General features: G+C 41.5%; 3 protein-coding genes across 7 annotated transcripts in view; all 3 read right to left on the bottom strand.

The window, feature by feature from the left end:
• The window catches only part of LOC143127647 (NACHT, LRR and PYD domains-containing protein 12-like), a 303,167-nt gene extending 285,930 nt beyond the window's left edge, over window positions 1–17,237 (bottom strand). Inside the window, exons 1-8 of the mRNA XM_076289299.1 lie at window positions 17,154–17,237; window positions 15,077–15,180; window positions 14,569–14,682; window positions 13,537–13,766; window positions 11,617–13,414; window positions 11,132–11,302; window positions 7,421–7,573; window positions 7,108–7,278 (exon numbers count right to left, since the gene is read on the bottom strand). Of these exons, the coding sequence (XP_076145414.1) occupies window positions 7,108–7,278; window positions 7,421–7,573; window positions 11,132–11,302; window positions 11,617–13,414; window positions 13,537–13,766; window positions 14,569–14,682; window positions 15,077–15,120 (2,681 nt within the window). The 5' untranslated portion in view covers window positions 15,121–15,180; window positions 17,154–17,237. The remainder of the gene's footprint in view (window positions 1–7,107; window positions 7,279–7,420; window positions 7,574–11,131; window positions 11,303–11,616; window positions 13,415–13,536; window positions 13,767–14,568; window positions 14,683–15,076; window positions 15,181–17,153) is intronic.
• A 10,502-nt stretch (window positions 17,238–27,739) lies between these two features.
• LOC143118899 (NLR family CARD domain-containing protein 3-like) lies at window positions 27,740–52,378 on the bottom strand. Its single transcript, XM_076280038.1, has 11 exons — window positions 52,283–52,378; window positions 45,797–45,842; window positions 45,368–45,664; window positions 43,364–44,969; window positions 41,192–41,368; window positions 40,613–40,786; window positions 39,943–40,116; window positions 39,219–39,392; window positions 36,553–36,726; window positions 30,924–30,970; window positions 27,740–28,290 (listed from the first exon to the last, which is right to left on the bottom strand). Exons 2-11 carry the CDS (start codon window positions 45,822–45,824, stop codon window positions 27,740–27,742), a joined length of 3,402 nt encoding a protein of 1,133 aa, XP_076136153.1. The 5' UTR covers window positions 45,825–45,842; window positions 52,283–52,378.
• A 6,559-nt stretch (window positions 52,379–58,937) lies between these two features.
• Window positions 58,938–142,382, bottom strand: LOC143127676 (NACHT, LRR and PYD domains-containing protein 3-like). 5 transcript variants are annotated; one of them, XM_076289327.1, is made up of 14 exons: window positions 142,304–142,382; window positions 139,949–140,034; window positions 139,495–139,518; window positions 139,263–139,343; window positions 134,691–134,804; window positions 133,508–133,621; window positions 131,609–131,829; window positions 129,671–131,471; window positions 127,717–127,887; window positions 103,979–104,149; window positions 99,875–100,045; window positions 97,180–97,353; window positions 85,318–85,364; window positions 58,938–62,650 (listed from the first exon to the last, which is right to left on the bottom strand). In XM_076289327.1, exons 4-14 carry the CDS (start codon window positions 139,340–139,342, stop codon window positions 62,115–62,117), a joined length of 3,600 nt encoding a protein of 1,199 aa, XP_076145442.1. In that variant the 5' UTR covers window position 139,343; window positions 139,495–139,518; window positions 139,949–140,034; window positions 142,304–142,382; the 3' UTR covers window positions 58,938–62,114. The 5 variants fall into 5 exon arrangements, 4 of the variants coding, with proteins under 4 accessions (XP_076145442.1, XP_076145433.1, XP_076145424.1 ...); XM_076289318.1 differs by lacking the exon at window positions 139,495–139,518 and adding an exon at window positions 141,370–141,460 and having other exon boundaries at window positions 142,304–142,351; XM_076289309.1 differs by lacking the exon at window positions 139,495–139,518.
• Window positions 142,383–144,179: the final 1,797 nt, after the last annotated feature.

The raw sequence follows: 144,179 nt of genomic DNA, 5'->3' as shown, positions 1-144,179 counted from the left end.
ATCAACATCAAATTTGACTCCCTGTCTGTTCCACCTACCAGGACTGCAAGAAATCTAGGAGTTGTTCTCGACAACCAACTAAACTTCTCAGATCATGTTGCCTCAGTCGCCCGGTCATGCCGTTTCGCACTCTACAATATACGGAAAATCAGGACTTACTTAACTCAAGATGCCACCCAACTTCTGGTTCAGGCAATAGTCATCTCACGACTCGACTACTGCAACGCCCTCCTGACAGGTCTCCCAGCCTGCGCAGTGAAACCACTTCAGATGATCCAGAACGCGGCGGCGCGCCTGGTCTACAACCAACCCAAGAGGGCACATGTTACCCCGCTACTCATCCAGCTACATTGGCTACCTATGGCGGCCCGCATCAAATTCAAGGCTCTAACGCTTGCCTACAAAGTAGTCTCCGGTTCTGCTCCCACCTACTTGAATGCCTTCATACAGACATACACTACCTCCAGACCGCTGCGCTCCTCAGACGAACGACGTCTAGCTCTACCTCCGGTACGCTCAGGCCAATCCAAACTTTTCTCATCTGTTGTTCCTCGTTGGTGGAACACACTGCCAGTTCCTACAAGGGCAGGGACATCCCTCTCCATTTTCAAAAAACTCCTGAAGACCCAGCTCTTTAGAGAACATCTCCTCTCATAGCAACACTTACAACAAGTCTTGCTGATCCTAGCACTCACCAGCCGTCTTAAACGGACACGTAACTGTTAAAAACAGCACTCACTGATGCACTTATTCTTACTGTACTTATTCTTATGTTTTTTAAATTGTCCTAATATTGTTGAGAATTGCTCTAAAACTTAAACTGTTTACCATGTGTTAGTCGCTTTGGTTAAAAATGCGTCAGCCAAATGTAATGTAATGTAATGTAATGTAATGTAATGTACATATGTGTGTTTAACATTCACCAAGGTCGCCATCAGAGTCTGAAACTGGATCACAGTGACTTTTTCTTTCTACTTTTAGTCCCTCAGTCTTGTGTTGTGCTGCTCTGATCTTTCCCCTTCATTCCACACTAACAGCACTCCAACTTTCCTTCAACAAGTTCAGTACAGTTGGAAACTCAATTTCTTTCATAATTAAGCTTTTCCTAGACCATTTCCAAATACTGCACATATTAGAAAGCACATACACAGACACAGACACAGACACAGACACAGACACAGACACAGACACACACACACACACACACACACACACACACACACACACACACTAACACCCATTTATAAAAAGTGGTAGTGATAATGGCAAATCAAATTAATGTTGCACTATACCACAGTAACAAGTCAGATGTTCAGTATTCAATGTGATCAGAAATGATACAACATGTGATCGATCACACATTGTACAGATAATCACAGATACATTTGCCAAAGTCACAGCGAATAATGTCATACATCATGTAACTGTTAATGCCATTAAACTAACAATATTAATCAACACTTACACTTTCTCAGTTCTGGTTTGATTCTGCCATTTTCTCCATGGTGATACCTTTAGAGTGGAGAGAGAAAGAGAACTCAGGAGAACTCACATCAATACAACTCTACTGCATGGACATGGGACTTCAACATGGGGAATGTTTTATAATATACTGTACTGTGTGTTGTACTGTACTGCATGGACATGAGACTTCAACATGGGGAATGTTTTATAATATACTGTGTGTTGTACTCTACTGCATGTACATGGGACTTCAACATCAGAAATAATCCAAACATCAAACAGTGAATACAATTTAAACATCAATTCATTATGAAATTAATTATCTCTATAGCTATATACCCGATTAGCCATATGACTAATAAAATAGAACAATAAAAAGATCAAATGGAAAAGTAAGACAAGTTATTTCCACTGTCAAATCAAATGTGTGTACCAATGAAATCATCTCCTACTAGTTTATCTAAACTAGGCGAGGTCATCAGTAGAACTGACAGTGACATGACTGAATAAAGACCTGAACCTACACAGCTGTGGAACAACGTCACAACAGACCTCACTGCTCTGTCAGCAGGTACTGATTTACAATCCACTTGCTAGGTAGTTCATTTAAGTTCACTCAAAATGTCAGGCCGATTGTATGGTGTGTGCGTCTCGTCACTGCTATGGCGCGTTTACATGTTATCGGTCACTGCCAGCACGTTCTATACTCAGCGTCGTCCATCCTTCCAAATGGGTTCAAGTGAGGACATAGAGTTAAGTTGTAAACAATTGTAAAAATGATTGCCATAATCTGATTACACTCAAAAGACGTCTGGTTTTGGTACTCTACAAATTAATGTTTTACTTTTGTTATGCAATGTTAATAGTAGTAATTGGTATACAGATTAAAACATGTTTTCAGTGTCTCTTTAGCTGAAAACTACTTCCAACACGCATGCCTCTTCCATGAATAGGCGCTCTTAGCCTGGCTAACGTCAGACCTCATTGAGATAGGGTCTGGGAATTAGACATTAATTTTCTCGTATTTGAAACATGGTTTACGAATCCCCAGAGCCGTTTATTGGGCGCTACGAATGTCTATCAAATGCGTCTGTACATAGCTCATAACGGCTTCGGCGTGTCGTCATCATCTTGCTGCCCTCCCTCCGTTCTGTGATTGGTTCCTTCGTTGAGGTGAAAACGAAGTCCATAGAATCCAGGCTGCCTAGCAGCGTGAATAAAATCGCGTGCGTAAGGCAGCATGGGAAAACCCAGGCTAAGGCACTCTAGTCCTTGAGCCACCCCCTAGTCCACCTACCCATCCGCCCCCCGGAAAAAAAAAAAAACTTGGGGGTGTCACTCCCGGGATTTTAAAAACAATTCTAGTTGCTCAACATCATGTCTGATTAGCAATAACTCTGCTATGAAACAGAGACATTACATTTTCTGGTCAGTGAGGTTTAAATTAATTAGTTCCTGAATCCTGTACCATTTAATGTGACTTCAGAGGGCTTGAGAGGGATAGGATTTAAACCGTGGCGGACCGCCATGCTTAAATAAATGTAGAGGAAACACTGGATATTCCTTTCCTTGTTCTACAACAACAACCTAATAACATGATCATGCTGATGGCTGATAGCTTTTGCTCTTCCCAAATACAAGTAGCCAGGTGAGATGCAACTACATTACTTTTTATCAATCCAGTTGCAGCAGGCCTAGTTCCAAACCACAATTGTTGAACTGTGATGAACTGCCCTATTTGTGATTGTTTTTAGAGATTCTAGAGGTTTTATACTAGTGCTGCCACTAACAACTAACAACAAATTTTGTTGTATAACTCGCACTCCTCCTTGTCCACAGGTGGCAGCAGTGCGGTGGAGGCAGAGTGGCAGCAGTACGGTGGAGGCAGAGTGGCAGCAGAGCTGGCCTAAACAAGCCCTTGGAACCGCACCTGACTCTTTGGCCCCAAGAACAAACCTTCCCGTCATAGGTGCCTCTGATAGTGCATCACTCACAAGAATGGTAACAAGAATGCACTTAAAGAATGCCCTGGAAGGAGCATCACATATGGATACTTTCACAGACAGTTGAAGTGCTTTGCCTCCATGAACAATGCCATCTTGCTGTAACTGCTGCAACTCCTGGAGAAAGTCACTTAAGTACTCTTCCTCTGAATTTGGTTTAGCAACTCCACAGTAGATGGCCACAATTAAAGTAGCAAAGTTGTGAAAGTTGCAGAGTATGGGCCACATTTGGAAGTTGGAGGATTTAAAAAGTGGCACACCATCAATGTTAAAGCACAAATGTAGGTGCTCAACGATTCCTGGATGCTGAGACAAACGTTTGGTTTTGGAGTAGCATTGTCGAGAATGGTCAGAAAAATCTACCAAAAAGTTTGTAAATTAAAGGATGGAAAAAGTATGGGATTTTAAAATAGAAAATGTGTAGGAACCCTGTTAAAAGAAACCTTTTCTCTGTCTCTCTCCATTCAACTGGATCTCTCAATGTTCTCCAACATTCCATTACTTTTTACTATATTGTACATGTTGTCATACATTGTTCATATTTAGCCATATTTATTCTGCCCTTATAAGATAACTACTAATACACTGCACATGTTTAATTTATATTACTCTAAACCACCTTCTATAAACCAACTGTATACTACTGTCTACACGGCACTGTGTCTTGTCCTGTATATGCACCACCTGTCTATACTTTGTATATCACTTTTCTGCTTTTTTGCACTTCTAGTTAGACACAAACTGCATTTTGTTGTCTTTGTACTTGTATTCTGCACAAATAATCAAAATATATGTCAATAAATGCTGATGTAATTTTGACATCAATGTTTGTCGCATTTATGTTTATTTGACATTGAAGCTTGATATTGAATGATATCAAAACAACATCAACATCTTGACAAATAGATGTAGAATTGACATCAAATGCCAACAAAGCTTGACATGGAAATGACATATTGATGTAGAATAAATGTTGAATTGACATCAAAGCTTGACATTGAATGATATCAGAATAGCATCAAAACGACATCAACATCATGACATCCTGATGTCAAATAAATGTCGAATTGACATCAAAGCTTGATATTGAATGATATCAGAATAGCATCAAAACGACATTAACATCTTGATGTCAAATAAATGTTGAATTGACATCAAATGCCAACAAAGTATGACATCAAAATAACATCAAAACGACATCGCGAAGGTCAAAATCTTGACGTCAAATTGACATCAGTACATTGACGTCGATACAACTTTCATTCTAGACCTGTTTCTAGACGTAATTTTGACGTCGATGTTTGATGTCATATTGATGTTGAATTGACATCAAATGCCCACTGGGCAGTTTCTTCCAGTAGCAGCAACTGGAATCCATGCATTTCCACGGAATTATTTTTGGAATCTGATCAAACCTACCACCACTAACACCTTGGACAAAGGCGTCTGCTAAATCCATAACCATAACCATAACCATAATTAAATTCTGTGGGAAACACTGCATAAGTATGAATATGGCCACTATTCAGATCATATGAATATGGACACTATTCAGATCATAAGTATGAATATGGACACTATTCAGATCATATGAATATGGACACTATTCAGATCATAAGTATGAATATGGACACTATTCAGATCATAAGTATGAATATGGACACTATTCAGATTATAAATATGAATCAGATCATATGTATGAATATGGACACTATTCAGGTTCCTTCATACATTGTGTACTTTCACTCAGCATACAATAAGAATGAGGCAGAAGACTTAGTTTGGCCTTTCAACATGCTAGCCCCTTACTGAACCATACAGTGCATTTGCTGCAGCAAATAAACACAGCAGATATCTTAAAGACAAACTTCACAGGCAAGAGAGAAATCAAAAGAGTTAAAAATGTCAACCTTAATATCTGCAGTTGACTGTTGGGGTGACTTATTCCTGCATTCAGAAGCTGAATTCCAGTGATGTTCATGTGATTGTCACTCAGGTCCAGTTCTGTCAGGGAGACCATGTGCTGCACAGCAGAGGCTACAGCCTCACAGCCTTTCTCTGTCAGTTTACAACCAGCAAGTCTGCAACAGTTTGGAGAGGAACAACATGTAAGCAGCATTCTTCACAACATTCTAACATCATCAGACAAGAAAGAAAACACACAACCTGTGAAACAGCATTCACCCAATCAACCAACATGAGAGTCTCCATCTTACAGCTACTGTGAACATGCAGGAAGAGAGCCTGTTACAGCCAAAAGTACATTATGTGTAAAGGCAAATAACCGAGAGAAAGAGCAAGAGTGTGAGTGAGAGAGAGCGAGAACGAGAGAAAGAGAGAGAGAGAGAGAGAGAGAGATATACCTGTAGATTCTTTGAAACAAACTGTTGCTTGTGGATATATTTTGGAGGATGGCATCCCTGCACCCCGTAGTTTGTCAAGTTCACTCCTCTCTCAATCTTACAACATTTCATTATTTCCTTTCATGCATTGTCTTATTTTTTAATGCCTTTTATTTATCTATTTATGTCATTATTCTTTAAATCTTCTATACATATTTGTTCCTTCTACTCACATATGCGGTCATGTACTTGTTTAAGTAAGTATAAGTATAAGTATTATACTCTTTTGATCCCGTGAGGGAAATTTGGTCTCTGCATTTATCCCAATCCGTGAATTAGTGAAACACACTCAGCACACAGTGAGGTGAAGCACACACTAATCCAACAACAGCGGCGCTCGGGGAGCAGCAAGGGTTGGGTGCCTTGCTCAAGGGCACTTCAGCCGTGCCTACTGGTCGGAGTCCGAACCGGCAACCCTCCGGTTATAAGTCCGAGGCGCTAACCAGTAGGCCACGGCTGCCCCAACCAGTAAAGTACATTGGTTCAAGTCCTGATTTTTAAAAATGTGTTATACAGTATAAATAAAGTCACTTGACTTGACACGTCTGTAGGTCATGCAGCAATCTGAGTTGCTTCACTGTGTGGATTCTGTGCTCTAGATGCTGATATGTGTTGTGCTTCACTGTGTGGACTCTGTGCTCTAGATGCTGATATGTGTTGTGCTTCACTGTGTGGATTCTGTGCTCTAGATGCTGATATGTGTTGTGCTTCACTGTGTGGATTCTGTGCTCTAGATGCTGATATGTGTTGTGCTTCACTGTGTGGATTCTGTGCTCTAGATGCTGATATGTGTTGTGCTTCACTGTGTGGACTCTGTGCTCTAGATGTTGTATACTATCCTTCTACTTCCTTCTACTACCATCTTCTTGATTACACTCTGGCTGGTGCTTAAACTTCTGCACTCTCATCCTCTGGTTGTGTTGTGGTGCTTGAAAAAGCAGTATTATTGTTACCCTACGGCCTCCTTTTTACCATGTAGCTTGAATATTACACCTCAATTGAAGTTGTTTTGGATAAAAGTGTCAGCTAAGTGAATACATGTAAATGTATATGGGACACATCAGCAGGGAGTATTTATACTAACACATACATAAACACTGGCAAAACAATAATAGCCAATGTTTTCATAAATCCATGTCTTGATTCTAGTGCCCACAATCAGTAATTATTATATGCCCAAAGTGTGAATGTATAAATAAGGCCTCTATGAACTCTGTGTCTGTCAGAGTATAACTGACCTCAGTTTCTCCAGGTGGCAGTTTGGGTTTGTAAGACCAGAGAGCAGCTCCTCTTCTGAAGTTTGCAGATCACAGCCACTCATGTCCAACTCCCTCAGTTGAGAAATATATGACAGCAGAACTGAGACCACAACCTCAGATGAGCTGTATTTGAGTTTACACCTGGTAAGTCTACAGCAAAGGAGGGAAACACTGTAAGCAACATGTTCTGTATACCCCTAACATTCCCAAATATGAAATGGCAAATAAGGTGTTAGCAGTTCATTACATCAAACAGAAATGCCAGGCTCTATGCACTGTGTGAAATACAGACCTCACTTTACAGTCTTGATTCAGTGGTTGATGGAGCAGTTCTCCTCCACAGTCCTCAAGCTCACTGTCACTCATGTCCAGCTCTCTTAGGTGAGGGTTTGCCCCGTGGTGAGCAAAGGCCAAAAATGTTCCCCTCAGTTTACAGCCAACAAGTCTGTAAGAACCAGGGGGTCAAGAGCGTGCAGATTAGCTTCGGCATGTTAGCATACGCCATTTTCAAATATGGCGCTGCATGGAGCATTTGGAACCAGCTCCATGCACGAAAATCCGTGTTGGGCACGAGCTCTCATGCGCGTACATGTTGGTGGGCGGGTACCTATCCGGCGGCTACAGCCAAACGTTATTCAGTGCGTATTTCTTGAGGATCCTATGAGAAGACGTGCATATTATGGTTGTTTATCAATCATATGACAAATAAACAAATAAATTGAATTGTATTGATCTTGTTTCGTTGTTGTTTGTCCCGAACAAACATAGCCTAAACATGATTGAAGACAATAAATTACACAACAGCGGCATAAAGACCTTGTCTCGTTACACCACGTTGCTCTCAACCTATTGCTGCCCCCTTTGGAGCTTGCCAGAGGCTGAAGCACTAGGCTACTACATTTAAACACAATTATTGCCGCGAGGCATTCCAGCCTACGAATTTAATAAAAAGTAAACCATGCATAATTTTAAAAAAAGCTCAATTTAGGCTACTTCGCTATGCAATAAGGTTTCCATTAGATCACAGCGCACGTTCAATGAATGAAGGAAAGGCCTTGTCTCGCAATAAACAGCTGGAAATTCCAACACTTTTTCCACTACACGAAACTTTACAGTGATCATCAAATACCCTCTAGATTTAAATGCCCATCAGTCTCAACATTTAACTATATAATAAAAGTCAAAAAGTAAATTAAATCCCATACCAAAACCGAAAATCGTCTGCGTTTGATAGCCTGGTATGCCGCTCCAAACAAAACGCATGTCTCACAATAACGTACAATGTAAGAAATGTCTGCCTCGAATAAGTCTACCTCAAATAAATACCTGTGCTTTGCAGCCTAAGTAAATAGCAGACCCTGGACATAATTTAGGATTTACGGAAAGTATGCAATCATACGATGTTGGACGCCTGGCGATGCTCTGGCCGTCTACTGTGCCTCTGACACCGCTGCCTCATTTGGATGGTAACTCCACAGGTGAGCGCGAAGATTGGATGTCGTGGATGCGTAAGTAAACTGTTTTTTGCTGAGTCCGCAGACAACATTCTCTTTAACCGTTACTTTACCATCTGCGGTGTACAACTCAAAGTAAAGACACCACATTTTAGATGAGTTGGGGACGTAATTGTCCGCTCAGGCTGACCGTTCTGTGCGTTATCTTCAATACTATCATCAATATTATTTTCAAAACAGGGTGGCTATTGAGGGCTCTGGCTCCAGTCATTATTGTGGCTACTGGCTATTATTGGCTTGATTTGGTCATGGGCCAACGCTAAAATACGTTTAGAGCACCCGCTGAGATGGCAAACAATAAAATAAAAAACAAACTAATCATAGACTGTAAAAATGCGCTACACTTGGCACTAAAAAACGAATAGTTTATTTATAGTTCGACTACGGATATTTCACGTCATGTTCGAATGCATATTTGCAGCAGGACAGCAGGCAGACCCATAGCCTCGTGAGACCATCCTGATCTCGCGAGCTTCAGGATTTCACTCGCAGATCAGTCTGGATACTTTCCGTTAAAGAGAATTTGGAGCAGTTCACCAAACGAACGTCCAATCAGCGTCGGCTTTGAGGCGGGTTGAGGTGTGACGCAACGAACAACATGACGGCATCCAGAGATGAGCATAGCTATCGCGCAAGTTTTATTCAAATTAGAAAGTATTCCTGGGTAAGCTGTGAAGCTATGAGTCTCAGCCATGCAGCTGGGAGGAATGAACGACACAGACATCCTCCACGGCTGATTCCAGTTCACAATGGAGGAATATACTTTCTTCAGAAGTGTAGGGCCTACCGTGAAAACTTGATGGGAATTGTCGTTGATTAGGTTCATGTCACATACAAATGGTAAGTTAAAACATCTTAACGTTAGTCACGTTACCTAACTTAATTGTATGTTAAACGAAGGCATTAGAAGAACACTTTGTTCGTCTAATTGGTTGATTTGGCCCGTCGATAACCAACAAAGGTGGTGATAGACAGATGGTTTATCCAATCAGCTAACCAGTATTTCCGCCCCTTCCCAAAAGTTCTTCAATGAAAAGTTCCCAGATGGATATGCGGAGCAAATCCATCTGGCGGAGTCAGGTTAGCAGACCCACTGATCTATAATAGATAAGTGAGGCAGACCGCTCTTAGTTAGAGCCGCTGTGTTATCCAATGAAATTAAGTTGCGCTTCAGGCCGACTCCACTCGGACTCCATGCGCGTTCCCGATCAACTTTTTCTTCTTTTTGTTATGAGGCAAGGACTTTATGTGCATTATCGCCACCCTCTTACTGGAGGACGACTCTCTTTTTACAGAATATCCAATAAAAATCGATGTTGGTCCATGCGTCATTTCCAGCTTTGTAACTTGGCGCATGGTCAGAGCCGACTGGCGCTGGATCCGAACCCCAGTGTTCAAGATGGCGTTGACTATGAATTGGCCGGATTTACTAGCCTAGCCTCCGCCATTCATTTGTATGGAGGGCGGGACTTAGTCACTCTCTCCAGTTATATATAATACCTCCATGGTAAGAACATACAGTAAAACATGTAACAAAGAATCACAAATAGTGAAAAGGGAGTATCCCTCAAGAGGAAAACAATGATGCCATTATTATGTTATGGTTAACGCTATGTACCTGTCAACAGTCAAGCTGAAGTACAATATACTGACCTCAGAGTCTCCAGTTTGCAGTTTGGACTCTGTAAATCCACCCAGAATTCATGTCTTCCTAATGAAACCAAGACCATTACATTTCAAAGATATTGTCCATAGTAAGTTCGCTGATGGGGATGGAGTTCACTTAATATTTTAGAAAGGAAACTGAAAGTCATTGGGCCTACAAGCGTACTATTCCTACAAAACAACTAGATACTAACAATGTAGAGCAAGAACAAACATGTGATGACACTATTCCAGTGAGTAAAGATTGATTTGGAATTTAAGAAGGCACATTTCGTAGAAACATGAGTGTGCTACAGAGAGCAAAGAAAAACGTGAGCAATTTGAATATGCTTCATATCAAGTAAGGCTGAAGTAAAACTTGGAGGCTAAACCTGTATTATTTGGGCAATTAATCCCACTGATCCCTTTAGTTTTAGGCTTATGTGTATTGACGTTGCCATTTGGCAACAGCTTGTTCATTGGTGTTGCATTATCCTTTACAATTAATGTTCTATGAGTATCATTGCTCTTAGTTCTTTGGGATTTAAGTTTTCTAAGGTGACAAATCGGTTTGTAGATTATTCGTCCCTCTTTTAAGTTGGAGCAAGCGAGGAACGATTTCACTGAAGCGTCAGGCACATTTCTGGTGTGCAGACATAGAAAACGCAATGCAGCCGCCACGCAACTGACACGCAACAGACACGCCATGTTCACACTACGCAGCCAGTCTGAATCAACCCTTACTATACACTAAATTAATTAAACAGCAATGCTGTTATTGTCTGGTTAACACAGTCTACATTTAACAATATGTGTCCGTCATCACAGTCAACAATAATACTGACCTCAGTGTCTCCAGTTTGCAGTTTGGACTCTGTAGAGCAGAAAGCAGCTTTTCTCCGGACTCCTGCAGGTCATTATAACTGAGGTCCAGCTCTCTTAAGGGGGAGTTTGCAGACTGCAGAGCTGAGGCCACAATCTCACAGGACTTCTCTGTTAACTTACAGCCAGCAAGTCTGCAAGAGAGGCAAAAGAGTATAAAAGGTAATGTGGGATGCTTAAATCTGCAGGAAGAGTGAGAGGAAAGGAGTTAATGCTGTCCAACCACAGACACAACACAGACACAACACCACTAAAGACTGATAAGTGATTTACATTTATACCATGATCTGTAGTCCCTGCAAAATCAAGTACACATAACTTGTTTTCCTGCTTTAGGACAATATTCTATAAATTACTATTAGAGATTAGAGACATACCAAACATGAGTTCTAGCAAAAAATATCAGCATCAGTGTGTGTAATGAGAAAGTGTTTATCGTGATACTTACACAGCCTTCCTGCAGCACCTCACAGCTGGCACCAGTCTCCTCCGCCCCTCGTCTGATGTTGTGTTGTATTTGCTCAAGTCCAACTCATCCAGCACCTCGTCAGACATCAGAAGCACATGAGCCAAGGCTGAGCAGTGAGCCAGTGTGAGCTGTTTCACGGCACCTTTCTCTGCCTTCAGGAAAGCCTGGATTTCATCATGAACAGAAGAGTCATGCATTTCTACCAGGCAGTGGAACAGGTTGATGCACCTCTCAGGTGAGATATTTGGCTTGTACATCGCCTTCAGGTTCCTGATTGTTTTCTTTACACTCTTTGGGCTGCTGTGTGTGTGTGTCAGGAGGCCAAGCAAAAGTCTCTGATTTGACACCAGAGAAATGCCATGAAGGAAGCGAACAAACAAATCAAGGTGTCCATTCTTGCTTTCCAAAGCTTTGTTCACAGCATTCTTCAGCAGCTCATCTAGAGGCACATTTGCCAAAGACTTCGACTTTCTGCTAAGAAATGGTTTCAGGACCTCCATGTTCTTAGTCAAGTAGGAGGCAAACAAATGAAGTGCAGCAAGAAACTCCTGGATGCTCAGATGGACAAAGCAGTAGACCTTCTTGTGGTGAAACACACATTCCTCCCTGAAGATCTCAGTGCACATGCCAGAGTACACTGAGGCTTCACTGACATCAATGCCACACTTTTTCAGGTCTTCCTCATAGAACATGAGATTGCCATTTTCTAGATGTTTGAAAGCCAGCTCTGCCAGTTTCAATATGACACCCTTGTGTGATTCCAGGAGCCTCTGTCTATCTGTCTCACTTTCCTCTTGATACTTCTGGTTCTTCCTGGTGGTCTGGATGAGCAGGAAGTGTATGAACATTTCAGTCAGTGTTTTGGGGGCTTCCTTCCCATCACCCTGTTCCAGTATCTGCTGAAGGACAGTGGCTGAGATCCAACAGAAGACTGGCATGTGACACATGATGTGAAGGCTCCTGGTTGCCGTAATGTGTGAGATAATTCTGTTGGCTTGATTCTTATCGCTGATCCTCTTCCTGAAGTACTCTTCCTTCTGTGGATCGTTGAACCCTCGTACTTCTGTCACCAGACTGATGCACTGAGAAGGGACTTGACTGGTTGCTGCTGGTCGGGAGGTTATCCAGATGAGAGCAGAGGGAAGCAGAGTTCCCTGAATGAGGCTCGTCATCAGCACATCCACTGATGATGTTTGTGTCGCATCAGACAACTTCCCTTGGAAATTCAGAGGAAGTCGACTCTCATCCAGACCGTCAAAGATGAACACAATGTGGCAGTCTTTATATTCACCATCCTGTAGCTCCCTAAGCTCAGGGTGGAAGTCAAGCAGGAGCCTGTGAAGACTGTACTGATCATGTTTGACCAAATTCAGCTCACGGAACGGAAGCACAAACATGAAATTTACATCCTGGTTAGCTCTCTCCTCTGCCCAGTCAAGGATGAACTTCTGCACAGAGACGGTTTTTCCAATGCCAGCAATCCCCTTAGTCATGACAGTTCTGAGGTGTCTCTCCTGTCCATGTAGGGGCTTGAAGATATCGTTGCAGTTGATTCCTGTATCCTCTGTAGTTTGTGGTCTGGATGCTGACTCTACCTGCCAAACCTCATGCTCATTATTCACCCCTTCACTCTCTCCCTCTGTGATGTAGAGCTCTGTGTAGATCTTGTTCAGGAGTGTTTGAGTCCCTGACCTTATGATGCCTTCACATATGCTCTCAAACCTCCTCTTCATGCTGGCTTTATGGGTCATCAGTACTCTGTTCAGGACATGGCTGTCTGTTTGGAATAATAACAATAAAATATATCAGTTTAATATAACTGGTTACTGTATCATTTGGCTCTTGGCAGCAGATAAGGAATATGCTGAATGCTCTAAAAATGAACACTATAAAACTCACCTGTTAGTTTGGCCCTTTTGATTGGAGGGTTTATAATGGGTTGTGTTCTGGATCTCTTTAAGCACTGGGGGCAGCAGCTGTAGTCTCCTGATGGACCAGACTGGCTCCAGTAGCTACTTATGCACTGCCTGCAGAAACTGTGTCCACAGCTGGTGATGACTAGGTCCCTCAGTAGCTGCTCACACACTCCACATCTGGACTGATCCTGGGTCAGGATATCCTTAACACTGCTGCAGAGACAACAATAAACCCAACAGCAATGTCTACACACACCCAGTCATGAACACACACACACACACACACACACACACACACACACACACACATGTAGCATGTATCTGATATGATGAAAAGCTGATAACTCACTTTAGATCAGACTGCGGTGGTCCACTGCTGAACACAGGACGTTCCCCCATGGACATTTCGCTCTTCAGAGACACACAGCTGGGCACTGGAGACACTGGTCTGTGTGTCTGTGGTCTGGATACACAAGGGAAGAAAAGCACAATGGTGGTTCTAGAAGAAATGCAAAGTCTAAACATGCTTCCCGAATCTCATTCTTTTCAACACTTCTCTCTGAACAGATCTCTCTCTCTGTCGCACGCGCGCGTGCACACACACACACACACACACACACACACACACACACACACACACACACACACACACACACACACACACACACACACAGACACACACACACACACAATTACAAAAGGGAACTGATGTTTAGTAACTAGGGAGTATCTAAAACGGCGCATGCAAATTGATACTCTAGTTTAATAATTCTGAATTTCAACAGGTGAGGCCACAGATGTTCAATTAGACTCATCTGAAGTTGCTGGGGGAACAGCTCTCCATTGCTCTACACTTCTATCCTCTACACATTCACTAGACATAAATGAGACCAAACATAATGAGGTGAAATTACTGTGGTGAAATAATGCTTATGGACCTTACGTTTGAAACAGCAAATGCTGATGTGATGTCCTCATATAAGAAATCTGATATGATGAAAAGCTGATAACTCACTTTGGATCAGACTGCGGTGGTCCACTGCTGAACACAGGACGATCCCCCATGGACATTTCACTCTTCAGAGATACACAGCTTGGCACTGGAGACACTGGTCTGTGTGTCTGTGGTCTAGATACACAAGGGAAGAAAAACACAATGGTGGTTCTAGAAGAAATGCAAAGTCTAAACATGATTTCCGAATCTCATTCTTTTTGAACACATCTCTCTTTGAACAGATCTCTCTCTGTCTCTCTCTCCCTCTCTCTGTGTCACACTCTCACACACACACACACACACACACACACACACACACACACACACACACACACACACACACACACACACACACACAACCTAGTGTTAGTTTTGTCACCTATTTTTAATTTAGTCTTAGTCTTGTGACAAAATGTCATATATCATGTCAAATATAATTTTTGTTAGTCATGTTTTAGTCCACTAAAAGTCTCGTCATTTTAGTTTAGTTTTATAACATATCTGATATGGTGAAAAGCTGATAACTCACTTTGGATCAGATTGTGGTGGTCCACTGCTAAACTTGGATTCCATTTTTCACTCTTCAGAGATACACTGCTGGGCACTGGAGACACTGGTCTGTGTGTCTGTGGTCTAGATACACAAGGGAAGAAAAGCACAATGGTGGCTCTAGAAGAAATGCAAAGTCTAAACATGATTCCCGAATCTCATTCTTTTTGAACACATCTCTCTTTGAACAGATCTCTCTCTCCCTTTCTCTCTGTGTCGCGCACAGACACACACACACACACACATGCATACTGTACACGCACACATGCTCACACACACACAAGATGCATATGAGTGTGAGAGCCCTTCAGAAACTGGTGAGGAAAATGTTTGTCTCATCCTCCAATGCCTACTTTTAGCACCTGTGTCAATTTATCAGATCTGTGGGTCCATTTCTGCTCCACCAATAACAGACACTGGAATGACAAGAGGAAGTATAATGGAAATCAATATGAACATGAACACTTTACTGGAACTTTTTTTGGCTTTTCTAGTGCTCTTAATTCACTACAGCCACATATTTTAGCTAGAAAGCTTCTCAAGTTTTAACCTTGATAGCTCTACTGTTGCATGGATCACTGACTACCTCACAAGTAGACCTCAGTGTGTGAGGCTCCATGGCACCATGTCTGATACCATCACCACAAACATAGGGGCACCACAGGGTACAGGTTTATCTCCATTTGTATTTACCCTGCACACCACTGACTGCAGTCAGCAGACCTGTTTAATTTATTATCATGGTATTCCATTCCATTCATTGTTGGGGTGGCAGCATAACAGTGGATGATAGGAACTGGTTAAATAAAGTCCTTAAAAAGGCAGGGTTCATTACTGGCTGGCGTCACACAATCCAGCAAAATATTCCTTGGTCACCGCTAGTCTGAGATTTATGGCTCCTATTGACTCCCATTCATCCCAAAAAAAAACAATGTTAAGAAAATGTGCTCAAACTAACGCCGATGACTTTTGACAGCAACCAAGTCACTTTAATAATAGATTTTCACACTAGATCACACTAGATTTTTTTACAAGATATATACAGCAAGAATAACAGAAATCCATTAGAGCAATGTAGCCTGGCTAACGTCAGACCTCATCTCATTGAGATGGGGTCTGGGAACTAGACATTCATTTTATTACGCTACGAATGTCTATCAAATGCGTCTGTACGTAGCTCATAGCGGCTTCGGTGTGTTGTCATCGTCTTGCTGCCCTCCCTCCGTTCTGTGATTGGTCCCCTAACTGAGGCGAAAATTTGCACCATGGAATCCAGGCTGCCAAGCAGCGTGAATAAAATCACGCGCGTAAGGCAGCATGGGAAAACCCAGGCTAAGAGCAATGTGGATCCATGTGATGAAATCTGTCAGCTGTCAAGACTTTGTCCATTGCTCAGATTTCTGCTCATCTAATATCTAATGTCAAAACTTTGACATTCAAAAACCTACCTTAATGATACACCACAATTGATAAAGGAATGACATTTTAAAAGAAAAACACAATCTAATCAGATTGATTAGACTAATAATTGTCAAGGAACTACAAGATGTTCTCCCTATCATGATGTACACATCCAATATTTCATTTCATGACCGCGATACGGCGCCATTGCACTGCACCTGGCTGATGTAATGGTCATGTGCAGTGAAATGGCGCCATCTGGTGGCCAATACATACATCAGGCCCAAAGTGCAGTAGCGGTAGCCCTGGCAGCAAATGTAATGCGTCTAGATTTCTAGGCTACAGTAGAGACAGTAGAACAAGGGATATTTTGCTGGATTGTGTGACGCCGGTCATTATTGGCCAAAGCCCTAGTTCTCTGCAGCCTACTTTAGAGCAGAGAACAATGAGAAAGCTGTGTTCATACCACTTTCTTACTTATAGCCTACGCCAAAGGAAAAAGTAGGCTATGGCGCACGTCATTTCGCAAATTTATCAAACCCGTCTCGTCTCCGACTAACTGGAGTCTCTAAATTAGTTCAATCTTCAGTTCACGTAAACAAGATAATTTACCACCTCTAATATCGACAATACATTTAATTTATTATGCTACTTACCTTCATACAAACCGATGAAAACGGGCTAGCAATCTGTCTTTGTTCTCGGTCGCTCAGATTTACTTTCGTTTTCACCTCTTCCGCGTTTATCACGTGACCAATAGCACGTCCATGGCATGCCAGTCTACTGATGAGTTTTCAAGGTTACTGGCAGGCGTTTCAGTTGTGCGCATGCTCACTCACTCACACGCACGCACGCACGCACACGCACACACACACTCTCTCTCTCTCTCTCTCTCTCTCTCTCTCTCTCTCTCTATCTCTCACACACACACACACACACACTCACAATGGGTGTCGCTCTCTTTGTGCATCCTCCATTTCTCCTGTATGGAGTTGAGGGAGAATTATGCTGTTTCCTGCACACCACTTCATATGGGCCTCATATGACATGACACAGACCTGGAGAGAATGGTGGATCAGTTTTTTCATCTCAGTGGCTACTAATGTCAGCCACTATTATGCATTATTAATGTTTTATAAATGTGAATATTTATATGAACAAATTATAAATGTGTTTATGATGTTTTATAGGTGGCTATGGGTAGTTTTGTTGTTGAAATATGACCTAGAAAAAAGCAATAGAATGTGGAAGAAAACATTTGACTTTTGTAAAACCACTTTTGTAAAACCATGTGTGGCACTGTGTTAAATGCAATGGAACTGAACAACCTGTAAATGTTAAAGTAACTCATCCTAATAGCCCGCAGACCCATACATTGTAACGTTACATATCCAGCCGGTCCAGTCCTAGCTGAATTTGCCATACATTGTAACATTACATGTCCACTGAGGTTGCTATCATAGGGTGAAAGTGGCAGATAATGGTAGAGGTGGATGAACAGATCAATACAATGAATGTGCTCATGTCCAACGTGACATCTTAATTTAGATGAAGACTAACACACATGTCTTTGTGATGCATGAAATCTACACATAGTGCAAATAGAATGAAATACATATTGTTTTATGAAATCACCTGAACTGGGCTAAACCCTTGAAAAAATATTTAATTGATAACCTCTTTGGGAGGAAAGGCAGTCAACATGAAATTGCATTCAAAGACAAATGTCAGCTCAAGCTCCATAATGTATCACACTCTTGATGGTAAATGCGTGAGTTTCAAGAGTGTTAGGTCAAAATGAAACACGTGTGCACTGTGCATATCTACAGCATCTTTAGCCTACACAACTCTTCACATGCATGAACACAACCTGCTCCTCCCTCCTCCAACCTGCTCCTCCCCAAAACAAGATGAGCTCTTCCCTCACCTTCAACATTCAGGCTCGTACACATATTCAGCATCTGGGGGATAATGGAATGGGTGGCTTGTCATGTCATTTATCCACACTCAGGGGCGCCGCCCCCCCCCCCACCCCCCCGCCCCCCCCAAAGAAAAAAAAATGCTAGGTGCTCCAGGGGCAATTGATAAATTGAGACTTAACATATATTACATTCATTGATTAAAGCACATTACAATACAGCCTATAAAAAAAACAACTCTGTTACTCAACATTTTTTTTCCGAACACAATTTTAAGCAAGTCTTTTGGGAGTTTGATCTCTTCACATAGACAACATCAATAGAGTAGCTACTTAGCAACTATAGCCTGGCAGCTTTGAATAATGTAAAGGTGAAACCTGTTCAATTCAACTCAGCATGACATTTACTGAGGGCAGAAAAATTCAAATACACCCAAAGCTGAAAACCCTTGAGAAGAGGGGACAGGAAACTAGCTGTCAGTGCTACGTGACTACATGCACAGACTGTGTGACAGTATGCACAAAATGAAAGCAGTCATAGAACCACAACCTTCCTCTGTGTGTGTGTGTGTGTGTGTGAGTGTGCGTGTGTGTGTGTGTGTGTGTGAAAGAGACTGTAGGCATATTTTGTCATTATTCCTCTAACTGTAACTTACAGCTACGTGACTACATGCAGACACTATGTGACCACATGCACATTCAAATGAAAGCAGACATAGAACCACAGCCTTCCTATTTGTATGGAAATAGGTTGGACTAGTCCACTGAAATCTTTCCACACTGTTAAAAACATCTGTACAGAGTACATATATAATACACCGCATTTACATGTATTAATTTGGAGAGACTATTTATTATATTATTATATTAAAATTGTAACATTACATATCCAGACGGTCCAGTCTTAGCTGAGTTTGAATTTGCCCATACATTGTAACATTACATTTCCACTGAGGTTGATATCATGGGGTGAAAGTGGCAGATAATGTCAGAGGTGGATGAACAGATCAATACAATGAATGTGCTCATGTCCAATGTGACATCTTCATTTAGATCAGACTAACACACATGTCTTTGTGATGCATGAAATCAACACATGTAGTGCAAATAGAATGAGATACATATTGTACATGTGTGAAGGAGATACCCTTGCAAACTACTGTATTCTTACAGAAGTTTTAAATGATTATCTTTCACATTTACTTTTTGTCTTTTGTTCTTTTTTTTTCCTTTTTAGTTACGTAGAACTTTGGATTGCCTCTGTGTATGAAATGTTCATGTAAATAAACATGCCTTGCCATTATTCATTCTCAGAGTGGGTGGGATTTCTACCACGCTGTGCCCATCTACTTCTCAAAGCACTAGAGACATTAAAAAGAGGAGCATAAGTGCTGACATAGGGCAGGTAGTTTATAGTACATAGTTGTGCAGGATGAGCCTGTGGAGCAGAGAGATGCATCATGGGTAGCAGCAGCCAATCAGCATCTCTCGCCAGCCAGCCGTGCCAGCTGTGCCCGCCTCACACTATCTCAGGGGACAAGGTGGAGGCACACCTGGGTCTCTCTCAGGGGACAAGGTGGAGGCACACTTGGGTCTCTCTCAGGGGACAAGGTGGAGGCACACTTGGGTCTCTCTCAGGGGACAAGGTGGAGGCACACCTGGGTCTCTCTTGCCACCCAGCTGTGCCCGCCTCACTCCCCCCCTCAGTGGACAAAGTAGACACATCCATTCATCATTAGGGGGCGATCAATTAATGGCTACTGAGTTGGGAATGCAAAGGTCTCCACCATCCCCCATGATGAAGCAGCAGGAGGAGACAGAGACTCTCTGTAGATCCTGCAGGAGGAGGAGACAGAGCCTCTCTGTAGAGGAGGTGGATGAGACAGGGCCTCTCTGTAGATCCTGCAGGAGGAGGAGAAGACAGGGCCTCTCTGTAGATCCTGCGGTTCTTCAGGTCAGGACTCTGGTGTCGTGGAGCGAGGCAGGATATCCAATGAAGATGTTGAGGAATGTGTCCCTCCCATCACACACACAGCCTGCATTTGATTGGATGGAAGGAGCTTCCTGTTCAGGTCATCCTGGCTTTGTGGTCCAGAGGGGGTCTTGATGTGATTGAACCTGATTGCACGGCTCCAATTGTTTGAAGCGTGGAATATCCTATTTTTACTAAAAACTGACCTTTTTCCTCCCATCATCACATGTATAGTCCTAATGACCTACTGCTGCCATCTAGTGTTCCAATATAGAAACAACAGGCAAAAGTCCAACAGTATTCTGTAACACTTCATGACCTCTTTCTAAAAGACTGAATCTGTTGGATGCTCACAGTTTGTGGACAACTCATGAATTAAAAAATAATAATAGTCGCTCTTCACCACCCAGTTCTTCCTTTTCCCCAACAGACTGTTTTCATGCTGAAGAATTGGCAGTTTGTAGGAGCACTGGAACCTGTGTCACTGCTTTAAGCAGCATGCTGTTGTTTGATTGGATGATTCCTCTCCCTCCTGCTGTACTGCTAGAAAGAATATATTTCAGCTGAAACAATGTATTTCTGGGTAGAATAATGATATTTGATATGTTTGGTCTAGTTTGATACTTGTCTACAAAAAAGTGCTCACCATACGTCATGTAAATGATCAAATATTAAAAGAATAAAAGAATAAAGCATAAAAATGGAGCAACAGAGAGAGGGAGAGAAACGTGTGTGTGAAGGAGAAGAGGGGATCAACAGCCCTAACATCCAGGTTCAAGGGCAGATGTCACTGTGAGAAATTCAACACACAACATTCATTTTCTATCTGATATCAGACATTCTGGGTCTAGTTGGATACTTGTCTAATCAGCATGCTCACCATATGTCATATAAATGATCATATATTAGAATAACAATAACATATATAAATGGTATAACAGAGAGGGGTAAGAGAAATAGACAAAAGAGTCTAAAAAGAGTCATGAAAAACATGAATGCCATTTATATACAAATATATGTAGTGCACATCGAATAATGATTCTGATTCACAATTCTTCTTTCCTCCTCTAAGTGGTCTGATAGCTACAGAGCAACTCCATTGAGGTCGTCACAGCTCCCAGAGGGAGTTATTTAACCATCAGTTCAGCCTCAGTGTCCTCCACACTCTCACACGGGTCATCAGTGGACAACAGCTACACACTCTCCCAAGTCCTCCCAATGACAGAAGGGTCACTATCAGCAAATAAACACAGGAGGTGTCCATCTCCATCAGTATGTTTAACACATGGAGTTACTATGCTCCTGGGCAAACTACTGCAGGGGTCTCAAGGCCTTTACAAAGGAAGGTTAGAGCTCCCCCTACTGTTGAAAAGTAAACACAGGCAAGAGACAAGTTTTGGGAGCTCCTATCAACTGATACACTAGTGACCATTCAGAGCCCTCATGGCAGCCACCTGCCTGCATTTGACCCAGTCTTTCTCTCACTCAGCACTATGGGGAAGGGAATGTGTATTACATGTTGTATGTGAACACGTGGGCAGCTGGGAATCCACTGATGTCTCAATACAACACTTGAGATATCTAAAGAAAGAATCTGTGCCTTTGTGTTGGTGCTCTAAACAAAATGCTGTTCCAACACAACACTTCACACAGTTGAAAAATAGAAGAAATCCCTTTGCACAGCCAACTTGAACAAGGTGCTGGTGGATTGCAGGTTTAAAGTTCACCGCACACTTATATTTTTTAGTGATTTTTATTGAGCTCAATAAAAAAAAATTAAAATTTTTTTTATTGAGCTCAATAAAAATCACTAAATCCCCAACTGTGTGAAGTTCATATATCAAAAGAGGTGGTCACCGCACACTTATATTTTTTAGTGATTTTTATTGAGCTCAATAAAAATCACTAAAAAATATAAGTGTGCGGTGGCCACCTCTTTTGATATATGAACTTCACACAGTTGGTTCAACAGGCATCCCAGCAGGCCTGAGGCAGCAGGAGCAGGTGGAGCAGCAGACCTGAGGCAGCAGGAGCAGGTGGAGCAGGAGCAGGTGGAGCAGCAGGCCTGAGGCAGCAGGAGCAGGTGGAGCAGCAGGCCTGAGGTAGCAGGAGCGTGATGGGGCAGCAGGCCTGAGGCAGCAGGAGCAGGTGGAGCAGCAGGCATCCCAGCAGGCCTGAGGCAGCAGGAGCAGGTGGAGCAGCAGGCATCCCAGCAGGCCTGAGGCAGCAGGAGAAGGTGGAGCAGCAGACCTGAGGCAGCAGGAGCAGGTGGAGCAGCAGGCATCCCAGCAGGCCTGAGGCAGCAGGAGAAGGTGGAGCAGCAGACCTGAGGCAGCAGGAGCAGGTGGAGCAGCAGGACTGAGGCAGCAGGAGCAGGTGGAGCAGCAGGCCTGAGGCAGCAGGAGCGTGATGGAGCAGTGGTAACTGGGCAATCCTTGTCTGATATCCCCAACCCGCCGCTGCGAGTCTGTGTCGCTCTGGATACAAGTGTCTGCTTCATATTACTCAACTTAAACTTTTAACTTTAAGAGTGGACACTGGCAGAGTTGTCTGACCCCTCAAGACCCAATGAACAACTAACCAGAAAGATGATGACGTTTCCTCACTTCCTATACTAACTCTTTCCCACAATAACTCCACATCAAAACTGTAAGGGGTAATAACATGTAAAGTGGACTTGCTGACTGATGTTTCCTTTAGGTCATGGTCAAGTGGAATGACCTCTGCTCAGTGCGAATACACGTGACATGTAACTGAACATGATGCTGCACACACAAACACACATAAAGGCAACAAACCTTTTTTTAATTTCATTTTAATTTATTTGTATGCAGTTTTCATATAAATGTAATGCCTTTGCATTACCCACATCCAAGTAAAGCATTTTACGTATAACATTTTAACCACTTATATATTTAATTTATTATATAACAAAAAAAGTTATTATTGAAAATAAAATGACTCCCCATCTCTCTCTCTCTCACACACACGCACAGTCATATCAGAATGTAGAAAGTGTGCAAAAGCCTCACTCGCAATCATTCCCCATGATTCGCCCGAATTGCCTGCAGCTGCGACTCCACGTGTTGCACAGACACACCTGTCACTAATTATTAGGCAGGGGATATAACCAGAGACTTTCTAATGAGGAGACACAGCACTCAAAAAATCCTCCATAGAAATGCACGGGGTTAGTTTGTAACACCAATATGGCCGTTGTCTACACATATCCCACCCCTTCCTCGGCAAAACATCGACATGTGAATACATTGAGCCAATCATATGGTGTGTGTTGTGAAGACATCGTGCCAATCATGTGTTGTGAACTCACCGCTGGAGCAAGATTGATGTCGTGAAGCCTTGCGCATGCGCATTTCTGCTGAATAGGATGCCCTATGAGTGCCCAAAAAGCGTTAGAATATGGCCGTCGAGTGGAGGGACTTGCCTAAAAGGACTTTGATATAACTTACCTGGGGGGTATTCCATCAACCTTGCTAAAGGCCAAATCCCGCTTATTTCGATAAGTCTCGCTAATTTTAGTGAGAATTCCGTTCCATTAATGAGGTTAACGTGAATCCCAGCTTGGTAACTATGGGAATTTATGCCACAGAACTAACCTGCTCCGTAGCAGGTTAACTTTCAAGCTAAATTAAGCTGTGTTGCAAAAAAAAAACAATCAGTCGGAAAACGAGTCCAAAAAGATGGTTCCGTCAACCTGTGCTTTCGTCACCTGTAGCCTACAACTTCAAAAATAGAAGTAGGCCTAGAAATGTTTTTTTCCGACAGTGTCACCAAGCATGGATTTACACATTCACTAGCTCCAAAGAATGTATGAAGATTATGCGATTAAAAATGTTTTAACTTCACATGCGTGTGGTTCTAGTAATCTTGCTACTCCGCGTCACTTACGTTCGGTGGTGGCGTAACGTGCAGCGAGACGGCATAAGAAAGGATTAGCCTACATTCTTGCGTGTTCACAGGTTCGCTTCCCATACGAAGTATTAAGGCTCCATAGTTTATCTCCTTGATAATGGCATTTTTAGTTATAATCTTTGATGAAAGACATATGTCTACTGCTGATAAAGGGTCATGCACATTTGGTAGGCTGTTCAGTGACAGTATATGCTTTGCCAGTGGGCTATATTATATCTGATGCAAGCCAAAGGATAATTCTGTAGCCTGTAGGCCTATAGGCTATAATTAAAGGCTGTAGGCCTATAGGCTAATAATTAAAACTGCTTCATGTGTCGACGATTGTTCATGAATGTCCAATCAACTATGTGCTACACAGATTAAATACTAGGCAAAAATGACAAATTGAAAGCCACTGCATTTCAGATAATTATATTTCAAACATTTTGGGACTTATGGGAGACAATAGGCTATTATGTTGATACTAATTTATTTTATGACCACCTACACCTAGACAATAATTTAGAGTGAATTCTTTTAATCTAAGAATGCAGGCTATAGATAGTTTAGAAATTATGTCAAAGTTGTTTTTGAGTTTATACTATTTATTCATTCACTCGTTTTGTTCAAGCATAGACTAGTCTATGTGTTCAAGAGTGAAGCCAATCAAACTCGGAATTGATTTCAAACCATTAGCATTGTTGTTTTAAATACACTGCTCAAAAAAATGAAAGGAACACTTTGAAAAAACATCAGATCTCAATAGGGAAAAAACTCATGCTGGATATCTATACTGATATGGACTGGGTAATGGGTAAAGGATGGCACATTATTTTTTGGTAATGAAAATGATCGATCAACCTACAGAGGGCCGAATTCAAAGACCCCCACAAAAATCAATGAAAAAAGTGAAACAATTATGCGACAAGCTAGTCCATTTTGCCTAAATTTCATTGCAGCAACTCAAAATGGTACTCAGTAGTTCGTATGGACCCCACATGCTTGACAATGAGACGGCAGATGGTGTCCTGGGGGTCTTCTCCCAGATGTGGACACAGCCATCATTGAGCTCCTTGACAGTCTGTGGTGCAACCTGACAGTGTTGGATGGACCAAAACACAATGTCCAAGAGGTGTTCTACTGGATTAAGTCAGGGGAGTGTGGGGGACAGTCAATGGTATCAATTCCTTCATCCTCCAGGAACTGCCTACACACTCTAGCCACATGTGGCCGCCGGCCGGCCATTGTTGTGCGCCAGAGGAAACCCAGGGGCCTCTGCACCAGTACAGGGTCAGACAATGGGTCTGAAGATTCATCCCGATACCTAAGAGCAGTGAGGGCGCTGTTATTTTGCCCATAGAGGTCTGTGCGTCCCTCCAAGGATATGCCTCCCCAGACCATCACTGACCCACCACCAAATCGGTCATGCTGAATGATGTTGCAGGCAGCATAACGTTCTCCATGACATCTCCCGACCCTTTCACGTCTGTCACATGTGCTCAGGGTGAACCTGCTCTCATCTGTGAAAAGCACAGGGCGCCAATGGCGGACCTGCCAATTTTGTATTCTATGGCAAAAGGCAATTGAGCTCCACAGTGCTGGGCAGTGAGCACAGGTCCTTCTAGAGGCCATCGGGCCCTCAGGCCACCCTCATGAAGTCTGTTTCTGACACTGTGGTCAGAGACATTCACACCAGCGGCCTGCTGGAGGTCATTTTGTAGGGCTCTGGCAGGGCTCCAACTGTTCCTCCTTGCACAAAAGAGCAGATACTGGTCCTGCTGCTGGGTAAAGGATATTCTACCACACTGCCAAGCTCTCTTAAAGCAACTGCCTGTCTCCAGGAATCTCCTTTTGAGACTGCGCTGGGAGACACAGAAGTCCTGGCAATGGAACGTATTGGTGTGCCATTCTGGAGGAGTTGGACTACCTGTGCAACATTTGTAGGCTCCAGGTACTGGCTTATGCTACCAGTAGTGACACTGACCCAACCCAAATGCGAAACTTATGAAAAATCACTCAAGAAAGAGAAAGATGGAAAAATTATCAGTTGCCACCACCTGTAAAACCATTCCTGTTTTGGGGGTTGTCTCATTGTTGCCCCTCTAGAGCACCTGTTAACTTTGATGACACCAAAGCAGGTGAAACTGATTCACAACCCCCTCTGTTACGTAACTGGCCAGACCAATAGCTTACAAGTTTGATAACCTTGATGCTGTACACCTATGAAAAAGTGTTCCCTTATTTATTTTGAGCAGTGGATATGCTTTCCTTATTCTCCGATTTCTGTAGGCAATCTATTTTTTTCTCTCGATGTTAAATGTGATGACTTTCGATGAAAATCCTGTAGATGGCGCTTGCCAAATCAAACAGAAATCGTCTAGTATTGTCTGAATTTTACGACATATATCCTACGACAACATCCTACTGTTTTGGTCTACTGTTCTACCTCGTGCACGAGCAAAGATGAAGCTGAACTAAACCTCGCTTGAATAAACGAGGCCAAGATGCTGCTAACTTGAGTTAATGGAACGGCTTCAGCCCCATGTGAAAGTCTACGCTAGTTCAAGCCAGGCTATTTCTGTTCTGTTCTGTTGTTGTGTGCTGATTGTTCCTTTGTTCTTGTTACAGCACACATACACGCACGCCCACATAACCAGCCAAGAAGACAAAAGACAAAAAGACAATTTAATAAATACACTCTTTGAGGTGACCTTGGCTAAACTCTGTCTGTGTCCTCCTCCTTCCAACCCAACTCAACTCTCCAACTATCTGACTGTGGTTTGCCTGTTCCCTGCCTCTTTCCAAAGTGTCCCAGCCCCCCACTGAGAGTAGCCACTACCTCATTCAGAAAGGTTTTAGCAGGAATAAACAAAAAATATTACTTAAATCAAATAACGGTGGACTAACACTCCCAGTCCTGAGAAACCCCATCATTGTTAGACATTCAACACACAATATGAATTTTCTATCTGATATCTGACATGTTTAGTCTAGTTCAGTACAAACAGGAAGAAATAGACACACACAAACACACACACACACACACACACGCACACGCACACGCACACGCAAACACAAACACACACACACACACACACACACAGAAAAACAGGGAGAAACAAACACTTAGGGGAAAAAAGAGGGTGGGAGGGAAGAATGCTACAAGGAGGAGGTAAAAGAAAGAACACACATACACACACACACAAACACACTTGCACACAAACACACTCACACACAAACACACACAGAAGGAGAAACGAGAGAAAGCTGAAGGAAAGATGAAGACAAAAGAGACAAATCACAGAAACGGTAAGAGAAGGAACACACACACACACACACACACACACACTCACACGCACACGCACACACACACACGCACATGCACACACACACAGGAGAGGCCCTCCTCTCCTGCAGAATTAGGAGGTCATGTGATCGATCTAGCACAGGGACACTGAGGAGTTGGAGTAAGGCATAAATATATTATAATAAACACTAAACCCAGGATAGAGGGGCTCAGTGAATGTGGAGTGGAACGTGTGCAGGTGGGTGAGTGTGTTAGAGGAGACACTGTAGAAGGACAGAGTGCCTGCTGACCAGTCCAGGTACACTCCTACTCTGCTGGAGCGGGAGGAGGGGGCAGGTATGGCAGTCTCCTTATTATTGTGCCAGACAGAGTAACTGTTACCAGAGCACTCCAGACTCCAGGACTTGGCATTATGTCCAAACACGCTGTTCTTCCCACTACCACTGATCCTCTGGATGCTTTTATAGGCCACTGCTATATAAACCAGATCATCACCACTCCACTCAGCCTCCCAGTAGTAGCGTCCAGACAGACCATCTCTACACAGCACCTGAGAGGACTCAAATCTCTCTGGGTGGTCAGGATACGGATGCTGCTGACTCACACGTGTCACCTTTCTGTTCCCCTCAGAGAGAAAGAGATATCTGCATGCTGTGTTTGGGTCCAGTGTGAGCTCACAGGAATCTGCACACAAGAGGAGAGAGGAGAGGACATCCTCATCAGAACATGGGGTAGGAAAGGACATGTGTACAACACAAACACACACACACACACACACTATCTCTCTCCCACACAAACACACATATATAGACATAGACAGACAATCAGACACACATACCGAGAGAGTAACCAAGTAAACAGCAAACACAGCCAACACAAACGGACACAAACAAAGCACACACACACATTCAGTAAACACACACACACACACACACACACACACACACACACACAGACCGAGTAAGCAGCAAACACAGTCAACACAAACAGACACAAACAAAGCACACACAAATACACATAAAGAGAGACAATCAGACAAACACACACAGTCAAACACACACACCAAGAGAGTAACCAAGTAAGCAGCAAACACAGCCAACACAAACAGACACAAACAAAGCACACGCATTCAGTAAACACACATTTTAATTCCTTTATTTGTGTTCACATTTTACAATAGATTTCAATGAACACAAACAATCTTAGATGCTAGCATTGTAAACCCAGTAGCCTATGCCTCTGGTCTCAGTTCATGGGTACAAAAAACATTGCCTTCTCCATATGTGGCGACTGCCAATTATCACATAAATTGAACAGAATTTTGCTAGAGCCTTTGCTCTTGGCTTAGAGAGACCTGGGGCCTGTACTACGAAGCGGGGTTACTGGCTTATCTGGGTAACTTCGAGAGTAACTTGATCACGTGTGGCGTAACTTCCCGATTAACCCGTACTACGAAAGGTGGATAGGTTTTAACCGAGGTATGCTGCCATGGCAATTTACGCTGCATCTCAAACCTGCTCCGAGCAGGTTATGTTCTTGGTTAACCCGAGGTTTCCGTTAACCACACCCTTTATAAGTACCACCCCTCCACTAACAATTTCTCCCGAGACATGTCGGCGTAGGCTACCTGGATGATCCATAGGCCTACGACATTGGAGCGCAAATCGTGAGGGACTCTCTTCGCAGGGCGAGGGGTTTTAGACACCGCCAGAAAATATATATAGCCTACCCGGACGATATTCTCTATGAAGATATAGATTGTCAGCCGAGGGTCAGATGATCTAGGAAGACATCTCATAACAATGCCCGTATGTGGACATTCATGTACTCCATCGGTGATGCTGAACATCTGAGCAAGAATAGCCTAAAATAAATCGGACATAGCCTACAGTAGCCCTAATAAATTAAAATCACCATTTTAACAAACTTGTTGAATTGAATGTCATATTACTGTACCCTGCACATAAAGGCTACACATTTCCACAGCACCAGAATCCGACCGAATGCCTCCCTCAACCCCCTCCATAATCGGCCTTCCACTATTATTTGCGATGGCCAACTCCTCTGCTACTGTAAAACACTCTGGTGCCTTTCCTCCTACAGTAGTGTTCAAAGACACCTTTTTCTTGTTAGCTGTAAAACAGAGGCCAAGTGAAGGCTATAAGCTAGGCCTACATGTTTTCATAATTAAGAAATATTAATGCAAGCTATAACTATATAAACCTACTATACTATTTCATTTTCACCTGATGCCATGTGCGTTTGGCAATGGTGTTGCATCTGAAATGTTCACAGGATTAGGCATACACTAAATCAGTCCATGGGGGCTACTTAAACATTCAATTATCCTTATTACTGTAATCTATATGCCCACTTCTGAATTGGGTTGCATCTGTAGGCCTTTCTATGAACTCAAAATAGGCTATTTAATTATTTCAACTCATTTCAGACATTCCGCAAGCTACTAATCCTCCGTAACACATATTTGAAGAACATGTGGGAATAAAACTTTACTTTTAGGCATTTAGGCTACCTGATCTGCAATACGTTCACTGCCGACGTATTTGATTTTTGTCGTAGAGTGGGTTTTAATTCCTCATAACTTGTCATAATAGTTGTGCATTCCTCATCCGTAAAATAAGGTGATCGCGTCATCATTGAAAGTGGTGACTTGCGCTGCAACCCGCCCCTTTTATGTGAACGCGCACAAACTCCAATTAGGTTAACCCCGGTTCAACAAATAAACTACTTAATCAGCGTCGTAGTACCGATTAACACCACTTATGATAACCAGGTTTTGTCAACCCCGGTTTAACAAAGTAACCCTGGGTTACATCTGGGTAGGTTAAGCTCCCTTCGTAGTACAGGCCCCAGCAATCTGCAAACCCCTGACTACTAGTCTGTGGACATTACTTACATTTGTACCCAAGCTGTATAACAATGTCTCTGAGTGGCTGATACTTTTAAAAGCTTGGTTAGGTAGGCTTCCTCTAGACTGTAGTCAAATGCACAGCCTACTTCAAGAATGGTTACTTCTCTGCTGTCCTCATCAACAATAACAATATCTGGCTTTATTGCAGCACATTATTTCCACTATTACAGAGTTTGACACACACACACACACACACACACACACACACACACACACACACACACACACACACACACACACACACACACACACACACACATATATGTTCACACAACCTCTGTCACACGCACACACATACAAACTCTCACTCACACAACTCACACAAGTTAATGCTTCCATGTAAATCATGCTCATGGCCCTTTTTTCAGGAAGTAAAATCACTCACATTTTCTGGGTCCTGGTTTAATCCTGCACTCTCCTCCATTGTCAAACCTTAAGAAGGACAAGAGAAGAAAGTACAGTTTTGACACAAAACTGAGTTTAGTATCTGAAATGACATAGTAATATACATAGTAGTATATCAAGCAGGATATTTCTCAAGAGTAGCTTCTATGTAAAGCAAAGTAAAACTAAAGTGATTAAGGGAGGGTCTTTAGTGTGTATTAATCCAAGGTCACATCAGTGGAAATTTGGTCTCTGCATTTATCTCAATCCGTGAAACACACTCAGCACACAGTGAACACACAGTGAGGTGAAGCACACACTAATCCCGACGCAGTGAGCTGCCTGCTACAGCGGCGCTCGGGGAGCAGTGAGTGGTTACGTGCCTTGCTCAAGGGCACTTCAGCCGTTCCTACTGGTTGGGGTTCGAATCGGCAACTCTCCGGTTACAAGTCCAAAGCCCTAACCAGTAGGCCACGGCTTCTGTTGTTGCTCCTGACCCTAGACAGGGGTGTGACCCAAACACAGATCATATACCCAGTTTCCCCAGACAGGTTAGCAGGTGGTCCTGCAGTGTGAGCCGTTCCTGCTGGAAGAATGTAGGATTGGACAGGACGTGTGTTTGGGTGAACTGAACCAGTTTGTGTAATAATGTGCAGTGTGTGTCAGACTCTGTTTGTAAATTCTCCTGCTATTTTTTTGTCTATTTGTCCCCCTCTACAGAGGCTGTAATCTACAACTGCTGTTGGTCTGAGTCTCCGCCCTTCCCCTGTCTGCTCCTGGTTCCCACCTCTCTACCTGTTTCTCAGCTCTGCATGTCAATCATCCTCAACAGCTTGATTCTAATTACTGCTCTTATGCCAGAAGGTTCTGTTGTCTCGCGGCTGTTCCTGCATGCATGACTGTGAGTTTTGCCTGTATTAACCCTGTCTAGTTTTGACCTCTACTTGCCTGCTCTGCCCTGCCAGAAGATTTTGGTTGAGCTACTTTTTGTGTTACACTTCTGATTACTGCCTTTGATGAAGATTGGCTTTTTGTGTGTTTTTCTCTGCAGATTATTCTCTGGACCAGTGGCGGACTCAGACTTTTTGAAGGACAGGGGTGAAAAAAACAAAAAGAGCACATCTCACGACATGGGGCCCCAACCCCACGCAAAAAGCTAAATGTATGATGTATGGACAGAGTATGAGCCACTGGGCCCCTGGAAAAGGAAAAGGGCCCATTCAACCTCAGAAAGTTCTTAACTCAGCTAAGCTAGGGGGGTAGAACATTTAAAAACTAGATGTACCGCAGAGCGGTACACAATCTGACCGTCGCCCAGTCCAGCACATTTGTTCCACAAAAATAAGTCACGCTTGTCAAATTGTGTTCATTTCCTACTTTGTTTCTTTTTTGTGTGTTTGCAATTGAGTGTGTGCAGAGTGTGTGGTTGTTTTGTGTACATGTATATGTGTTTTGTGTGTGTTTTTGTGTGTGTGTGTGTGTGTGTGTGTGTGTGTGTATGTGTGTGCGTGTGTTTGTGTATGTAGGTGTGCAAGGCCGTAGTCATGATGTCAACATTGGGGGGGAACAAATCTGTGGTGGGGTCTGAGGGACCCCCAAACAGAATTTCAATACATTTCCTACCATGCAAAACTATTATTAAAAATCACAAACAAGTCGTTAGTTAGGTCAGTCAATTAGGTTATTCCAAACTTTTGACGACCCCCCCCCCCCCCTGTGAAAAGAGAAGGGTGGAGAAGAAGCAACTTCACTGGTCCGTCCCTGGACCCGTGACTCCATTTGTGTTCAAAATGTATACTTTAAAAGAAATTACAAACTAGAGTATCTTATGATAACCTAGCCAAAATACCAAATATATATTATTTTCTTTTTTTTTTACCATCGCTTTGGCACCCCCATGGTGCTGCGCCCCTATGCGCTGCATATAGCACATACCCACTTTTTGCACCACTGTGTGTGGGTGTATGTGTGTTTATGTGTTTGCGTGCGTGTTTGTGCATGTCGTGTGTGTGCATGTATGTGTGTGTGCATGTGTACTGTGTGTGTGTTTACGTGTCTTTGTGTGTGTGTGTGTTTATGTGTGTGTGTGTGAGTGTGTGTGTGTGTGTGTGTGTGTGTGTGCATGTGTGTGTGTCTTTATGTATGTGTACATAAATAAAGCAAATCAGGGAACCACCTACTCTTTGCGATAAGTGCCATGGGATCTTTAACAACCATGGTGAGTCAGGACCTCAATTTAACATTCATGCAAAGGAAAACATCTCCTGCAGTACAGTGTCCCTGTCACTGCAATAGGACATTGGGATTTATATTTGTTTGGTGGCTTTTGGCCACAGGGAAGAGTGCCACCTACTAGCCAGCCACAACACCACTTCCAGCAGGAACCTACTCTTCCAAGGAGGTTTCTTATCCAAGCACTAACTAAGCCTGCTTAGCTTCAGTAATTCAGCAAAGTCAGGGTATCAGGCTGGTCTGGCTGCTGGCTAAAAACAAAAATTGAGAGGCATATATGATTCTAACTGTCTCACTGAATTGCATTATGCACACTCAATTCTCACTGGTATCTGCTAGACAACAAGTACCAAAACATGATTAGTTCACAGATTTCAGAGGTAAAATACATTTTATACAACCCCACCCCCATCTTGCTTGTTCATAATTCTGAGAAATTCTGGAATTGTGTGCATGTGTGCATGTACGTGTTTATGTTTGTTTGTGTGTGTGTGTGTGTGTACGTGCATGTGCTTGTGGGTGTGCCTGTGTGTGTGCATATGCATGCATGCGTACATATGTCTACTGTGTGTGTATGTGTCATACGTATGATTACTGTGAATGTATGTGTGTGTGTGAATATCTGTTTATGCACATGTGTGCATATGGAATGGGTTAACATGACCCCTGGAGGCAAACATACGCAAACAATTGGTCGTCCTAAGCCCTACGGTTCTCAATATATTCACAGAAAACTCTGTTGGTGTACGGTCACTAAATGTACACATAAATTAATTTATTATATGGCCCCCCATGAACGAAAGTCCATGAAACTTGGCGTGCATTCAGAGGGTGTCATAATGATCCTACACTTTCAATTTCGTGCAGTTTTGATCATGTCAGGCAAAGATATTGTGATTACAACACCTAATTTTTTGCTTTTTAATTTTTAACTAGGTGGCGCTATACATGAAATGAGTGGTAATGGGATGGGTTGACATGGCCCCTCAAGACCAATATGAAACAAAAGGTGGTCCTCCTAGGCCCTATGGTTCTCGGGATATTCACAGAAAACTGTGTCCGGCCACCTACAGGCCAGTTGGTGTACAGTAAAATAGATTAATTTATTGTATGGCCCCCCCATGAACGGAATTCCACGAAATACCTATGTAATGGTGAGAAACTGTTACATCAAATCTACCTTTTATTTATTTGTATATTTATTTGTTAGTACTTGTTTATTTAATTAATAACTGTGAATAGTGTTGATGATTAATATTTGACACATTGACCATTCCGGTTACCATAACAACCAGAATGTTTACTGCCTCCTCAGTTGATGTTTATGCTGAGTGAGGCAGGTATGTATAGCGACTACGCTCCAATTAATATCATATTGAATATGATAATAATGGATAAATACTAGATAAATATACACAAAATATACATGATTTTCTTTTGTATTGTTGGATAAAAACATGTAACAAATACAGATTCTTTGACTGTATTGAGTCCCGTAAGATATTAGCCTAATGTTGTTAATCTTAATTATAAACTATAGCCTAGGCTACTAAGTAACGTCAAGAGTATTCAATTTGCTGTTATGAATTAATTAATTGTATACTGTTATGAATTAATTCTATACTGTTTGTTGTCTTTCTTAATGGGTTTTTGTAATGTCGGGACAATTTATCTTAGGATAGCTTAATGTTTAAACCATAGATTATATACGTTGGAGAGAGATGCCGTTGAAGACGCGGCGCGCGCTGAGAATGCAAGTGAAAAATACTTGGCGAACTTATTGCCTATCTACCAACATTATATGGGGGAAACGGGAACTCATTGTTTTTTTTGTCTTATTGTAGGGCTTGATCTGACTTTATCTCGTGCCTCCCTGTTTTGTGTGTACATGTTGGTTGACGACAGGAGCTGCAAACCCCTTAAATAAAAAAGCTGTTAACACATTGGTGTGAGCGTCTACGTCCTTTGTGGTGGAGCTGGAGAGATCCGCTACACCTACACTTCCAACTTCGTGCAGTTTTGACCATGTCACGGATACCTGCAATTACAACACCTCATTTTTACTGTTTCGTTTTTAACTAGGTGGCGCTATACGTGAAATGAGTGGTTATGGAATGGGTTGACATGGCCCCTTAAGATCAACATACAAAAAAAAGGTGGTCCTCCTAAACCCTACGGTTCTCGAGATATTCAAAGAAAACTGTGTCCGCCCTACCCTCATTTCGGGGGGTGCAGCCCAGCGGGGGGGCTACAGATCAAAACTTGACTAAACCTATATGACCACCGCTTCGCTGCGTGGCGGTCATAATTATTGTTTGAAGTGGCACTATAGGGCACTGAAACATTTATCATGTAAAGGTCAGTCAATAGGAGATTTTGAAGGCACTTTAACTTTTTTTCCTACAACCATGGGGACACTGTTGAAAAGATACATACATCAAGAATAACAAAAATCCGCTGGAGCAATGTGGAGAAATTTTGTGAAAAGTATAAGCTCCTAAGACAAGATTTTCGAGTGTGCATTTACAATAATGGCCACTAGATGTGGTGGCCATAAAATATTTCATGTATATATGCCTGTGTGCCTGTCTGTTTAGAGCATAAAAAATTACATTTTTGAATGTCAAAATTCTGACGTTCGACATTAGCTAATCAGAAATCTGACCAATGGACATAGTCTTAGGACATGACAGTTTTCATGAAATTTCTCCACATTGCACGAGTGGATTTCTGTTGTATACTGTATGTCTTGCTGTATTTAATCTTCTACAAAAATCTACTTTATTGTTATTAAAGTGAAATGGTTGCTGTCAAAATTCACCACCATTAGTTTGAGCACATTTTCAAAATATTGTTTTTTGGGATGAATGGGAGTCAATGCGAGCCATAAATCACAGACTAGTGGTGACCAAAGAATATTTAGCCAGATTAGGTGACTCCACCTTTCTACTACATAAATGACCCAATTTAAATATACATTCATCGTCCCAGCAGTGAAATGCTCATTCAAGTTTGTATTATTGCTTAGTGTGCTGAGGATGTTATTCATGTAGCCAAAATATTTATGTATTTCAGTATTTACCTTCAAATTCTTCAAATAATTAAACAGAACTCCTTCACCCTTCAGTGAGTCACTGTGCAAACTGTCTTAATGATCTGTTGCCTGGGTAGATGGTGTGGTGTTAATAATTTTATAACTGTAGAAGTGTGAACTATTCAGGAGCCTCATATATGTGAACTGGGGGACTTTTACCTGCAGTACATAAAGGGCATGACATGCCCAGTTTAATGAGCATGTGGAAACATGAGAATATCAGAATGGTCTCCAACAGAGGATACATAAGGATGAACAGCTCCACTAGAGCCTCATCAAACTCACATAAACACCCAACACTCACCTGAAAGTCTCTAGTTTACAGTTGGGATCATCAAGTCTCTCTGTGAGCTCACTGACACCTGAGTCTCCTGGGTGACTGTAGCTCAGATCCAGTTGTTTGAGGTAGAAGGGGTTTGAATTGAGGGCAGAGGACAAGAAAGAGCAGCCATTATGGGTGATCTGACAACCAGACAGTCTGAAACAAAAGATCATGTTTCTTCATTATTAAAGAAGGAAAAGGCATTAAAAGGTACACCAAGCACTAGCAAATTTATTCAGTAATTATGACTGAAAATCCTATTAACATCTTTAGAAAAACATACTTTACTAACTAAATGTACCGCAGAGTGGTACAAAATATGACCGCCGCCCGGTCCAGCACATTTATTCCAGAAAAATAAGTCACGCTTGTCAAATTGTGTTCATTTCCTACTTTGTTCCTTTTTTGTGTGTTTGTAATTGAGTGTGTGCAGAGTGTCAGGTTGTTTTTGTGTATATGTGTTTTGTGTGCGTTTTTTTGTGTGTGAGTGTGTGTGTGTGTGCGTGTGTTTGTGTACTGTATGTAGGTGTGTTTGTATGTGTAGGTGCATGTGTGTGTGTGTGCATGTGTGTTTATGTGTTTGTGTGCGTGTTTGTGCGTGTCGTGTGTGTGCATGTATGTGTGTGTGCATGTGTAGTGTGTGTGTGTGTGTTTTTGTGTGTGTGTGTGTGTGTGTGTGTGTGTGTGTGTGTGTGTGTGTGTGTGCACATGTGTGTGTGTGTGTCTTTATGTATGTGTACATAAATAAAGCAAATCAGAAAACCACCTACTCTTTGCGATAAGTGCCATGGGATCTTAAACAACCATGGTGAGTCAGGACCTCAATTTAACATTAATGCAAAGGAAAACATCTCCTGCAGTAGTGTCCCTGTCACTGCAATAGGACATTGGAATTGATATTTGTTTGGTGGCTTTTGGCCACAGGGAAGAGTGCCACCTACTGGCCAGCCACCAACACCACTTCCTGCAGGAACCTACTCTTCCAAGGAGGTTTCTTATCCAAGTACTAACTAAGCCTGCTTAGCTTCAGTAATTCAGCAAAGTCAGGGTATCTGCTGGTCTGGCTGCTGGCTAAAAACAAATATTGAGAGGCATATATGATTCTAACTGTCTCACTGAATTGCATTATGCACACTCAATTCTCACTGGTATCTGCTAACAAGTACCAAAACATGATTAGTTCATAGATTCCACAGGTGAAATACATTTTATACAACCCCACCCCCTCTTGCTTGTTCATAATTCGGAGAAATTCTTGAATTGTGTGCATGTGTGCGTGTACGTGTTTATGTTTGTGTGTGTGTGTGTGTGTGTGTGTGTGCATGTGCTTGTGGGTGTGCCTGTGTGTGTGCATGTGCATGCATGCGTACATATGTCTACTGTGTGTGTACAGTATGTGTCATATGTATGATTACTGTGAATGTATGTGTGTGTGTGTGAATATCTGTTTATGCACATCTGTCCATATGGAATGGGTTAACATGACCCCTGGAGGCAAACATACGCAAACAATTGGTCATCCTAGGCCCTACGGTTCTCAAGATATTCACAGAAAACTCTGTTGGTGTACGGTCACTAAATGTACACATAAATTAATTTACTGTATGGCCCCCCATTAACGGAAGTCCACGAAACTTGGCATGCATTCAGAGGGTGTCATAATTATCCTAAACTTTCAATTTCGTGCAGTTTTGACCATGTTAGGTCACAGATACCTGTGATTACAACACCTCATTTTTGCTTTTTTAATTTTTAACTAGGTGGCGCTATACATGAAATGAGTGGTTATGGAATGGGTTGACATGGCCCCTTAAGATCAACATACAAAAAAAAAGTGGTCCTCCTAAACCCTGCGGTTTTCGAGATATTCACAGAAAACTGTGTCTGCCCTACCCTTTCGGGGGGTCCAGTCCAGCGGGGGGGCTACAGCTTTGTGTCTCACTGTGGATGGGCGAAGCCTGTTTGAAAAAAGCATGCTTGGCCTTGCAGCTGCGGAGATACTCAAAACAGCTAGTAACGGCCTGCGGCCTTTACTCAAAACAGCTAACAGTACTCAAAACAGTTAACAGCTAACAGTAACAGAGCAAACGAGTGAACGATATGTAACCCATGAACAATGTGTGACCTGTGTTCACTGTATAAACCCCTGAACTTGTGCTACGGTGAAAAGTTTGTACCCTTGGCAACAATAATGCTGACACGAAAGGTAAGACCGAACAACGATCCTTTCATAACGCCACCTGTGGGTTCGAAGTTGCCAAATGTTGTGTCAGCAACTAAGGAGGGGTATAAATGTTGGTGTTCAACAATTGTTCGGGGGTGCGATTGTGCGATCGTGCGATCCACTCAGGCTTTGCGCTTTGTAGTCATTAAAGGAATTTTGCACAGAACTCTGCCGGACTTTTGTGCCTTCTTTTTGGGATACGTTTTTGACTTCAGCACTTATAATGGTGTAATTGTGTTACATTGCAGACAAGATATTTGGACTTAATTTCTGGTCCGAGTCCTAATATCTGATACGACAGCTTGCCTTTACAAAGGCATAGTTACTTGTCTCAGCGTCATACAGTCATATTCAGATGTCTCTGGCATTTCATCATGCACAATGGGGAAAAGTAATATAATACTCTACACTCCTTGTAACTGACCTCAGTGTCTCCAGTTTGCATTGTGGATCTCTTAGTCCCACACAGAGCAGCTCCACTCCTTCATCCTGCAGGTCATTGTCACTCATGTCCAGTTCTCTCAGATGGGAAGGTGTCCTCTGCAGCACTGATGCCATCATTTCACAGCTCATTTTGGAGAGCTTGCAGTGATTGAGCCTGTTTAGAAATTACAGTTGATGCACCCATTCGATACTATTCTGCATTTCCATGAATACATGTATGGTTATATTCCCATAACTCTTCTATTTCCTCACTGTTGTGTTTGTGACTAAAGTGTAAACACACATTACAACAATATGCATGATCCAGTATGCTGACTTATGCACAGGAGAGTTCTAAATGGTTTAAGCCTTTTCCAGAATCGGTACGATTTAACATGGAGATTACACTATGTTATGAAAAAAAGATGACACAACTGTATACAGTATATTGACATCTGATGAGACAAAGAGACCAAGAGAAAAAAAGCAGAGACCCAAATAATTTCTGAAAAAATGATGCTGAATTTCACTGTTGGACCCTTTCTTATACATCTGTGTGGAACTGTGAATGGACTGATTCACTGTGGGTCTGGGCTGTGCTGAACTTTGGTAGGGCAGTAGGTAGCTTGATCAGACCTAACTGAGAGGTAATTGTGGATAGGAAAGGATACTAGACAGAGATTGGCAGGAATACATAATATATTACATTGCATTCTTCAACTGACCTCAGTGTCTCCAGCTTGCATTGTGGATCTCTTAGTCCTGCACAGAGCAGCTCCACTCCTTCATCCTGCAGGTCATTGTCACTCATGTCCAGTTCTCTCAGATGAGAAGGTGTCCTCTGCAGTACTGATGCCAGGATTTCACAGATTTCTTTGGAGAGGTTGCAGCTATTAAGCCTGTTTAGAAAATACAGGTGATGAACACAGTTGATACTATGCTGCATTCCCATTAATACATGTATGCATCTTTTTTACATCTCTCTTCCATTTTCCCCTCATTCAACCCTATGATAATAATGTTGTGATTGTGTCTAAAGTATAGACATAATGTAGGAATGCACACACATCTATATATATTGCAACAGGTGTCAGATACTGACCCCTGCAAAGAAAAAAAAGATATCCACACGCTGTCTTCTTTACTCCCAAGGTGATTTAATATACTTTAGGCACAACGTTTCGACCACTCAGGTCTTCGTCTGGTACATCAAACAGAGCAGATGATGGGTAAGGACATATAGGCTATGCATAAGGAAATGGGTGGAGCCCCTAATCAATCAGAGCATCACATATCAGAGATAGCAAGTCATGTGGATGTCCCAATGTCATTCTTGCTAAAATCAAACTGTTGGGTAAAATAATATATTAGAGCATTACATTCCTTATAACTGACCTCAGTATCTCCAGGTTGCATTGTGGGTCTCTAAGTCCCACACATAGCAGCTCTACTCCTTCATCCTGTAGATCATTGTCACTCATGTCCAGTTCTCTCAGATAGGAAGGTGTTCTTTGCAGCACTGATGCCATGATTTCACAGCTTGTTTTGGAGAGGTTGCAGTGATTTAGCCTGTATAAAATACATTTGATGCACACATTTGATAATTTCTGCACTTCCATGAATACATGTATGGTTATATTCCCTTAACTCTTCTATTTCCTCACTGTTGTGTTTGTGACTAAAGTGTAAACACACATTACAACAATATGCACATATATACAACAATTTGGGCAGCCGTGGCCTACTGGTTAGCACTTCAGACTTGTGACCGGAGGGTTGCCGGTTCAAACCCCGATCAGTAGAAAGCGGCTGAAGTGCCCTTGAGCAAGGCACCCAACCCCTCACTGCTCCCCGAGTGACATTCAAATGAGTTAAAGGTCATATTTAAAATTAAGAGACCACTACAAATTTGAATATGAACGTCAACTCATTCGAATGTTACTATATAATTTCAAATGCCAAGGCTTTACCCACCAAACTCTTCTTGAGACTTTGACTGCAGGAAGCATTCGGCGGAGCCCTTCCTTTGATCTCAGATATTTCTTCAGATCAAACTCCTCCAAGTCCTCAGTTGACATCAGCAGCAGATAAGTCAAAGTTGAACACTGGGCTGGAGTCAGATTCTTCTCCTTATCTGCTGAGCTCATGTATCTGTATAACAGAATTGACAAACACAATGTTCATAACATTTCTAACAAATCTAAAAGTAAAAATAACGTTATTTTGCAACAAATTCTACAATACTTCCACAATAAAGTCCAGAATGATAAATAGAGCAATACAAATGTTGAGCAATACAAAATCCCTCTGGCTGTGAATATTATCACCACTGACAAAATGTTAACTTAATGTTACTATCCAAATATCACTTTTCGTTCACAACATGTTAAATACTTCTCAAGGTTTTTTTCTTCTTTTTTATCAGGGAAGTAGTTTTTATGCTGTTCTGTGTAAAATGGAGAAAACATTTTCACAGTGCAACATTGCTGACTGTGGGAGGAATTTTCTCATGTGTGTAAGTAAAAAAAAAAAAACACAAAAAAAAACACATAACTAAGCTCTTTTCAACCTGGGCGAATTCTCCCCTCTGGCATTTACACGCAATAGAGGGAGTTTCGTGTTTTGGGAGGAACAACCCCAAAATCTGGACGTTTCTTATCTGCGCTATTGTCGAGCAGCATAGTTTATATTCTCCTGTCTCCTGATTCGTTTGTAATGGAGGCTGGTATTGCTATGCCAGTCTCTCTACTGTATTCAAAACTTTAGGTGTCAGTCTACAGCTTGGTTAGCATCGATAAATTGATATTATGAGGCATATGAACCATTGAAACTTTCTTTCTCAACAGTGAGTTTTTAAATTATGAATCTATACACCTCAAGCACATCTTGACTCGTTATAAACAAACCTCAAAGCAAAAGTGAAATTTCATTAAGTCAATTCTTTGTTAGGCTATGTGATGAAACACCATTTTACTGTAGTCCGTTCTCTATTCAGTTCACCAAGCTTACGTTTTCAAAATCAAAGACTGGGTTGTGTTCTTTCTGGATTTAAATGGCATTCAGAAGGTCAATGAGAAAGTCCACATTCCACGTTTTCATATCAACCTAAATTAACAAGGTGGTGGATCAGTATGTTTCTATTTTAAATAAATCACGCCTCTTTCATAAGGCCGCCTTGATTTCGAACTTGCGCTCTGTGGATGTGACAGAAGTGGGAGAATGCACGTAACTGAAAAGTGTGTAACGAAGTGCATAAACAAATGTACGCGCAAATGGGAAAATTCCCCCCAATATCCCCAGACACCACATTTTTATATGTTCCAGAAAACTGCTTTAATGCACATGCCTATCAATACAGATTGTATTGGAGGCAATACAGATTGTATTGATCATTAATCAAGCAACTGATCAGTGTCAGAATATATTGACAGTGTTATGTAAACAGGATGTTAATCTGCAGATTCCACATTCTAACAATAATGTGATTGAGTACACAATTATTGTGTACTATAACACTGGTGTTGATAACACAGTGCTCTACTAATTAATTTACCAGTTCCTTCAAATGGATTGCATCCACTTGGAACCACAGACCATCTGTTTTTTGCTTTTTTATTGGTGTTACAATAAGAAAGCTTCATGTTAGAATTATTAAACAGTTACCATAATATATCTATAAATAATAATAAATATCACAAATATTTTACTATGTTGTTTTATCTAAGAATATTTTAAATCTCCTCTAATAGACTGTTGTTGTCAATAAAATAATCATTGTTCTGATTCTTCATTCTACAACATCAAGTCATTCTGTCTTTTGGTGTGACTTTGACAACAACGAAAAGCAATTTCTGTTTTTCTTATGTAGGTTGGTTGTAATTGTCAAAACAACAACCTATGTGTAAGCATAGTTAAGTTAGTATAACTATGTGTTGTGTAGATCATGATTAACACAGTCCTGTACCGGATTCTAACTCACAAAATAGGCGTGAAAAGCGGACATGCAAAGAGGTTAAAACTTATAAGCTGTAGATACTGCTGCTAGCATATCTTATAACGTGTCAGGGAGTGAGGTACGTGTTGGCGACTGTATAGCCTAGGCCACATTCAGGCCTAAATTTAGTGCAAGAGATTTATATTAATTACCTCATTATTTCATCAACCATTGACTTGTCTCCAAGCTCATTCAAACAGTGCAAAAGGTTGATGGTCCGTTCTGATGAGATGTCTTCCTTCCTGATCTTCTCTTTGATGTATTCAACTGTTTTGTTGATGCTCTCTTCTCTGACACATAAATGTGGAAGCAACATATGCAGTGAGGAGTGGATTCCAGGTTTCAACATTGGAGCCAGGCCAAAGAGGAAGCGCACAAAAAGATCAAATTTTCCATTCTCGCTGTCCAGGGCCTTTTCAACAGCAAATTTGAAAAGGTCAAATGTAGAGTGTCTGAGTCGCCAGCTGATCTTCTCCTTCAATGTCTTGACTAGAGGGTTACTGGTCCTTTGAGCCATTTCATTAAGAACATAGAGAGCTGCCAAGAATTCCTGTATACTTAGGTGCACAAAGCTGAACATGTTCTCTCCAGCTGCATCACTGTCAACACTGAATATCTGTGTACAAACGCCAGCCTGCGATGCTCCAAAATTTGCATCAATACCACACTTTTGCAGGTCCTCCTCATAGAATATCAGCCTGCCTTGCTCAAGATGTTCGAAAGCCAATTTCCCAAGCAGAACCAGGAACTGTCCTTTTTTTTCAGCACTCATCTTCTCATCGAAGTATTTGTCATTCATTCTTTTTATCTGAGAGACACTATAAAGTGCATACATTTCTGTCAAAGTTTTGGTTGGTTCATCTTTGCACTCGCCTCTCAGTATTTCATCTTGCACACTCGCTATGATACTGCAGAACACTGGTATGTGACACATGATATGGAGGCTTCTGTTCTTCTTGAGATAATCAATAATTCTCTTGGCATTTTGTGGCTTCTTGATGTTCTTCTGAAAGAACTCAATTTTCTGATCATTATTGAATCCTTGCAACTCTGTCAACAGGTTGAAGCACTCCTCTGGGATCAGACTGGCTGCCGCAGGTCTAGTTGTAACCCAGATTAGAGCAGAGGACAGAAGCATACCTTTAATGACACTTGTTACGAGAATGTCCACTGATGATTCTTTGTCAGGTTCAGAGATACACTCATTCCAATCCAGCTTGAGTGTGTTTTCATCAAAACCGTCAAAGATGAAGAGAATTTTGCATTCACAAAATTCAGGAAAATGTTTCAAACCTTTGACGTCAGGGTAGTATGACAGAAGAAGATCAAAGAGGCTGTGCTGTTTTCCTTTCTCCAAGTTCAGCTCTCGAAATAAAAGAACAAAAACAAAATCTATGTCTTGATTGTTTTTTTCCTCAACCCAGTCCATGACAAACGTCTGCACTGCAACAGATTTCCCCACACCAGCAATTCCTAAAGTCAAAACTTTTATGGCACAGTTGGCTGGGAATATGTCTGCCAGCTTGACTTGTTCATCTTCAGAGCTTGGTCTAGCCCCAAGTTGTCTCATGTCGATTGCTGCCACTTCGTGTTCACTGCTGACTCCTCCTGTGCGGCCCTTTACGATGTAAATATCAGTGCACATATCTTGTATAGTGCACTTTTTAGAATCTTGATGTACAGTAGAAAACTTGCTTTTTAGATGGTTTTGAAGCTTCTGTTTTAGTGATGATTTTGTAACTGCTTGTGCAGCAGCATCTTTGTGAAAACAAAAATAAAATGTAATGAGATGAGGAAATAATTGGAATTGGAGAATTGGTGTAAAAATGTGACATTGTCCGCTCGCAATTATAAGGTTCTATATGAATTTTGAGTAGTTCTGAGTTATTGAACTTAAAAGTTTTAGAATTCCATACAGTTATATTGATAAGTGGAACAAGCCTCTTTAGAAATAATGTCCAAAAAATACATAAAAATTCAAACACCTCATGTCACCTTATGAAGTTGTCACAGAATAAGAATATGTCAATAACTCAATTTTGATAAAAAAGAATTCAGCTAGAACCTTATAATTCTAATAGGATGACCTGGATTGTTATTAACAGATTCATGGTTAACTGGATACAGTGGTCAAACAGCTGACATAGTTTCATTACCTCTTCCTTGCTGTGGCTCAGGTAGTGCTGGGCTCGCTGCTGAACGCTGAAGATCCTCCACCAGAAGAGGATCATGAGACTTCAGAGCCTCATAAAACCTCTCTTGGGCCACGGCTCCTTTCTTCTCCAGCATGGTTATAAGAACATGGTTCTGTTCTTGGGAGATTGATTTGCTCTCCACCTTTTCCCTCTCTAGATGAGAAAGGACACCATAACGTTCCAGCTCAATCAGAAGAGGTGCAAGGTCACCAAGACGCGTCTCCAGCTCCCCCCTGTGTTTCCTGAAGAACTCATGTCCTGTTTTTTTTTTTTAAATGGTCATAAAAGTAATTTGTTTAGTGCCTCTCCATGTATGACAGCCTAAATGACTGGTAAGTCTACTCTGTAAAAGACCACAGACATTGGAGATAGAATAGGATAAAAGCATACCTTGCTCTTTCAATGCCAAACTGGCCATGGCTGTGGTAGTTTGGGGCTGTGAACATCATTTCAGAAACACATAGAAACACAAACAGGTTAGTCTGAAGGATGGAACTGTATATGAATTTGGAACAGCACTCCAATGTGTGTGTGTGTGTATGTGTGTGTGTATTAATGTGTGCACACTACCCCTGGATGGGTAAAATGCAGAGAACAATATTTCTCAAAGGGAACTCCATTCCCTTTTAAAGAACATGCCCCAGAGTTAACTTGCGATGAAACTTGCAATTAAGTTAGTTAGCAAGTTAGCTCTGGGGTAGCAAAAATCAAAGTGTGCCACCTTCACATACTGGAGATCACAGTGTCCACTCCAAGGCAGAGGACAAAAGTGTGTTTGGGAAAACGTATGTATTTCCGATTTTGTCATCCCAGCGAGAATTTAACAAGTGTGATCTCAAAGCTTTTTTGTAGGCAAACTTTAGAGGTCTATTTTACAATGGCATCAACCAGCTACAAATAAAGTGCAACGGGTTTGTAAGTTTGGCCAACAAAACTACGGTGTACTTACTTGCCATGTATTGTTTACTTAGCCTACCTTATGACCCTCTACCCTTACAGAACCTACAGTAAATGTTTGCGGCAGATTTTCAGCAAACCTGTGGATTATTTGTGGGAAACAAATGAGTTCACAAGAAAATATTGCCAGAAGTAATTGTTTAAAATAAAATAAGAAGTTTGCCACTAGTGGCAAATGTGTTTGTCAGTGATTTTCCACCGCACTTAGCCAATAATGGCAAACTTTTAGTGAACCTTAAAATATCGCGGGAGTCTGCGCCTGCATCCAGTTCTTGCAATTGTCTATTGGTCCGTTCATGCCACCTAGGAATGACAAGGACCACCCCCGATGAGCCCCTAACTGGGCAACTCGTGTAGCAAAATATAGACTCAGGATACAACAGACCCTCTTGGCACAGCTGTGGCTGCAGGCTTGGAAAATTAGTTAGAAATTAAAAAAATTGGCAGAAAAACGACAAGTGCTTCCTTATGTCGGAATGTACAGAAATGGACAAAAAATCAAAAGGATACCTTCTTGTATGTGATTTCTGCTACAGTGGTACTGAAAACGTGTTGATAACCTAGTTGTTGATTTTTTGCTGTAGTGTAAAGCATGTCACACAGAAGCCTAGCCTACAGAAAACACTTAATTGATGTGATATAATGATGACTTGTTAAATGTATGCCTATGGTTTATTAAACATCATAGTTATTTATTTTGTTAGTCTTCATGTTCATTTTAATGAATAGGAGGGACATTTAAACCATAGCCAATGCAAACAAAATTCCGCGATATCTGCCGAGTCATGTCAGCTGGTTTGTCCAGGGTCGTCTTTTCGAGCTCCTCCCAGCTGACTCTGGCAGATCACGTGGACAGTCAGTCATGGACAGTCAGGTGATTATTTAATAAATAAATGTGAATTATGAATAATAATAAAAACGTTCTACCTAATGCAACTATTAATGCAACTTGTTTTCTTGTAAAAGAAAACAAGTTTTCCCTGCTGTATTCTTCATAAACAGTAAATGATGTACCTAATTCCGGATTCTCATTTCCGGTATGACGCATTTTGACACATTTGATGTCACTTCTTGGACTCATCTGTCTAGTCTCTAAATGACTTATCTGTGCGTTCATGGGCATCGGAAAAACCTTTTTCCCAGGTTCCCAGAAAGTCATCATTCCGCATCATTCACGTCACTTCATGTCTCAGCTTTACTCCGGAGCCACACCCAGCACACGTTTGGCAAATGAGGGGCTGGCTGCCACATTCAGATGGTAGAATCTGGAGAATGTGGAGCGTGAAGAGAGCCTCCCCGCCATAGGGCCCAGGAAGCAGCCATGCCACATGTCAAATGCGCCCGATCCCTGGAGGGGCAGGTGAGGTCCGAAAGAGTGTAGGCCTCCTGGATCCACAACCAAATGGGACAGCTGGGATTTCAACAGAGGCTATCCCAAGCACCCAGGGTCAAAGCATACAAAGAGCTGACCTGACCACCATAGAGGCTGAGTACGCCGCATGTACTCAGACAGAGCCCAGACTGGGCAAATTGCCAGCTGATCTGCCGCCGAGGCCGGGAGAGATCGTAGCTTCACTGACTGTGACAGATGGAAGTCAGTCAGGACCTTGGGTAGAAAGGCTGGGTTGAGGGGAAGAGCCACTGCTGACCCATCAAAAGAAAAGGTGCAGCAGTTGCTAGGTAGGGGAATGAGCGACGCCACTGGGCGCTCATTCAGGTCAGCGTGAATAGCGACGAGGCTTAAGCCACCTGTGTGCTACAAGCTGGCTAGCGCAGTACACGGGCTGTTCCTGAGTGTGACAGCGGGCAGCAGCACAGGCAATACACTGCAGGAACGAGGCGTCTAACGACGCAGCGGCAGCAGCACTTGTTCAGGACTTGAAAAAGATTGGGACTTGGACTTGGACTCGACTTGGTTTTGATGTGACTTGGACTTGGACTCGACTTGCCCTTCTCTGTCTTTACTTGGGACTCGAGGTAGACTTGACTGCTAAGACTTGGGACTTGTGACTTGCCAAACAGTGACTTGGTCCCACCTCTGGTAAAAAACAATGTATAGTATTTGGCCCCTGTGATACCAAATAGTACACCGTATGAAAGTTCAGTGTGATCAGAATTAAGAATAATTCAAGAATTTACATTTAGTCATTTAGCTGATGCTGATCTGTCAGCAACTGACAGAGCTTTCAATTAACCACATTATAATCAATAGGCCAAAATCATAATTCTGTATTTGTGCCTAGGTTCCTAATTCAAGTCCAGTGCAGAACTGAATAAGAAAATCATAAGGCTATGTATCTTGAAGTTCCAGTATGTGAGAAACTTGATGTACCTAAATATCTCCAACCTCAAGTGTGCAGCTAAAAAGGAAATAGAATTGTTATTTAGACAAGGTGAACTTCTCCCCACTGTGGAATGCAGATAGGGATGCTATAAGGAAGGGAATTCAAACACACTCAACACCTTACCATCTATTGATGTCATTGTGGTTCATTGAGATATGTCATTTTTTCCCTGTTAAGGATTAGCATAGAGGCAATAGGACTGGTTTCCTGCAATAGTATACCATATGTAAGTTAATGTAGTGTGATCAGAATTTGTGTAGTCAGAATTAAGAATCATTCAAGAATTTACATTTACATTTAGTCATTTAGCTCAGTGGTTCTTAAACTGGGGGTCGCTAAAAATATGTGAGGGGTCGCAAAATGGTTTTTAGACCAACATGTTAAAACTGGGATATTCAGTAGCCCTAGATGTCGGCCTAGGCAATCCAATTCACAGTGTTTCCATAATGTTCCTTCGAAAGTAGATGTTTACACAAACTTAAACCTCTACCTCTTGCAATGATGAGCTGGAAGATGCTGTAGATAAGCTTACCAATGACAGAAGACCATGCAGCCTTTTTTCACCACAGGAGCGCCATTTATTCACTGGATGAGTGCTTGTTATCCTTTGGAAAAGTAGATGTACCGCAGAGCGGTACAAAATATGACCGCCGCCCAGTCGGGCACATTTTTTCCACAAAAATAAGTCACGCTTGTCAAATTGTGTTCATTTCCTACTTTGTTCCTTTTTTGTGTGTTCGTAATTGAGTGTGTGGTTGTTTTTGTGTATATGTGTATTGTGTGTTTTTTTGTGTGTGTGTGTGTGTGTGTGTGTGTGTGTGTGTGTGTGTGTGCGTGCATGTGTGTTTGTGCATGTAGGTGTGTTTGTATGTGTGGGTGTATGTGTGTGAGGGTGTGTGTGTGTATGTGTGTTTATGTGTTTGTGTTCGTGTGCGTGTTTGTGCGTGTCGTGTGTGTGCATGTATGTGTCAAGTCAAGTCAAGACAGTTTTATTTTTAAAGCGCATTTACCACCAACACCACTTCCAGCAGGAACCTACTCTTCCAAGGAGGTGTCTTATCCAAGTAGTAACTAAGCCTGCTTAGCTTCAGTAATTAAGCAAAGTCAGGGTATCTGCTGGTCTGGCTGCTGTCTAAAAACAAAAGGTGAAAGGTATATATGATTCTAACTGTCTCACTGAATTGCATTATGCACACTCAATTCTCATGTACCAAAACATGATTAGTTCATAGATTTCACATGTAAAATACATTTTATACAACCCCACCCCCATTTTGCTTGTTCATAATTCTGCGACATTCTTGAATTGTGTGTGTGTGTGTGTGTGTGTGTGTGTGTGTGTGTGTGTGTGTGTGTGCGTGCATGCATGTGCTTGTGGGTGTGCCTGTGTGTGTGCATGTGCATGTGCATGCATGCGTACATATGTCTACTGTGTGTGTATGTGTCATACGTATGATTACTGTGAATGTATTTGTGTGTGTGAATATCTGTTTATGGAATGGGTTAACATGACCCCTGAAGGCAAACATAGGCAAAAAAATTGGTCATCCTAGGCCCTACGGTTCTCAAGATATTCACAGAAAACTCTGTTGGTGTACGGTCACTAAATGTACACATAAATTAATGTATTGTATGGCCCCCAATGAACGAAAGTCCACAAAACTTGGCATGTGCACAGAGAATCACAGGCTCAGTCCCTACCTCAGTCATTGCAAGCGCCTCTAGATTGATTAATCACCACTATGTGGATACTGTTTTTAGAATTGATTTAGATTAAGTGTTAGTTAGCATAATTTGTATTTTAGTATATTTAGTATATTCTTTATCTTCTACTGTCCTTATTGCTTAGTTGTGTTGTTATATTATATACTTTTAATTACTTTTTCTGCTGTTAGTGAATGTGTGTGTGTTGTCTGTATGCTACTGAGACCTTGAATTTCCCCTGGGGATCTGTGTGTGTTTTACTGTTTATCTGTGCTTGAGGTTCCTAATTCAAGTCCAGTGCGGAACTGAATAAATTAATCATCAGGCTATGTATCTTGAAGTTCCAGTATGTGCCAAAATATTTTCAACCTCAAGTATGTAACTAATAAGGAAATAGAATAGTTAATTAGACAAGGAATGCAGAAAGACATGTTACAAGGAAGGAAATTCAAACACACTCAACACCTTGCCATCATTTTTGGAAGGGAGCTTGGTGATGGATGAGCTGGACAACCCAGAACATACACATAGGACAACCAGACCTGTCTCCTTTTTGGACTGTGATACACCTGGACTCTCCCAATTGCATGAAGACTTTCTGCTTTGTTCACTGCATAACTCTGGTAGAGGTAATGTGGCACCCAAATTTCAAAGTTTGGGGGGGGGGGGGGGGGGGAGTTGCTGCTCCAGATTGTGTGCTTTTTCAAACATTGCACTTGATGTTATGCACTATTGACCCAAATATAAGACGACCCCCCCTATTCAGGACTCATTTTTGAGAAAAAAAATTGTAAACCAAGTTTTGATTTATATAGAAAAAATGCTACTGAATATATTTACATATATATATACCGTATTTTCCGGACTATAAGTCGCACCAGAGTATAAGTCGCACCAGTCAAAAAATTTGTCATGAAGAGGAAAAAAAACATATATATAAATACATATATATTGCACCTGAGTCGCAGGACCAGCCAAACTATGAAAAAAAGTGCGACTGATAGTCCGGAAAGTACGATATACATATTGGCTGTTGGTTTTAACACCTTTTAAATTAAACAATGAGATCAATTTCATTTGTATTTTGGATGAATGTGTCCAATTTAAATTAAGTACAACAAGTACAACCTAGAACATACACATAGGTTGTTGTGTAGTGGAGTCAGTAGTGGAGTAAAAGTCACAAGTTACCAAAAATATTAATAGTCAAGTTAAGTACAGATACTCAAAAATCATACTTAAGTACAGTAATCAAGTAAATGCACTTAGTTACTGTCCACCCCTGCATAACACAGGTATGGCGCTAGAGAGTGCCATACAGAGTCACTGAGCACACGGTTTATTGTTTTTTGCTAAAATAAAGCCAAATGTTGCAGTCTAACAGAGAGAGAGGGTGATGCATGTGTAGTAGAATACACCAGCGCAAAAAAACAATGATGCCCTTTGTCTAAATTTCCTGTGACTGACTAGTGTTGATATGTGCTTTGTATAACCTAATATTGATTTGATATTTGCAATAGGCCTGTGCTACAATTGGATTAGGATACAGAGGGGTGTCTGTGAGCCTATTCAAAAGCAATTTACAGCCATTTTGTTCAGGTGAATAAAAATCCTGTCACCCAGCCTATGCAACTCAATTGTAACAACAGAACATAGCCTGTCTAGTGTCTACAGAAAGTCCCATCCTAGGAAACTCCTAACAACAGAATGAAGCCTGTCTAGTGTCTACAGAAAGTCACATCCTAGGAAACTCCTAACAACAGAACGTAGCCTAGTGTCTACAGAAAGTCCCATCCCAGGAACCTCCTAACAACAGAACATAGCCTGTCTAGTGTTTACAGAAAGCCATATACGAGGGGAAGTTACTCACAGCAGTTCAGTTTTTCATTGTAGCTTTGTCTTTCCACCAAGATGGACTACAGGCTCGAGTTGATATGTTAATCCTTTCGTTTTCACCTGTGCACAGGTGTTCTTAACACAAATATAAATATAAATAAACAGAAATACAACAAGCCCTCAGGAGGTAGGCTAGACCAGAAAATCCAGTTTTGTCACTGATGTAGCCTACTGTACATCATTTTTGTGTTGGCATAGATGCAGCACAGACAGATTGCTAGACATATGGCTACTCCAAGAAAATCTGATATGATTTTACTTTATCACTCTTTGTCTTTCTTGATAAAGAGAGGTCAGCTCAGATTGATGTGTATTGACATGGCATGTCCTTCACTATGAAAAAGCAAAAACAGCACTCCTTCCATCTAGTGGTAAAAACATGGTAGCCTACAACTATTGTGGTGCTTACTGTAGGCCTGTGTCTCACTGCATAATGTGATACATGTTCAGCCACCCTTGGTGACTTTGTTTTAATGGCCACTCCTATGTGGGAATATTTTCCCCTAACCAGTCACCACTACCATATTGCACATCAGAACTACCACATTAGGTCCCGTGGCTAGGGCACCTGCACCGTGCGCCGGCGACCTGGGTTCGATTCCCGCCCCGTGGTCCTTTCCGGATCCCACCCCGACTCTCTCTCCCATTCACCTCCAGTCATTCTCCACTATCACTAAATATATATATAAAAAACTACCACATTACAAACCTTTGTGTAGGCTACAGTAGCCTATAATTCCATGTGTAGAAAGGGTTTGAAAATAATGTCCATGTTTGATCATGCACGTTTTAACTTATCCTCCCTTTTTTCAGTGTGAAATGCTGTCCACCTGAACCTAAGGTGCTTATGTCCACATGACCATATAGCACACCCCCCTCCCCCATTCCAGTCTATTGATGTTATAGCCACTTCGGGATAGGTTAGTTATATCTGTTATGAAATCACTGTTGACTCTATTTAATTGTATAACTTGTTAGTACATTTATTTAAATAATTTGTGCTTTTTGTTTAAGTCTGGATTTTGAAGGTTACTGGCAGGCGTTTCAGTTGTGCGCACGCTAAAACACCAAATGTTTTGCTTTTTAATTTTTAACTAGGTGTCGCTATTCATGAAATAAGTGGTAATGGGATGGGTTGACATGGCCCCTTAAGACCAACATACAAAAAACAGGTGGTCCTCCTAGGCCCTACGGTTCTCGAGATATTCACAGAAAACTGTGTCCGGCCACCTACAGGCCAGTTGGTGTACAGTAACATAAATAAATGTATTGTGTGCCCCCCCATGAACGGAATTCCACGAAACTTGGCGTGCATTCAGAGGGTGTCATAATGATCCTACACTTCCAATTTCGTGCAGTTTTGACTATGTTAGGTCACAGATACCTGCGATTACAACACCTCATTTTTACTTTTTTGTTTTTAACTAGGTGGCGCTATACATGAAATGAGTGGTAATGGGTTGGGTTGACATGGCCCCTTAAGACCAACATACAAAAAAGGTGGTCCTCCTAGGCCCTACAGTTCTCGAGATATTCACAGAAAACTGTGTCCGCCCTACCCTCCTTTCGGGGGGTCCAGTCCAGCGGGGGGGCTACAGATCAAAAAGAGAAACAATGGTTCCATGCTATCCTTGTGGGGCTACATGCCCACCAAGTTTCGTGCACCCCGGTCTTTCAGTGTCCCGGGAATCCTTGACGGAAAATTGGCCATGCGAAAAAAATAAATAAATAAATAAATAAATCTGACTAAACCTATAGCTTCGCTGCGCGGCGGTCATAATAATAAATCAGAATAAATCAGTGTAGAACTGAATTTAATCATCAGGCTATGTATCTTGAAGTTCCAGTATGTGCAACTTGCTGTGCCTAAATATCTTCAACCTCAAGTATGTAACTAATAAGGAAATAGAATAGTTAATTAGACAAGGAATGCAGAAAGAGATGTTACAAGGAAGGAAATTCAAACACACTCAACACCTTGCCATCATTTTGGAAGGGAGCTTGGTGATGGATGAGCTGAACAACCCAGAACATACACATAGGACAACCAGACCTGTCTCCTTTTTGGACTGTGTGTGCCTTACACCTGGACTCTCCCAAGTGCATGAAGACTTTCTGCTTTGTTCACTGCATAACTCTGGTAGAGGTAAGGTGGCACCCAAATTTCAAAGTTTGGGGGGGGGGGAGTTGCTGCTCCAGATTGTGTGCTTTTTCAAACATTGCACTTTCTGTTATGCACTATTGACCCGAATATAAGACGACCCCCCCCTATTCAGGACTCATTTTTGAGAAAAAAAATTGTAGACCAAGTTTTGATTTATAGTCCGGAAAATACGGTGTATATATACGGTATATATATACACCGTATTTTCCAGACTATAAGCCGCACCGGAGTATAAGTCGAAGAAAAATGTGTCATAAAGAGGAAAAAAAACATATATATAAATATATATATATGTTGCAGTCTCAGCCAAACCTCATTCCCAGGGCCAACGGAAGGCAATCCTGCGCCCTGGGCAAAATAGGAATATGCCCACCCCAGACAGTGTGCCACCCTCGACTGTGTGCTACCTTCCAGCACTACTGGGCCGCATGGAAAGTAAAAATGATCAAATGTTGCGGGACAATCCCTACCGGGCCACAGAAGAAAAACAGTAACCTACGATTAAACAATTAGGCTTTCTAATAACATCATATTACAGGCTATTAATGCAAAAATCAGGCTACTTATTGAATATGATGCAGTCTGTTATGTGTGCGATTAAGGCTGAAGATCAGCACCCTCCTCATAAATGGTTTTCAATTTTGTGTGCACTTTTTTCTGTACCACTAGGGATTAAAATCTCATTTATGACTTCAACCAAGATCACTGAACATTCATTTCATGCTCTGACATTATTTGACATAATTTATGACTTATTTAACCAAGATCACTGAACATTTAATTTCTTACTCTGGCACCATTTGACATAATGATTAGATTAGATTAGATTAGATTAGATTAGATTCAACTTTATTGTCATTGTGCAGAGTACAAGTACAAGTAGGCTACAAGTAATATACAGTATGACTTATTTATTTAACCAAGATCACTGAACATTATTTTCATACTGCCATTATCTGACATAATTTATGACTTATTTAACCAAGATCCCTAAAGGACCTTTCCCTGGGAATTAATAAACCAGCCTTGTCCCTTACATGAGGCATGAGTAGGCTACTGAGGATTGGCTGGCGGGGTGGCTTTTAAGTCTGAATAACGGGACACTATGAAGTAGATCTGGTAAAAAAACGTTTAATCGCCGTTCCATATCAATGCTTATGAATGGTAACTATAACAACCATAGTAGGACGACGGTTGAGTCTGGAGGCAGGCTTCGCAACAATGGAATCAACTGCAAACAAACTAACTGTCCATGCTATTGCCAACGAAAGTTGTACAACAAGCTGGGGCCGTATTCACAAAGACTTTTAAGGCTAAAAGTAGCTCCTAAGTGGCGAATTTAGGAGCAACTCCTAAAAATAATGGGCGTGTCACTCCTAACTTTAGGACTCCTAATTTTTTTCACTAAAAGTAATTCACAAAGCATTTTAGACCTAAAAGTAGCACCTAAGTCTGGGACAGCCTAAAAGAAGTCGAGAGGACTCCTAACTCACTAAGACCTGGGGCAGCCGTGGCCCACTGGTTAGCACTCTAGACTTGTAACCGGAGGGTTGCCGGTTCGAGCCCCGACCCAGTGGGCTGCGGCTGAAGTGCCCTTGAGCAAGGCACCTAACCCCTCACTGCTCCCCGAGTGCCGCCGTTGAAGCAGGCGTGTTAGTGTGTGCTTCACCTCACTGTGTTCACTGTGTGCTGAGTGTGTTTCACTAATTCACCGATTGGGTTAAATGCAGAGACCAAATTTCCCTCACGGGATCAAAAAAGTATATATACTTATACCTATTCACAAACAGCTTTTTGTGGCATTTCACGTTGCGATGTTGCAATGGGTATGCGCAACAGGAGCTTCCAATCGCGAGGGAACAATTTTGCATTGTAGGCATAAAAGGGATGCTATAACGCCACCAACAACAACCAAAACTACTCATTGTCAACATGTAAATTAAATGTAATGTTTCATTGTGAATCAAATTAAAATGTTCTCCTCTTTGCAAACGTAGGCATATGGTGACAGATTAATTTAATAATGTTGCAAAGATAGCCTAGCCTACTGCATCAATCCGTAGGCCTATGTTTTATTAGGCTACTAGGCTATTTGTTTTGCCTTACTCTTTATTCATTTAGGCTAGGCTTTTTTATTCAGTTATTCATCATCTTCCGTCATTCGCACTACTTGTGTAGCGCACGCATTCTCAGACCTGTCACCTGTCACTCATCATCGTAAGGGAGGTGTTTGGAATCATTCCCGCGTTACAATCATCAGCCAATCAAGGTGGTCACTTCAGTCAAGCTCGTGCATGAGTAATGACGTCATCCATAGCAACAAAGACTCACTCTTAGTTTAGGAGTTGTAATTTTTCCTTACTAAGAGTAGGTCTGAAAGGCTTTGTGAATAACTTTTAAGAGAAAACTCCTAGCTAAAATCTTTTAGTGCGATTTATGAGTACTCCTAGTGGTAAGATAAAAGGCTTTGTGAATACGGCCCCTGAACTAGTGGCCTTCTTTTAAAACGGAACAGCGTGTTTCCTTTGCGTGCTATAAAGGCATGGCTTTACAGTGGCAACCGGGTGATAAGCGGGATAACGGCCTTTGTGGTGTGTCCAGTTAAACGGAATTAATGGACTCGGGCCTATAACAGGACACCTCGGCGGCCGTTATCCCTTACTTAGTTTCCCGAACACCTGCTGCCAGTGAATACTGTACAGGAAACGTGCTGTGCTGAAGGAATAAATGCGGTATTGGTTTCACAGTTGAGTCTTAAAGGCAGTGGACACCCCCTACACTAATTCTTCCCCACAGTAACTCCACATCAAAACTGTACTGGGTTATGCCATAGAAGGAGGACTTGACCTGACATTTAGGTCAAAGTCAAACAAAATGATTCATTAAGAATACACATGCCTTGAAACTGAACACAATACTACACACACACACACTCACCCACCAAATTTGTTTTACATTTTATTTTAATTTAATTCATTTAGGTCAAGGTCAAGCGGAATGACTCATTAAGAATACACATGTGCCATGAAACTTAATTTATTTGTATGTACTTTAATTACATTTTGTTTGCCTTTGTGGATATACCGGTACACATAGCAAGGTTAAGACAACATTTTAACCAAAAACATATTTAATTTATAATCAAAAATATAATTATTATTAAAAATAAAAAAAAATACTCAATTCTCACTGGTATCTGCTAGACAACAAGTACCAAAACATGATTAGTTCATAGATTTCACATGTAAAATTCATTTTATACAACCCCACCTCCATCTTGCCTGTTTATAATTCTGAGAAATGTTTGATTGTTTGTGTTATGTTTATGTTATGTGTGTGTGTGTGTGTGTGTGTGTGTGTGAGTGTGTGTGAGTGTGTGTGTGTGTGAGTGTGTGTGAGTGTGTGTGCGTGCTTGTGTTTGTGTTTGTGCCTGCGTATGTGCCTGTGCATGCAAGCGTACATATGTCTACTGTGTGAGTATGTGTCATACGTATGATTACTGTGAATGTATGTCTGTGTGTGTGTGTATCTGTTTGTGCATGACCCCTGGAGGCAAACATACGGAAAAAAATGGTCATCCTAGGCCCTACAGTTCTCAAGATATTCACAGAGAACTGTGTCTGCCCTACCCTCCTTTCGGGGGGTCCAGTCCAGCGGGGGAGCTACAGATCAAAACGAAAAATGACGGTTCCATGCTATCCATGTGGGGGTACATGCCCACCAAGTTTCGTGTACCCCGGTCTTTCAGTGTCCCGGGAATCCTTGTTGGTGTACGTCACTAAATGTACACATAAATTATTTTATTGTAAGGCCACCCATGAACGAAAGTACACAAAACTTGGCATGCATTCGGAGGGTGTCATAATGATCCTACACTTTTAATTTCGTGCAGTTTTGACCTTGTCAGCCAGAGATATTGTGATGAAAACACCTAATTTTTTGCTTTTTAATTTTTAACTAGGTGGCGCTATACATGAAATAAGTGGTAATGGGATGGGTTGACATGGCCCCTTAAGACCAACATACATAAAAAAGATGGACCTCCTAGGCCCTACGGTTCTCGAGATATTCACAGAAAACTGTCTCCGGCCACCTACAGGCCAGTTGGTGTATAGTAACATAAATTAATGTATTGTGTGGCCCCCCATGAACGGAATTCCACAAAACTTGGCGTGCATACAGAGGGTGTCATAATGATCATACACTTCCAATTTCGTGCAGTTTTGACTATGTTAGGTCACAGATACCTTCAATTACAACACCTCATTTTTACTTTTTTGTGTTTAACTAGGTGGCGCTATACATGAAATGAGTGGTTGTGGAATGGGTTGACATGGCCCCTTGAGATCAACATACGAAAAAAAAATGGTCCTCCTAAACCCCACGGTTTTCGAGATATTCACAGAAAACTGTGTCTGCCCTACCCTCCTTTCGGGGGGGTCCAGTCAAGCGGGGGGGTTACAGATCAAAACGAAAAACGATGGTTCCATGCTATCCATGTGGGGTTACATGCCCACCAAGTTTCGTGTACCCCGGTCTTTCAGTGTCCCGGGATTCATTGACGGAAATTTGGGCATGCGAAAAAGAAAAAAAAAAATAAATAAATAAAATCTGACTAAACCTATATGAATAACAATACAATAACGGTGGATTGACACTCTTAGCTCTGAGAAAAGCCGTTCTTCAGATTACATACAACATTCCAAGTTCAAGTTCAAATGTCATTCTAAGATCATCAACACACAACATTTATTTGTTATAGGGTGTGTTTGCTCTAGTTGGATACGATGTGCTCACCATGTGTCATGTAGATGATCAAATATAGAATACAGGATTAAAATGGAGCAACAGAGAGAGGGATAGAGAGGGGGAGAGAAACGTGTGTGTGAGGAAGAAGATGGAGGGATGAAACAGGAGAAATAGCCAGGAAAACAGAAGGAGGGATGACACATCCACAGAGAGAGAGAGAGAGAGAGAGAGAGAGAGAGAGAGAGAGAACAGTGACAGGTACACAGAGGAGGCAAGAGAAGAAACACACACACACACACACACACACACACACACACACACACACTCAGTGACACAAACCCCTCCACAGATAGAGAAACTGAGGGAGCAGCAAACACAGATAGAGGGAGGATGCTACACAGAAGAGGAACAAGAGAGGAGACACACAGAAACACACACACACACACACACACACACACCTACACAAACTAAACACACATATTCACACCCACACATCCTCAGACACACATAAACAGTGATAGGCAGTAACGCGTTAGAAGTAACGCGTTACTGTAATCCAATTACTTTTTTCAAGTAACGAGTAAAGTAAGGGATTACAATTGCAAAAACAGTAATTAGATTACTTTTACTTTCCTGCAAGCAGCCTGCGCTACTGCGTTACTAAACCGTGATTTTGCCATAGACAGTAAAAGAATTTGGGATTTTGCCATATGGATTTTGTGAGACTAACTCGTGACAATGATGTAGGCTATAGCTGCGAGACATAGATGTAAACAACAGACACGTGTGTGCAAGACATGGAGTGCGGGAGAGAGTGCGAACATGGAGCATTTAATTCATTGCAGTTCAGACATTACGAAAAAAAACATTAACGCTGTACACTCTGCGTGGGAAGAAAAATGTTGTCTACAGCGAAAAATTCCACCTCAAATCTGAGCAAGCACCTAGCAAGCCGGCACAGGAATGTGAAACTCATTGAGACACCCCCAGATCCCGACATGACGGCTGCAGCAACAGGTATAAATAGACTTAAGAGGACGTTGCGGGTTCCCTGTAGCCTACTGGCCCGTTATAAAAGGAGCCAGGGCATTATAATATCTTGGCTGCATTCACTGTGATTTGGAAAATGGGCAAAAATATGATGTGGTCTTTGCCTTTTTGTAATGGGGCTGGTGAGTGTTGAAGTCTTCAATTTGTTTCCCTTAAACAAGCGTTTCTCTACTGGGTCGCGGAGACATGCCAGGTGGGGCGCGAACTGACGTGAAAAACAGGAGGTTTTTTTAATTTATTTTTTTATCTGTAGCCTAGGCCCAGGTAGCACCCGATGCGCAATGGACGCACTGTGGAAGCGCAATGGAAGCGCTCGTGTCAAGGCAGCGTGAGCGCATGTTTGAATCTGCAAGCACGTTCACTAATGAACATTACTTGAAGCTGGCCTAACTTAGCGATATATTTGGAAAGCTCAATGAGTTAAATCTCCAGTTATAAGGCAAAGACAAGCACCTACCTCACCTAGCAGATAAAATTACTGCATTCACCAAAAAACTTGAGGTATGGGACAGGCGCCTCGATCGCAACAGTATGCCTTTGAGAATCTGAGTGAAATCGCTGAAACGTCTGCCACTCTTGTGATTCCATGTATTAAACAGTAGGCCTACATCACATCCCTGCAAAGTTTATTTCAAAAATATTTCCCAACCAGCAGTGCTCAGTATGACTGGATTATGGATCCATTTAATGCAGCATGTTGGTATTTCATTGAATATATTGTACAATGCTGTAAAATATTGGCCTATGCTTCCTAATATGTTGCTGGAAAACAGAAATATGTGTGTTTAATTTACAATGGCACATTATGTATTTATTTATTATTAAATCTGCAGCACCAGCTGATTTTAACTCTGCTGAAGAGGATATATTTAGAACTTGTCATTATTTCAATACATTTGACAATTTTAAGCTTGACCTACCACTTTCTTAGAGCGATGAGGGACAGGTGGGGCTCGAAAAGGCCCCCTTGATCAAAGTGGGGAATGAAAGAAAAAGTTTGAGAACCACTGCCTTAAACTAAGCATTTACATGAAGCCCAGTAGCCTATGCCGATTGAAACACATTCCACTCAGATAGGTGCTACCAGGCTCATATAGGCTATCACTTTTAATTGCAAACAGAAAATGTCTAGCTAGCTGTTTATACCAACTTAATATCATGACTATTGCTAATATAGTGCCAAATGTGGAGTTTGTGGACTAGCCATAGGCTTATATTTGAATAGAGCTGATCATTATGAGAGTTGTGTAGATGCTCTTAAAGTGACAGCGCACCATTTATAAATTTATCAAATTAGTAGTATTTCTTAATGTTTTAAACTAACAGTTCTGCTTTGGGCACCAAAATAGCCAGCAGCGGCACTGCACACACACAGTTCAAACACATACTGTTCTTTGACATTAGAACAGCCTAAATGTGGCATGCAACAGCATTTTCTGTTTTGGGAAATGCATTACTCCTATCTGCACTGCAACTGTTAAAAGATGTAAATGTTAATAGAGACTTTGGTTTTAATATTTTTTTTGCTGTATTTTATTTACATCTATTCGAATGAAGGAGTATACACACCAAAAAGTTAAGATTGAAACTAATAAAACCAAGTTTTAAAAAAGCATATTCAGGTTGTGTATAGCTAGTGTGTTTTTGTAAAGTAACTAAGTAAAGTAATTAGTAAAGTAACTAATTGCTTTTGAAAATAAGTAATCAGTAAAGTAACTAGATTACTTTCTTGGATAAGTAATCAGTAATCAGTAACACACAAACACAGGAATGCACACCCACACACACACACACACACACACACAGAGGAGTGGCTGTTGTCCTCTCCTGCAGGATTAGGAGGTCATGTGATCTGGCAGAGCGACACTGAGGAGTCAGAATAAACCCAACACCCAGGATAGAGGGGCTCAGTGAATGTGGAGTGGAACGTGTGCAGGTGGGTGAGTGTGTGAGAGGAGACGCTGTAGAAGGACAGAGTGCCTGCTGGCCAGTCCAGGTACACTCCTACTCTGCTGGAGAGGGAGGAGGGGGCAGGTATGGCAGTCTGCTTATTATTGTGCCTGGCAGAGTAACTGTTACCAGAGATCCTCAGTCTCCAGGACTTGGCATTACGTCCAAACCCAGTCCTCTCCCCACTCCCTTTCCTCTCCATGCTTTTATAGGCCACCGCTATATTAACCGGATCACCACTCCACTCAGCCTCCCAGTAGCAGCGTCCAGACTGACCCTCTCTACACAGCACCTGAGACCAGTAGTCAAATCTCTCTGGGTGGTCAGGATATGGCTGCTGTGTACTTCCATATGTCACCTTTCTGTTCCCCTCAGAGAGAGAGAGACGTGTGTGTGCTGTGTTTGGGTCCAGTGTGAGCTCACAGGCATCTGCACACAAGAGGAGAGGAGAGAGGAGAGAACATCCTCATCAGAACATGGGGTAGGAAAGGACATGTTTATAACACCCACTCTTACACTCTCTCCCACACACACACACACACACACAAAAACAAAGTAAGCAGCAAACACAGTGAGCAACAACACACACACACAAAGACAGACAGACAGACACACACACAGCTAAACACACACACCACACACACACACAGACACCACACACACATACACACACAGACACCACACACACATACACACAGAAACAGAGAAGGCAGCAAACAGAGTAAGCAATAACACACACACACACCACACACACACACACACACACACACACACACACACACACACACACACACACACACACACACAGAAACGGAGTAAGCAGCAAACACAGTCAACACAAATTAAGCACACACACATTTAGTAAACACCAGTGGCAGCCGGTGGTTAAAAAAATAAGAGGAAGGAATGTCCGCTTGATTGGTGTTAGTGGCAAATGTGAGGTTGTGATGGTGTTGGTGGCATATGTGAACAATAGAGTATGTAGGCCGCCTACCCAGACACATTTATAGCAGCAGAATGTACTATGTAGCATTTTAACTGGCAATGTTGTGCAATAAATGCTGTTCTGACATTCTCAGGGGGGGTCTGACCTAAGGAGCAAGGCTAGCATGCAGCAGCCAGAAAAGTTGTGGGTTCAATTCTTGGCTTCCACCATTGTGCATTTGAGCAAGGCACTTAACCCCAGATTCCTCCAGGGACAATGGACTTTGTAATATAATTTAAATATATGAGTCACTTTGGATAATAATGCTAAATTAATAAATGTAAATGTAGATAAATGCAAATTTAGGTCTGGGAAGTCAGGAAAGATATGTAGGTCTAGTTATGAAATACTGTTTTCCAGATGTGCAAAATTATGGAAATTCTGGAGGTCAATTTTGCTCAATTTAATACATTTGCAGAAAAGTCTATAATACTAAAAATAGACACTTGTTTTATAAAACCATGTAATTATTTACCATAAAAAAATAGACCTTAAATGTAGTTATTTGTAACATGCTATTGTTTTTAAAGCCAAATCTCTATAATTTAAAGACAAGTTGTAATAGCTAAGTGGGAATTTATACTCGAAAGGCAAATGTTATTGAAGACGTCATTAAAGGAATGCATCATGGTCTAAAACATTCATGTTACCATCCAAAGATACAGTTAGAACGGTGAAAACAAGAACATATTAACAACAAGAACATTACATGTATTTAACAATTGTTTAGTTAAGGCATAACTTGGATGATTATAACAACGCATAACTATCCAAAAATGTTTTATCCCCAAATCCCTGAACTGTCCACGTTTGTGACAGGCCAGCAGGCTGATTGTTTTCTGTGATAATGTTACCAGTTATCAGTAGCCTACACTAGCCTTACCATCTTTTTTTGGAATATGAATTTTTGGAACTGGTCTTCCTGCTTTGATCCTAACCTTCGCACTGTTTTTGAATGTATAAGAGATGGACATTGTCCTCTGATTCCATTGTACTGTTAATTTCACGAGCAAAAAGCAGGCTTTCCGTTCAACACAAGATTCTTAGCTGTATGACTGCAGATAACGTTCTTGCAGAGCAGCTAGCTGCTCATTGGTTCACCGTTGCCGCTAAAAACAGCACCCTGTATCGCAATTGAAAATTACTGTACGGAGGAGCTTCCTCCCTTGGCCATTGAAAACGACGTGATTCACGAGCCGCTGGGGTCTGAGGCGTTTATAATGGACTTCAATGAGGGGCTTGAGGAGGAAGCTCCTCCATACAGTAATTTTCAATTGCGATAGGGGGTGCTGTTGGCATTTTGACCTAGGGGAACGATTTTGTTCATTCAAAGTGGTATGCACTAAGAAGGGCAATAAAAGCGGCTAAAAACAGTATGGGAATAAGTTGGAGAATGACTTCAGCGACTGTGGAACGGACTGCAGGCGATCACAGACTATAAAGCCTCGGTTCCGGACGAGCTAAATAAATTCTATGCTCGTTTTGAGTCTCGCGACTCTAATCTGGTGGACGAAGGTGCAGGTGAAGACATCTTACAGGTGTCGGAGGCTGAGGTCAGCAAAACTTTTAAACCGGGTTAAACTTCACAAAGCTGCCGGCTCTGATGGCATCCCGTCTTGTGTCCTCAAGACGTGCAGCACTCAAGTTGTCACAAGTCACAAGTCACAAGCTGTCACAAGTCTACACTGACATCTTTAACTTGTCCCTGTCCTGGTGCACAGTGCTAGCCTGGAAATATCCAGACTTTCGTACGTACATTTCATTTGTACAGAGTCTGGCCACTTTCCATTAGCAAGCGTTAACTTCCTTGAAGGCGAGTACTCTGTTGAAGTTTAAAACTATTGGATTTGCCCAGAGCCATCTGGATCTGCCATAACCAATCGATAACATTTGGTCGTGACGTATGTCTGGCTCAAACTAGCGCACGACCTCAACGTCATCGTTCTCAGCTACTCCCTCTGTTCGCTGATTGGACCTGCAGATTTTTGCAGGAGAAAACCCGCAAATATACCGCAGACCCAGACGATGTACTGAAGGGAAATAAAAATTGAGCAGAAGTACGTAGGAGGGCGGAGTCAGGCTAGCACAGTGCCTTTGTGTTTCAAAAAGACAAAGATTGTGCCAGTGCCCAAGAAAAGTACTGTTTCTTGCCTGAATGACTAGCGGCCCATCGCCCAAAACATCCATGGTGATGAAGTATATCAACACACACTTAGTGCTTCCCTGGACCAACTTCAGTTTGCATACAAGCACAACAGATCTGTGGATGAAGCCATATCCATCGCCTTGCATACTGCCCTAGCTCACCTGGACAAGAAAAACACCTATGTTCAAACTGTCAAAAGTCAACCCACTCGAGCAAAGCTGTACTTCAAGAGAGCGAGCAGAACTCATCTTGGAGAGCGTATGGCCCCCTAGTGGTTGTTTTATGCACTTGCAGCTGTTTTTTCCTCACTCACTGTAGTCTAGAGGAATACGCCTGGATTCAGGGGAAAATAAGGCGGGGGAATGTCTCTGATTTCGAACAAAGCTTCTCTCAATAGCCAATTGCGGAGAGGTGGCAGACCTTGTGAATATGCACTTTCACTTCATGAAAATACCGCCGACAGCGGACTAACAACCAAAACAATGGCGTTTAGTTGCCTTTGTTGCCATCTCTGGCTAGCCTTTGCTTAGGCAAATGAGACAAAACTTCTGCAGAGGTTTAAAGCAAATGTAAGGAACTTCAATTTCTTCAAAAATCGACTCTAAACATGCTTCAATTATGTTTGTATCGGCAGCCATTTCGCACTGGTTTCAGTAAGAACTTTCCCCCATGAACACAACGGAAGTGAGATCTGTGGGCGTCTCTGAAAATAGCTGTTTTCCGGTTGTGAAGGTTTTGGCCCAGAAGTTCGTTCAGCATGATACAAGCTTTTGGTTACTCAGATTAGACTCGCTGCTGTGTCTATGCGTGTGAATTAATATTATTTGTTCATGAGGATGTTTTACTGAGCTTATTTGAGATATGGCACTATTATACCGCCATAGAGCTCTGTCAACTTCAAACGATCTACTCCACACACTGTCAGATGAGGGCTGAGTCCATCATCAAGGATGCCAGCCACCCAGCTCACTCACTCTTCTCTCTGCTTCCCTCTGGTAAGCGCTACCGGAGCATTAGCACACACACCACACCATTCAGAGACAGTTTTTTTCCACAAGCTGTCAGAATCCTAAATGGTCAGTGACTGAACAGTTCCTTCCCTTTATTGCCCACATGTGCTGCCTTATTTCTTTTATGATATGCTATACTGTATGCATTGCATTGTATGTATGCATGGTACTTACAGTGACCTTTACTTTGAAATAGCCATTTCATTCACGCATTACGTGACGTGAAGCTGCGTGAAACTGTAGCACCACTTTCAGCCACTGTGCGACGCTCTGCCACTGTACATCGTTCTGTCAGTAGCCTGCCTGCCGCCCCTTCTGAAAAAGCAGGAGGCTACCTTTAAGCATAATTGTTGCCGAGAGGAATCCCAGCTTATGAATTCAATAACAAAATAAATCATGCATAATAAAAAATGACCTCGACCTTGCTTTCATTAATGGTTTCGCTATAGTCAAGTTTGCAACAAGGAGACATAATGCGTGAGCATGCCACACTATCCAGGGACGCGCTCACACAGCTGTGGTAGTGGGGGCAGGAGGACAACTGTTAGCGCAGGCTTTATATAAAATTCTTCAACAGAAGCCTTATAAAGGCCTGCCTCGAATGCAGGCTTGCCCAAAATAAAGGCCTGTGGTTTGCGCAGCCTACAGTAAGTAGGCTAAATAACAGACCCGCCACAATATGCGGTATGATGATTTTTTACGAGCAAGATGTTTTTGGTGCCCTACGCGCACTGCATGTTCTTAAATAACAGTGAAATATCATCAGTAATATTCAACCATTATTTTGTGATTTGGGAATAATGTATATTTTTATTAAAGGGACACCAGGCAATGTTTTCGTGTTAATTACTCATCTTTGTAAGTCGGTATATGGTTAAATGACTCGTTACAGGGCGAATGAAGACTCTCTCGCGCACCCCTACTGCCTGTAGGAAGAATATCCCGCTTGCAAGTTCAGTGTATCGTACCCGCCGACCGAAGCAGGATCAGTTTACAGCACAGAGGCAGGCTAACGAAACGCTAGAGATTGTTGCAAACGTGTGTATAATGGCAGAGCCGGCGAAGAAGAAGCAAAAACCCTTGACGGAAGATGCAAAGAAAAGGAAAAGAGCTTCAGACCGAGCGAGGGGGAGTTTCGTAGAGAAAAAGCATCAGGCTTGCCTGGTGTCCCTTTAAGCACAGAGAATTGAATGCCAGTCCCCTCATATTTGGCTGACTTCTGCAGACGCGCAAAAAAACACTGCCACTTCCCTCCACTGATCACACATCAGATCAGCTTGTAGGCCATTAGCAATCTGTTTATTTTTTTTATGAAGCCTATACAGAAGATCACCTGCCACATTCTCACTTGCAATAGACAGATGCAATATCATCGACACTTAGAGTAGCCTACTGCTTCAACAGTATCAGAAGGGGATAGTAGCCTATACAAAAAGTACTTCATACGATCATAAAAATTCGTTAAAACGAATAGCAATTTGCAACTTGACAAAACACTGGATTAAATATCGTAGGCTTGTACATCCATTGGCATGTCAGTTGCCTCTCCCTTCAGTGCTATTACTGTTGATGACTTTGTCCAGATGGTCTATGTATTTATTGCAACGTTTCGCCAAAACAACTCTATTGTAGATATCAATGCATTGGGATAGATACCAGGACCCGGTTCCCCGATAACGACGGAGACACGCACTTACGAGGGTTTTCTACGATTCATCTTACGATCGTTCGTTTGGTCTTTCCGACAGTTTCCCGAACATGCTCCTAGGGTTAACGCGCATGCACTGCTCTTAAGACGCTCTTAAGGGGAGCTGTCCACATCACGTGTTCTGAAATATCCTCTAATTTGATGTTGAGGTCAGGTGACTGCACGTCACAGCTAGGCCTACCGTTTCAACTTCGGATCTAATTAATTCACACCAATACGAAAATAGAAAAACTGTGACAAGCATCCCAAGTAGGCTATATACCACACACATACATAAATAATTGTAATTATTTAAGATTAGATTGTTGCACCATTTATGTTTGTGTCACTTAAGAAGACGTTTGAAGGTAAGAAAGAGGTCGAGTAAGAAAGTGAGAAAATGTGTAGGCTTAGATTTTGACGCAGCACAGACTACGCCACATCATTTCTCTGCTTTTACCTATAGGCCTAATAAAAGATAGCCTACACTTACACAAAGAACTTGATTGCATTTTTGTCCGCTTTTAATCACATTATTATGACCATTAAATGTATGCTATTTTCGACGCTAAAATCTGATTCATTACAAGTAAACACAATAAAGAATGGGAACGTAAGTTGGTTAATGTATTCTAAGTTGTAATTCCCCTGTATGTCCTGTTGGTAACCTCAGTGAGAAGTGCCTGTTCACACGCTCTTAGCTGGTAATGAGAACACTGGAGCACTCGTAGATCTACGAGTGTTTTCACAACGCTCTTAAGCTACGATCATTTCGGGAAACAGTCGGCAAATCTTAAAACGTTCGAAAGAGGGACTTTACAACGCTCTTAGGCTTACGATGCTTTCGGAAAACTGGGCCCAGGCCTTTTTATGAGGCCACCAGGCCTCAGGCCCCTCCTCCTCCTGGACATTATAGGTGCGATTTGTTGGGGTCAGGGCTGGATTAACAATTCATAGACCCCTGGGCACAAATGTCTGATGGGCCCCCCAGCCAACGTGAATCGGGCGGTCAGAAATTTTTTTAAATGTTTATTTTTTTTAAATTATTATTAGTGTAACACACACACACACACACACACACACACACACACAAACACAACATGGCACAGAGCATTTCCAATTCAAAAGGGAAAGCACTGCTCATTGCAAAATGAAACAGAACCTTAAAAGGTCTATAACAGGCCTATAACTTGACTAAAACCGGCCTATAACTTGACTAAAACCGTGCAAAACTGAGGAGGTACACCTGTTAAGATAGATAGATAGATAGATAGATAGATAGATAGATAGATAGATGATAGATAGATGATAGATCATACATGGGCAACATACGGCCCGCGGGCCACATCTGGCCCGTTGGCTTTCCCTGACCGGCCCGCGTAAGGTCCGTGAAAGAACAATAGTCAAGAGCCTAGCATAGAGATAATGCATGCAAATCAATATCGTTGTTTTTATTTTGAAAGCGACTGCTATTTGTACGCCCATACATTTGTGCGTGGATGCATACGACGTAAACACCCTCACTGATGTGCTGGTGAATAGAATTTATGCTTCTGCGTCGACACAATGCAGTTGCCTTTACGTCGGCGTAAACCTTTCAAAGTTTTGTGTCTCTTATGTCTGCGTCGCTCACCACCGCAAAGGTTGTTAGAACGAACTCCTACTGCTGCTCGTTGGCGATACGAAGTGTTCATTTCAAAACGTTACTGGCAGATAGACAGTTTACAATCGGATAACCCCGTAATTGTAACCAAAATATGTCTGAGTTTATTTGCAAAGCTTATGTTAGCAAACTAGTATGAAGCTACTACCCACAGGTTGCTTGAAGCAGCCGGCTCAACACACAGAGCGAGTTGAACAATCAGTTATGTGCATAAAGTTAAAGCAAAAACATAGCCTACATTTTTAAAATAGTTTTCTTTGTGCATGTTGATTAACTAATGACAGCCTACTATTGTCTGCTCCACATTTTCGTAGTCTAATTCTGCATAGAGTTAATTTAATGATGGTAATGATTTAATGATGAAATATTGCTGAGTGTTGATGAAATGGTGGCAAAGGCTTATCGGTTGTACTGACTCCTTCACATTTTCATGACCTAGCCTAATTATATAGATATTGTAGTACTTTTTTATATCAGTCTTTGAAAACTGAAAAAAATTTAAATGTCAAAAAATCATTTTCGAGAATGAGGATTAAATACTGGACATAGACTAAATATTGCTGTTTTTCCTTTGTCTCCCTCACATTTTCATCTGTTCTTACGACTAGTAAACAAAACCATATGATTTACTTAATGTTATACAAGAACAGAATAGAATTGAACAGAATTGAGTTCAGACTTGAGTTCGGTATTTTGGGTCCGGCCCTCCTCAACAGTCCCATTTTGTCATGTGGCCCCTTGGGGAAATTAGTTGCCCACCCCTGTGATAGATGGATAGATAGATAGATAATTGATCAACAAAACAAAACAATTTGGCAGTACCAAACATAGATTTTGGCACCTATAGCACATTGTGCATCATCACCTGCAGGGTGCGATTTGTGTAAAAACCAGAGTGGGGGATGATTTTGAATAAGTTTGTAACCCGCCCACCCCAAAAAAAAAAAAAAAAATGAACGAACGATTCATAGCCTAGTAATGTCATGGCTAATAATACCCTAGGCCTATATTATTTTTGCCACCTTTGTAACATTTTAGTTTTAGTTTACCGTGGTGTATGAATTTTAAACAGCGAATGTGCTTGGTATGATGATCAGCTCCTCTAATGCAGGGTAGGACTACGTTTTGACAAACATACAAATTCACCTTGTTCTTGCCTCATCTGAAATGACTTCTCTACTTTTGCTGCCTCCATCCTTTCTGTATTTGTTGTGTGTAAAAAACGTTGTATATTATGGCACTGAAGTCTTAAGTCAGTGAATTGGCTAACAGTGTTAGTTGGTAACCAAATAGCCTACACATTGCGCTACACGCTGCGTAGGCTACGTGCAATCTCTCTCCTGCTGATTTGTGTTCAGTAGCCAAGTGCGTAATATTGCAAAAGTTGAAAAAATAAATGTGTTTATTGTAGGCTACAGAAAATAAATAGCTTATCATACTGTCAGTTAATTGCCTACAGTGCAGTGAAGAGTTTGGAGAGTAAAGTTATAGGGCAACTTGAAGTTTTATGAAAATAATTTACGAACCAGAACATAAAGACCATAAAGCTTCTATTTCTTGCAGCTGTTAAAACACCCACTAGATAGTTTAAATACCACTACTGGCTGATTTATCAAACGAGTGCTTTCTCGTTCGTCCTCCGCAAACTACAGGTGTTTCGGTAGAGAGCCATTGAATAAGCGATGCCAAGCAATTTCTGTAACACTTTTTGTGACATTCAGCAAATATCTCCTCATTTAATGTAAGTTCCTTCGGACAATAGGCCTACGTTCTACTCTACGTGCAGTTGTCCTCCATCTCAGTTGCATCAGTTTTCTAATTTTGAAGGTTCTAAAACATTATTATGCTTCACTGAATCCTTCTCGTTTTCTCTCATTTGTCCAGCTAACTTTTCCATTGAACCTAGCCATGTATGATGGATTACACACTCGACATTCTAAAATGTCCTGCACGATCAAGGCCAAGTTAAGTTATCACGCAGCCACTGTGTCAGCAGCATCAGTGCTGACGGTGACGGTGCGTTTCTGATGTCAGATTATTATGTAGGCTAGCCTACTAGACTGTTCTCACGTTGCAGCGCTTTACTTATATGAAGTAGCATTTATCAATATGAGGGGCAGAGGGGGATAAATGTTGTCACCCCCGACGATAAAAATAATTTAGCAGAGGTAGGGATAGGAAAACCAGAGGGTGGGAGATCCTCACCATCCCCCCCTACAAATTGCACCCTGATCACCTGTAAACATAGAGGCTTCAATGAATAAAGAAAATACTGGCAATTTAAGTACAGTAGGCTACCAAAAATAGTACATATCACATTGAACTAAATATGGTCCTGATCCAGGCTCTATCTGAACTTCTTGAACATGTATTTACATAACTAAAACATGTCAATCAACATACTGCAGCTACAGCTTCAATCTCTAGAGAAATGGAGCTTGTCAATTGTCAATTTAAGTACAGTAGTAGCCTATCAAAAACAGAATAATTTCTTAGCACACTTGAACTGCTTGCCCTTTAGAGAATTAACATTCACCTGGCCATTCAGTTCGGTTTGAGTGGTTGGCTGATTCTTGTCACTAGTACCCAATGTTTTCTGCAGTAGTCTACTCTAGGCCACTACTGGTTCATTTATCAAACTGGTGCTTTCTCTACGTCCTTTGCCAATTAAATCACGTAGTTTGGTAGAGAGACGTTTGAATAAATTAGCGTTTGCGATTGACAACGTTGTGATAAGTAGGCTAAACAATTTTGAACAAAATTGTCTAGGCTACACCCCGACAGTAGCCTGGCCATTTGCCATCCCCTTGGTACGCTTCGCTTCTACAAGGGTCTGGGATCTCAGCTATTGACGAACGTTTGCGAGCTGGATGTGTGGACTGTAGAAGTTTGAAACGATTGGATCTGATTTCACCCAATCGCTAACGTTTGGCTGTGACGTATGTTATGTGCAGCTCGATCGTGAAGTAAGCTACACTACAACGCTCAGAAATTGCCCACAACAATCATTCCCCACCAAAGCGAACAAGATGGATGTAAATGACCATGCCAGCTTTGCGATACAAATGTAAGAGTTAGTGGAAGAATAGCAAATAACTATTCAACAGTAAGGTTGAAGATAACATATTGTCGCAACACAACGCCGATGAGAAGTTAGGAGACGGGGAGGCTGATAGATCTTTCCAAAACTCCGGTAATTTATTTCCTATAGATGTACAGGCTAGTGCACGGGCAACAGGTGTCCACTACAAAACAACAAACTGATCGCTGATAAATCACAGTCTCAATCACTCGTCATTCACACTCATCGGCCAACAACACAACGCAACACAACTCACTTGCACGTAATCCACTTCTACTCTGACTAAACTTAGATGTCTTAGAACCCCCTATTCTATTCTCTCCCCTTAGCAATCGCTAACCTATCTGAACCCCTAAATATTCCCTCCCGGACACCTCCCCCCAATCAAAACACATCAGAACTCATTGACACATTCCATGACACAGGAGGGAGAGGGAGACACAAACACTCGCGCGCGCGCACACACACACACACACACACACACACACACACACACACACACACACACACACACACACACACACACACACACACACACACACACACACACACACACACACACACACACACACACACACACACACACACACACACACACACACACGCACACGCCGGGAACACAGGGGAAAGCCCAACACGGGGGCAAATAGCCTCGGCGATACAATATCACCACAATTGTCAAAGCTAGATGTGATCATTGAAAACACGCCGCTTCATTCATACCGTGTCTGCTGCACATGCTGTAATTTAATATCGAGGCTACTGCGCGATACAAATCAAACGTTTCCCAAATCCCATATGGAGTAGGGCCACGACATCTTTGCCCGAAATAAAATGTGTTAAACACTCATTTTGTTCGGAGTTCAGTTCCTGAATATTTGGAAGCGTAGCCAGCACGGACTGAATTGCTTCATTAACTTATGCCATTGGCAACTCCTCGAGGACTACAATTCAAACAGCGCAGAATCTGGACGTTGTCTCTCACAACTCCCGCCTCCTGCTCGCTGATTGGCGCGGAGTCGAATCTACCGCTGCGAGCAAGGCCAATGGCCGGAATCCCAGACAGAGTCGTGGAGGGAGATGAAAATCGAGCGGAAGTACGTAGGAAGGCAATTAAGGCCAGGCTACCGCGACAGTAGTCTGCATGAAAAGTCTTTGCACAAGCGGTGCGGGCTGAAGCGGTTTGAGGGAGAGCAGTGCAGGGAGAGAATGTGTGCTCTCTACAATAAAAGAATGCATCTTAGCTAATCTATATTTTAAATAAGCAATCACTGCATGCTGCTATGGAAGAAATAAGTTAATATTTTAGAGATATTGTGAGTAACGTAGGAATGGACGAGTTATTCAGCCTAACTGTAATAATTAGGCTACTGAAATTTGAATTATAATGCGTTACCTTACTTCGTTACCCAATAAAGTAACTAAATTACAGTGGCGCATAACTTTATAATCCGTTACCCCCATCACTGCTAGTAGGCTACCTGGGTATTTTTTACAGTATATGGTTTTAGATCACCATCAATTTTGTTTATTTCCTATCGCACTAGTTTGACGACGCTGCAGCCTCCAAGGCTTTCAAACTACCATACTCGCTCCACTAGTGAAACAAGTGACTAAAAGGTGCTTTGTCATTGGCTGAGGGTGAAGCCCTGAACCTTGTGAGAGAAGGGAGAGCATTGCAGCGCTTGGGAGTGCTTTAAAACTCACAGAAAAAATGTAGTAGCGTTTGTGATGCAGTCGGCCCGTAAAATTAAATGAGAATCAGTCATATATAAATTAAATCGCGCACAGGGGTGAATCGAGATCGCGATTTTATAACGATTTATTGTGCATGCCTAATCCCCATGGGGAAATTCAAGGTCTCAGTAGCATACAGACATCACACACAACATGCACAAACAGCACAAGGTGCTCTGTGAGAGTGAGTGTCATGGTGATGGTGCAAATGAGTAAGTCCAACAGTGCAACAGTGCAAGAATAAAGTCTAGAGACCAGCATAAAATAAATATGGGCATATAAGAGAGTAGACAAAGTAATATAAAAAACTATAGAAAAACTATATCAGTGCAAGAATGGGTTGACGTAAATAGGGTTACAACCATTATAAAAGTATTGATTATAAAGCATTAAGTATTAAGTATAGGTATAAGTGTGGCAACAATCTGGATGTGGGATGGAGGGAGGGGTTATGCATATGTGCTAATATAGCATGCAAACAGTGAAGCAGTAAGACAGTGGTAAAGAGTGGCTAGTGGACAGACAGTACACAAACATGGAGAGGGTGGAAAGGCAGACAGACTATCTCTCCTCTTCCCTTAAGTGAAGCATTGAACAGTTCAATGGCCCTGGGGACAAATTACTTCCTCAGTCTGTCTGTTGTGCAAGGCAGTGAGCGAAGTCTCCAGCTGATCAAGCTCTTCTGCTTTGTAATGGTGCTGTGGAGTGGATGACACTCATTGTCCAAAATGTTGATCAGTTTGTTCAGGGTCCTTTTATCAGATATTGATGTGATGCACTCCAGTTCAGCTCCCACTACAGAGCCAGCTTTCCTTACCAGCCTGGTATCTCTGATATCTATCTATATCGGCGGCCGATATATTATTGGCCGATAAGTGAAAAAATGAAAATATTATTATCAATCCGATAATAGAATTCTGGCCGATAATTTGCGCCGATATTTTTTAAAGTCCTAATTTAGGCCTACGTAGTGTCTGGCTACACTGAGCTACTTGAGCTTGGTTGGCTATACTTTTTCCTCAATATAATGTCAGCAGTGTGAATGTATTTCACCACTCTAACAAAATCTGTGGATATGCATTCATTTGGGAATCTGTGCATCTCAAAATCCTCTCGTGAATGATCCGCCATTTAACCTTACCAGAGCTTGAGGGGTACAGCTCCATAGACCTCCATTAATTCTGCACTTATTCGTGAGCGCCCTCATGTGGAACCAGAAAAGGAACTGCAACCCGTTCAGAAACCGGAAGTTTCCCAAGTGTGGCGGTTCTCCCCTTATTAGACATTCTCTGGCTACTGTTATGTTGACTGCTGTACTATTGAGGACTATTATGAGTTCTGTCCATCATTTGGTGGTAGGTAAAATTACTGCAATAAAATTATGCTCATTAAATGCTTTCCCCAAATTACTTTTCACAATTTTTTTTCAAGAGTAATATTATCGGTTATCGTATCGGTATCGGCCACAACAAACCAATAAATATCGGTTATCGTTATCAGCCCTAAAATTCCATATCGGTGCATCTCTAGTTAAAAGCACTTGAGAAATCAAAGAACATGATTCTCACAGCACTTTTCCCCTTGTCTAGGTGAGAATGTGTCCTGTGTAGAAGATAAGTGAAGGCATCGTCCACGCCCACTTTCTCCTGGTATGCAAGCTGTAACGGGTCTAGTGCATGGCGTACCTGGGGTCTGAGCATACATAAGACCAGTCGCTCCATTGTCTTCATCACATGTGATCTTAGAGCGACAGGCCTGTAGTCATTAAGCTCACTTGGGTGTGGCTTCTTAGGGACGGGGGTGAGACATGATGTCTTCCACAGTGTTGGAACTTGTCTGAGACTGAAGTTGAAGATGTGCTTCAGTGGCTCTCCCAGTTCAGCAGCACAGGCCTTGAGCAGCCTTGGACACAGTCTGTCAGGCCCGTCTGTTGTCACCTCATTGTTGTCACCTCATTGTTCGTGGTCGCCATGTGGGGGAGGGGTGCAATAGCCTGTGATGATGGGGTGAATGTTGCACTGGTAGTGTGGGGGTGGGGGCTGGGGGATGACCATCTCCTTGATGTCCCTGTCAAGGCTGCCATGGTCGTGGACACCTCATCAGGCATCAGACGGGGGCAGGGCGTGGAGTGATGGGGGCTTAGGTCGTTGGATGTCACCGGGATGCAGAGCTGGAGAGACTGGGAGACTGGGAGGTGGGGGTAGGGCAGGCACGCAAACAAGAGCAGTGTCTGAGTCAGCAGGGGGTGGTGGACAGACCACTGCCATTGGAGCTTGTGCAGGGCAATCAAACCTGTTGTAAAAGTGGTTCAACTGGTTCGCCCTATCCAGATCTCCCTCCACAGAGCTGCTGCCCTTCTTAAGGCCAGTGATCGTTTTCATACCATCCCATACCTCCTTCATGTTGTTCTCTTGCAGCTTCTGTTCCACCTTCCTTCTGTAGTCCTCCTTAGCCTCTTTCAGCTTGGTTTTGAGCTCCCCCTGCACGCGCCTCTGCCATGTCCACCTCTCTAAACGCCATCTTTTTCCTATTGAGAAGGGTCTTGACATTGCTGGTTATCCAATGTTTGTAGTTTGGAAAGCAGCGTACAGTTCTTGTGGGAACAACAATGTCCATACAGAAGTTCAGGTAGTCAGTTGTGCAGTGTGTGACCTCTAAGTCCTCTCCATTCTGTAACACACTCCAGTCAGTGGACTCAAAGCAGTCTCTCAGAGCCTTGTCTGCTTCTGGTCCACTTCCTGAAGGTGCCCGTGGCAACCACTTTTGGCTTGTACATTGGCTGAAGATGAATGAGGTTGTGGTCTGACTTCCCCAGTGGGGGGAGGGGGGTGGCTCTGTATGCATCCCTCACGTTTACATACATGAGGTCTATTGTCCTGTTTTTTTTCTCGTTGGGCAGTCAACAAACTGGAAGAAATTCATAAGGGATTGCACCATCTGTTGTTTATGTACAGCACTAGTCCACCTCCCTTCTTTTTGGCGGAAAGTTTATTGTCTCTGTCCAAACGAGCTACGCTGAAGCCGGGCAACTCAACGTTAGTAGTGGGTATGCAGCTAGTTAGCCACGTCTCCATGAAGCATAACAAACTACACTCTCTGTATAACTTCTGGTTTCTTACCAGGGCAGCCAGTTCGTCATTCTTGTTAGCCAGTGAGTTCCCGTTTCCCATCACCATCGATGGAACTGCGGGTTTGTATCTCCACTTCGTCTCCCGTCGCATCGTCCTCACTTTAATTCCCGCTCTGCAGCACCGGAATCGCCACAGTTCCTCAGGGATATTGATGTTATCGTGAACCAAACCAGCCTTCCGTCGTAGTGTGAGCAGCTGATTCCTTGTGTAAACAAGTTCGCTGCTGCTGGAACATTGCAATAGATCCATATCCATGGGATAGAATAAAAAAACACTCCTCAAAGTGTGTAATCCAAAAAGTTGCTAACTAAAAGTAAACAAAGACGGAGAAAAAGATACAAAGACACAGAGCTACTAAGCTGGCTGCCACTCACGCCGGCGCTGGAACAACTGTATCTATGTCATTATCTGAGCAGTCTAATGTATGTCCTCATTTTGCGAATGCGAGGACGATATGAACCTGTTGCATTTCGTCAGATGTCCGGAATTTGAACATTACTGAATAAAACAGACGATAGACACGAGTACAGTGTAAAATCTCATTTGTACTCTTGACCACTAGTTGGCAGACACCCAGAGCTTCGATTCAAGCTCAACCTTTTTTTTTCAAAGTTTTCAGGAAGCTTGCGAAAACACGCGAGAAACACACGAAGAAGACGTGCATTTCCTCCATAACGCGGAAGCGATGCAGGCCTTAGTTTTGCACAAATTGAAGCAGAAATACACCAAATGTTAAAAAAACAAATTCACGCGTGATGAAGTCTTGGGTCTGTTATTCACCTATTCTGATTCTGAAGGAGAATATCTGCCTTTTGGAGAATATGATCGATCGTCTATTGACTGATAGTCACGGAACGTCTGTGAATGGAGGTGCGTCTTTTTTGACAGTGTCCACTAAGCATGCCATGCTTATTTCGACCCTTTGCCCAACATAGCTGGAGGTGCCAGTGACAGTAGTGATGATAGTGTCCGTAATGGACGTGGTATAGACAGCAGAGGTTGTAAAAATAGGGCTCTGAAGAACTTCAAAGTCACCCGCGATATGGAACTGATTTGACCAGGCTACTTTATTGTATAGTAGCATAGGGTTTGTGATTATAGTAATAGTTTACTATTGTTGGTTTACATGTGACATGTGATTTTCCTGTTCATTTGTTATGTCGGTGAAATCACAAAAAAAGAAAGTAAAACTGCTCAAATATGTTGAACATCTAGTATTTACTGAAATCCAGTGACGTCATAATATGCAAATTAGATGAGTACATTTACCCCCTTCATAAACTTCTGGTCATACTCAATGATTTTCGCATTTACAGTAGGACTTTATCTCTGACCACTTGCAAGCCATGGCCTTTTGAAATTTTGATGTAAAAATCCAATTTATATTGTTTAAACCCTGGCGGCTAAAGGGTTAAAAACCAGTGGCTCGTAATCACAATAATTTAACATGACAGTTGGATACTTCATCATGTTTCCATGCCTACGTTTTGGTGAGTAGCATAGAGATCGTTAAAAACAATAAAGTAAGCACAGATGGCTCTCCATTTGGGACATCGAAAACGTATATTTTTGATAGGGTAGACTACCGTCGGAGATGCTGACTTGCAAAGACCTCTGGATAAAACGTTATCTCCACTATTAAAGTGCTTGTATGCCGAAATAGTTTTCAACATTTTGAATATCAGTGCCGGGTGAATTAGGAAATGTTCTCAAAGTAGCCTTATGGCTGAAAGCTGCTTGGGATCCCCCCCTGTCAAGCAATATAACCATACATACGCGCGGCCTGCTCACTCATTGTTTCAAAAGGAGTAATTTTGGCTTTGTCGGAACTGGCCATTGTAGGCTACGTAAAAATAAACTTCCAAAACTAACGGAAAAAATTTATCTTCTTTCAGTTAATTCAAAAGTTTTCAAAAAGTTAAAAACAGATGACGTGATGCGCGTCATTGACATAATGCGCAAATATAGCCTAGATATTTTAATATATTCGAATACATGTGTTTATTTTAGAGGGAAAATTCAAACGTCATTTTGAGCAATTTTGACAGCCCTAGTCCACTTTAGGCTATCAACACCTTCCACCTAGCCCCGGTGAGTGGGGGTCGCTATAATGCGTGTGAAATAGCACCATTGAGTAGCCTATGCAAAATAGCCTTAAAATCGTTCCGGCGCCACTCTCTTGACCGGCTATGGACAACAGGCTGGTTGAAACATTAGCAAAGTATGCATATGTTGCACAGAAAACCACATTTATTCATTTATTTGATGCATTTTTTAAGAGACCCACACAGTGGTTAAAACTAGATGTACCGCAGAGCGGTACAAAATATGACTGCCGCCCAGTCCAGCACATTTTTTCCACAAAAATAAGTCACGCTGAAAGGCATATATGATTCTAACTCTCACTGAATTGCATTATGCACACTCAATTCTCACTGGTATCTGCTAGACAACAAGTACCAAAACATGATTAGTTCGTAGATTTCACATGTAAAATACATTTTATACAACCCCACCCCCATCTTGCCTGTTCATAATTCTGAGAAATTCTTGAATTGTGTGCATGTGTGCGTGTACATGTTTATGTTTATGTGTGTGTGTGTGTTTGTGTGTGCGTGCATGTGCTTGTGTGTGTGCCTGTGTATGTGCCTGTGTGTGTGCATGTGCATGCATGCGTACATATGTCTACTGTGTGAGTATGTGTCATATGTATGATTACTGTGAATGTATGTGTGTGCATGTGTATCTGTTTATGCACATGTGTGCATATGGAATGGGTTAACATGACCCCTGGAGGCAAACATACGCAAAAAATTGGTCATCCTAGGCCCTACGGTTCTCAAGATATTCACAGAAAACTCTGTTGGTGTACGGTCACTAAATGAACACATCAATTATTTTATTGTATGGCCCCCCATGAACGAAAGTTCATGAAACATGGCATGCATTCGGAGGGTGTCATCCTATCCAATGATCCTACACTTTCAATTTCGTGCAGTTTTGACCATGTCAGCCAGAAATATTGTGATTAAAATACATAATTTTTTGCTTTTTCATTTTTAACTAGGTGGCGCTATACATGAAATGTGGAATGGGTTGACATGACCTTAAGATCAACATGCAATATAAAAGGTGGTCCTCCTAAAGCCTACGGTTCTTGAGATATTCACAGAAAACTGTGTCTGCCCTACCCTCCTTTTGGGGGGTCCAGTCCAGCGGGGGGGCTACAGATCAAAACGAAAAACGATGGTTCCATGCTATCCATGTGGAGCTACATGCCCACCAAGTTTCGTGTACCCCGGTCTTTCAGTGTCCTGGGAATCCTTGACGGAAATTTGGCCATGCAAAAAAAAAAACAATCTGACTAAACCTATATGACCGCCGCTTCGCTGCGCTGCGGTCATTATAAGCTGGACCATAGTCATGCATTGTAGCTTACTGCGGGCTTGTTAAGGCCTAATCAAACTTAAGAATGACTGACTGGGACTTCACATTAGGCTATGTTAAGCTATCTATCTCATAAAAAAATGGTACACCACGCACTAGCCATTTACAATTAAATTGAGCTTTTACGCACGGTAGGACTAGGCAGGTACGTTGCTCGGAGCTCAACACATTCGAGACTTAAGCCCAGACATGAAATGTCCTATGTAAGAGGGGATTCAGGGGTTTTTCTCCGCTCTCTACCCAAAATGCCACAGCTGAGATTTGGAGGATAGCTGAGCTTGCATCGGAACGAGCCCGTGTAGATCAACTGCTAGCTGACCTGTCAGCCAGCAAAGCAGAGTCAGAAAACCTCCGACAAGATGCGCAGAGGCTGAGAGAGACCAGTCAGAGGGAAATGTCTCTGGCAGAGATGAGAGCTGGGATAGGAGAACTGCAGTTGGTTCTACAGACCCTGCACTCTACCCCTGTGAGAGCAATCCCCAGGCACGCCTCAACACCTGCACGAGATTCTTCAGAGTTGTCAGATTGCCAGATGTCTCCATTGGCCCTTCCTGCTTCCCTCAACGACAGCATCCAAATTCCTCATGTTTGGGCAGACGTGAGTTTGCGTGATGTTGGACCAGACGACCATGCTAAAATCCACCAACAGAGCTTCGGCCAAGTGGGTAGATATGGATGCCTGCTCTTCAGACACGTTATCTCGGAGAACTACCGAGCATGGAGCAAAAACCACAAACTGGGATGGTTCTCGAGGTAAAAGAGCATTACCTCAAAATGTGAAGAGCTTTGTGGTTGCTACGCTGAAGCGATACTTTCCTGGTGTGGACAGGAAGGAAATGAAAGACTGTGTTGACAAGATCAACGAATTACTGCGTACAACACGCAAGACTTCCCAATCCCAAGGATTCTCTCTGCTGTAAATTTAAGAGCCTTTAGCCTTATCGACATTTTATTATTATCGACACTTTATTATTGCCATTTATTGACATTTGTACTTTTGCATTGTTTAGTGACACTTTTGTAGGCTACTTTTTTCTATTGTTTACTGGACCAAATAAAAGTCCTCTTCCTTTTCACACCAACCTCTGCTTTATCCTTTGCTTAAAATAGACGACCAGTCACGGTTACCCTTTAAACCCGAGAGAGGAGGAAAAGGGCGCGCGCGGGTAGGCCCGAAACGTTAGGAAATAGATTAAAAATAGGATTTCGGTCCCTTCCTGTAAAAAAAAGTCATCCAATGCAGATGTAAAATAGGTAAATAATCCAACCTTAACGAAACCGAACTCTGGGATTTATTTGAACGTTTATTTTGAAGTGTTTCAGTTAATTTGATGTCAGATTTACATTATTCAAACGACCCTACCAAGGTAGGCTACTTGCTAGGTAGGCTTCAACCAGTGCCGCTTTTCATTCAGACTAATCTGCACTAGGGCTGTCAAAATAACTGATTAATTTCGATTAATTAATTTGAGAAAAAATAACTGATTAAAAACATTAGTGCAGATTAATCAATTCCGTATGACCTTTGACCCCGAGCCGTTCTAGTCAGTAAAAATTAGACCGTAAAATGAAGGACAGAGAAGAAAACGTGCTGCCTGAATCATTGATTGGAACATTTACTTTTAAAAAACGGCCTGATGGTGCTGATACAAAATAAAGTGTTGAAAATAAAGTCCTCTGCAATGTCTGCAGCAAGGATTTGCATATCACCGGAGATAATAAACTGTGTAGTCGCACATCAATGCAAATAAATAAGTGTTGACATTGATGGGAGTGTTAATTTATTTTCATTGTGTCCCCTAGGTTATATCTGTGGCCTGAAATGCCTTGTATTTTGAATTTATTTCCTCAGCATATTAGGGCATATCATAGATTATTATGGCAATTATTTGAACAGTGAAAATAATAAGAAAAGAGTCTTTGAACTTTAATGTCACTAATGCTGATTATTCAATGATTCATTTGAATTTCAATATTTAAAATACTTTCACAGCAAAAATTATATATGCGATTAATTTAGATTAATTAATCACAGAGTATGTCATTAATTAGATTAATTATTTTAATCGATTGACCGCCCTAATCTGCACATTTATTTATTTGAGTGTTTTTCATGATTGTGTTGCCATTTCTTTTCCCTGTTTGCTTTGATTGATAACTGAGGTGATTAAAATCAGAGGAAGGTTAATTTTAACATAAAAGTGTCTATTATGTTTATGTGGGAGCTCACTAATCGCGAACCAGCCAGGATGCTAACGTCACCTACAGGAGCCCAGATGACCAATAATAGCCTGCTAATGAGCTCGTGATTTTACCTCACCAGGCGTGAAAAAAAGTCGGAATCTGAATTGAAAACAACGTTTACAACCAAATACATTTACAAAAAATTATCTCCATAGGCTACAGGTTCGAATATTAAGAGATCCCTAAAATTTGTTCGAATATGTTTAATTTTTAAAATAATCAAATTATATTCGAATAACGAAGTTCGGAGTCAAAGCCCTAGTGTGTATGTGTGTGTGTACTGTATGTGTGTGTGTGTGTGTGTGTGTGTATGTGTACTGTGTGTGTGTATGTGTACTGTGTGTGTGTGTACTGTATCTGTGTGTGTACTGTGTGTGTGTGTGTGTGTACTGTATGTGTGTGTGTACTGTATGTGTGTGTGTGTGTGTGTGTGTGTGTGTGTGTGTGTTTGTGTGTGTGTACTGTGTCTGTAAAATGTCTAGCCCCCCCCCCCCCAAAAAAAATCGAGGTTCGTATCCAACCGTGGGCCAAAAATTGTGATACAAACTGAATCGTGAGGTTGGTGTATCGTTACAGCCCTAGTGTTTAACATTCACCAAGGTTGCCATCAGAGTCTGAAACTGGATCACAGTGACTTTTTCTTTCTACTTTTAGTCCCTCAGTCTTGTGTTGTGCTGCTCTGATCTTTCCCCTTCATTCCATACTCAAAACACTCAAACTTTCCTCAAACAAGTCCAGTACAGTTGGACACTGTATCAATTACTGTCTTAATTAAAAGTTGTATCAGCGATAGCGGAGCTACGTCAATTCTGTTCATGTTCAAACAAAACAGACAGCTAGCTCGCTACTCCCTCCCCCTCCCTCCCGTGCAATGAAATCTCTCCTAAACGCGCAGCTCGTCGGTTATTGGTTGAAACACTTTATTTTGCTTTTGAGTGGGTTGCCAACCATTGTTGATAGCAATTGTTTTTGTGTACAGATCTCGGAGACATGTTTTTTTGACGGCCTGCTTATGGGGCAGACAGTAGCTGATCTTTAGGAAAGATTAGATGAATGTGATCATTTATGTTTGGGCTTTTTTTGGGCCTGAAATTGCTGATACAACCTTTAAGGAAAGGATTGTTCTGGAGAAATGTTTGTGTGTATGTGTGTGTCTGTGTCTGTGTGTGTGTGTGTGTGTGTGTGTGTGTGTGTGTGTGTGTGTGTGTGTGTGTGTGTGTGTGTGTGAAACAGGGCCTTTCTGAAACTAGACAGGGTCTTTCTAAAACGAGTTACTTCTCCCTCTCCCTAGCCACTTGCACTTCATTTGTGCGTTCACATGGGGGGTCCGCCATATTAAGGGTCATCTGAAATCATGGTGGTAGAGTGTTATACATTAAACCCTCCAGCATAGAATGAACACCGTCGAGGGTGTCAATTAACGTGCCACGTCATGGAGGATGTTTCAAAAATGTTAGGTCCGCGTGAGTAGGTTCTGTGATGACCTGTTCCTGCTAGGGAGTTTGTCCCAAAAGCTGAGGGCGGTATACCCTACGCACTAATCAAGGGAACTTCATTTAGCTGTGAGGGTGCTTCACACCAGATCACACTCTGTAACCAAGGGGGAGTGGGTAGAGATTAGTTTGGAGAGGAGTGTATGTGTGATGAGAGTATTTCTGTCTTACACACTTTCTGTATTAGTGTGTGCATGTGTGTGTGGGGTGTATTTAGGGAGAGAGATTTATGGAATGTGACTTTGTGGTGTGTGTGTGTGAGAGAGAGAGCTTCACATGAGATAAAGAGATATAGATAGAGAGAGTGTGGATGGTAGATCTCACACCCACACACACACACACACACACACACACTTTCACACAACCTCTGTCACACACACACACACACACACACAAACTCTCACTCACACAACTTGCTTCCATGTAAATCATGCATATGGCTCTTTTTCAGGAAAAGTAAAAATCACTCACATTTTCTGTGTCCTGGTTTAATCCTGCACTCTCCTCCATGGTCATACCTTAAGAAGGACGAGAGAAGAAAATTGTTTTGACACAAAACTGAGTTTAGTAGCCTACGTGAACCGATACAGTAATTTACTTCAGAGTCTGTGTCTTTTGCCCAAACCTTTTGAATTTCTTTTTTTTTTTTAAGTATATTTTGTGGGCTTTTTGCCTTTATTGGGACAGGACAGTGAAGAGTGACAGGAAGTAAGTAGGAGAGAGAGATGGGGTGGAAATCGGGAAATGACCGCAGGTCGGATTCGAACCTAGGTCCCCGTGGGCACTCGGACCCATACATGGGACGGACGCTGTAGCCTGCTGCACCAAAGCGCCCCCAAACTTTCTAAAGAATGCCTTTTGCAGTTGCAAGGCCAAGATTTCAGAACAAAGCTGCAGAGGTCTGCCACATACTACCCCCACAAAGGAAATTCCTAACCCCCCAGGGTGCCAGGCCAAGCTAATTATCATACAGTATTGGTTACCTCTGAAATCACTGTATCTCTGTAAGTGTATGTTGTGAATTAATACATTCATGTTTGGTCTTGAATTAATACTTGTAATAGTCCCTCAGTCTTGTGTTGTGCTGCTCTGATCTTTCCCCTTCATTCCACACTCACAACACTCAAACTTTCCTCAAACAAGTTCAGTACAGTTGGACACTGTATCAATTACTGTCTTAACTAGACTGCATTTCCAGCAGGAACTGCTAAGTGTGCTTGTCCTGGTGCGGTCACCAATGTGAGCAGACAGGGGAATATGCTATGCTGAACCTGGCTTGATCCAAGCATTCGAACAGTGCCTTTCAGTGTTGGAGCAGTGGCAATATCTCAAAAGCTCTAGGAGAGGGCTATTCAACTATTGGCTTGCGGGGTGAATGCGGTTCGTTGGATTTTACCTGTGGCCTGCCTTTGAATTTAGCTTCTATGACTAAGATCAAATCAATAAAATAAAACGACAGCAGTGATTGGCTGCAAAAATAAATAATGTCACGCGTCTTGCGCCTCTCAAACTGGGCTATCAGGTAACCTACATCTACAGAAGAATTTAAATTATGAAATATGACCAAGGCATTAAAATGCTGCTTGTTTGTCAGGATACTTTTTCACTGATTTATTTTTTTTAAAAAAAAGAGCTATGAGTTATGTGTGTATATGTTATATATTCCATCCCCTAATTCTGTTTTACTGGTTTATTTGACAAATAATCTATATGGATTTGCTCTATAAAGACCTTATGTCTGTTTGGGATTGTTTTGAGAGCCTGGGATTGTTTTGAGAGCCTATTGATGTATATCAGATGTATCTCAGAATAAAGGAATATAATAAAGGAATACTTCATATTACTTTAAACCACCTTCTGTAAATCAACTGTATACTACTGTCTACATTGCACTATATTTCTTGACCTGTATGTATATTATATCACCTTTCTATACTTTGCATCACATTGCATGCATATGCATCACAGCTAAGATCTTTGGTTGCTATGAAGGCCAGTTGTTATAAATGGATGGTTGCTATGGACAAAGGGCAGTTCTATCTCTGCCGTTGTCAAGCGGGCATATCGTAGAATTCTGATTAACCTTATCTTATTTGAAACATCTCTATTTTACTTAGCCTACTTCCATACAGTGGGTCCCATTAAGAAGTGGCCACCTCAGGCTGCAGCGCCCGTGCCATATACGGGTCCGAGTGCCCACGGGGACCCGGGTTCGAATCCGACCTGCAGTCATTTCCCGATCCCACCCCATCTCTCTCTCCCACTTGCTTCCTGTCACTCTCCACTGTCCTGTCCAAATAAAGGCAAAAAAGGCCAAACAATATACTTAAAAAAAAAAAAAAAAAAAAAAAAAAAAAAAAAAAAAAGAAGAAGTGGCCACTTCATTCGCGCTTACCGTGATTCACGCAGCAACATTATAAAATTAATCTGTCACCATATGCCTATGCCTACGTTTGCAAAGAGGAGAACATTTTAATTTGATTCACAATGAAACGTTACATTTAAAGGCCGTGTTGCAGGGTTGGAAAATGTCCAACGAATTTGCACAATTTGCTTGTTGGTAATAAACATTTAAACTGTTATTCATTGTATTTGATGTTGTTGGGTATCACAAAACGGAATATAATACGAAAAAGCAGCTACTATTTCACAGCGGTTTGAAGTGATTCTTCTTTCCCCCACAATGCATTGCATTAAGTCACCTTGGGGAGGCTACAGACCAAAGCCCACCTTGAGACCCTTGAGAGTAATGAGAGAGGAGTAAATAGAGACGAGTAAGGGAGTGTTCAGCAGTAGATAGCGCAGATTATAGATAAATAGATATATATAGCCTAGATAGATATATAAACAGTTAGATAGATAGTGTAAGATCATGTCACATCTGCTGGTCGCGGGGTGAGCTCCTCAACCAGCGGCCAAAACGCACTCGCTTCCCTAGCGTTACAGCAGCTCTCCACCGCAGTTTCCATGGGACGGCACAGCCCACACAAGCATCTGCCAAACTGCGACTTGCCCTTACTATTTCACTCTTTGGTAAGCTGTACCCTGACAATGTCAATGACAATCAATCACGAGGAGTAGTTATCGAAAATATTCATGCTGAAGACACGACCAGCCTAATCGGCGGCAGCTAAGTTTGCAACAACAGGGGTGGCTCACAGGTGGGACTGAAAAGTTAGCCCATAGCTATCATGATGCTTTATATTTCTAGATCTTCTGACTAAGTTTACCCGGTAGCCTACTTATCTGAACTAACGACATGATCAATATCACTAGATATAAAGAAAATGTTGACTTTCACTCGGTGCTGTTCACTGACAGTAACTTAAGCTAAACAAAAAAAGTGTCGTAACGTTGTAAGCATAACGTTAATGCATTGAACTGAATAGGCGCATTATGTAGCCTCAACGAGACTTCTCAAATTCAGAAAATTTCATTAAACTAAAACCGGAAGACATTGTTATCTTTGTTAGACCATAGGGTAGTTGTGATATAAATGCTGTAATGAAATTTGAAGTGTAAATATACAAACTTTGTTGAAAGTGTAACCGCGACCGTTTCCCATAGGAATGAATGAAAAACATACCCTCCAAAACAAGAACTCCCGAAATTCAGAAGAAAATACTAAATTGATATCAGGCAATGTTATTACCTTTGGTAGATCATAGAGTAGCTGTGATATAAATGCTGTGACGAAATTCGAAGTGTAAATATACAAACTTTATGTTGAAAGTGTAACCGCGATGTCCATTGGAATGCATTGAAATGAATGAAGTGCAGATCATGTAGCCCCCAACGTTACGTCATCACCGAATTGCGTTAAAAAAATGCTAATACCAAAAACGACAAAAAATGGCATTTAACACCATTTGGAGACATTTTTAAAAATTATATACATATCTTGAGTGCTTTATGTACCCATAAATCAACGGTGGTGGTTAACCTGCAACACGGGCTTTAATGTACATGTTAACAATGAGTAGGCTAGTTTTGCTTGTTGTTGGTGGTGTTACTGCATCCCTTAGTTATGCCTACAATGCAAAATTGTTCCCTCGCGATTGGAAGCTCCTGTAGACCATAGTAGACGCATTTCAAAACATTGCGACGTGAAATGCCACAAAAAGTGGTTTGTGAATAGGTCTTAGTGAGTTAGGAGTCCTCGCGAGTTCTTTTAAGCTGTCACAGACTTAGGTGCTACTTTTAGGGCTAAAATGCTTTGTGAATTACTCTAAAAAAGTAAAAGAAATAGGAGTCCTAAAATTACTCTAAATTAAAGGAACCATATGTTAGAAATGTATTTCAATTAATCATAAAATGGCCCTGATATGTCACTAGACATTAAGAAATCATGTTCATTTCAAATACTTATATCACTGACAACAGTAGTCCGGCCAGTATATTGCCATTTACAAAGTGAAGTTGCAGCCCTCAACTGATGTTGATGTTGTGTTTTGTCATGTCATGTTGTATTTTGGCCTGATGCGCCACCTATCTACTATCTCTGCCGAGCGGGCATATCGTAGAATTCTGATTAACCTTATCTTAAGGTGGCCTTACATTGTACGATTTTGGTCTGTTTTCACAGTCGGCGACTAAATTTCCAAAGTCGGACAGAAATCATGGGAGTTGTACTGGAATCGCGGCGCGCTCCCGTCAACTAGATCGTTAAGTGTAAGGGGCCAATCTTAGCGGATTTAAGTCAGTCGGAGTCAGTCCTTTTCTAGTTTTGCCGTTACGACAATATCAAACATGTTTGATATTATCGCAAGTCTTTCTAGTCGTGGCTCATGCAAATAGTGACGTGAACTATAAAAACCAATAGTGACCTCTCTCCAAAACCAAACAGGAAGGGGGAAAGTAGGCGACAGCTCTAGCCTATAAGATTATTTGTTATTCTTATAATATTTGTCATTTCTTATACATATTTAGTCGGCTCTTCCACGTAACAGAATAACTCTATATCGGTTAGGGATGTCACGCATGAAACAATGCTGCAGAAACACGAAAATATGACTTTGAGTTTAGTAGGCTATCATTTCAGTTCCTGTTTATCTATTGCACGATGGGTAATAATTTAAAGGAATCTAGTTGCAGTCTTGTAATTAGTGACCCTGCAAGATCCCTAGTCATTGCAAAATCATAGTCTGTGACTTAAAACTCTACTACTTGTCTTTAGATGTGAGAGGGTCTGAGACTGTAGTCTTTCAAAAATCTTTTCCAAATCTTTCCAAAGTCTGTCAGTGTAAGGAGGGCTTTAGCAGCACTCTCCGCTTTCTCATTTCCCCTCAGACCAACATGGCCTGGGACCCAGCAAAAAACTACACTCAAGTTCTGGTTCTTTAGACGTTCTAGTTCAGCCATCACCAAATGGCGGACCGCGGTCCGAATCCGGACCGTGACGTGATCCTATCCGGACCCAGACCACAATAGCCTAATTTAGATTTTCACGTAAATGTTTCGTTGGTTAGGATAACAGCATTTACTCCAGGAGCTTCAGGAACCATCATTTCGCTTGCTGCTACTTAGCCAGTAAAATCTGTGAATTCTGATAAAGTCGAGTCAGTGAGTAAAGTAGCCTACTATGGAGAAGAGACTGATAGCCTGAAACGAGCGAGGAGAGGAGACGGGACGAGAAACAATTAGATGGATATCTAAGTTAACGATAAGTAAGTTATTTTCAAATCATCGATTGCTCAAAGAGGAGAAAGCTAGACAGCGAGAACAGAGCTTTATTAAACGATAGGGGGCAATACCACGCAAAACTGTCACGTCCGTAACGCCAACTAAATATGGATGTGACAGTTTTGCGCGGAATTGCCCTAGACCTCTTCTATATATTCTAAGACAGGCGATTTTAAGCGCCAATTTGAAGCACCTCTACTAGACAAAGCATATATTTTCAGCAAGCATAGGGTAGGCTAGGCCCATTCAACAGTGAACTGAGACCACAGAATATTTTACGATTTAAGAAGGCAATATGATTGATCCAGCACAATCTAGTTAAGCCTACATGCATTCTGCCCAACAACATGATATTCCTGGGTTTCCAGGATTTCGGGTAAACATAAAAAAAAACTAAAACAATTAAATTAAACTTGCTGATTAATGGGTTCAAGAAACCAGCTGTTGAATATCCATCCTTGTCTCAGCTCAAATTGTATTTTAAGTGCACGTTAAGATCTTAAAAATAGCCAAGGCTACTCAGTTTTTCTCCCCAATTAGGCTACTCTTATCTTGCCTTATTTCTCCTCATTTCGAATGTTGGCTTTTAGGCTACTTATTTTATTTCACATTAAACATTAGGTCTAGGCCTACAATCTTCTATTTCTTGAATTTCCCCTTGGGGATCAATAAAGTATCTATCTACAACTAGGCTCCATCCATCCATCCTAATATTACACATACACATAGCCTAAACACACGTTAAACATTATGATGCTCCGGACCTTTGCTTAAGGAAATTTTCTGTAACTGGACCTCGCTGAAGATTAATTGAATACCCCTGTTCTAGTTGATCAAGCTCAGCTTTGGTTTTACTTTTTGCGTGACATTAAAGCCTACTGGAAAGATTTTTAATTGCAATTTAATTTAATGCAATTTACTTTTACGATTAAATAAAATAAATTTATCCCTCTCACCCATAGTTTTCTATTTATTTACAAATGTACATAGGCCTACTGTAATTACATTTATACATAGTTATTCTACTGATCGTCATACTATTCATCCTGCACATAGACTTATTCTTACTACTTTTATAATGTTGTTTATGGGAATGCTAGGGGCATCACTATTTTGATACATGATCGCGTCAAAATCGCTATTTTTAAAACACTAAGAAGGCTCGACACAACAAGAATCTTTTGATTGAAGTATCATCAGTGTCTCTACACATGAACTTTAGCATTGAAAACATTGTTGGTGTACACAGAGTTTACTAAAAGAAAGGTTTTGAACAACTCACTTGGTTTTTCTGTTCGCCACCATCTTGCCAGTCAAGGAGTGAGTTGTCCAAAACCTTTCTTTATAGTAAACTATGTGTACATGAACAATGTTCTCAATGCTCGAGTTTATGTGTAGAGACTCTATACTCAATGTGATTGGCCTGATCGAAGTTTCATTTTTCCAGCTCGCAAGCCAACAGAGAGTTGCTAGACTACCCTGGCAGCAGTGCATCTAGATTTCTAGGCTGTGTGCCTGTCTATTTAGAGCATAAAGAATGAGCAAAACGTCTGTGACGTCTAGGGATGGGCATAATTAATCGACGATCGATAGTTGATCATTAAGAATTGTGTCGATGATGTTAATTTGTCGTCGATTAAACTAATGCAGGTTGCGTTACATAGTGTGTCTTGAAGCAATTAAATGAATCACTGTGTGGCAGCAATTAAACATTATACCACACGCTATAGGTACTCAGTTACCTACGAGTTTCCGTTTTTATTTATGAAGAGTTCACGGTGAAGTGTGGCGTGGGACTATTTTATTGTTTAAAAAACGATAATGTTCCCTGCAAACACTGTGATGTAATAATTGCCTACCACTATCAGTGCACGAGAAATAGAAGACATTGTTTCGATTTAACTCAATGAAATAAGAGCTCTTAATATTTTATATTGTTGGTTGGTTTAATACCTTGTTGTCAATGAAAAGTCGTTGTCCCATACCATGGGTCTCCAACACATCGCTCTCAAGCTCAGTCGCTTGCCGTCCTCTTCTGAGGTTGCAGGCTGAAGCAGTAGGCCTAGGCTACTACTACATTTAAACACACATGTTGCCGCGACTGGAGGCATTCCAGCCAATACGAATTTAATTAAGTAAATCATGCAATTCAAACTCAATTTAGGCTACTTGGCTACGCAATAAGGTTTCCATTACAGCAAAGCGCACATTTTGAATGAATGAAAGCGGCTGCCTTGCCTCGCAATAAACAGTGGGTGAAAATCTCGACTCTTTCAACTACATGAAATGTAATAGTGAGCCATCAAATAGGCTACCTCCCAGATTTCAGTGCTCATCAGTCCCAACATTGAGCAATATCGTCCCCTTAGAATTATAGGGTTCTATCTACGTTCTGAGTAGTTCTGAGATATTGAGCTTCAAAGTCTTAGAATTCCATAGACTTATACTGATAAGTGGCACAAACCTCTTCAGATATAATGTCCAAAAATGTATACAACTACAACAAACACCTCACCTCATCTTCTTAAGGTGTCACAGAATAAGAATATGTAAATAACTAAATTTTGACAAAAATGTAAGATAGAACCTTATAATTCTAAGGGGACGATATAATCAAACTATCCAAAAGTAAATTAAACCCCAAACCAAACGGAAAATCTTCTGCTTTTGATAGCGGTATGCGCTCCAAACGAAACGCATGTCTCACAATAAAATGCACGTAGAAATAAAGGCCTGCTCAATATAGCCTATTCTGCCCCAAATAAAGTCCTGTGCTTTGCGCAGCCTAAGTAAATAAAAGACCCCGGCCATAATTTGAGGATTTACGGCAGTTATTTTTTTATGAGGCTTTGTTAAATAGCCTTATTAATTGTTATAAGCTAATCTCTCACCCTCTTTCTCGACTCCGTGCCTTGGATAGTTTTGAGTTACATTTTGACAAAACCTGTCAGATCTAAGCATTATTATGTTTTTGGTTAAGTTATTGTTTAACCTGATTCTTTTTTATAATTTATTATTTTGGAACAAACGAGGGTCTCTGTTGAATCTGAACGCCGGTTCGCATTCCGCTGCTTTAGAGCACCGCAGCGCAGTGCTTAATATCTTCAAGATAGGCCTAACCAACGTCCAGTCCAAGTTATTCTTCTTGTGATAAAGACCCCATCGAGGAAAAACACGCTGTATTTTTGTATCTTCAATGCATTTTTAAATGTATAAAAAGTTAAATAAATAATGAATTTTAATATAGGCCTAGAAATATTAATGATTAATCGATAGTTGATCGTTAATTCTCCCGACGATCGACTAAGACAATTTAATCGAATGCCCATCCCTAGTGACGTCACCCATAGGTTTAGAGGCACAAGGGCAAAAGTAACTCCTTACCAATCATTCTTCTAATCCAGTGGGCCCCAAACATTTTCTTACGAGGGCCAGCTCACTATGCCTGGCTCTAAGAGAGGGCCAGAGACTCGAAGTATATCAGTAACCATAAATAGCTTAGTGCTGTGAACAACAGCAGTCTAAGTTGAATATTCCATTACATTTAATCATAGGCTACTGCAATTTAATACTATTGTTAGCTGTGTTTATGTTGCCATCATGCCATATCAGTGTAAAATGTAGCTCAAATGATATAATACTAATAAAAAAGACTTTAGCATTCCCAAAAGTATTAGCAGGGAGTCCCAAAAGTATTTTATTCTGTGTGAACTCTGAACTCTGTGTCTTTGCATACACTGCTCAAGTTGTGAACAAGCAATATCCTACAAATAATTTAAAGTTCTCAAACTATGAGAGTTTTATGAAGTGCTGGCAAAAACATCTGAAATCACCTGATGAGAACTTTGTGAACTCTATGAACATTTGAACGAGTGAATAAAAAATATCCCAGAAAGTCCCAGAAATATGACTTGAATAGACGTTAGTTAGTTATTAACAATTAATTGATAAACTTTTAGAATACTTTGAGCTCTGATGCAGTCAGCATAGGCCTCTTACATTGTTTGAAGGTAGGCCTACATTTCATTCCGTTTTCGATGGCAAATGCGAAACAGCGCCAAAACAACCACCAGTGGAGTATTACATGTGTACTGTTAAGAATCGCCATAGAGAATGAATGGGGGAAATTACGGATGTCATAGTTTGACGATGTCGTACTCCCGTGCGGGCCAGATTCTATATACCACGGACATGTTTTGGGGGGCCACCCAAAATGAGGTTGGGGACCACTGTTCTAATCCATCTGGTCGATTTAAATTGTGGCGTATCATTAATGTACATTTTTGAGTTCTGACATTTGAGATTAGCTGATTGGAAATTTGAGCAATCGACATAGTCTTAGGAAATTACAGTTTTCATCAAATTTCCCCACATTGCTCCAGTGGATTTCTGTTGTATATGTCTTGCTGTATATATCTTCTACAAAAATCTACTTTATTGTTATTAAAGTGAAATGGTTGCGGTCACAATTCACAGCCAGTAGTTTGAGCACATTTCAGAAATATCGTTTTTTGGAATGAATGGGAGTCAACGGGAGCCATAAATCTCAGACTGGCGGTGATCAAAGAATATTTAGCCAGATTGGGTGACACCGGTGTGTTCTGGGGGCTAGACATATGAACTGTTGTGATGCTCATTTTAGTATTTAAGTGTGTTTTATTGCTCCGTGTTCTCAGGATGTTATTCATGTATCCAAGATATTTATGTATTTCATTATTATGACCGCCTCGCAGCGAATGAGTGTAGGATCATTACGACACCCTCCGAATGCATGCTAAGTTTTGTGTACTTTCGTTCATGGGGGGGCCTTACAATAAAATCATTTGTGTGTACATTTAGTGACGTACACCAACAAGGATTCCCGGGACACTGAAAGACCGGGGTACACGAAACTTGGTGGGCATGTAACCCCACATGGATAGCATGGAACCATCGTTTTTCGTTTTATTCTGTAGCCCCCCCGCTGGACTGGACCCCCCGAAAGGAGGGTAGGGCAGACACAGTTTTCTGTGAATATCTCGAAAACAGTAGGGTTTAGGAGGACCATTTTTTTTTGTATGTTGATCTCAAGGGGCCATGTCAACCCATTCCATAACCACTCATTTCATGTATAGCGCCACCTAGTTAAACACAAAAAAGTAAAAATGAGGTGTTGTAATTGAAGGTATCTGTGACCTAACATAGTCAAAACTGCACAAAAGTGGAAGTGTAGGATCATTATGACACCCTCTGTATGCACGCCAAATTTTGTGGAATTCCGTTCATGGGGGGCCACACAATAAATTATTTATGTTACTATACACCAACTGGCCTGTAGGTGGCCGGAGACAGTTTTCTGTGAATATCTCGAGAACCGTAGGGCCTAGGAGGTCCACCTTTTTTATGTATGTTGGTCTTAAGGGGGCATGTCAACCCATCCCATTACCACTTATTTCATGTATAGCGCCACCTAGTTAAAAATTAAAAAGCAAAAAATTAGGTGTTTTCATCACAATATCTCTGGCTGACAAGGTCAAAACTGCACGAAATTAAAAGTGTAGGATCATTACGACACCCTCCGAATGCATGCCAAGTTTTGTGTACTTTCGTTCATGGGGGGGCCTTACAATAAAATAATTTGTGTGTACATTTAGTGACGTACACCAACAAGGATTCCCGGGACACTGAAAGACAGGGGTACACAAAACTTGGTGGGCATGTACCCCCACATGGATAGCATGGAACCGTCATTTTTCGTTTTGATCTGTAGTCCCCCCGCTGGACTGGACCCCCTGAAAGGAGGGTAGGGCAGACACAGTTCTCTGTGAATATCTTGAGAACTGTAGGGCATAGGATGACCATTTTTTTCCGTATGTTTGCCTCCAGGGGTCATGTTAACCCATTTCATGTGCACACATGTGCACAAACAGATACACACACACATACATTCACAGTAATTATACGTATGACACATACTCACACAGTAGACATATGTATGCTTGCATGCACAGGCACATGTATACGCAGGCACACACACAAGCACGCACACACACACACACACTCACACACACACACACCCACACACATAACATAAACATAACACAAACAATCAAGAATTTCTCATTTCTTCTGTGTAAAATTTATTTTACATGTGAAATCTATGAACTAATCATGTTTTGGTACTTGTTGTCTAGCAGATACCAGTGAGAATTGAGTGTGGATAATGCAATTTAGTGAAACAGTTAGAATCATATAGGCCTTTCAGCGTGATTTCTTTTTGTGGAAAAAATGTGCTGGACTGGGCGGCGGTCATATTTTGTACCGCTCTGCGGTACATCTAGTTTACCTACAAATTGTTGAAAGAATTGAATAAAACTCCTTCACCCTTCAGTGAGTCACTTCAGTGCAAGCTGTCTTAATCTGTTGCCTGGGTAGATGGTGTGGTGTTATGCATTTAAGAACTGTAGACGTGTAAACTATTCAGGAGCCTAATATGTGTGAACTGGGGGACTTTTACCTGCAATACTTAAAGGGCCATGACATTCCCAGTTTAATATGTGGGAGACCATGTAGAAACATGAGAATATCAGAACGGTCTCCAACAGATGATACAAATGGATGACCAGCTCCACTAGAACTCAAATCAAACTCACATAAACACCCATCACTGACCTGAAAGTCTCTAGTTTACAGTTGGGATCATCCAGTCTGTCTGTGAGCTTTCTGACACCTGAGTCTCCTGGGTGATTGTAGTTCAGATCCAGTTGTTTGAGGTAGGAGGGGTTTGATTTAAGGGCAGAGGACAAGAAAGAACAGCCCTCATGTGTGATGAGACAACCAGACAGTCTGAAACAAAAGATAATTTTTCCTCATGATTAGGACAATGCATTAAAGGATACACTAGCAAATTCATTCAGTAATAATGACAGAAAATCCCATAAATATCTTTAGAAAAACATACTTTACTAACAAGAGTCACAGACACATAGCTTGACTATACAGGCAAAAGTTAATCACATACCTGCAAACTCAGAGGGGCTGAAAAAGGTGACATATTTCCGAAAGAGCATTTTAACACGTAAATGAAGGGATATCGGGATTAACCGACATTTCCATTACATGCACATGGGTAGACCTACAATAATGAATATTGATTATCATCATATATTATATTACAATAAACGTGCAGTAAGCAGAATTTAAATATGGCTGTATTTAACACTTTTACTTATTAAAACGACATAGTCCTACTAGTAGGCCTACCAGCTGTTTTGAGTTAAGGCCATGTTTAGCCTAATTGAATAACCTAATGATGGAGAAGATATTTTCAGACCTGCCATCCTTGAAGAAATGTCAGTATTACCTCAAACCAGGGAAAATACATTGCCCACCTTGGCCTTCATGTATGCAGCCAAAAACAGACCAAACAACATAAATGTTGACAATCTGTTTTAAAGCCTAATCCTTATCTATAAAAATCACTGGTGTTGATAGAAAGGGACTGTGGATATCCATTTTCTGGTATCTGTTCTAGCATGTCTGGTTTATCAGTACCTCTTTTCAATCCATTATTATTTTATATTTTTTGTGAATAAATACATCTATCCCTCATGTTATGTTGGTGTCTTTCTGCTCCTCTCGTGTCTACTGAGGCTGCAATGATCACATTCCGACTAAAGGGGCGGGTCTCAGCAGTGCGTTATGTCCGTCTACTCTAGAAGCCTAGGTCTCGCTTGTTTGTGTGCTAATTATTAAAAATTATGATCTATATACTACACAGAAAACTAACAAATTAAACACCTTAATCACTGAGCAAGTCAAAATATTTTGCTAGGTCCACTTTCAGATTTGTTGCAAATAACTACATTTGGCCTTGGAAAGGTCTGCGCTCCCCGAGAACGTCATGTCTAACCATCAGACACATGGAAAATATAATGCTAAAGGAAATAACACGTGAACAAGCAATAACTTTCCAAGGCAATATTAAACTATTAAGCAGAGCTAAATTCACAATCGCACTCAGTGCAGAGTCGTTTTGTTTCGCAAAGCAATTCAAAACGGCCAGCTGCGAGAACGTGAATTTGCGAGTAAACACTTGTTAACCTCACAGCAAGTCTTTCATTTAACCCACCGAGGGCAAGAGAAAAGTATCCTAAGAATATGATGTTTTACCTTGAGTCTATAGTCAGTGAGAGTGTAGCATGTGGCCCGTGTTTGTTAGCGGACATTTTCTTTTTTTCCTTGGTCATATCGCTGCTGCAGGCCATAGCATGCAGGCTATGCGTAACCGAAAGTGAGAGATTAAGCCCGCCCACAGAAACAACTGATAGGTAGGTCTTCAAAAATAGCACAAAGAGAGGCCAATTACTTGCCTATCAATCTCGCATGAAATTGACGATAGTCTCACTCCAGGCTATGGGAAGTTGCCCCGCCCCCCACCCCCGAAAAAAAACTCTTCGGATCTACACGATTCACGTGAATGACATATTTTGATTCAAAAACTGCGAATTTCGCCGAAAGGTGACTAGTTTGCAGGTATGTAATCAACAACAACAACAACAACAACAACATGAGCACTACATGCGTTCTGTTCAGGTTACAACACAGTCACTGGAGCTGACCACTGCCACTGTGCTAGTCCACCAGTTACAGAGGTGTCCCAGATGCAGCTCTAAGCTCTACTCTGCTCTGTCTATTTTGGAGACCAGTTCAGCAACAGCGTGATTCAGAAGTGTCCCAGAGTAGCTCTAAGCTCTGCTCTGCTCTGTCTACTTTGGAGACCAGTTGAGCGACGGCGTGATTCAGAAGTGTCCCAGATGCAGCTCTAAGCTCTGCTCTGTCTATTTTGGAGACCAGCTGAGCAACAGCGTGATTCAGAAATGTCCCAGCAGCTCTAAGCTCTGCTCTGCTTCGATTAGGTACCAAGCCTATTTTGGACAGATGCTGCATCTGGGACACTTCTGAATGTGGGGTTTATGCTCAGTAGCATTCCATCAGGTTGATATAAGTGAAGTAAGAATACATTTTCACTTCCAAGAAGTGTTTTGTCGTTTCTGGTAAACAGACTGAAAAGTTTTTTGTATGTAAATCATAGTGGTGGCTGTACACAGATAGGGTGTGAAGCAGAACCTGTGAGATACATTCAGTGGTTATGTGTCCTGCATCACAACTACTTATTGTACAAGGAGACATACTGTAGATAGTTGGCCGTACTATCCTGTCAATATATCCAAACTGGAATGCTTTTGTAAAAACAGATGTGTGACCAGTTAATGGACGACAAACTAATCCAGCACATGCATCATGCACATGGACAAGCTCCAATCAGGATTTGTGTGATACTAAAATGAAAGTCAAGCACACAAACCTTAGAGTCTGCAGTTTACAGTGAGGGCTACTGAGTCCTGCAGAGAGAAGCTGAACTCCAGAATCTTTCAGGTCATTGTCACTCAGGTCCAGTTCTGTCAGGGAGACCAATGACTGCAAAGCAGAGGCTACAACCTTATAGGATTCCTCTGTTAGCATACAACCAGCAAGTCTGCAGAGGCCAAGAGACAGAAAATAAAATTTGGCATGGTAGCATGAATACAAATAAAGAATACACTAGTAAAAATGTTTTAGGACAAATGTAAATCAGGTTTCTCGGCCAAGTATACAGTGGGCAGTGCTTCGACTTGGCCAGCTTCCCTCGCAGTCCGCGCGCGGGATCACACGGTATCATGCGACTTTAATTTCTATTTTTCCAGTGCACTGCAACGACGCTGCAACAACCCAAACAACCGGCAGATGTCTCAAGTGAGCAGGGTGTCTCATAAAAAGAAATGGAGCCTGGAAAACCCTACACAGACTTCACAACAGACTTTAGCAGACTGGTTTAGAAATAATTTAATAGCCAGAAATATGCCTGCCCTGCCCTAATAAAGAAATATTTGGTTAACTGCGAGTGAATCCCGTTTGCAGCCGTAGAAGAAACGCAGGACAAATTAAACATTCTGGTTTTCTCCGAGTGCATCGATGATAGACAGACATCATTTGGACAAAATATAGAGCATATTAACCTCCGTTGCTCAGCCAAATGCCTTCCTGTTACGTCCTGTTATCACGGAGTTACGATAAACGATTTTTGATGGTAACAAGTTTACTTCATTAGGGACTGTTCGTTATATATTTAAGGGGCTACCGGAGGAGTTTTGGGAGCATTAGTCCAAAAAGACGTGACCCTCCCTCGCCAGCAAGAAATTTTTCTATGACCCTCCGAAGTGATTATGAAAAAACGCATGACCCTCCCTTTTCATTTATTGATGCCTTCTGTAGGCTACTGGGTCAATTTGGGAGCTTGCATGCTACCACTCCTTCCTTAAAATGCCTTGAAAAGGCGGTCATTTGCACAATTTCATAAATTATCACCGAAATATAGCCTACCTGTCAACTTTTTCCGGGTTTATCACATACTGTATTTTAACTGAAATCATAGGCCAGCTTGCAGATAGCCTACGTCTTTTTCATTTCATAGAAGGGCGGATGGATGCAACTGTGAGGATGGCAATGAGTTGTTAACAGACATGAACCAAGACATACTGTATAGCCCAGCAGCAATCTATCTAAAATACAAAATATTAACTTAAGTGTTTTACGATGTCTTTGTAAATTACGTTTAATTAAAAAGTGTTTCACTTGTCTCAGGTTTAAAGGGTAACCGTGACAGGTGGTCTATTTTAAGCAAAGGATGAAGCAGAGGTTGTTGTGAAAAGGAAGAGGACTTTTATTTGGTCCAGTAAACAATACACTTACAGCAGAAAAAATAATATACATATAAGAAAACTCCACTCTACACTAGAGACTACTTTCAAAGTATTTCCTGCGCCCCTGTGTCTTGGTGATTGTTTACACCTGTATTTACAGTATTTAAAGCAGGTGTAAACAGGCTCATAAGCACCGCTCCGGAATGCAGGTGCTTATTTTATTATGATAATTTTAGAGCATACCCGGTAATTGCTTGCCCATACAGACTCAGGGACAGGTGTTAATAGCCTTGCCATACAATGGACAGTCATACACAGGTGTTAATCACGTTAATTACACGTTATGCACGATGTAGCCTAATCAGTTCTGATAAAACAAAACAACAATTTGTGAACACTACTGAAAAACACGAAATACCAAAAAATATATACAATAGCCTACATTCAAGCAATAATTCAATAACTTAGATTTAAATAATAATAATTCAATAATTGAGCTGCCTTGGCGGAGGTCTGGGCTCTCTGAGAGAGTGCCGTTCTATTATGTGCATGGGGACGTACGATTGAAAGCCCTTCTTAAATCGACCAGAAATATGCTTGATCTTAATGTAGGCTAGCCCATCCTCAAAAAGCACTGATGATAGTGGAGATAACGTGTTATCCCGAGGCCTTTGCAAGTCAGCATCTCCGACGGTAGTCTACAAGTATATAAGTTTTCGATGTCCCAAATGGAGAGCCATACTTTATTGTTTTTAACGATCTCTATGCTACTCACCAAAATGTATGCATGGGAACATGATGAAGTATCCAACTGTCGTGTGTTAAATTATTGTGATTACGAGCCAGTGGTTTTCAAACATTATGCGTGACTCGGACATCTAACGAAATGCAACAGGCTCATATCGTCCTCGCATTCGCAAAATGAGGACATACATGAGACTGCTCAGATAATAACAGATGTGCCTCAAGTTTTGCACGGTTTTAGTCAAGTTATAGGCCTGTTTACCTTTAAAGGTTCTGCATTCTGCATTTTGCAATGAGCAGTGCTTTCCCTTTTGAATTGGAAATGCTCTGTGTCATGGTGTGTGTGTGTGTGTGTGTGTGGGTGCCCTGCCCCCAACAACTCACCTTTCCACCTCTCCACCTCTGGCCTATTGTCCAGGAGGAGGAGGGGCCTGAGGCCTGGTGGCCTGATAAAAAGGCCTGGTTAGACACCCAATGCATAGCCCACATCGAAAACCTATATTTTTAATAGGGTAGACTACCGTCGGAGATGCTGACTTGCAAAGGCCTCGGGATAACACGTTATCTCCACTATCATCAGTCAATGCCCCCTTGATCAAAGTGGGGAATGAAAGAAAAAGTTTGAGAACCACTGGCTTAACAAGTTACCTGCAGTCCAGAATACACAGAATATTGCAACGGAAAGTTGCAAAAACAAACAAGTATCCCCCATCCAATGATATCGGCAAATGTTTGTTTTCCAAAGTAAGAATTTCACTTCACCATGCACCTTCGACAATGAATAGCTCATTACACTTATGTTACTGTTAAACGTAACTGGTATCATTTCAAACATTATTCTGTGTCCTAAAAACTGGCATATTTTATGGCATTGTGTCATGTAAGGTCATTGCAAAATCTAGAGAAATCTGTGAGGTGGTCAGCGGGGGACAATTGAGACACACATTGGACACACATTGAAACTTCCCACAACTTCAATATTTGACAACATATCATGAATGGTACTTGAAGTATGTGTTATTTTAGATAGATTGCTGCTGGGCTATATGTCTTGGTTCATGTCTGTTAACAACTCATTGCCGTCAAGCACGTATCTCGCGGTTGCATCCATTACAAACAAACATGCAATGTGAACGTCTGGGATTGGAGAGAACCCTAAATGCTCTACTGAATAAGCAGGAACTCAAACCTTTAAATGAAAAACACTCTTTAATAATCAAAAAAATAAACCGCTAATGAAGTAAACTTGTGACCATCAAAAATCGTTTATCGCCTGTAACTCCGTGATAACAGGACGTAACAGGAAGGTATTTGGCTGAGCAACGGAGGTTAATATGCTCTATATTTTGTCCAAATGATGTCTGTCTATCATCGGTATCACCGGTTGTTTGGGTTGTTGCAGCGTCACTGGAAAAATACAAATTAAAGTCGTGTGATCCCGCGCGCAGACCGCGAGGGAAGCTGGACAATTTGAAGTAATGCCCACTGTAGGTTTACATACTTTGGTCAGCTTTTGGAAAATATGACTGATCATGCAAAACATTTTCTTTTATTTAGGGATTGTGTTTAGATAAAGCCATTCATCATCTCATAATTGTGCGCTAGTCTGATTATATATACACACAAGTGAACACACAGGTTTAACTGGCTATTAAGGGAAGTTTCCACACCTATGATATGCTTTACTGTAATTATTAGTACCTGTTTATAAACAGTCAATAAACAGTCAAATAGTTCATGTGAGACTTCTATACATTTTACCCAGGGCTACAATAATCTGCTGGCTAGAGCCATGAGGAAAGCAAAAAGAGCCGTCATGAGATTAGACAGGATTATCCTGTCAATATATCCAAACTGGAATGATTTTGTAAAAACAAGTGTGATCAGTTAATGGACAAAGAACTAATCCAGCACATGCATCATGCACATGGACAAGCTTCAATCAGGAGTCGTGTGATACTAGAATGAAAGTCAAGCACACAAACCTTAAAGTTTGCCGTTTACAGTGAGGGCTACTGAGTCCTGCAGAGAGAAGCTGAACTCCAGAATCTTTCAGGTCATTGTGACTCAGGTCCAGTTCTGTCAGGGAGACCAATGACTGCAAAGCAGAGGTAACAACCTTATATGATTCCTCTGTTAGTTTACAACCAGCAAGTCTGTATAGAGTGAGAGGCCAAGAGACAAAGAATAAAAGATGGCATGGTAATATGAATACAAATAAAGAATACATTGGCAATAATGTTTTAGGACAGATTAGAATACATGATAGGACAAACAAATATAAAGGATAAATTATAGGACACAACAAAGTAAAACACAATGCGCATGATGATGCAGTTGTGCTCTTAAGTTGAAAAATGCAAAACACTTTGTTTTATTTAGGGATAGTGTTCAGATGAAGCCATCTTTCATCACATTATTTTATGTGTGTGTGAGTGTGAGTGTGTGAGAGAGAGAGATCAAATGCACACAAACTGACACACCCAGGTTTAACTGGCTATCATAGGTACATTTACACACACTTGATTTTAAGTAGTGCCTGCACATTCTGCACATTTTACCCAGGGCTGCAATGACTTTGCTGGCTACAGCATGGTGAACAGCAAAAGAGCCGTCATGATTTGTGAGAAAAGATAATTGAGCTGTGTGAGCAAAGGTCACAAAACTGTACATCACATTTAGTCAAAATTGATAGCAAGATGAATATAGCTTGCCATCAGAAAATACTGGAGGACAATTTACGCTCATCTGCCCGAAAGATGTGCTTTGGACGCACTTTGACTTCCCAACATGCCACTGATCCGAGGCACAAGGCCAATGATCCACAGCACAAGGCCAAGTTGACCTTTCAGTGGCTACAGCAGAAATAAGTGAAGGTTCTGGAGTGGCCATCACAGTCTCCTGACCTCAATATGATTGAGGCACTTTGGGGAGATCTCAAACGTGCAGTTAATGCAAGACAACCCAAGAAATAGTGGGACCTGGTAGCTTTTTGAATGGGCATCTCTACCATCTGAGAAAAGGGTCATTCCGGGCTTTTCTCAATACAAAGTACGCTAAAGAACGGTCTCCCGTTCTTGAAAGTTCGAACTTGAAAAGTTAAGATTGTGAGTCCAGACTCTGGAGAACGCGAGAACACAGGACGCTCAATTTGCAGTTTGAGACAGCAGCGTTCTTGCCAACGGCAGCTTCTCTCGGAACAGCTCGGGAGTCTAGTCATTTACCTATTGCTCTATTGGTCTACCCAGTATTTCTGACATTTACAATAAAATATATAATTCACCAGCTTGTTTAAGTTTGTTCCTCATTGATTTTTTTTTATTAAATATTAATAAGAATATATTCACTTGCCGATGGCGGGAACAACGTTTGAAGTTCGCAGTTAGTGACAGTTATGATTAACGTTAGTTGTGAAGCCTGCAGCCTACCGTTTATAGCCTAAACATGGATCGGATTGTAGCAGCAATTATGATAGGTAGGCCTATTATGCATCAATGCTGCCATTTCTCTTATGTGAGTGTCATGGCTGAGCTGACGTAATGCATTGTGCATCTTCAATCCACCAAGTCACCACCTGATGCATCCTTGATAAAACCAACAATTCGAGAACACTTCCGGGAATGTTATGCGTTCTTGAATAAATGCGAACTTGTGAATTGGAACAGTACTTCGGCGGTGATTGATGACGTTTCAGAACGATTTTCAAGTTCATGAGAACACAAGTATAGAAAAGAACGCATATTGAGAAAAGCCCAATGTGTCAAAATCACACGTTTGGACCACATCGCCACAGATCTGAATGAATCTTGGAACGCTGAAACTACATGTGTTTTGGATCAATATTAAGTGAGATTTTAGCTAATAAAGTTTATATAAATTAGAGGGATGACTGACTTTTTTCTCCCTTAATTTCAGTCACAGAGGAATTGACGGACATGTGGACTCGAGTCATACGAGTCATGATTTTATTGACTTCAGACTGGACTTGATAATATTCGTCATGACTTGCAACTTGACTTGGACTTGAATACTATTCACTCGAGACTTGACTCGGACTTTGCCTCTAAAAGACATGTTCAGCCTGAACGAGAGGGGTATAAAGAGAGAACGGCCCCTTCCTTAGGGTTCATCTTTTTCCTTTTCATTTTTCTTCAGATCGAGCCGCAGAGACTTGAACACATTTATTTTCTTTGTGTTTTTTATTTGTATTTAATAAAAGTCAAAATCCTAACCTTTGGTTAGGGGTTTGTAAAAAGACTGTCTAGCGTTTTCTCGTATTTTTCTGCCTCTCCTGTGTTGCTGAGAACCCCGGACGCCTTGCAACAGGGGCTACACCCTAAAGGCTTGACTTCGCTCCAGGTGAGTAGGGGTCCGTTTGAGGGCTACTTTCTAAGACACTCTATATGGGCAAAAAATATACTGTGCACGCACTGACATACACAGGAGTAGTAGAATGCCAGGCATTTAGGAAAGAAAGTCCTATGCTCCAGATCATGATGACAAACAACTATTGCAAATACAGCTCTGAATTTATTCCTCTTTTAGTGAAGTTAACCACATTTTGAAGTACGAGTCAAGGGAATAGGGAACAGTGACTAAGAGATAGAGAGAGACTCTGAAGTAGTCCACCTTCCTTAGCCCCCAAACCCCAAATTAGCGAATTTGATTCAGATAGAGAGTGGCTCTCAATCAAATCAACTCTCTCTTACATCCTAAACCCGTTAGGGGGCCCTCGCATCAGACACACACACTGAAAAATACTTACTCTTTTACCCTGTGATATTACCACAGTCCAAAGACGAACACACACAGGAGTAGCGATCTCAACTGTGTTAAAGGGAATCCCTTTAGACACCAGAGTAGTCACAAAACGCATACCTCCTCTTTTTTTTAAAGTATATTTGTTGGGCTTTTTTGCCTTTATTCCAACAGGACAGCAAAGATAGACAGGAAGTGAGTGGGAGAGAGAGATGGGGTGGGATTGGGACATGACCGCAGGTCGGATTCGAACCTGGGTCCCCTTGAGCACTAGGACCCGAATATGGCCTGTTGCGTCACAGCGCCCCCCGTACCTCCGTTTTTACCCTGTGAAATCCTCCCAGTCCGAAGACGAGCACACCCACACTTACAGGAGTAGCGATCTCTACTGTGTAGACACCAGAGTGGACACAAAATGCAACAGGTGTTACGTATCTCGATGGGATGCATGTTAACTGGGGATAAACAATTAGCATGCCATCACAAGAGTTTTACCTTATTTACTGCAGATGTGACTCGACAAATAGTCAATCATAATACTAAGCCTACTTCTGTGCAATACAGAACTCTGCGCGAACATTTATGTTATTTACAGTGGGTCCCTGTTAAGTTTGGACGGGTTCCTTCAGGAATCACGATCCCCATTTTCTCGGCAGAAATGGCACAAACTGCAGTTGACACAAACAACCACAAGGTGTCACTTTGGTGCCACTACTATTTTTGATGCGACTTGACTTACTGCTTGCATGATGCAGTTTCCAAGTCAGTAGAACAATCAGAGAAAGCTGAGCCATTACCAAACATATATGATAATACAATAGCGTGAGTTTATATATCTTATACCCTATTTGTCACGGTTACTTATAGATTTGATAGTGAAACGATAAGCGCATAAGAGCATAAGAGACTTTCAGCGGGGGCACGGGAACTTAAATTGATCATGGTAGTTTAAGCTTACACTTGACAAAACATTGTAATATGAAAATGTAGATGCAATTGTTGTAAAATGGTGCAGCTCCTTTAAAAAAGCACCGTGTGCAGGGATGGAGAGAGAGAAAGCGAGAGGGGATAGGCCTATGTGTGTTAGAACTTAGCGTGTGGAAAAAGTACGTGCTGTTGAGACTGGAGCGAGTCATATTCAAAATAATGCAAAAAAAAGCAATTATCCTCATTCATTGCAACCAAAGCATGCCTGCTTGCCGACGTTCAAACGAAAAATATATCAAAGCACCTTTTGCGTTTGAATGTAGCACGAAAAAATGTTTAAACAGCTGGACAAATGGTGTAGCTAATTGATTATATAACCTGTACACCAGCAATTGTTGAACATTTACCTGTACAAGTACATTGACAGTAGCCCAGCATAACAGCATGTTGTAGGCCTACTGTAGAAATTTCACTTAAATTGCAACCGCAACATGCCTGCTTGCCAACGTTCAAACGACAACGAAAAAGATAATAAAACAACAAGAGGGTTGAGTCTGAATGACACTGAGTTTTTAGACACTGAGTTTTTGTAGTTAAGAAATATTTTCGTATAAAAAAATGGTCATTCTTCAATCTCCTTCACTGACGCCTATGGAAAAGGCATAACGTCCCAAAACAACGATCAATGATCATCAAATTTCTCTCTCACATTGCTCCTCATAACCATCTATAAAAAAGTGTTTTTTCTTTTCTTTTTGAGCACATCCGAATCCCAGGACATAACGCACGTACTGGACCTAATAGGCTCGAGATATAATTCCAAAGGGGGCAGATAGGGGCCACTGCACTTAAAACTTAAAAAGATGAAGCTTTCCGAACTTTGAAATTGCGATCAGTGACTGGCATCGGGTGAACGAAGCTTTTCGAAGTTGAACAGGCTAAAAACTATTTGCGCACCTCCATGTCACAGGAGAGACTGGGCTCTCCCTTCTATGAAAAAAAAACGTGAGGCTACCTGCAAACTGGCCTATGATTTCATTGCTGAGTTTGCGGCAAAGCAAGAAAAAGTTTTTTTTCCTGAGTCAGGATGGCGAGTCAGTGTCATTTATTTGTCCAATGTTAGCCTATAGATACAGACCAGTACATCTTATCAATAGTTTGAATGTCGTGTGTGTTTCTGCTCATTGACAAATACCGTTCAGCAATGATTCATGCCCAATTAATTCCCCCTGTTAAAGTTTTCGCCTTTGTTACACTATTTGGTTTCGTGACGTAGCCTAGCCTATGATAAACACCATATGGCCAAATATGTGACTCAGCTAATGTTATAGGCCAGGGGTCTCCAACCTGTTTGGGAATGAGGGCTACCTGAAGAACCGAAATCATATGGAGGGCTACTCATTTAAAACAAACATACCCTCACCCCTTTTTTGCGAGGGTAGTCCTCCTAAATAATAGGCCTATGTGATTTTTACTTTTAAATTATCAATATTGTGCAGGCCTATACGTGTATATATAAATATTATATATTAAGCAACTGTATTTTCAAATTTAATATCAATAACCTATGCAACACTACCAACATTTTTGTTCAGTTTGTTCATTTCCAAGTTTGCATGAGGAATCTAATCTATTTTTTTTTTTTTTTACAAAAAAAACTATCTTTTTGTGCAATTAATAATTTGGGTTACAATTTGTACCCAATTTATACCCACCCACCATTATGAATTCAGGGGTTGTTTAAGTTCTGATTTCAGTGGACAATTCGGTTTTAACATTTCAATAGTAATCGCCCACACCACCCTAACATATGAAAACTCCTTTTAAAGTTATTGCACACCTGAAATGATCCATGATCTGACAAAAAAGGGTAATGCACAGTCCTGCTCATGCATGCTATAACATTTTCAGCGCTATTATACGGCAGTTGCCTACGGAGAAAAGGCCTGTGAGCTAAAGCAATTGTTTTTCAGTCCTTGAACAATCATGCAAGAACCGTATTTGACGAACATGGAATGGCCACAGAACTTTTGCAAAGATATGCTTCCATTGGCTACACCAGACAAGCAAGTTTTTTCTCCCTTTACTGTCTATGTGTGCGAGCAGCGTGTATGCGTTCCGCTTCCGTTGTTGTTTAAAGATCGAATGGGAAACAGATTTGGAGCCGAAGGCTAAAATTTAACGCAGCTACAATTTGTAAGGTATCACCAATATCAATTTAATGTTAGATGTATGGCTACATACATTCTTAAAATGGTTCTGGTCTAGACTTAAATATCTATTGAAAACTTCACAATGGAGCGTGTTTTTAGAGTGTGATCTGCAGGCGACCTGTTGGCTATTTTTAGAAAGTGCGCTGGGGGCGCCTCATAGCCGTCCCGCGGGCTACCTGGTGCCCGCGGGCACCGTGTTGGAGACCACTGTTATAGGCTATACAATTGAATTTCCCCTCTTAAAGGCAAGCTGGTGTAGCTTATTAGACTAGGCTACTATTAAAATACACCGACGGTAGCCTTGGCTATAAAGTAAGCTGTCGCATGATTTCATGCACGTAAGTGAAAAGGGCCTTGCATCTGTCAAGTTCGCACAGGGCCTCGCATCCCCTTGCGATGGCCCTGCAGCTCCTCCTAAGACAGCGAGGAAAAAGTTAAAATACGCGATAAACCCGGGAAAAGTTGACAGGTTTGTTTCGGTCCCGGTGATTATTTGTGAAATTGTGCAAACGACAGCCTTTTCAAGGCATTTCAAGGAAGGAGTCGTAGCATGCAAGCTCCCAAATTGACCCAGTAGCCTAAGGCATCAATAAATTGTTGGGACTGGGGAGGGTCATGCGTTTTTTCTCAATCACTTTGGAGGGTCATAGAAAAAATTCTTGCTGGCGACGTCTTTTTTGACTAACGCTCCCAAAACTCCTCCGGTAGCCCCTTAATTAAATAAATAACGAACAGTCCCTAATTGATTAATAGCCTAGGCCTACACCAGCAATTGTTGAACATTGACCTGTACAGGACATTGACAGTGGCCCAGCCTAACAAGCAAATGTTGCAAAATACATCAAAAGACGCAATTAATCAGAAATAAATAATGTAATCTGCATCGCTTTATTTAACAAACTGCAACCAACAAGAGCATTGAGTTCGCTGTAAGGCCAAACCCAAGAGCAAAGTCTATCTGTTAAGGCAGTCGATAGGCTATATAACAAGCTGTGTGCCTGGAAAGACGATAGATGACGGCTCTGGTCATCCCATACCCTCCCCCCACTTCCTGTAGCATACTATTATGAAGGCCTGTAGCCTAAAACGACTCGTTGCCTTTTTGTGACATTAAGCTTTTTCACGTTAAGCCCCCCTCCCCCATCCCCTTCTTTCACAAGCAGTGGGGGAGCGCGGGGCACAAAGTAACACTTTTTGGTAGACAAAGGAGGGTTCTCCGCGCTTCTGTCGTTTGGCCACAATCCGTTGCAACCAGGCCAGGACAGATATTTTAGAGAGAAGGAGAGACGCCGGTGCAGCTCAGATGTCTTCTTAATTTTCTTTATTCTTTAGTAAAAGGTGCAGAACATTATTAAACTTCGACTAACATTTCGATGTGTCGATGTTTTTGACTAACGAACATCGAAACGTTAGTCAAAGTTTAATAATGTTCTGCACCTTTTACTAAAGAATAAAGACAATTAAGAAGACATCTGAGCTGCACCGGCGTCTCTCCTTCTCTAACACTTTTTGGCTTTGGCTAAATATTTCTAAAATCATTTGAGTTTCACTAGTCACATGTTTTAACAAGCAACACTTGTTATTGAACTAATAACAGAAGTGTGTCGAAAATTGACTTTATTTTCCATACGGAGAAATAACATATGCAGAGTCTAACCAAAGTCAATCTTGCCAAAAAAGCCCTCAAACCTGAAAACACATGAGGCAAAAGTGCAAAACATCACAAAACTAACTAAACTAACACGCATATTTTTGTATTGCAATCATTGTAGCCTACAGTTGTAACAGCGCGTAACAGTCGTTTTACTCCCCGGATGCGCTCATTATAAAGAACGTTTAACGTGTCCCAAAAACAGCTATCAATTAATCACCAAACGTCTTATAAACAAGTATTGCCAGGAGCAACACCTTGCAAAAAATGATAACAATAGGCCTAGGCCTTTATATGGCTCTGCTCCTGCCTAGATTCGAACTCAGAACTGCCTGAAAGTTGCAGACCTGTTCTGGAAATACGTGCATTAACCAACTCGACCGTCAGACAACGTTATCTGCTTCGAGTAGGCCTATTGGGTAGGACTGTAGCCTACACTGGTTGCTGTGGCACAGTCTTGAGTGACCGAATTCGTTTTTCTTTGTCATATGAATGCTGTCGTTTTGTTAACATTACTGTTAAGGAATTGCTGTAGGCAAAGTCTATATTTCAGCCTCGTTAGTGTAGTAAAAAAAATCAGAACTATTCACAAGGTTTCTGGGCAACATATTTATGTTCTGTTAGCAAGCGAACTTCTCATGACTACCGACAAAGTAGCCTACTGCCAGCTGACGAAGCTCTCATTTTAAAACATTACTGAGAGACAGACACTGTACAATCAAGAAATCTTGCCACTGAATCCAAAACTATGTTTAACATTATGTACAAGGCTTAGGCTACAGTGGACTAGCATGTTTCAGGGGCTGCTAAAAACACAGAGAAACGCACTGAAAACTCGGCCAATCACAGCCCTTGCTGTCGAATTCGTCTGGTTCGACCGTGGAACTCCACAGCGGACTATGCTGCCCCCAAGCGGCTGCAGTTGTACTTACATTTCACCATTCACCATGATCGTGAATGAAGTGTCAATTTTTAACGGGGACCCACTGTAGGTGTCCATAATAAATATACAAAAACTATATATTTCTGCGATTAGTTGAAGACCACAGAACCAGTTGCTCCACAGATCTAAGTTCATGTTAATTTGGGAGAGTGCAGCCTGCAGCTTCTGTTAACTAGGGGCGGTGGAGAGATATAGTTTGCTTCGGTAGGCCTACATACTTATAATTTTGAATGGCTGCTTTAGAATATGTTGTTAAGGAAGAGTACAATAAACAGGTGTACTGAAAAAACATGAACAATGTCAGCTCGGTATGAACCCATGTCACACAGAACACATTCATGGTAGGCAGGCGCGTTATCAGGAGCGCCATCTCAAGCTTTTTCAAAATTAAGCCTACATGCAGCTGATTATAGCAATACCCACTGGCTGTTGGCTACATCATTTCAATATGGGCAATGTACAGTAGTAGTATGTGCCTATGTATCTCTGAAAAGGCTTCTATACCAAATTAACATGGCAACATGCCTAAAAGGTCGAAGAAATCTTGTCTTTTGGCAAAGTGTTGGTAGTGTGTTGGTTAGTGCATCAGTCTCTCAATCTTCAAATCAAATTTGTCAGTGAAGAGTTGGTTCGAATCCGAAGATAACAGGGGTGTTTTTTTGCTCATGGCTCATACAGTGGGCATTACTTCAAATTGGCCGGCTTCACGCATGATTCGCATGTGACCTCACGCACGATCACGCAACTTTAATTTGTATTTCTCCAGTGACGCTGCAACGACGCTGCAACAACCCAAACAACCATCAGATGGCTCTTGTGAGCAGGGTGTCCCGTTTTTAGAATCAGAGAATGAAGAACACGTCAGGTTAATTAAAAAGTATTTTCTATGTGTCACGAAAGGCTTCAGAGGGTGGGTTACAGTTAACACAAAGTACCCAAATTTCAATAGCCACAGAATGGACTTCGTTTGGTATGTTTTAGGAATCATTAGCCTATATGCTTTAGGCTACTTCAGGACATGGCAGCCGTCACCAGTATTGCCACGGCAATACTACTTTTCAAAGTAGGCTAGTATTGCCTGGCAATACTAGTTTTCATACATGAGGTTACACTAATAAACAACGTCACAAACTGCTGCTGCGCTGTGCTCATCAAAGTGTTTTTCCCCATGCATTTATTCTACGGTCAGTGACTGCCGCGAGAGAAGCGGGTTCTGTAGGCCTAAATCAACATTGAATTAGTTATTGGATGACAGATTCCAAAAATAATTCAGTGGAAATGCATGGATTCCAGTTGCTGCTACTGGAAGAAACTGGAATCCATGCATTTCCACTGAATTATTTTTGGAATCTGATCGATCCCTTATCATACCTGTTCATTCTTACTCGTCGCTCGACTTATCGTGACTAAATTCAAGATGGCTGCAAACGCTAAACTTCGTGAAGATACTGTCTGTATAAATCGTCTTGTAAGTAAACTACCAGTGCTTTTTCAAAGTTCTCAATGTCTCGTTTTAAATGTCAGGGCCCTCGGAAGTCTACCAATGAAGTGTGGAGATACATTGAGCCTCGTAAATGGTGTAAAACAGTGATTTATTTGCATGGCTAGCCCGATGCAGAAGCACCACAATTGAAAAAGCTGTTGGTAGCATCGGCTAACTAGCGCCAGATTTTGGAGTGCAGGGGACAAGCCGAGATGGGCTAACAAATGAATTAGGGTGATCTGCATCTCCGTTGACCAAACGCTATGGTTTTGCTAACCCATTCGCAATACTACTTTCAGACAAGTAACGGCACCTCTTGAGCAGATTTCGTTAAGTTACTTTGGAGCTCCTTAAAATAGGCCAATTGTTTTTCATAAGGGTTATATGTTTTCAGAACAGACAAGTCACATACAATCCACTTGGCTTTTCATAATTAGAGCTGCAGCAGATGTCGCACAGCTCAGAATTGATCATTAGGGCCCGAGCACCGAAGGGCGCAAGGCCCTATTGTTTTTGTAAGGATTATTATTATTATTTTTCTATATTATTATTGTTATTCTACTTTTTTGCTTTCCTGTTTTTGAGGTGGTTAACATGGTCGAAAACTCTTGAAATTTGGCACACACGTCAGGTGTAACACATCGCAGTTAGGTACAAGAGCTTGACCCCGGGCGTGGCCCAGGGCCTCGCTAGCGCCCCCTTAGGTGACTGATCCCGTGGTTGGCAAATATTTTGAGGTGGTTAACATAATCGAAAAGTCTTGAAATTTGGCACACACAGCTAGTGATACAGTGAATAGACAGGGATAAAAGCTTGGCACTGGGCGTTGCCCAGCAACTCCATAGCGCCCCCTTATGTCACTGTGACTTGTGGTTGGCATATAGTTTTAGATACACACACCAAATTTGGTGGGTGTATGTAACTCCCAAAAACAAACAACTTTTGTATTAACATGCCATTAGCCACGCCCACAGGAAGTGAGGTAATTGAGATTTTGTGCGTTGTGGACATGATCAATTTTAACGTACTCCTCCTAGACGGTTGATCCGATTCATGTCAAAGTTGGTATACATGACGCCGAGATGTTGCTGATGATAAATTGTGAAGCGTTTTTTTGATATGTTGTAATTTGACGAAATGGCGAAATTATTAATTTTAATACCCTTCCACATAAACAATAAATGTGTCATAATTCACCATGCATGGCTTGAAATGTTTTAAATTTCACAGGTCATGGAAGACCATGTTAATGATAATATTCACATGCCCATAATGCATGTTTGGCATAGCGCCACCAACTGGCAACAGAAAGAATGACAATTATACTGATGTCATATGATCAATTTGAACATACTCCTCCTAGACGGTTTGTCAGATTCATTTGAAATTTGGCAAACATTATGCCAAGATGTCGCTGATGTTAAATTGTGAAGGTATTTTTGAATGTTGTAATATATTTGATATGATTTTAATATCTCACCACATAAACAGGAAATGTGTCATAAATCACAGTGCATTGAATGAATGCTCTGAAACTTCTCAGGTTAATAGATATCATGATTATGATGATATCCAGACACCCAATGGGCCTGCCTGGCATAGCGCCACCACCTGGCCAAGCAGGAAATGTGCCAGAAATGGACAATGCCTTAAGTGATTGATCTGAAACTTTATAACATATCAGATATCATTATTGTGATGATATTCACATTCGTAATTCACAGGCCTAGCATAGCGCCACCATCTGGCCAAGCAGGAAATGTGCCAGAAATGCTCTATGCCTTGAATAAATGGTCTGAAACTTCTCATGTTAATAGATATTATGATTATGATGATATCCAGACACCCAATGGGCCTGCCTGGCATAGCGCCACCACCTGGTCAAGCAGGAAATGTGCCAGGAATGGACAATGCCTTAAGTGATTGATCTGAAAGTTTAGAAAAAAGTTGGATATCATTATTGTGATGATATTCACATGTGTAATTTCCATGCCTAACATAGCGCCACCATCTGGCCATCCAAAAAGTGTATCAGAAATGTTCTTTGCTTAAAATGAATGGTCTGAAATTTCTCAGGTTAATATATATTATGATTATGATGACAACCAATGGGCCTGCCTTGCATTGCGCCCCCACCTGGCCAAGCAAGTACATGTGGCAGAAAATAAAGTACAAAAACAAATAGCACACGTATCAAATATGTACATTTCACAAATGCACCACGTCGGTGCTTTGTTGGATTCCGACATGTAACGGGTTGCGGCCCGCAGGTGCTCGGGCCCGCCATTGCCGCTTGCGGCTATATTTACAAACTGTGTTTATAGACAAACTGTTGGCTTTTGTTTTACTAATGATTAAAAAATAATATAAAATAAAGTCAGTTTGGGTTTTCGAAACACATATTTGAATGGTAGGGTATGGATACATTACTTGGCTTAGGAAGCAAAAACAAAATATTAAACCCTACAGCAAGTAGCCTGCCTTGGTAGGGACGTTTGAATCATGTAAATCTGACATCAAATCAACTGAAACACTTCAAAATAAATGTTCAAATAAATCCCAGAGTTCGGTTTCGTTAAGGTTGTATTATTTACCTAATTTACATCTGCATTGGATGACTTTGTTTACTGGAAGGGATCGAAATCCTATTTTTAATATATTTCCTAAAGTTTCGGGCCTACCCGCGCGCACCCTTTTCCTCCTCTCTGATGTTTAAGGATTTTAAGGCTATTTCGCATAGGCTACTCAATGGTGCTATTTCACACGCATTATAGCGACCCCCACTCAACGGGGCTAGGTGGAAGGTGTTGATAGCCGATTGCGTAGCCTACAGTGGACTAGGGCTGTCAAAATTGCTCAAAATGACATTTGAATTTTCCCTCTAAAATAAACACATGTATTCGAATATATTAAAATATCTAGGCTATATTTGCGCATTATGTCAATGACGCGCATCACGTCATCTGTTTTTAACTTTTTGGAAACTTTTGAATTAACTGAAAGAAGATAAATATTTTCCGTTAGTTTTGGAAGTTTATTTTTATGTAGCCTACAATGGCCAGTTCCGACAAAGCCAAAATTACTCCTTTTGAAACAATGAGTGAGCAGGCCGCGCGTATGTATGGTTATATTGCTTGACAGGGGGGGATCCCAAGCAGCTTTCAGCCATAAGGCTACTTTGAGAACATTTCCTAATTCACCCGGCGCTGATATCCAAAATGTTGAAAACTATTTCGGCATACAAGCAGTTTAATTAAATGTAATTTTCGTTGTAAACAAACGGGCTACTTGGTGAGGCTTGGCCTCACAGATGTGCTCGTGCCTTAGATGGCAAGACAAATCTTCACGTTATAGGCCTAACTGAACGCCCGATTCACGTTGGCTGGGGGGCAGGGGGCCCACCAGACATTTGTGCCCAGGGGTCTATGAATTGTTAGTCCGGCCCTGCCCCCTACAAATCGCACCTTTCCACCTCTGGGACAGCTTAAAAGAAGTCGAGAGGACTCCTAACTCACTAAGACCTATTCACAAACCGCTTTCTGTGGCATTTCATGTCGCAATGTTTTGAAATGCGTCTACTACGGTCTACAGGAGCTTCCAATCGCAAGGAAACACTTTTGCATTGTATGCATAACTAACTGATGCAATAACGCCACCAACAACATTGTCAACATTTAAATTAAATGTAACGTTATTGTGAATCAAATTAAAATGTTCTCCTATTTGCAAACGTAGGCATAGGCATAGGCTATGGTGACCGATTAATTTAATAATGTTACAAAGATACTGCATCAATCCGTATGTTTCATTAGGCTACTAGGCTATTTGTTTTGCCTTACTCTTGATTCATTTAGGCTAGGCCTTTTTATTCATTTATTCATCATCTTCCGTCCTTGTGTAGCGCACACATTCTCAGACCTGTCACCTGTCACTCATCATCGTAAGGGAGGTGTTTGGAATCATTCCCGCGTTACAATCATCAGCCAATCAAGGTGGTCACTTCAGTCAAGCTCGAGTAATGACGTCATCCATAGCAACGAAGACTCACTCTTAGTTTAGGAGTTGTCATTTTTCCTTTTAAGAGAAAACTCCTAGCTATTTAGGAGTACTCCTAGTGGTAAGATAAAAGGCTTTGTGAATATGGCCCCTGGTGTCTAACCCAATGCATAGCCCATTTACACAAAATAATGGTCAAATATTACTGATGATATTTCATTGTTATTTAAGAACATGCAGTGCGCGTAGGGCACCAAAAACATCTTGCTCGTAAAAAATCATACCGCATATTGTGGCGGGTCTGTTATTTAGCCTACTTACTGTAGGCTGCGCAAACCACAGGCCTTTATTTTGGGCAGGCCTGCATTCGAGGCAGGCCTTTATAAGGCTTCTGTTGAAGAATGTTATATAAAGCCTAACAGTTGTCCTCCTGCCCCCACTACCACAGCTGTGTGAGCGCGTCCCTGGATAGTGTGGCATGCTCACGCATTATGTCTCCTTGTTGCAAACTTGACTATAGCGAAACCATTAATGAAAGCAAAGCAACCATTTACGTCTTCATAAAATAACAACTTGCCAGATATGCCTTCATGGACAATAACGTAGACACCAAATTAAGATATTTTTTCATTTTGTGGAGCGGCACCGGTATCAAAAGCAGATTTCGATTTTCATTAACCAACGTGTAGCCAAGCCTTATGCCATACCCAAGTAGCCTAAGTCGAGGTCATTTTTTATTATGCATGATTTATTTTGTTATTGAATTCATAGGCTGGGATTCCTCTCGGCAACAATTATGTTTAAAGGTAATGCATGAATGAAGTGGCTATTTCAAAGTAAAGGCCACTGTAAGTACCATGCATACATACAATGCAATGCATACAGTATAGCATATCATAAAAGAAATAAGGCAGCACATGTGGGCAATAAAGGGAAGGAACTGTTCAGTCTCTGACCATTTAGGATTCTGACAGCTTGTGGAAAAAAACTGTCTCTGAATGGTGTGGTGTGGGTGCTAATGCTCCGGTAGCGCTTACCAGAGGGAAGCAGAGAGAAGAGGGAGTGAGCTGGGTGGCTGGCATCCTTGATGATGGACTCAGCCCTCCTTTGATAGTGTGTGAAGTAGTGCCATATCTCAAATAAGCTCAGTAAAACATCCTCATGAACAAATAATATTAATTCACACGCATAGACACAGCAGCGAGTCTAATCTGAGTAACCAGAAGCTTGTATCATGCTGAACGAACTTCTGGGCCAAAACCTTCACAACCGGAAAACAGCTACTTTCAGAGACGCCCACAGATCTCACTTCCGTTGTGTTCATGGGGGAAAGTTCTTACTGAAACCAGTGCAAAATGGCTGCCGATACAAACATAATTGAAGCATGTTTAGAGTCGATTTTTGAAGAAATTTAAGTTCCTTACATTTGCTTTAAACCTCTGCAGAAGCACTCGTTTGATAAATCAGCCAGTAGTAGACAAATAACTTTTAGAAATAATCTGTACTGCAAAAACGTATGTTGGTGGGTATTTAAACTATCTAGCGGGTGTTTTAACAGCTGCAAGAAATAGAAGCTTCATGGTCTTTATGTTCTGGTTCGTAAATTATTTTCATAAAACTTCAAGTTGCCCTATAACTTTACTCTCCAAACTCTTCACTGCACTGTAGGCAATTAACTGACAGTATGATAAGCTATTTATTTTCTGTAGCCTACAATAAACACATTTATTTTTTCAACTTTTGCAATATTACGCACTTGGCTACTGAACACAAATCAGCAGGAGAGAGATTGCACGTAGCCTACGCAGCGTGTAGCGCAATGTGTAGGCTATTTGGTTACCAACTAACACTGTTAGCCAATTCACTAACTTAAGACTTCAGTGCCATAATATACAACGTTTTTTACACAACAAATACAGAAAGGATGGAGGCAGCAAAAGTAGAGAAGTCATTTCAGATGGGGCAAGAACAAGGTGAATTAGGGGGGGGTTACAAACTTATTAAAAATCATCCCCCCCTCTGGTTTTTACACAAATCGCACCCTGCAGGTGATGATGCACAATGTGCTATAAGTGCCAAAATATGTTTGGTACTGCCAAATTGTTTTGTTTTGTCATGGTTCATGTGTGCAACAAATATTACACTTTGAGGGGGAATCAATCTCGTGATATCAATTCTAGGCTAAAAAATCGCGATTAATATTTTTCCCCCCAATCATGCAGGGCTATTGGGGATCAATTATCTATCTATCTATCTATCTATCTATCTATCTATCTTAACAGGTGTACCTCCTCAGTTTTGCACGGTTTTAGTCAAGTTATAGGCCGGTTTTAGTCAAGTTATAGGCCTGTTATAGACCTTTTAAGGTTCTGTTTCATTTTGCAATGAGCAGTGCTTTCCCTTTTGAATTGGAAATGCTCTGTGCCATGTTGTGTTTGTGTGTGTGTTACACTAATAATAATTTAAAAAAAATTAACATTTAAAAAAAATTCTGACCGCCCGATTCACGTTGGCTGGGGGGCCCATCAGACATTTGTGCCCAGGGGTCTATGAATTGTTAATCCAGCCCTGCCCCCAACAAATCGCACCTATAATGTCCAGGAGGAGGAGGGGCCTGAGGCCTGGTGGCCTCATAAAAAGGCCTGGGCCCAGTTTTCTGAAAGTATCGTAAGCCTAAGAGCGTTGTAAAGTCCCTCTTTCGAACGTTTTAAGATTTGCCGACTGTTTCCCGAAATGATCGTAGCTTAAGAGCGTTGTGAAAACACTCGTAGATCTACGAGTGCTCCAGTGTTCTCGTTACCAGCTAAGAGCGTGTGAACAGGCACTTCTCCCTGAGGTTACCAACAGGACATACAGGGGAATTACAACTTAGAATACATTAACCAACTTACGTTCCCATTCTTTATTGTGTTTACTTGTAATGAATCAGATTTTAGCGTGCAAAATAGCATACATTTAATGGTCATAATAATGTGATTAAAAGCGGACAAAAATGCAATCAAGTTCTTTGTGTAAGTGTAGGCTATCTTTTATTAGGCCTATAGGTAAAAGCAGAGAAATGATGTGGCGTAGTCTGTGCTGCGTCAAAATCTAAGCCTACACATTTTCTCACTTTCTTACTCGACCTCTTTCTTACCTTCAAACGTCTTCTTAAGTGACACAAACATAAACGGTGCAACAATCTAATCTTAAATAATTAAATGTGTGGTATATAGCCTACTTGGGATGCTTGTCACAGTTTTTCTATTTTCGTATTGGTGTGAATTAGATCCGAAGTTGAAACGGTAGGCCTAGCTGTGACGTGCAGTCACCTGACCTCACCATCAAATTAGAGGATATTTCAGAACATGTGATGTGGACAGCTCCCCTTAAGAGCGTCTTAAGAGCAGTGCATGCGCGTTTACCCTAGGAGCATGTTCGGGAAACTGTCGGAAAGACCAAACGAACGATCGTAAGATGAATCGTAGAAAACCCTCGTAAGTGCGTGTCTCCGTCGTTATCGGGGAACCGGGCCCTGGTATCTATCCCAATGCATTGATATCTACAATAGAGTTGTTTTGGCGAAACGTTGCAATTAATACATAGACCATCTGGACCAAGTCATCAACAGTCATAGCACTGAAGGGAGAGGCAACTGGCATGCTAATGGATGTACAAGTTTTATCGTGTGTCTACGATATTTAATCCAGTGTTTTGTCAAGTTGCAAATTGCTATTCGTTTTAACGAATTTTTATGATAGTATGAAGTACTTTTTGTTTAGGCTACTATCCCCTTCTGATACTGTTGAAGCAGTAGGCTACTCTAAGTGTCGATGATATTGCATCTGTCTATTGCAAGTGAGAATGTGGCAGGTGATCTTCTGTATAGGCTTCATAAAAAAAATAAACAGATTGCTAATGGCCTACAAGCTGATCTGATGTCTGATGTGTGATCAGTGGAGGGAAGTGGCAGTGTTTTTTTGCGCGTCTGCAGAAGTCAGCCAAATATGAGGGGACTGACATTCAATTCTCTGTGCTTAAAGGGACACCAGGCAAGCCTGATGCTTTTTCTCTACGAAACTCCCCCTCGCTCGTTGTTTTTGAACAGTCAAAAAAGGTTTAGTTAGGCCTATGTAGTTTTATTTGTCATGGACACACATTTAGGGGATATTTTCATACTAACCCACATCTCTTCATTTCACAGAAGTAGGTTCAATTGGCTTAACACAAAGTTAGTGTGGTTACTACTGTGGTTATTGTGGTTACTAATACTAGCATCTCTTGAATCGGAGTCACATCTGCAGTAAATTAGGTAAACCTGCTCGTGATGACATGCTAATTGTTATCCCCAGTTAACAAGAAACCCCACCGAGATCCGTAACACCGGTCTGCATGAGAAGCTAAATAAATCACCCACCGATCACTGCCAAGATTGTCCTATTTTGCCACCCGTCTTAGTGGATCGCGTTAATCACCGCGATTAATTTTGAAATACAAATCGGGTTACAAAATATTAACGCAATTAACACATTGTGTTTCCCTATTTCCTTTGTGGGGGGCAGATGTCATGTAGCCTAACGGAAGCCGCAAAACCTGAAGCCACAGCCTGAGAGTTTACCCGACAAACACGGGACGTCCCCCGGACCTTATGCGGACATTCACGACGTCCCCGATTGGTCCCGAACATCATGTTCTCTAGCAGACGTTCCGGTGACGTTATTGACGTCTGGAGCAAGTTATTCTTTGGTTATTGCGCGACGTCCGGTGCAGGACTTTATGGGGACGTCACCATCAGGTCCCTCGGATGACATTCGCATTTGGTCATTTCTAAGACCTAAGGACGTCCTTGTGTGGGCCCGTGTGAAAAAGAAGTCCTCTCCTTTTCCCCCCTACGACAAACGTTTGAAAAACTCCCTTGTGCCACACCTGCATGGACTGCAGCCAAACACGCTCACCTGCACTCGGTTTGTTTTATTGCTGTTTACGTCTTGTGTATGTAGGTGTATGTATGTGTCTTTATACTGGGAGATTTTAGCTGTGTGGGCATAATGGTATAGATCTTCACCCCTCTACAATGGTTTAACCCAAGATTTAATTGGGTAATTGCCTAGCCTATTTAAAGGCAGGCTTATTTCACACAGGAGAGAGACACAATAGACTGGAAACACAGGAGAACCAGGGAGACACACGGAAGAGCTTGAGGTCCAGAAATCAGGGAAGTCGTAGAGTGTAATGTTTGTTTGTTTAAATGTAAAGTTAACCTTGCTTGCTGTGAGGCAAGGATTAAGTGAGGTCCAAAGTTACAAGGTCGCCTTGTTTGAACAGGGAGCCTAGAAAGAGTAGGTTCCTGGTGCCTAGTTTTATGGCACGGTACATGTTTGTAGACTGAAGAACCCTTCATTTCATGTTTGGACTCCCATTGTGCTCCTGGATCTGCCTGTTTGTTTATGGACTAAACAATAAATGATTATATTTTTGTACTGAACTGCTGTCTCCTGCCTTCCCTCAACACCACCTAATCCAGTGGCCCACCTCCCTAAACGTGAGATGGTCGCCTTGGTCCCTCACAGCCCGCCAATAACGTTATATCGGGGACATCAAGGGGACGTTTGTTTATTAAGTACACACATGGCAGCGAAGTTGAGAGAGCTCTGGCAACAGCCTGCAGGACGGAGACATCCACATCCATGCGCGACTTCACGTTACACGTCATTATGTAGCAACATTGAGGTCAGCTAGGATCAGCTACACAGCATTCGGAAGAAATACACCATTGGTGGCCACCGATGAAAGTAAGTAACATCTTTGGCTGTGTATGTAGCTGATAAAGTTGAATGAATAAATTAAAAGTTGTCAAATGTTAACGTATAACATAACGTTCTGTAATTTTCCTCTGGGGATGAATAAAGTATGTATCTATCTAATGTCTCTAGCAGTTAGCTGCTCATTAGCCTAAGTTACCTTAGTCTACGGCAACATAGACCTACAGTTTATGAAGTTGTGTGTCTATGAACAAAGTAGGTTCACTGCAGATATGTAAATTATGTAGCACATACGTTTTGAGTTTAACATTAATGTATAACGTTACAAACTAGGGAATGGATTTTATCAAATTCATGTCAGCTGATGTGATGCTTGGTGTAGCTTAACATACAATGCGCATTTCTTCAGATAACTGTCATTACGTGATGCATGTAACATGCTCTAAATAGGCAGTGGTTTATCTAACCTAGTCATGTACTTATTATCTGTTTTATTTTCAGAACCACACACAGAACGCTGAATACGATGCAATAAAACTAGATAAATGTTAAAAACAGGCCACGTAGCATTTGTTTAGGGTTGCCTAGCAACAGAAGTGACTTTGCTTAATTTGTAAAGCAAAACAATCTACATTGCAGAAGAATTAAGGATACTGCTTCATGACTTGTTTAAATGTCATTGTAATTTATTTGACGCATGCTCGCGTTTAAAAGTGTCAAGCATAGCTGTCCCTAGTGATGGGCAAATTAAGCTTTGGTGAAGCACCGAACCACTTTGAACAGTTGATTCGAAAATGGGTTCATTACTCAAAGCTTCAGTAACAGCGACCTCTCCTGGTGAAAAGCCAAGACTGCTTCTAAATTATCCCAGCTAGATAGTGGACAGGAAGCTTTACTTGTGAAATAAATCTAGTGCACGCACCTAACCACCCCACCCCCACACATATGTGACCAGGCATGGCAAAACCAGGCTCAAGTCGCAGACGCAAGTCGCGAAAAACGACTTTGAAGGTTTTTTTTTTGCAAAATTTGTGATTTTAGTTTTTTTGCAGAATGTGCAAGTTGAAGTCCTAAAGAAGCAATTCCATGTTTCAGATAACAGCATTGGTTGCTTTAAAAGTGTATATTTTGTCTTTGAAAATGGTTAAGTTTCAGGAAGTAAACCAGCGTTTGAATTGGAAATCAGCTGTATGCTAGAAGTAACCTCATGGCTACTTACTGAACCAGCATGCTGTTTGTTTACAATTGGAATGGAGATGGACAAAGCACAGCGGATTGCAGATGAGCTAAATCTGATGATGAAGGCGACTGCATTACATTGGAGAACATCCCTAATCTAGAGCTGACCTTAGCCGAAGATAATTACGAGGAAGAATCTCTCGGTCTGGCAGCAGAGGAGCTAGATCGTAAGATATCAGATGCTATTTCCACAGTTACATTTGACAGGGATAAAGTATAATGCATACGGAGGACGTGATATCATGCATGACTGGTCTATGTGAAATCATGAGGTAAATGTAACTGATTGTGTAATTGTCAGGCAAATCATAAATCATAAATGCAGTCACATGTTACGACAATCTCTCTCCTAGAAGCCTACGAAGCGTACAGGATGCAATTCCGCGTAATCACGTGTCATGTTTTTTTTTTTTTTTTTTTACCATCGCGGAAATATAAACGTCGCGCGCATAACGTCGCGGTGACCATTAAAGGACATCCCCCTCAAAGTCTCGTTTTAGACGTCCCGAACACAGGTCCGCGGGACGTCAAGGGAACCCTACACAATGTCGAGGTGGTGACGTTCGCCAGGGGACCTTTAGGGGACGTCGCCAGGACTTTATTTTGTTTACTGGGTATTTTACTGTCTATGGAGTTAGCTGAAGATGAAGAGGGAATAGTGAGGAGCTTGCAGGCGAAAAGTTTCAGTTTAAAAAGTTGCCTGATGCTAAAAGCACAGTGATCAGTGCTGCCGCTACCACCACACGCATCACACACTGTGTGTAGAGCTCCAAGAGACAGTGGAAGGACCAACATTTAGCCAATAAATAGTAGCTTTACTGCAAACTGCTTTGAACTCGTTAGAGAGTGTTTACAATGTCAAAATGCACCAACAGCATGTTATATAAAGATGATCCTTTCGGGTCCTCTCCATTAAGATCCAACTTGAACATACAGTACTCCATTTAATTGAGAACGCATCTTAGCGTGCACGAGAGGGAGAGAAAACAAGTGGCAGGTTCTAGCTGGCTTGTCATTGTTGATGATGATTGATATCTCCTTTTAAATATACAAAACCTATAAAAGGAAATCATGAAGGCAACAAAGACGAGGTTAGAGGAAATTGCGGACTTATCCGGTTCCCATACTGTTATAAACTGAGAGCCAGGACACTTTGATTTGGAAAATGGACAAAAATATGAAGAGTTCTCTTTGTCTTTGTGTAATGGAACTAGTCTTGAAGTCTTGAAATGTGTTTATATGAAGCACATGATATGCTGATTGAAATGCATTCCACTCAGCTAGCTAGGTGGCTACTGGCTACCAGGCTCATAATTCACTTAATTGTAAACAGAAAATGTCTAGCAAGCATCATGCCATTACATGCTTCTATTTCCAAAGGAAGGAAAGCTGTTTATATTTAGCTATATTTGAATGGAGCTGGTAAAAAAAGATTATGAGAACGTGTGGTCACACAATGGGCTTAAAGTGACAGTGCACCATTTACAAATGAGTTAAACAGCATCAAATGAGTAGTATTTCTTAAATTAATACTTTAAAACAAAATGACTGTCATTATTATTATTTATATAATCAAATTGTTTTACTTTTACCTTTGTGGTTCTCATTAATTTTGTGATTTATGTTGTACTTAATATGCCATTTAAGAAGCTTTAGTCTTTAGGGAGCGATTAATCTAGATTAATTAATTTCAAAATATGAGATTAATTCGTTTTTCATTTTAATTGTTTGACAGCCGTAAAATAATTAACTTCAGCAATTTACTAATGTAGCCTATCTGACGATTCTTCTCATCACCATTTATTGTAATCATTAACCATTACCTTGGCTTCCCTTATGAGTCACCACTGGCAGACAGCCTAATAAATTGTTTGCAGGCAAATCTGTGGCCTAGCGCAGTGAAATGCGATTAGCCAAATTATTACTCATCCTTACAGTGGACTCCGCAGCTATCCGTTTTGTACAGATTACACAGGTATGCACATGCGTATATTATACAGGTATGCGCACGCATACTGTATATCGTAAATGATTTCAAGACAGAAACACTGAACATATATTTATCTGTTAATAAAACAAATACTGATGTGTTAAAATTATGATTGATAGTCTAATAATGGCATTATTAATATTAAGTGAAGAGTACCTGATGACTTGTTCAGGACTTGAAAAAGATTGGGACTTGGACTTGGACTCGACTTGGCTTTGATGTGAATTGGACTTGGACTCGACTTGCCCTTCTCTGTCTTTACTTGGGACTTGACTTGGACTTGACTGCTAAGACTTGGGACTTTGCCAAACAGTGACTTGGTCCCACCTCTGGGAATTGATCTTCATTTTATGCAAATACTATGATATCGAAAATGAACAGTAACCATGTTATAAGTGATTATAATATTAAAAATTGAATAGCAAAAAAAATGGGTGGAATCTTCAGTTCAATCCAGTCCAACGTCTACCAGCAAGTTTGGTCTTTGGATTTGGAATTGTTGCCGAGATATCATTATTTATGGTTTTCATAGCTGATTGTGATTGTTTTGTTTTTAAAATATATTTTGAAAATATCATCTCATTATCAAATTCTGCCATGTGAATTTCTGAGTGGAACTGTAAAAGAGAGTATAGTGCTTAGAGTAGATACATTAATGTATTATATAAATAGTGAAATTAGAGAGGATATATCAATTAAACAGAAAAACACTGATGCTGTTACTGTCTTGTTAACCCAGTCTAGAGTATGTGTCTGTCAACACAGTAACCAATATTACTGACCTCAGAGTCTCCAATTTGCAGTTTGGACTCTGAAGAGCAGAGAGTAGCTTTTCTCCTGACGCCAGCAGGTCATTCTGACTCAGGTCCAGCTCTCTTAAGGAGGAGTTTGCAGACTGCAGAGCTGAGGCCACAATCTCACAGGACTTCTCTGTTAGCATACAGCCAGCAAGTCTGCAAGAGAGACAAACTAGTATTAAATGGTAATGTGTCATGTTTAAATCTGCAGGAAGAGTGAGAGAGGAAAATAATGTAACTGTCCCACATACAGTTTTACACCCCATTTATACCATGCACCTCCATAGAACATTTGCACAACATTTGAGATGGAGTATCTCATGATGGAACACTACACCGAGGACAGCTCATGTATGCATCTCACTTACCATTGAAACAAATAATAATTTATTATATCCCATGACAGACCTTGCACAGTTCCCAATAGTCACCACTAGGGGGAGACATTATTATTCCCAAACACATTTTGCCTGGGCTTCTCAGTTTACCTGTGATTCAATAAGTGGATTCACCATGCGACTCATTTTGTTGAGTATGTAAGCTGAGCTGAGACTGACTTCAGTGATTTGACATGATCTACCAGTGCCCGGTCAAGTTCACGTGGTAGAATCTTTTCAGCCGAACTTCCATGTGGAATACTTGTGCTGGATTACTCATTGCAAGTGGACTTCTTTCTCTCCTTGTGGACTTCCTGGACCTCTATTATATGTTTGTGGACTGAACTCTCCTGTGTCACTTGGCAATTTTGTGGATTCACTCATGTGAATATTTCCCTGTGCTGAATGAACTGCATTCTTGTGAACTGTCGATCCCTTTGACAGTTTGCTCCTATTGACCTGTGCCTCCTCACTTGAGTAAAAGACTGTATTATCTGTCAAGACTCTGCCTCTGTGTCTGTGCTCAAAGGAACATCCTGACACTATGCAAAATAGCTGGACATCAGGAGTTGTGAAATACAGGTTACAGGAGCCAATTTTAAAGGGATATTCCACCATTTGGGGAATTACACTCATTTTCCACCTCCCCTTGAGTTAAACAATTTATTTTGACCTTTCTCCAGTTCATCCAGCTGTTCTCTGTGTCTGTGCTCAAAGCCACATCCTGACACTATGCAAAATAGCTGGACATCAGGAGTTGTGAAATACAGGTTACAGGAGCCAATTTTAAAGGGATATTCCACCATTTGGGGAATTACACTCATTTTCCACCTCCCCTTGAGTTAAACAATTTATTTTTACCTTTCTCCAGTTCATCCAGCTGTTCTCTGAGTCTGGCGATACCACTTTTAGCTCCAGCCTAGCATAGATCATTGAATCTGATTAGACCATTAGCTTCTCGCCTGCTAGCAAGTTAGAAAGTGTAATAAGACCAACGGAAAATGAAACGTGATAATTTTCTAGACTGATTTGACATGGAACTATACTCTCATTCTAGCGTAATAATCAAAGAACACCATGGGCACAGCAGCACAATGATATCATGCACCCCCTGAAAATAGTCCCTGTAGGCTAACTTCCAGCAACAAGGTTGAGCTGCAGCAGACGAATTGGTTAGTGACTGGACTATTACGCCTGAATGAGAGTATAGTTTCATGTCAAATCAGCCTAGAAAATCGCTATGTTTCATTTTCTGTCGGTCTTATTACACTTTCTAACTTGAGGAGACAAGTTTTAAATAGGAAAATTACCGGAAATCTTAGTCACTTTTAAACGTGATGCTAGCAGGCGAGAAGCTAATGGTCTAATCAGATTCAATGATCTATGCTAGGCTGGAGCTAAAACTGGTATCGCCAGACTCCGAGAACGGTTGGATGAACTGGAGAAAGGTCAAATCAATTGTTTAACTCAAGGTGAGGTGGAAAATGAGTAATTCCCCAAATGGTGGAATATCCCTTTAACATGAAATACATAAACTATAGATCAAATATTGAAATACTCACACAGCCTTCCTGCAGCATTTAACAACTGGCACCAGTCTCCTCCGTCCTTCCTCTGATGTTTTGTATTTGCTCAAGTCCAACTCATCCAGCATCTCCTCAGACATCGGCAGCATGTAGGCCAGTGCTGAGCAGTGAGCAGGTGTCAACTCACCTGAGAAGCCATCCGGAGATTTGAGATATGTTTGGACTTCTTCATGTAGAGAATGATCATTCATTTCAAATAAGCAGTGGAGAAGATTGATGCATCTTTCAGGAGACTTCCCCTTGAGAACTTTGATGTACTGACAAGTTTTCTCGATGCTCTCTGAGCTGCTGTGCGTGTTTGTCAACAAGCCTTGCAATAGGGCTTGATTGCTCTTCACTGAGATGCCTACAAGGAAGCGGAGGAAAAGGTCCAGGTGTCCATTCTCACTGTCCAAAGCCTTGTCCACAGCTCTCTTCAACAGGATATGCAAAGGAAGGGACCCTTGTTTGTCTCCGTGTCTTTTAGTGAGGAAAGATTTCAGTCCTTCCAGACTTCCAGACATGTAGGAATGAAACACAAACATGGCTGCTAGAAACTCCTGGATGCTTAGATGGACAAAGCAGTAGACCTTCTTGTGGTGAAACACACATTCCTCCCTGAAGATCTCAGTGCACATGCCAGAGTACACTGAAGCTTCACTGACATCAATGCCACACTCTCTCAGGTCTTCCTCATAGAACATGAGATTGCCATTTTCCAGATGTTTGAAAGCCAGCTCTGCTAGTTTCAATATGACACCCTTGTGTGATTCCAGGAGCCTCTGTCTATCGGTCTCATTTTCATCTTGATACTTCTCGTTCTTCCTGGTGGTCTGGATGAGCAGGAAATGTATGAACATCTCAGTCAGAGTTTTAGGGGCTTTATTCCCTTTTTTCCCCTGTTCCAGTATCTGCTGAAGGACAGTGGCTGAGATCCAACAGAAAACTGGCATGTTGCACATGATGTGGAGACTCCTGGATGCCTTAATGTGTGAGATGATTCTGTTGGCTTGATTCTGGTCACTGATCCTCTTCCTGAAGTACTCTTCTTTCTGTGGGTCATTGAACCCACGTACTTCTGTGACGAGACTGATGCACTGAGAAGGAACCTGACTGGTTGCTGCTGGTCGGGAGGTTATCCAGATGAGAGCAGAGGAGAGCAGAGTTCCCTGAATGAGGCTCGTCATCAGCACATCCACTGATGATGTTTGTGTCACATCAGACAACTTCTGATTCCCTTGGAAATTCAGTGGATGTCGACTCTCATCCAGACCATCAAAGATGAACACAATGTGGCAGTCTTTGTATTCATTGTCCTGTAGCTCCCTAAGCTCAGGGTGGAAGTCAAGCAGGAGCCTGTGAAGACTGTACTGATCATATTTGACCAAATTCAGCTCACGGAACGGAAGCACAAACATGAAATCTACATCCTGGTTAGCTCTCTCCTCCGCCCAGTCAAGGATGAACTTCTGCACTGAGACAGTTTTTCCAATGCCAGCAATCCCCTTGGTCATCACAGTTCTGATGTATCTCTCATGTCCAGGTAAGGGCTTAAAGATGTCATTGCAGTTGATTGCTGTGTCCTCTGTAGTTTGTGGCCTGGATGCTGACTCTACCTGCCATACCTCATGGTCATTATTCACCCCTTCACTCTCTCCCTCTGTGATGTAGAGCTCTGTGTAGATCTTGTTCAGAAGTGTTGGAGTCCTTGACCTTATGATGCCTTCACATATGCTTTCAAACCTCCTCTTCATGCTGGCTTTATGGGTCATCAGTACGCTGTTCAGGACATGGTTGTCTGTTTGGAATAAAGAAGATCAGTTTAATACAACTAAGTTTGTTAGAGAAATGTTTTCTATGATTGTGCCTGGGCCCTGCTCTTGGCAGCATGTTTTTAGAAAAGGAATGCTCTGAATGAAACACTTTAAGACTCACCTGCTAGTTTTGCCCGTGTGACTGGACTGTGTAGAAGGGGTTGTGTTCTCTGTCCGCACTGTGGACAGCTGTAATCTCCTGAAGGACCAGACTGGCTCCAGTAGCTGCTGATGCACTGCCTGCAGAAACTGTGTCCACAGCTGGTGATGACTGGGTCCCTCAGTAGCTGCTTACACACTCCACACCTGGACTGATCCTTGGTCAAGACGTTCCCCAAAACACTTAAGAGACATCAATACACAATGACAATTACTCACTTAATCATAAGATCAAGAGATGCATAATGGCAAGTCCACACACACATGCTCTATTTATAAGCTTGAGCCACTGCTATATGACATTTGCCTGAGGAAGACCCAGCCGGGTCGAAACGTTGCAACACATTAAATATATGGGAGTTTTAAGCAGAGTGCAGGCATTTCATTCCTTTGAAATCCAAACACACACACACACACACACAATTCTGAGTTGTGACTTGAATGTCAATTATGAAGATGACAACAGCAACAACACATTTTACCCATAGTGCTGGTCAAAGAAAGAAAAAAAGAAGTAAAAGTACACAAATCTAAATAGATCAAATATACAGATGTCAGTGCAATAAACACTTTTTTAAACATTTACAATAAATGCCTGACATTAGGGGTGCAACGGATCAAAAAAACTCACGGTTCGGATTGTTCCTCGGATCGGATCATTTTTCAGATCAGCAAAAAAAAAAAAAAAAAAAAAGACAAATAAACATAAGTTGTGTCTTTTTATATAATATAATATAAAATGAGAACAAGTGGGTGCGCGACGGGATGTCGTAACGTGGCTCGAGCACGTTCAGCATGTATTTAAAACCCTCGTTTTGCACAACTGAATATGGCCTCATGTCTGCACCTATAAACACACCGATAGCGTTTGTGATAGCTTTAGCCCGGTCGGATTGTGCAGGAAGGGGCTGTTTAAATGCCGCGGTGATAAGCGGTTGTTGAGCCGCTTTCGGTTTCACTCCTGTCAGTGAAACACCGGGGTGATGTCGCTGCAAATGCGTGGCCATGGCAGATGTGTTTCCACTGTTGTATGGCTTTCTTGTGCCACAGTGCCTACACACAGTCACGGTTTTATCCACTAACCTCTTTCCTTCATCATTAACTTTGACAGGGAAACCAAAATTCTCCCAAACAGGGGATTTAAATGACGCGGGGCTCCTCCGCTCGCCATGACCACGCTGTGTGTGGACTGAACATGCGCACAATTGTTTTTTCATAAATCAATCCGCGGATCATGTGTGTGCCGAACCGAAATAATTGATCCGAACGGATCACGGATCAATGATGATCCGTTGCACCACTACCTGACATGGTTTTAAGTTATAAATGAAAAGGTTCCCTGAACAAAATTCGTTTTCAGGAGAGACCTAAATCAGGTGACAATACTGACAGCACATCTGACATGTTGGGAGAACACAGTGGAGAAAGCTCCATCACCCATGGAACAGAGTCTGGTTTTGGAGAGAGTGAGGGGGCCACAGTCAGAGGAGTGAAGAGGACAATACAGGACAGTCTGGGTGGAGGAGTTCACTCAGGTGAGCACAGGCAGAGCCGTGTAGGGCCTTAAAGGTGAGACACCTCCCAGTCCCAAAGACGACACAGTGCTGTTGGACACCCTTTTTTGCCAGTTGTTCTGGATAATGGACTCTCACAGAAAGAGCTCAGTTTGTCAGGCTGAGACTGTGGACCCAGGTGAACATTTGTGTCCCCTTAGTGTGACTGCTACACATTAAGTTCCTATTTTGTTACCATTTCATGTACAGCAGATATGGTCTTTCATTAGTCACATGCAGCGGCAGAAAACTCTACTTGTCCCGCCCTCTGTCATACAGTACATGGTAACAATGATAACTTAACTCACTTTGGATCAGACTGTGGTGGTCCAGTGCTGAATGTGGGAGGTTCCACCTTAGACCGGTCACTCTTCATGGACACACAGCTGGGCACTGGAGACACTGGTCTGGGTGTCTGTGGTCTGGATATAAAAAAGAAAACTGATTTTACCAAAGTATCTTCACAATGGTGGTTCTATATCAGGGAAGCTACACCGGGCGTGAAGTGTTCATTCGCGGCACGTAAAAAAACATTACAGAAGAAGGTCTATTTTTTTCAAACGTATGCGCCGCCATCACGTCTGGTGTAGCTACTTCCATTGAGTATAGTGCAGCGTTCCTAAAACTATGGGCCGCGGACCGGCACCGGTCCGCAACGTGGAGACTGCTGGTCCGCGGAGCCGTGGAGTGAAATTAGGCCCGGTGCTTCGTGTAATAATTAGTTGCGCAATTGATCAAGGAACCGCGGACCGACAGAAAAAGAAAAAAAAAAAGTTTCTGCAATCAGGAGGAAATGCTAATTCAATGTCATTAAACATAGAGCCGTACAATTAAGTGGTGGTATGAGCGTTCATTCAATGCATGCGTGTGCCCGTGTGCGCGACAGAAACTGAAACTACCCGATAACGTTGGTGGTAGCAAAGCTCTGCTTCAACCTGTCGGAAGGCTATTTAATTATTAACAGCATTTAATATAACAAATAAGAATGTTTCAGTCTAAATTTGTTTCTTTCCTACTAAAACTTGCAGAAATCTCTCTGTCCATCTCTCTGTGTCTCACTCACACACGCACACACTTGCACATACACAAGCACACTCACACCCACATGTGTGCACTCTTACACACACACACACACGCGCACGTGCGCACTCACACACATGCGTGCACTCACACACACACGCACGCTCACACACACACACACGCACACTCACGCTCACATTCATACACATGCATGCACTCACACACACTCACCCACATGTGTGCACTCACACACACACACAAAGTTATGCGCCCAGTGTAGCCCCTCTGTAAGAATGTTTCAGTCTAAATTTGTTTCTTTCCTACTAAAACTTAAATCTCTCTCCATCTCTGTGTCTCACTCATAAACACATGTGCACATTGTTGGACAAATTACAGACTAGGGGTCAAGGAAAAAATTATCTAAATATGTTAAGATGGTGACATTGTGTTATAAATGATAACTTAACACACATTGGATCAGACTGTGGTGGTCCAGTGCTGAATGTGGGAGGTTCCACCTTAGACCAGTCACTCTTCATAGACACACAGCTGGGCACTGGAGACACTGGTCTGAGTGTCTGTGGTCTGGATAGGAAATAGAATTAGTCAATCTGCCATCCATCTCTGTCTACTCTCCATTTCTCTATCTTCTAGCACATGCACACACATATGCACGCACGTATGCACGCACGCATGCACACACACATTGCTTAGGTTAGACCTCAATCAATGCAGCAGGAACTTGAAATATCATGAGAAGTCTAACATCAATATTTAACTCATAATTATTTTTCCTTGGTTAGTCTAAATGACCTACCGGTATTTAATGATCCCCGTCATGTGTAGTCTACGTTAGACTTTAGTAAAACTAAAGGTATCTTAGTCTTAGTCAGTTTTAGTCAAAACATTTTAGTCTTTTTTTATAACAAATTATTTCTGATTACCATTTCAGTCAAATAGTGTTTCACACATCTCAATTTTCCAACAATATTGTGTGTCCACAGGGCTACTCGTCTGTTTTTGTCAGTCAGTATGTTTACATGCACAGGTAAGTCGAGCTACAGTTATAGCTCGGCTGGGATTTGACCATGGACAGTAAAAGATTGGACTGGATCACGGTCATGATCTTCGTAGACCAATTTCTCTCAAAGTGTGTTCCGGGGACCACTGGTGATCCGCAAGCTATCCCAAGTGGTCCGCGAGCAGATGTGGTAAAATATAATATAGATGAGTTGTTTGCAATATTGAACCAGCTTGTATGCAAATCCAAACAGTTCTGCAACACTGTCTATGTTAAGATATATATATATATATATATATATTCAATATAAATATATATTCATATATATATCATACAGTATGAATCCTCCGACACAATAAGCAAAGCAAAGTACAAAGACAATAAGCAAGGTGGTTCAGTGAGTAGGCTTATTGTGTAGGCTAATATACTGATGAAGTAGGTCTAATCTTTTTTTTAGGTGGTCCATGCGTTTCTTTTTTATTGGTTAGTTAAGTGGTCCTTTGTCTGAAAAAGTTTGAGAAACACTGTCGTAGACCCAAGTATTAATGTTTTACTTCGCCACGCTAGATGGTGATATGTGCCCAAACGCAGCACATTCCCCAAACAAACTCTCCATCTTAGCTAACTAGCTAGAGAACATTCCATATTAGCTTACTTGCTAGCAAACTTATTTGCATCAGGGCTGCCAACTTTTCAAAAAACCTTAGAGTGAGATTTGGTGGGGCCAATCAAAAATTTTGCTGAGGAATTTTTTTTTTGGCTTATTCAGCATTACTGTACCATACCATAAAAAAGTACATCAATGGTTCTCAGGTGTAGGCACCAGGCATGGACGGATTATGAACTTTTGGGCCCCTAGGCCCACATGTATTAAGGGCTCCCCACTAATTGTTGCATAGGTGGAAGGGGGGTTTGGGGGTCCTCCCCCAGAATTTTTTTAATTTGTTTGATGTGATTTCCTGTATTCTGGTGCATTTTGGAGATGGCCTGATGTGTTGATATTGAGGCAATGATTCCATGCAAAGGCTTGGGCTTCAGGGCCCCCTGACACCTTGGGCCCCTGGGTCTGGGCCTGGAAGGCCCGTGCAGTAATCCATCCCTGGGACCAGGGTCCCAGAGTTAAATTAACATTGGTATCAAAGGGATCTAGCCTACTAGTAGGACCATGGGCGTCAGAGGCATTTTGAAAGTGGGTGGGACATTTCAGTGGGGGGTATGGGGGTCCTCCCCCAGAAATATTTTTCTGCAATTTCCTGAATTCTGGTACATTTTAACAGGTTATTTATATACTTCTATATAACAAAATAAAGCCAGCCTACAAAATTAATAAAAAGTAAATCATGCATAATTTAAAAATAACTCGATAGGCTACTTGGCTACGCAATAAGGTTTCCATTACAGCACCGCGGACATTCAATGAACGCATGAAAGCGGATGGTTTGTTTGAAATCCCAACACTCTTTCAACTATATACGTAATAGTGATCATCAAATACCTTCCCAGATTTCAGTGCCCATCAGTCCCAACATTTAACAATATAATCAAACAGTCCAAAAGTAAATTAAATATCAAACTAAACCGAAAATGTCATGCTTTTGAAGGCCTACCAGGCCGCTCCAAGAAACGCATGTCTCAAAATAAAACTCGCATAAGAAATAAAGGGCTGTCTCGAATACAATCCTGCCCCTAAAGGCCTGTACTTTGTCTTAAGACCCCGGCCATAATTTGAGGATTTACAGTATCTAAGTAGACAAACTGACTTCAGATATCCAACAGAGTGAATACGAGATTGTGCAGTCGCTGTGGTTAGTGCTGTGATGCTGTTAATGGGGAGTTTTACAGCCTAGCCTAAACCTATAGGTTATTATTTATTTGGCGTACCTATAAGGCTTTTTACCTTATCAAAAGTGAGGGGGACGACTGATCTCTTCAACACTGCGGGGGATTTGGCACTTGTCACTGTGTGTGTGACAGAAGCGGAATGGGAGAATGCGTGTAACAAAAAAAAAGTTTATGAGCGATTTACGCGCAAATGGGAGAATCCAATGAAAATTACAATGAAGCACTAAACAGCACTGGTATTTCACACGGCAAAAAGGGGGGGGGGGGGTCCAAACTAACCATTTTAAAAGTAGGTGGGTGTTTAGTAAGAATTTAAGAAATGTTTGTATATTTTAACTTTTAAATGCATCAATCAGGTGCACTTTCAAAATAAATTCTGAGGTCAGACTTGCTTATTTTTATGGAAATATTTGTGCTGTAGCCTAAGCTATTTTGCACCATGCATACACAGGTGGAATAGTTATGGTGATATTGCAATAAGTTCACAACCACAAAAACATATGCTAGGCCTACATTTCACAGTTGAGAAATGTTCAAAAATGTGTGTACATTTCAGCACTCCATGAAATTATGCAGAAGTGGTCACCTGTATTATTCAGCTAGTTCATTTAAGATAATATATTGGTCACTGTAAGCCTATATCCTACTACATGCTATTCCTTTTTCAGGATGTACCCATATCTGCATGATGTGAATGTTTGCATATGGCTTATGTCAGGCTTTATATCAATATTTGTGTCTCGGTGCCTAGGAAGCGTGCCAATATAAATATATTAATTTATCTGTGTAAGTGGGATTGGCTGGAACCTGACAATATAAGAACCATGATAGTGGGATAATCTATGGCTGAGCAATTTACAAAAATGTATGTAGGCCTACTGACAAATAGTTTACATTAGCCTACAATACATTATAATTTCGCCCCAATGAGGCTATGTAGAAATGTGTTGCAATTTCAAAACCGGATTACTCAGGAACCACTTATTGCACAGAGGCTTTATATCCTCGTATTCGGTACGGTTTGCTGTTTATTGTGATATTGGGTTTGCCACGTTTTGTGTGAAGGGTTAGTGAGATATTAAACCGAGAGTAATGGGTGTGCACTGTGTGCAAAATGCAAATATGATTAGCCTAAATTGCACGTCGGTTCAATGATAATTTTCTCGCGAACCATTTATCACAGCAACGTGGCGCTAATATCATTGGAAAGCTTAGATTCCGATTGTTCACATGATGTGTGATATCATATGTATAGGTTTAGTTTAGTTGAACCTCGTCTGCCAGGTATTTGACCTACCAGGTTGACACTTCAGCGTGAAAAATACTCAATAATACTCAAAGCATACCTGAACCCGGGGAAATGCGGGGGAAATGCGCCTGGGATGGCTTCTGAAGTAGCATCGCAAATGAGAGAAAATTTAGAAAATTTCACAGACAGGGGGTGCTCTTGAACCCTCTCACCGTCTCTGAAAGCATAACCGTGGCTCAACAGGTAGATCTATAGTAAGGCTAAACTCATTTTTCAGGCATCTGACCGACCGGGTTGACACTTCAGCGTGAGAAATCGGGGGTGTGGCGTGTGAGTGTGTGAAACTAATCAAATGCGTGTGTCTCACGGCCAATGCGTGAGAGTTGGCAGCTATGTTGCATCAGTGTAACTAGTTAAGTAGTTGACATTACTTGCTGAACATTTTCGTATAGACATTCTGGGGTATGTTACTTTGTATATGTATGAGAGAAGCTTCAACTTCTGGTTGTGTAGCATTGTGGTATAAAGCTTAGGTAGTTAGCTTGCTAACTCGGCAGAAATCTCTGGTGTTCTTGTTCCATGTAGTTTTGTGTTGCAGCCACAGGGTTGCAGCAACAGCACATAGACTAGCCTACAGGAAAGCTGCTGTGCATGAACAGCTAGACATTCTGTCTTCTCATTTTGTAGACGAAAATGAAAAGAGATTTTATCTTAGTTTTTAAAGCAAAACATTTTAGTCTCATCTTTTTTCGTCAACAATAATGTATCTCAAGATAGTCTTAGTCAGTGTTTCAGGACATTAGTGCAGTCTCGGTCGTTGAAGAACATATTTCCTCTCATCTCGTCTGACGAAATTAACAGGCGGGCGAGCATAGGCTAAATAAGACCAAACATAAATGGGCAATACTGTATATAAATAATATTTATGGACCTTGAGCTGGGATCAGCAAATGCTGCTCTCTGTGGCTGATCTTTACGAACAGCATCCTGGCCATCTTGAGGGAAATCCATCCTAAGAAAGAAAGAGGGACAGAAAAACAGACTCTGTGTGAAGGACAGAAAGAACGGTATCAAGACAGAGTGAAAGAAAGAGAGAAGGGTGCAAAGTATAAACGAGTGTGAGTGCCCTTCTTTCAGAGCAGCTGGGTTCCTTAAATGCTTACTTTTAGCAGCTGAGTGGATCAATCCTAAGGAAAAAAAAGACAGACAGACTGTGTGAAGGACAGAAAGACCGATATAAAAACAAGAGTGAAAGAAAGAAAGAAAGAAGCAAAGTCTAAACGAGTGTGAGTGGCCTCCTCTCAGAGCAGCTGGTGAGGAAAATGTTTGTTTCCTCCTCCAATGCTTACTTAGGGGCAGCCGTGGCCCACTGGTTAGCACTCTGGACTTGTAACTGGAGGGTTGCCGGTTCGAGCCCCGACCAGTGGGCCGCGGTTGAAGTGCCCTTGAGCAAGGCACCTAACCCCTCACTGCTCCCCGAGCGCCGCCGTTGAAGCAGGCAGCTCACTGCGCCGGGATTAGTGTGTGCTTCACCTCACTGTGTGTTCACTGTGTGCTGTTTGTGTTTCACTTATTCACCGATTGGGTTAAATGCAGAGACCAAATACTTATATATACTTTTAACAGCTGTGTTGACCAATCAGATCTGTGGGTCCATTTCTGCTCCACCAATAACAGATGTGTTGACAGAAGCAGGGGAAGCACTGGAATGACAAGAGGAAGTTTAATGGAAATCAGTATAAACACTTGAACTTTTCTTTGACTTTTCTAGTGCTTTTAATACACTACAGACATATATTTTAGCTAGAAAGCTTCTAAGTTTTAACCTAAATAAGCTTTACTGTAGCATGGATCACTGACTACCTCAAGAGTAGACCTCAGTATGTGAGGCACCATGTCTGATACCATCACCACAGACATGGGGGCACCACAGGGAGAGAGAGAGAGAGAGAGTATAACAGGCTTTGTCTGGCTTTGAGACGGATCGAGGAAGCAACTTGGAGAGCATCTTCTGTCAGGACGCTCATAACAACCACGACTGTTAGACTGTGCAGTTTTCCTGTTCGAGACTCAGCCTGTGTTCTGTTATTCAATGTTTTACCATCTACAATACATTCATCTAATTACCGATCCTAATCCAACAGTCAAGCTTCATTGAGACCAATCTTCAATACAGACATAGTACTGTACTAAAACACAATGCAACATTTTCCTGGAGTAACCAGGGAATCCAACAAGGTCATTTACAGAAATTCACAGTTGGTTACACTCTTAATAATGACCAATAAAAAATAGGCTAATGTAAATGTGACTTTGCCTTAGTAACAGAATGTCCCGCCTAGGGTGGACAACTGAATGACTAGACAGAGGCTGATTTACCAAAATTCAAAAATAGATTTTATTTACAACAACTATTATTTTCAAGGTTCTGAGCGGTGATTTTCCTCACAAGAATTAGTAACAGGCACCCCACACAGACATTCAAACATTGTAAAGAAAATAAGAAAAGGGCATTTCCCACCCTAGTGGCAGGCAAGGGAAACAAAAACAAAAAGGGGGCAGCTCTCTTCTATAGCCACTGCTGAGGGACGGGTATAGGTATCAGGCCAACCACGACGAAGTGGAGGCATAAGGCGTAGTACCCAGACTGAACACAAGAGGAGGGTCTATGGGACTGCAAAGCAATTCACACACACTAGAAGAAACTATTCCGTACGCTTTTAAATGGGAAAAATTACTTTTCTACTCACAATGGTGATACACCCCAAAATGGCCACACAATGAACCCAGTAACTTCTTGATACTATAAATAGTGCAATACAACCCAAAATGGGCAAGCTGATATATACACACACACACACACACACACACACACACTATGAATAGGCTAATGCAGGGGGATAGTTGAAGGGGTCAGATCTGGATATCACGGACAGGTGACTCAGCCCGCAACACAAAGAGCAGGACAACTATACAGTAGAGCTACACAAAGAAAACCCAAACAAAACATACAATTTTCCACAAAACAAAATATCAACCTTTGGGTGCACTGTTACAAAGTGGCCAGGGGAAAACAGTGATTGACCGCTTTATGCTGACGTTCGAGGGTGCGGAGAAACGGCACACCTCCTGAAATAGACCAGCAAAGAATTACATCAATGTAAGAAGTCCAATATAGTTATACTCAAAACCTATACACTGGAAGCATTTCTAAAAACCAACGTGCCACTAGTAAGACATGCGTTCAATACAAAATGAGTAATTGGATACATAATCAATCACAAGTGACATACAACATTCAAAAGAGCTACTTAAACATAATCATACAAGCAGTAAAACCATTCAATGAATATAGTGAGCATCTGCACGCAGTCACTAGTCGCAAAAACACCCGGTTGAGCTGCAACAAAATACAACGTGGAATAAAGCTATGCGTCACTGAATCAGTCACCACGACAGAGGTAAAGCAACACTGCAATACTGGTTGTGATTACCAGGATTAACATCCCGCCAGTGTGAATGTATGTTTACTGATACAATAAGGAACACATACAGTACCAAAGACGCGTTGACTGAAACGACACAAATGGTAGGCTACAGCAGATGACTTCGGAGGGACAGCAACGAGAAAGCAGACACCAAACGCCGACACCAAACAACTCTCCCAGCAAGACAGCACAGGTGAGCTTTCGCGGGGTCATTAATTTAAAAAGACGAATGCCCTACTTAAGCCTCGCAGCCAGGTGAAGGCGGAGCATAGGCAGGGATCTTGGGACATGTAGCCTACACTTGATCTACCCGTTACATAAAAGTAGGCCTATAGCGCGCGTCATGTCGCAAAATTACCAAACAAAATCGTGTAAACTCCGACTCCGACTGACTCTGTTCAAGGGAACAAGATAGGCTAATTTAACACCTAATATCGATAATAACGACAGATTTCATTTATTACGCTTAGCCTAGGCTACTTACCTTCATAAAAACCGATGGAAACGGTCCAACGTGCAATCTGTCTTTTTTCTCGATCGATCAGATTTACTTTCGTTTTCACCTCTTCCGCGTTTATCACATGACCAATAGCACGTCCCCCATCTAATCACCAATCCTGATCCAACCATAGACATAATAGACGCCGCATCGACCGCTACTCCCTACTAGCGCTGACGAGACGTGGGGCCGCCATCTTGGATCAGTCTTCCACTCCACTCAGTGTAATCTGTTTGGCTGGTGCAATGAGCTGTCAGCGCATTAAATTAATCATACCTTTGCTGCAAAGGTCATACATGTAGCTATGATACAGGCCACATGGTTCGGCGTATTTTAATATCCATAGTGGGTTTAACAGTAATAGAATATTCTGAAATGATAAAGTGACCACGTCCGATATCAAAACTGGGAACATAATCCATGTTTGACAGCATAGACAAAACTAGTTTGATACAAGTTTAATGAGTTAAATATAGTTCACAGTTCCATCAACAGCATTATTCACAGTTCACAGAAAGGTTCCATAAACATTTAAGTGAGATCAGTGTCATTCAGACATTTGAGGGGTATTCCAAGTCCTATGTGGTTTAGTGACAAACTTGGGTAAATTGACTCAGAATAAGTGGTAAACCTCCCAGTAGAAAAGCTGTATGATACAGGAAACATGGTTGTGTGTATTTTAATATTCATAGTGGGCTTAACAGTAATAGAATATTCTGATATATGATATATTATAAAGTGATGACATCCAATATAAAAACTGGGAACATAACTAATCCACATTTGACAGCATAGACAAAAACTGGTTTGATACAAGTTTTAATGAGTTAAATTTACAGAAAAAATCCATTAACATTTTCAGTTCAGTGCCATCAAAAATAAAGTGATGAACAGACATTGGTGTGGCATAGCCTATGTAAAGGAAATGGAGTAACTGGGTTCAATATCAACAGCATTTGTTAGACAAGTTCCATAAATATTGTAAAGTGCAAGTTTGTAGGTTTGTTTCTGATCCTTAAAAAACAGACATTGGTTTGGCATAGTGTAACAGTTCATCAATTCAAGACAAAAAGGTGACTTGTCACTTGTACAGTGTCAATGGGTTCATCAACAGCATCTGTTATTTACAGTTCACAGAAAGGTTCCAGCCCCAATGAAGAGATTAAATAAAAAGGAATTAAGAAACATTTTAGAAAATGCTAAGATCAGCCCTGTTCATTGCAATCAGTAAAGAATCAGGGAGTGTCTTCACAGGCTCAGTGAGACAGAGGTTACTGTCATGCAGTTGGTTCTATGATTTAGACAACTGGTGCATGTCATTTTGTATGTTCCCACCTTGCTAAAATTGCTTGGGTACACTTTGGCTGAGAACAAAAGTGCTTCAGACAGCAGGTGGGCAAATAAGATGGCAGAACATAGTGAAACTGAGTAAACTCCATAAAAGAGGACTGAGTCAACCAGACGATGGGAAAATGGGACACAGAGTGGCGAATGCAGGTGATGAAGGTGGAGCTCATAAATCAAATATTCAGTCACAGTGTAGCAGATGCCCTGCAGTAGGCCTACTGCAATGAAGAGCTGCACCTTCCTCAGTTCCAGGGGTGCGAGGAGACCGTTCAGTTCATTCACAGTCTCCTTGAACAAGGCAGTTGTTCTGGGGAGATACAAAATAATAAATAAAAACTTTCTTGACGAATATTGGTACTTGTATCAACAAGGATTGGGGTTTATACATCACACGAACTTAGTCAGGGCCAATACACTATCAAATAGACCACTGTAAATGTTAGTTTAAACCATAGACTGTATAGAACAGTCTATGGTTTAAACACTCAAACTTTTCAGGTAGCCTAGCACTAGC

Source organism: Alosa pseudoharengus, unplaced genomic scaffold (assembly GCF_046254945.1).
Source record: "Alosa pseudoharengus isolate Yale_2024_CS ecotype anadromous, Long Island Sound unplaced genomic scaffold, YU_APseudo_1.1 YU_APseudo_1.1_scf_1, whole genome shotgun sequence".
Taxonomy (NCBI): domain Eukaryota; kingdom Metazoa; phylum Chordata; class Actinopteri; order Clupeiformes; family Clupeidae; genus Alosa; species Alosa pseudoharengus.
This window is presented reverse-complemented; position numbering and strand designations above follow the sequence as displayed.

What these genes read in the sequence shown, in the direction of transcription:
- LOC143127676 (XM_076289327.1), bottom strand. Translation starts at nt 139,342, where the DNA reads ATGGATTTCCCTCAAGATGGCCAGGATGCTGTTCGTAAAGATCAGCCA. An exon ending in CACACGGGCAAAACTAGCAG is followed by an intron (nt 131,472 to 131,608) that starts GTGAGTCTTAAA and finishes TATTCCAAACAG; the next exon opens with ACAACCATGTCCTGAACAGC. An exon ending in TAAACCAGGACACAGAAAAT is followed by an intron (nt 62,651 to 85,317) that starts GTGAGTGATTTT and finishes TCTTGTGTGCAG; the next exon opens with ATGCCTGTGAGCTCACACTG.
- LOC143118899 (XM_076280038.1), bottom strand. Translation starts at nt 45,824, where the DNA reads ATGGCCAGTTTGGCATTGAAAGAGCAAG. An exon ending in TGAGCCACAGCAAGGAAGAG is followed by an intron (nt 44,970 to 45,367) that starts GTAATGAAACTA and finishes GTTTTCACAAAG; the next exon opens with ATGCTGCTGCACAAGCAGTT. An exon ending in AAAGTCTCAAGAAGAGTTTG is followed by an intron (nt 40,787 to 41,191) that starts GTGGGTAAAGCC and finishes TATTTTATACAG; the next exon opens with GCTAAATCACTGCAACCTCT.